The sequence below is a fragment of the Spea bombifrons genome, chromosome 4 (genome assembly GCF_027358695.1).
Source record: "Spea bombifrons isolate aSpeBom1 chromosome 4, aSpeBom1.2.pri, whole genome shotgun sequence".
NCBI lineage: Eukaryota > Metazoa > Chordata > Amphibia > Anura > Pelobatidae > Spea > Spea bombifrons.
This window is the reverse complement of record NC_071090.1, coordinates 96,673,718-96,817,896: the sequence shown is the minus strand read 5'-3', so window position 1 is coordinate 96,817,896 and position 144,179 is coordinate 96,673,718. Positions and strand designations below refer to the sequence as shown.

Here is a 144,179-nt window from a genome sequence, read left to right as displayed (position 1 = left end):
TGGTGATCAGGTAATGTCTGTGATTGGTGAAGCACATTGAGACAGAGTTTTATTGGCAGGACCAGACATAGGGGAGAAAAGCGGACCTGGCACTTTAAGGTCAGCGGCAGTAAAGGTAAGTAGCCTCCTCCACCTGCCCACCGCTTTGCCAGGGCTATAAATAATAGATTAGATATTAATATTTTAGAGCAGCTAATTGCCTTTTGGAGTCAAGAAGGATTTTTTCCCCCCAAGTGGTAGAAGTGTTGAACTTGGGTCTGTTTTTTTCATTCGAGAATGATATTCTAAGCGGAATATGGTGTGATTATATTTCTTACCTTAAATTTGTTGAGTAGGAGTTTCAGGACCTGGGGAGTGGACATGGTGCTGTTAATCCTTACGTTGGTTATTGAGCCATACGCTGGGGTAAACACGGAGGTCTGGAACAGAAAACGACAGACATCATTGTTAAGCAAAAACACACAGCTAAGTACGTTTTCTGGTCAGATTATTTTTTTTCAAGGTTTTGGGGCTGGCCAGTGAATAATAAAAAAATAAACTGTGATTTTTATATTTGTAACCATGTCTGCTGGTGGTATAATGTAGAAATGTACATTATATGGTGACCCTACCATTGGGTTTTGAAAGGTATTTTAATCGGGCTAAGCCATGGAGAACAGAGTCCGTGTGAACGTACAGAGCTGTGATGTATACATCATAATGAATATATACTGTGGGCTTCTGTATAGGAGATTTTTCAACTCTTGGTACATTTATCCCCTGCGGGTAGATGTGATGCAACGGGTTGGCCTTCAACCTGGCAACATATAGGTGTTATTAGGAGCAATTGCTGAATAATAGGTTGATATTGGAGGTAGGTGGTCCAATCTGTCACTGGTGGGTAATGGTTGTTAACTAATACTATGTACAGTAGAGTCGAATAGTTTAACCCTGAATGGGACCTGCACCATTTGGGAATTTGAATGCCTTGGTCTTGTCTTATATTCAGGATAGCCATATGCCTTTCACATGCATGATTTAATTCCGTCACTGTGTTAACCTGTGCCACTTCTGCCGAGAGGCTGTTCCATTTGTCTACCACCCTCTCTGTAGTCGGTCCTCATGTTACACCTAAGCCTCTGACCCCCTAGTTTCAGATTATGACCTCGTCTTCTCCTTTCCCCCATTACAGTGTTAAATTCCTTTAAGTATTGACATGTTTAGGACTAGAAAAATCTGAATTTAAAAACTAGAAAGTTACACTCCCATTCCTTGTACCCGTGTTCTGCACCTTGTGGTTGTAGAAGTGCCCGTTGATGGAGAACCTATGGCGTTTGATCCGCCTCTGCTCTCCTGGGGTGCGCAGGTTCCCCCGCCGCCGTACGCCAACATCACTGCGGGTGCGCATCAGCTGAGGGGTATCATCCTGCGATGGCTTCACATCTTCTTCTTCTTCTACAGGGAGACAATTGGATGAAGAGGTCAGATAGGGGAAAGCACTGGAAGTGGTAAAAGTGGACTTTTGTGCGGCAGCTGATGCTCGCTCGCCAAGTTTATTATCACTTCCAAAATAAATGTCTTATAGTGAAGAAAATGTTGAAACAATTGCTTTTACACGGTTAACATAACAGAAGCGGTTAATTGCGGTTAATTGCGGTTAATTTCCAAAGTCAATAACTTTTGCAGAATTACTCCCTGGAGGACCAAGTTTGACACTGGATGCACAAAATCCCTTATTTCCCTTTATTATGGTCCAAACCTTCAAACACCGTTCATCACCAAGCGCGCTGTGCAGAAGGAAAATAAGTGAGAATTCAATCATTATCTTTCTTTCCAAGGCTTGCATCAGCCCCCTGGCTGCATACAGCTCCCCGGGACATAATTCAGCCTCAATCACTATGACGTATTATATTCTCAATGCCTGTTGACCTTGCTTGTCCTTGGGAAGTTTGTTGTGTAACAGAAAGTGGATGCGTTTTACAGCAAAATTTGCTTGTATGTTCTAGGATGACACGTATGTTGGACAATATATCCCGATCTGAGACATAAAGAAACCTGAGGGTCCTTAATTATTAAGGCGCTTGGGCTGTGACCAGATGCTGTCATGTATAATTCATGGGAAAGGAGCAGCAATCATTATATGTGTAGAAACAGCAGAAAATGGGTTAACAAACTGTGGAAATAAAATACATTATTAGTAGTAATTATTATTAATACCATTATTATTATTATTATTATTCTAAATGCTTCTCTGTCAATAGCTAACAGGACACAAAGTTGCATACAGTCTTAGTAAAGCCCTTTCCCTTAGACGTGATTCTAACCACATCCCCTAAAATATGTGTCACCTTTGGCTGTTGGGTAGTAAGTGACGGGAAAAAAAATCCATCAGAGGAACTGAAATAACAGCCATCAGAAAAGAAGCGCAAATTTGAAACCAAATTTGTTTAAAAGAAAAAAATCTAGAATTTGGAAAAAAAAGTAATTTTAGTATAATCCTAAAGTTGGCCCCATCACCAGTTCTCCCGGCCTCATACATTTCCCTGCGTAGGGGAAAACCTATGGAATTACAAGAAAAACGCTGCTGAGTCTCTAATCGTTTCTGTGCATAAAAGTGAAATCAGATCGGACGCAGTTATTCTGATCTCTATTAATGCGTCAATTTTAGTTTTGTCAAACGCTTTGAATGCATGTACTGTAAAGAAGAGTCGGCCCTATATAAACAAACGATATAGTAGGCCCCGGAGACACCACAAAATAGCAGGAGGGGCCCCATGATCCGGCCTTGATTATTGTAAGGGTCAGGCTTGACCTCAGATTGGCCCTAGGCAAATCAAGGGGGCGTGTGGCCACTTGGCTATTTAAGGAAGGCCAGGGGTCGTGGCCTTCTACTTTTTAAAATTTTGGAAGCAGTGCAGAAGTTTTTTCCCTCCCGCCCGCCCTGTTATTAGTATGTTGTTTCCGGTTTGTGTCCTTGGGGTGGGGGCACGTGGTGCAGGTTGACTTCGTTGGCGGGGAACTGAGGTTCCGGTTGGCTGTTTTTAGGATACTTATTCGTGGTACCTGGTTATAATTGGGTGGTTTCTCATCCGAGGTATGGGAACCGTGTTTATTTGTCACGTTTTGTGGGCGTTTCCCACGGGCACGGTCCCAAGGGAATGAGGGGGCCGTTGTGCTTATGCCACGTGCTAGTGCGGTTTACGGCTCGTGGTAGGGGTGCACGGCAAAAGTTGGTGGCAGCTCCCGGACGGAGGTGGAGCTGTCTGGAAAGGATGTCGGTTTATCCTTAAGAGGTGTGGTAGTAACTAGACTTGTGCATTCGTCTTCGGGCGAACATGGAAACGAACACGAAGAGTGAGTTTTCGTGTTCGTTCCGAAGACACGCCGAAGAGAAGACGGCGGCGGTAAAACGTAGGCGAAGACGAAGACACACACCACGAAGATCTTCGTGATTGTCTTCGTCTTCGTCTACCATTCTTCCCCCCCTCTTCTAACTTACCTTGTCTTCGCGGCTTCGCAGCATCGCCGCAGTTCCCGGAAGTTCGCCGTCACGGGTTACAGGGCAGTGAGAATGAGCCTATTGGAAGCCTACAGGGACCTATTGGTCGCTCGTACGGACATTTAACTGATAGAACAGGGAGACCAGTGGGATGTGCCGGGTAAGTTACAGCACCAGGAGCCTAAAAGTCTGTACGAGCGACCAACAGAGTCGCTCGTACAGACTTTTAAAATCCCAATGCTGCAACTTACCCGGCAGATCCCACTGGTCTCCCTGTTTTATCAGTTAATAAATGATAGAACAGGGAGACCAGCGGGATCTGCCGAACAATTACGGCACCAGGAGTATAACAGTCTGTACGAGCGACCCTATTGGTCGCCAGCAGGGGGCACGTCTGCCATCAACCAATGGCAGACGAGCCCCCTGCTGACGACCAATAGAGTTGCTCATACGGACATTTAAACTCCTGGCGCCAGAGCGGCTTTAACCCCGTTTTAACCCCTTAACCGGGGAAAACGAAGAAAACCCGAACACGAAGAATGTCCGCGAATATTCACCCGAAGAGAAGACAGGACCAGGCGAATATTCGCGGAATACGAAGTTTTTTTTTTTGCCGAAGACGAGCACGAAGACGAACACGAAGACGAACACGAAGAGCTCAAGTCTAGTAGTAACCTCCATGGAGTGAAGTGTGGTAGTAGGGGTGGAGGGACCCTAAGTCATGGAGGTTACAATGTTACAAAGTTGTGTACGTTTAAAATTCAAATAAAGTTTTATGTGTCACAGTGCTTTTACAATAAATAAAGCTGTGGCCTTTTCAAAATCCATTTGGTTGTCCGTCTCAGTTATTTTATGGTACATTACATTATGTTTAAACCCGTTAGCATGACCCACAAGCTGTCAAGTGCTGGGATCATGTATATGTAAAAAAACATAGAATGAGGGTAATGTGTTTTTTCCCCCACTGGCTGCATGCGCTGCATTCACTTCCAGCCGTGCACACAGGTCTTCTAGGACCACCGATCACAAGCAAACACGGACATTCACCAGGGGAGCAGCGGTGATCTTTATAGACATGGATTTGGATGTAAGGGGTAAGATACAGAACTTCTTGGAGGAGGAGACAAGTCGGATGAGTGAGAAGAGCATAGAGGAGCTTAGAGCTTCTAGGCCCAGCGAAGACAGATGTGCATCCGCAGCAGTCACTCTTCTCTTATAAAGTCCTACATCTTATGAGTACTACCATCGTCTTCACCCTCATCAGCCCAACATTCTTGCTAGGACTTCTGTATGAAACCATTAAGTCTAGATTGTGAGCTCCTGCACAACATCCCCAACTCCTGTTGTATCTGTATGTGTCTCCTTCGCTACCTACTCGTTAACCTCCCCATATTTAAATTGTGCGCCCTTCAAATTGTACATTATTGTTAACATTGAAAAAAAAAGTCAGACCGCAATGTTTTCAGGGGTTTTCTTTTTTTTCCGGAGAATTAATAGAAAACAAAATAATTCTAATGATGTAAAATCATTTTCAGTGGATTGATCGCTTTTGTGTTGTACGCTGTGCCGTGGTAGAGCACTCCTAAATGTACATGTGGGCATTGGCGGCCTCTTACCTGCGCATGGAGGCTCCTCGGAATCGGTATCTGTTATCTGAATGTCGGGGACAGTGGCTGGCTTGGCAACTTGGCTATAAGTGGAAGACAGATACAAATATGTTTACTGAATGAATACCAATATATATATAGAGAGAGAGAGATAGAGAGAGAGAGAGAAGAGAGAATCTCAACCACCTCTCACCATCTGAAGAAGAGACCTCTGAGATTCCAAAATTGGGAATTGAAAAGGAAAAAAAAGAGTCTAGAAAAAAAGGAAATGAAAAGCACAGGGAGAATGGGACAGGGATTACTGAGGGTTAAACAAAAAGAGTGATAATAGAGATAATCCACATGTAAGAGGAGGAATTATGCATGGAGAGCTGTGAAACGTATAATGTTGGTAGTTAGGAAGCAGTTTGATGAATAGGAAAACTATATGGAAAATGATATCTGGATTATAACCCGTTTTATTGTTTTGGAAAGAATAGCTGCACCTGGTTAATAAATGCTCTTTAGATATGGTTACTGTTCTCAAGTGGCAGATTAGTTTCAGGTTTCAAAAACAAAGTAAAAGGAATGAAAAATGAAAGATGATCCGCAATATATCCCTCATTCAATAACCTGCGGTTTGAACCGAAATCCTGAGGAGACGCAGCCCAGTGCATATCAGGTCTTCCTCGTTAAATACTACTTGATCCGATTATGCTGCAGCTTCACAACCAGACCTCTTCCCTAACTTCTTACAACTAGTAAGTCAGCTAAAGTGACCCAGAATTAAATGAATATTCCAGCCATCATGTGTCATACCTGCCAACAGTCCCATTTTTTTTAGGTCCTGTCCTATAAGATTGCATTGCACACTGTGCACAGGTAGTATTGCATTTTAAATGAGTATGTCCACAACACAAACAGCCAAAACGCTTGTAGACGAGCTACAAACTACTCAGCAGCCTAGAACTCAATGCTCCAGTATCTGTACTGGGTAGCCTAGAGCTCAATGCTGCACTATCTGTACTGGGTAGCCTAGAGCTCAATGCTGCAGGGTCTGGCCCCTTTCTCCCGGGATCGAGGAAGAAAAGGTTGGCGAGTATTATATGCACTTTAAAGCATATGCCAGCTGAGCAGTCCCTTTACATTTTCATGATGCCCTGCTCCTTGCGAATGGGAAGAAAAGATGGACTGAATTATTCTTATCTGCCCTAAAATTCTGTTCCTATAGTATGACTGAAGAGCAGGTTACATTAGGTTGTGTGCTGTTTCTTCTTGTATTCTCTAGTAATTGAACAGTTAAATAATTCCTGTTGCCCAGATGACTTTCACATGCTCTGAAGCTGAGTATTTCCCTTTGTCAGGCTTGGAAGAGGCGCCTGGAATCCAAAAGTCATGGGACTCAGCCAACATTTCAGAAAGCTGCTCAGGGCTGGAGCGTGCAAACCTCTCGTTAGACAAGAAGCACAATATTCCACCAGAGGGCTCACTGTTTGGCACTGGTTAAAACTATGCAGCAGGCATTGGGTTAAATGGGCTCCTGTCAGGGGTGTGAAGCAACTTCTTTGCCTAGAACACCAGTACTTACCACTGGGAAACCAGATTGCACCCAGAGTGCCACGACGTGGACGAGGGAGGTGGTCGAATCCTCTCATTATCATCTTGCATCTGAAGGCGAATGGGGCGTCTGAGACCCCAGAAAATGTTAAGCAGCCCCTCCACAATCAGCTCCTCTTCTTCCTGAAAAGAAGTGACCCACATCAGCCTCAAACAGATGGACAGATTTCGAACCATGATATAAACCGCAGCTCCAAAGCGGTAACATTAAAAGAAAAATGTATTCTGTTTCACATAAGGATTGTGGGTGCATGGAACAGCCACCAAGCAGAGGTCACCTTGACAAATGGCAACTTAATAATTCAACTAGTTCTCTATTTGTTAAATACCAGAAACACGTCATCTGCAGTATTTATTATAAATGTCAAGTCCATGTGTAGGGCTTTTTATTACCTCTCTGTGTCTCAGCTGTAGGTTCTGTCCTTCATAATACAAATTGTAAGTCTTCAAATGAGACAGCAAGTCGCTCCTGCATGAGATGAGATCAGACAGTTTTTATTCACACACGAGTGGCTTTTGGTTTTTCTGCATTCAGAAGTTCTACACGTTGTCAGCCGCACTTCATATAACGCCAACCGCTATCATCAACATATCCACTCAACCAAGCGAGAGGCGAGTACAAGCCTAAAAACTACGCAAGACCCTTCATAACGTGAACTGAATTCCAAACTACAGCAGAAACTATTCTCTTTTTCCGGGAGAAACATGCTATTTTCTGTTATTTTTCAGGTATGGACAAACTCATTCTTCTACCACTAATTCTAAATAATAGTTAAACTTTATGGTTTCAGATTGTTCGGAGGTAGCCAGACTCATTTGCTCAGACAGATGTCTACGAAGCAGAGGCACCTAGCGGCCGGCACAGCTGGGTCTGGGCTCGGAGCCAGAAGGATGCCCAGCGGCCCCGTATTCCGTACTCCTCAACTAGAGGGAGAAACCAAGAGACGCACAGGAGTTATCTCTCTTCCCTGTTCCCCTCCCGGACTACAGTCCCGGGCAACACATTATGGCGTCATTATCTCCCGATTAGGGGATCTCATATACAGAAGAGCCAAGAAGAACTTTATAAACGATGTGCCCAGCGAGGCAGGAGCCGGCAATCTCTTTCACGCCAGATGGGCATTCAATCCCCTGTGGCACTTAAAGGATTAATGGTGGCGGTGGCTGGTCTGTGTAATAATATCGGTTCTTTTGTTCTTTGTCTGGTATGATGGATACATTTAGCAGCTGCAGCTCCCACATCCAAGGTTGCTTCCTCTCAACAATATGGTAACAGATTCAAAATGAACACAAAGAACAATGAAGAACAACAAGGATTTATTTATTTTGTTGTAATATGGAAACTCGAAATCAAAAGCATCTGGAATTTAGGAACAGGGTAGAGCAAGAGAAGGTTGGGAAAAGGGAATTACTTCTTGGACAGGAGAAAGGCCAGAATAATAAGGGATGGGTGGGAACAAGTGGGAAAGGTCTACAAGATGTTGGGAAAGGGTCCAATATAATAGCCAGGAGCACCATGCCAAACCAGCATGGTGGTAGATGAGGAGGATATGTGACATAAGTAAGGACCAAGTACTTCTGGAATGAACACCAGGAATTTAACCGTTTGTTTTTATGGTCATATTGTTCTTCTCTGCTTTATGCTGGGAGGTCTAGTGGTCCACGTCCCACTCATCCCGGGTATAAGGTCAGGAGGAGGGGAATGGATAGCAGGATGTATAGAAGTTACCTTAGGAAGCAGGAAGACTCCAATAGGAAGTACTCACTTGGAAATATACTTGTCCTTTCCGCAGGGGACTAATGAGGTCTCCACTGAACGCTCCATGTCCTCATCCCTAAGTCTGTGCTATGGACAACCTGAAATAAGAAACAGCATCAGATTAGAGCCTGTGAGCTAATTAAAAATGGATTCCGCTAAATTAGCAAGGCTGATTAGCACACAACTCTTCATTTAACGCTGGTCAAAAATCATAAAGATAGCAAGGCTGGCTTAAGGTGATATGAGTGATACTTGAAGGCCATCACTTGCCCAAACTATGCTGCGATTCAGTTTGAGGAGCACATTAGACGACTCCATAGTAACATTTTAGCAGACGTCCTATACGTCTAGTTTGTTAGGAGATCTTGAACTTGCGCATGCTGGTATATAAATGTTCCACGCAACGCCAGAGCGGATCAGAACGTGCCCACAGGTATATACCCAGTCCATTTCTTTAATAAAACTCATAACTTATAAAACAGAGGAACCGATTAATAGTCCGGCTCCGTATATTTGAGTTTGTTGTTGCTCCAAATAAAGCCCACCGCATACATTTCAGTGTCTTTATTGTCTACCATCTCTGCTGAAAGGCGGTTCCGGTAAATCAGTATAGGCTTGTATGCTTTTGAAGCTGTTCCGCTTCCTGTTTGCTGTCATGCTGCCATACATCTGGCCTGTCACCAAGGCGTGTGACATGAGACTCACTTCCTTCCTAAAGTCAGAGTATTTCCTCTCCTGCTTAACAAAGTAAAGGCGTGGAGGGGACATCTTGTAATCGCAGACTGATAGAGGCCAAAACCTACCAATCACACTTATCCACAAATTAAAAAAGGTCCGTCTGCGGTCAAACAAGTGACCTAGGAATGCCGTAAAACTTGACTCAAAGTGGTCTTCAATACGTGACTGCTGCTTCTATTATTAACTCGTGGACAGAAAAACCTCCTTTCAGCCAGTCTGAGACTAGATGAGCATGATGGGAGTTGTAGTCCGCAAAGGCTACACTTCTAGTAGACTTATAGTCGTTTTAGGTTTGTTTGTTGCTGCTGGTAGAAAATGTCATTTCTTTCTTCTTTTACGGCTCTAGAAAATCATCTTGCATTATAAACATTCAAACTTTCTTCATCTGTGACTCCAAGTAGGTTATTCTCCCGGCAGACTACCAGGGATTATCCATCCCGAAATACGCCGCTATGTGCTAAGGAGTGCGCCTGAATTATTTAGTTTGTGTTATCTAACTCCACGTGTACTAGAACAGCTCGGTCAACTCAAGAATTCCAGGTTTCATTCTCGAAACATCAAACACAGCTTTGAAGTTAGGAAAGTGTTGGTCACGTGGACCCTCAACAGCTGTCCGCTGAGTCAATAGGGGGCTGATGGAACCTGCAACTCCATAACGTCCAGAGACCTGAACAATGATTCTGGGCCCTATATTAAAAACAATTTAAGATGAAATTGTACAATTTAGAGTGATGATGGTGAAATGTATTACAATTGTTTTCTCCGTGACATATTCTTCATATGCCCGACTTGGAGGAGAGAAGAGAGGTGGGATGTGATAGAAACATTTAAATACATAAAGGGATTTAACAAAGTACAGGAGGGAAGTTTATTTCAAAAGAGGAGAAATGTTAGAAAAAGAGGTCATTGTCTAGAACTAGAGGGTCAGAGGTTTATATGTATGGAAGTTTTAGTTAATGAGAGGGTGGTAGATAAGTGGAACAGCCTCCCGGCAGAAGTGGTAGATGGTAATACAGTGAGGGGGTTTAAACAGGCATAGGATATGCATATCTTGTATTTAAGTTGACACCAGAGTAGGTCGTCTGAATGGTTCCTCTCTGCCATCAAGTTGTGTTCCTATGACATGGGGCGAGGGCTATTGCACCGAGCATTGCACCTGCTACACATTGACTCCCGTCCCAGCTGTCCTGCTTTTTATTGATCCCAACGCAACAGCACAGCAAGGTGCAACTTCATCTCTGGAACAGCAAGTGGTCTCTAGAGAGCTTCCTCGGACCACAGCCCATTGTGCCTTGTAACATTCGGACGTTAAGCATCTGTGCTTTAATGAACCATTTTTTTTAAAAAAGGATAGTTATTTTTGGGCACTAGTCTAAAAATGATAAAACAGATGATAGATCCTACAGCGTCACCTACCTTTATAGATGTACAGAGTCAGACTTCTACAGGTACATCGACATACCTTCAGGAACAACATTATTGGTGGGAATAGAAAAAACGACCAACATGTTTTATAACCAGTTTTATGCCTTAACTGAGTAGAACCTCATAGAAATTCCAAGCATTAAATTAAATTGCCAAATGCCTCCACTGGAAGGCCTTTCCATGTGCACACTGCCCTTTCTACAATTAAAAATCTTATTTTACTTTAACATCCATGTATGACTTCTTCTTTTAACCCTTTTTCTTCTCCTCCGGCTAATATTATCTAGCACTTTATTACTTTGTTTTCTGCCTTCATTCAAGTTCTAGATCTGGAGAGGGAGAAGGTCTTCTAGATTCTAGGTTCTCACAGGTGATCCGTAACACAGTATGAAGAACATATTTTTTCTAGAGGTTTAAAAGCCAAACAATTTGTTCTGCCAGGGGGAAAAAATTCTTAGAAGTTAGCATTTTTTCCGATGTGACAAAATATGCTAGTAACGGGGCCAAAGAATTTCATTTAACCCCATGGTATCCATGAAGACCAGACCAGCCAACACTACTAAGAACTATTAGACCATCCAACTTTCCCCATTTGCATGCCAATCATCGAGACCCCAGCCAGGAAGCGGAGACGTACAAAGATGATAAACAAATAGAAATACAACAGGAAGCAATACAGTCCAAAAAAATGCAAGTGTGATCTTGTCTGAACGCAGAATATGCTCACCCTGTCCTCCTGCCAATGGCTTCGGCGGGGAATCTCTTTGTATCTCAATGGATTCTAGTTGGGTGCTGAATTCAGACTCTCCCTCTTCTTCTCATCAATAAAGGGGAAGTCTATGCACAGAGGAGATGTGGTTGCGCTCACACTGTGATAGATGGCTCAATATCCTTTCTTTCCGTCCAATAAACAGCTGTCAGGGCTGTCTGGCCCTGCACGGGATTGGATAAGAGAGGCCCGGCTGGGCGTACACCCCTTGCAGCCGATGCTGGGGCAGGGAGGGCTGTGCTGCCTAAAATACGCTTTCACATACTGGAGCATGGCAGGAGGAGGAGGGGGGAGAGCCTTTGTCACACTCGGAGGGATGTGGGAAAGTTGCTAAGTGATCTACACAACAGCTCTGATATGCTGCATGCTCCTGAAGAAGGCAATCTAGGAAACCGATAGATAGATAGATAGATAGATAGATAGATAGATAGATAGATAGATAGATAGATAGATAGATAGATAGATAGATTGATTAAGGGTCGCTGTCGTAGGTGTTCAGGCGCCCTTTGTGGATTACTCCTCTAGCGCCCCACAAAAAAGAAAGGAAAAAAATATTGTAACTAACAACTAGAGATTATTTTGTGCAAGTGCAACAAAGTGATAATATATAACTGGAAACACTGGTAACAATAATGTACGCTAAATACATTAAATATAGGAAATAAAAAGCTAACAATGTAATCTTTGTAACAAAAACATTTTTTAAATTTTGAAAAAATGGACCTTAGGCAAGAATTTCCTTGGGCCCTGCTCCATGCTCCCTAGCATGCAATCACCCCCTCCGCTCCCACACCCAAAAAATATTTTAGGGGAAGACTGTGAGATTCAGTGCAGTCTTCCCTCCTTCTGACCCTACCGTGACATTGAGAGGTCCTCTCCCCCTAATCAATTGGAAATCACATATAAACTCAGCATTAAAGGTATAATATAATGCCCCTGAATTACAGGCATAGATCACAGGTTGCACACCCCAAAGCCAGCCCTGGCGTCCACACTGCCCACATAGAACCTGACCAGCACGCAGATAACACACATAGGACCTGCCATCTTTGTTCCCTAACAGCTGCCCCTTTTGCCCAGTGTTAAAGACGCCCTTGGTCATGGGATTGCCTCCTGGCGCCCCTGTTGCCATGGCGCCCTGTGGGGCCTCACAGCTCGCGCTCCCCAAAGGCCGGCCCGGGGTGTATATAGAGCACTTTCTGTACAGAGTTGTAAGGGGGAGCAATTAGCAGAAATATTTCATTCATTGCTGTGGTGATCGCTCCGTTTCATTATAACGTTTGCTCTGTGTCTTTGACCGTTTCAGTTTAAGCAATGTGTGCCTGACGTATATCTATGGTGTGAGTCTTTAATCTACTAGATATGTGAAGCAGTCTCCCCGCATATGTGGTAGAGGGTAATTTAAGCTTGTGTAGGATAGGTGTAAAGTTATCCTGAATCTAAGACCGATTAATGCTTGTGTGCATGATTGGCGGAGGCTGAGCGCTGGGGGAAGTGAGGTTTAGTTTAATGACATCCCTTCCCCAGCGCTCTGGAGTCTGGCAGCATCCGCAGACCGGCCGGTCGGCCTGTCCGAGCTCACTGTCTGTGGACTCAGAGGAAAAAGCCTTATGTCCCTACACCTGGCTGCACTGATAAAAGTAAACTAAGGTAGGTGCACATTATGCTTCTGTGACAGGAAATATTGGGGGGGGTAGGTGCACATTATGTTTCTGTGACAGGAAATATTGGGGGGGTAGGTGCACATTATGTTTCTGTGACAGGAAATATTGGGGGGGTAGGTGCACATTATGTTTCTGTGACAGGAAATATTGGAGGGGTGCACATTATGTTTCTGTGACAGGAAATATTGGGGGGGTGCACATTATGCTTCTGTGACAGGAAATATTGGGGGGGTGCACATTATGTTTCTGTGACAGGAAATATTGAGGGGGGTAGGTGCACATTATGTTTCTGTGACAGGAAGTATTGGGTGGAGGGAAGGTAGGTGCACGTTTTGTTCCTGTGATGTCACGCATATATAATTAATTATACAAATTAGCATGGCCGGTATTTTTTTGCAAGAAAGGTGGCAACCCTAAACGCACGTGAACAGCACAGCGTGAAAAATTCTCTCACACAACTATTTCCTGCCTAAGAAATCAGGTAGCAACTAAAATAAAATTTCTCCTTTTTACAGAGGAACAAAATTCTGACTTACCTTTTGGAGAAGTTCTAGCGCACTGCCCCTCAGTTGCCTGATTTTCACACCATTTTTGGCTGCTTAAAGGCAATGAATGGCAGGAAAGGGCTCCCATTGGAGTCAATGGATGCGGGGTATCATAAGACCCCCTGGAGCACTGACATGGCTGGCTGGGGGTCAGTATAGCACTGGTTTGTGGGAGTAACTGTGGGGAGGTGAAAGAAAGCAAATGCATAGTTTGGGATTCTGAGTGATAGGAGGGGGTGTTAATTGAAAGGGGCACGCAGACGTTATATACATTAAATGCGCATGATATCAGGCGTATTCCTTTTCAATTTAGCTATGTTGTTAAGATTAGCCATCCGGCACAGCACCCAAATGCCGGTAGCCTCTGCTCAACAGCGCTCCATACTCACCTGACCTGCCACTCCAGCGGCAGATCGGGGGCTGCCGGCCTTAAAGTGCCAGGGCTGCCTCATCGTCCACATCCGGCTCTGCCAGGCAGATACATACAAGGGAAACGATCGCTGTTTTTAGCAAAACTTAGTTAATTTAGACTATCTTGTGTCATTTGTTTGGCAGTCAGTGTAATTGCTGTAATTATAATCATAGGTATGTGACAGGAAAAGAAAAACAGGAGGGTTTGGAGCGAGCCAAGGCATCCTTGGCCTCTAGAGGGGGCTGTTGAGATCTGCCCAACTGGTGTAAAAGAAGCATATTTATCGGTGGAATATCATTCACTAAACCCATGATCGACCAGCTCTCAGAAGCAGAAACACAGCTCATACTATAATGGCAGAGAAAAATCAATTCATATACCAAAACCTCCCTTTCTATGACATATTATTTTTAATTATTCTTAGAAATAGGAAACCAGGAAGACAAACTCTGCAGGTAAATTATTTTTATTATTTATATTTAACAGCTTTAAAAATACAGAATAAAATAGCTTTTGTTTTCTACTATTATTCACAACATCTGGTCCAATATTACATTATCTTTCTTAAATATAATTCAACGATAAATGAAAGCCATGTTAGGAAAACACTAAATATGAAAAAGATCTTTAAAAAATTGTAACAAATTACTCCCACCCCACAACCCAAAAACAGAAAAAAAATTCCAGTCATTAACTCGTTAACTGCTGGAAGTAGTTTTTAATGTATCCAGCCGTCTAGGAGTTAAAGTTACCAATAACCTTCACTGAGCGAAGATACACTAGTTGTCAACATTAACATAAAAGGATATTTTTCTGTATGTCCTTTTGTTTAAAACTAGGTACATCAGCAGAATGCAAACATTAGTGTGTTTTCCCCAGAAATCGTAATGCTCTAATGAATGAAGCCAATAATAAATTAAAAAAAGGGAATGCTCTGAAATGGTTATGAATGAGATTTGTTGGGATGCCTGCATTATGACCATTATTGCAATGGGGGGGGTAATAATGTATATAAGATAACACTGAAAGGAGTATGGGTGAAGGCTTCTATTCTAGGTACCAGGGGAGCCCAGGACCTCTCAGCGATTTGCCATGACGTCACAAGGCTTGTGATGTAGAATCTGGACGTCTTGTCAGCTCAAAGTAGGAGAACAATCTTCTAGTTACTAAACATGAATTTGTTTTTTATATTTCTGGTTAATATGGCACTGAGTATTAATTTGGACCCTTAGGTACCATGATTATTGATGTTATTCATTAACAGTAGTCCTCGTGACGTAAAGGTCTGAGAACCACAGAGGTAGTGTTTTAGGAATCTGGAAAATGACGTCAAGCAATAAACCCTAAGTGGCCGTCGTGATACGATTAAGAAAACATTGTAACGCGTCATCTCTCGCTGCTGAATTTAAATGAAGGCAAGAGACAGATGTTGCGGAGATTTATATGCAGTGTTTCTTTTAACACTGTATTTGCTCTGTGGGTATAACACAGTAAGTAACAGCGGCCATGGTGGGTGAGAGATTGTGAATACCAAGCCGCGCACTCTACGCAGGAGACACCGCACTGACCCAATTGTGCGTATATTGCTGTAATGTAAGAGGTCAGGTGGCATCTTATTACAGAGCTCAAAGAAGGACTTTAACTTTATTAAGTTTTATGCTGAAAGATATAAGCCAATTGCACAAATGGAGAAAGTGATGAAGCAGTGCAAGTAAGACGTGTAAGATATGAAATAGTTTGGGACTAGATCTAATACTGTACATTTACAAGGATGAATAAAATAAAAAAAATGAGCTTATCCCCATAGCAACCAATAGGTCCAGTCAACAAGGACATAGTCCTAGTTATCACCGTGATGACTACCGTTCAAACTTTGCACCAGAATCACTTCCATACATAATCTCTCCTGAATGCAAACTAGGATTTGGTGAAAAGCAGCGTATTAAAAAGATTAACAGAAAGGTGAATATAAATTAAAGGGCCTGCAGGATAGATGGTGACAAAAGATGGGAATCAGAAACATTTCAATTATTGAGTTTAAGAATACATTTAGTTTTGGCAAGTGGATGTGGACAGCAGACGTGTAGTCAAGTACTGGTGAATGAATGAGCGGACTCAAATTTGGAATATATACCCCATATGACATTAGCGGGAATGACAAAATGATAAAAATGCATGTGCCCAACAGCTAGAATATACAATGTGTGGACCACCATAGTGCATGATACAATATTTCCTAGAAAATTAGTATTTGGCTCTATTATGGAGACAGGGATAACTAAAGGCAGCAGACTTCTGTGTAAACAGATTGATCTGCTGCTACTGCCCCGGGGGAAACATACCCTTAAATAAATTAAAATATCTACTAGGTACAAATAAGTGCCTTCATAACACGAAATGGACATCACTGGGAAGTTTGCCCAAAAGGGACAACAAAAAGGGAACATTCCAGGGTGGGTTAATGTACACATATGTATATTTTTATATTTATATACACGTACACAGGAGCATTACGGTCACACATGACACTGTCATGAAAATATCAGGTTTTTTCCTGACCCCCTGCTGTCTGGATTAGAGATCACAGGAGCCGAGAAATGCTACTTCAAATGTCTAAGAAAATACTGAGAAAAATTGTAAACCCAAGTATCACGGTGACATATATATATATATATACATAAATATATATGTAAATAAAGCAGTTTTAAAACGTTCCCAGGTCGTTGGCAAGGCTCCAGCACCTTTATATCAGAGGGACCTGCACCCCTGAAGAGCATCCATCATGCAAATATACTGGCAATACTGTAATTTCACTCTCCATCCTGCTCACTAGTTAAGTCTATGTAAGAAACATTAAATGGAATGAAATTCACACGTCTAATTAAATATTTCTTTATGTAACATATTTAGCAGAAACCAAATCTTCAGTTTCCGGGGTTTTTTTTTTTTTGTTTTTTTTTTAATGGTAATAATAATTAGCTCACTAAATAGGGAAATTACAGAATTAAACTGAAAATAGTAAATCATTTGTCTGTTTTTATATAGTTACTGATGAATGGGTGCAGAGGCAATCCAATAAATTAACAATTCTATTGAAAACCGAACTTTCCGGAACCAGAACCTAGTGAGCAGCATACTAGAAACTGGTAGAAAATCATGTATCATATAACGTGTGAGCTTTGCTTACTGGCCTTTAAACCTCTCAGATAGACGGAGTCCAGTTTCCATCTCTCCGAGAGAGGATCATGGAGAGATTCAGGAACAGGGGTAATGGATATTTTACACAATGATAGCCCCGCACTGCTGGAGCTCCATCTCTCAAAAGAATCCGAAGAAACATGGGACCAAGAATAATTTAAACAATATTCCCAAGCTGAGACGTAGGGAAACAGCCAAAGGGCGCCCGTTATCAGCACCGATACCCGTTTAACCAACCAGTGTTGAGATAACTACTGAGATACCAGAGTAGGACAAACCTAAAAAAGCAGGAAATAAGGAGTGCGGATGGGTTCAGACAGCCAAAAAATGAGATCATTTAGGCAGGGGAGACAAAAAAACAAGTTGATTAAATTACTGCATTTGCGGCACAATATAAAAAAGGAGGTGAGAGGGTTCATGAAGTCCATAAACGCACCCCTTGGTCTCAGCCTTGGAATTGTGATATTCAAATATACAGAAACAAAAATAAACAAAAAGAAAACCCACATCGGGTTCAAGGCTTGGTAAACTCTTCAAAAGACTGCAACAACAGGTTACTTTACGACGAGATATGAACGGCAGTGGCGGGGGGCCAGCGTTATACAGCGGGCTCTGGTTCCTCTTCTGTTCTCCGGCTCTTGCTATTCCTCCGGAGAGCTTTCCACTGGTACCCAGCAAACGTGGGACTGATGGGAAGGTAGCTGAAACATTTGTATTTCCGGAGAAAGTTCATGCCAAACGGTAGGTCATAGGACTCCATCCCCTCGATGCCAGAGCCCCCTTTGCTTAACCCGCGTTTCCATTTACGGATACCTCTTTCCTCTGGTGTTCCTGAGAAGGCAGATCACGTTTGTTAGGATAAATCAGTATTCTTTCCCGTAAACCAAATATTTGTTGGGAAAAAAAATAATTTAACTACTTTATGTGCTTGATTATAAAAGACAACCCCCGAAACTTTGGATCCTAATAAAAGTAAAAAATGGGAAGACCTGTATATAAAATAACCCCCACTGTTTATATTCTGCCACTCACTCATATGGATGTGTAGTGTTTTTTGCTTGATTATAAGATGATCCCACAAAATTTGAATATTAATTTAGGAAAAAAAGAAAAAGCCTGAATAAAAGACGACCCTATAAGAAAAAAAAGTTTTACTAGTAAATATTAATTCACATGTAAACTATTTCATATTTAATAAAAATGCATTTTTTGTTTTTATTTCCTTTTATTTGCCAACCTGCCCCCAGTTATGCACATCTGCCCCCAGATATGCCTTATACCCCCCTATATGCCACTCTGCCTCCCAGATATGCCTCTTGACCCCCTATATGCCACTCTGCCTCCAGAACTCCCTTATACTCCCCCATATGCCACTCTTACCCTCCACGACTTGCCAGTGCATCACTAGACCCCGTGCTTCAGATTCCTTGGTGTCTAGCGAGGCAGCCGATGAAGGTCTGTGCGATGCGCGCAGACAACCTCTGCTGGTGCAACAACTTCCGCTGGGGCTTCTATGAATGAGCCCCGGAAGGTCACATCGCACAGACGCCCACCAGCTGCCAGAGAGGAGGATCCGGTCCCCTGCAGCGCTGTGGGGGATCTGGATCTTCGTCTTATATTCGAGGTTGTCTTCTAATCAGACCTCAAATAGAGGTCTGACTATAAGACTAAGGGTATTTTTCAGACCATTTGCTGACAAAACCCTTGTCCTATAATAGAGCAAATACGGTATTTAAAATGCAATAAAGGATGTGAAAACAAAGAAAACAATTGTTTTATTGCTTTCTCGCTCTGACACAAGATCATAGAGTATCAGTAGGAGAGGGAAGATCTTAACAATTCAGTGTTCACGTAATTTATTGCATGTGATCACTATGATTGATTTACACAGTGATCATTAGATTTGTGCGAATGCCCAAAAACCAGCCCCCCCAAATGAAAATGAAGCAGAGAGCTCAGAATTTTCATTTGCATTTCGTTGCTCAAACTTTTACTCACTCTTACATTCTCATTCACTCTCACTCATGCACTCAATATTTATCCGCCGACCGTTGTGTGTCGCCGTCTCATTTTCTGCAGCTCCGCTTTTTCTCTTGCCTCTTGTTCTTCCGTCTTTCTTCGTCCGCTTCTCCAAAATATCAGCTCTGTTATCCAGATACTTCCGTAAAAGTGCGGAGCCTCCACAATCGGAGAAACGGGGGAGAGGCTGTCCCTGTGGTGCCTGCTGTGTCTATTTGCAGAAGTACTCCAAGAGGCAGATTCATAGAGAAGGACAAGAAACGCTTCTTTCTCTGTGAATCTTGGAAGTACTTCTGCAAAAAGGCAGAGCCACGTCACGCACCACAGGGACAGCCTCTCCCCGTTCCTCCAAAAGAGGGAGAGGGTGTGCGTGGAGGCTCCTCTGTTTTGTGGAAGTACCTGGATAACGAAGCTGAGAAGAACAAGAGGCAAGAGAAGAGGAGGAGCTGCAGAAAAAGAGACAGGGACACAGTGGTCGGTGGAGAAGGTAGCGAGACATTGAGTGACAAGCCCATAGACTTAGTCAGCTTTGATGCATATCTGAGGTCTGAAAAAAGGTTGTTTTTTAATGAAAATTTTATGATGATTTTTTATGAAAAAAACTTGTCTTTTCTAGTTGAAGCTTAAAATGGTCATGAATTACTCACCAGGTATAGTGTTGTCCAAAATAAAAGCAACGCAGCCCCCCACAAACATGGCTGTTGTCAAAAGTACATTTAGCACTTGATCAATCTCTGCAATGCCTACAAAAGAAAAAGAAAAGATCACAGAGATAGGATTGTGGGATTTGAGATTATATTAATAGTTTATAGGCAGAGATACGCAATTATGGAGTAGCTGATTAGGTTTCAATTAGGCCAATGTATACAATACATTAAATAGAAAAAGTACATGGTGTATGGCTGCTACCCAGAAATCCTGACCCGTTTCCAGCGCTCAAAACCAGAGGATTAGCAGATCTGATCTGAGATGCAAAGGTTTTATAGAAACATTAATTAAGCGAACTAGATTCCGCACCTGTGTATTGTCATATCCGGGCTGACACAAATATGTACTGGCCCACCATTCAGTAAGGAAAATGTTTGCACGTCATGTATAACTGCTACTACTTCTCTATATTTCCATCTGCTGCATGTGGTGACATATCTGGCCTGAAGTCTTCACATGGAATTCAGATACTTGACATTTTTTCCTTGGCTCAGTCAAAACTGCAACATCGTAGCAAGGCATGGTACATACCTGTAACAAGCGGGTTCTCCTTTAAATAACTTGGAAGCACAAGGCCAAAGAAAATGGAGAATCCCAAGACAAAAAGGTTTCGAGAAGAGTTCAGATCCACAAACTGAAGATTGGACAAACCCACTGCGGTGATCATACCTGAAAGAAACAAAAAAATGAAACTCGGCAATTGGCCAAAGAAAATAAACAATCCCCGCTAATGAAAGTCAATACTAAAGATTCAGCTGCTAATCACATGATTAATGGAATAGACAACGTTGACAGCCTACGGTTTTGGGACGAAAAGCTGTGTGCAAGACAAAACTGGAAATTTAACAACACATTGTTATATTCTAGAGCCCTGCGCGGGACTGTTTTCCTAATCCCGCCTGCTCCTGCAACGTGTGTGTTCCACTCCCGCAACATATGTGTCCAATCCCGCCCGCTCCCGCAAACATTCTGTCACAGGTTTTAGAGATGGTGAAGAATTTAATTCCCCCATTCACTGATACTCATTCATTCCCTCAATCACGCGTACTCACTCATACAAACTCCCCCATCCTCTTACCTGAACTGCAGATTCCCAGCACACTCCCGCAAGGCTACCTTCACGTTGCTCGCACACAGCATCTCTTGTCTCGCCCAGGGGAAGCAGGAATGGAGCAGAGTCATGTGACGTGACGTACATTCACGTGACTCAGCTGGGTTCCTGGGCGGAACAAGAGAAGAGATGCTGTGTGCGAGCAACGCGAAGGCAACCTTGTGGGAGTGCGCGGGATTACTGGAACCCGCAGGTACTTTGCCTGACCGCCCACAACACCTGAAAAACCACCCGCACTCGTAAGTTTTTTGATGGGTCCCGCATCCTGATGCTTTTCTCACATAGTGTATGTGAGTGTATACTGTAGTGTCAGAGTCAATGTGTATGCGTGTTTATGTACAGTGCTGAGTCAATGTGTATATGTCTACTATAGTGTCAGCCTCAATGTGTATGTGTGTATATGTACGCACATGTAGTGCAAGAGTCAGTGTGTGTGTGTGTGTGTGTGTGTGTGTGTGTGTGTGTGTGTGTGTGTGTAAATGTATATAGTGCCAGTCACTGTGTATGTGAATACTGTTAGTGTGTTTTTTATGTATGGTGTATAGCCAGTATGTGCTTGTTGTTGGATAGTGTGTGCATATTTATAAGAATGTGGTGCTAGCATGAATGGTGTTGTGTGTTACAGTATGGCGTTAGCATGAGTATGTATGTCAGCATATAGTGTGTGTATTAATGTATGGCGTTAGCATTTGTGTACATGAGTGTAGAATGTTAGCATGTGTGTTAGAGTGTGTGGTATAATGGTATAATGGTTAAACATACAGGTGTTTATGGTATACCCCCTATCATGAAGGCGCAGCACAGAAGAAAGTGTGTTCTATGTCATATTGCCCCAATAAACATCCCTTAAATGCGGACAAGGGGTTAATATATGAAAAGAAAAACATTATTGAGGAAGAAAAAAAGTTGGCTCCTAATTTTTTTGGCTGGCTCCTAGATCCAAACCAGATTTGTCAACCCCTGATCTAACCCATAGGTTAGAGTGGGAAACCCACCAGGTGCTATGTTTTGTTCTGTGCTGCTCGTTGCTTACCAAAAAGAGTACAAAACAAGGCCCCAAGGACAGGATCAGGCAGGGAGGCAAACAGGGCACTGAATTTTCCAATCATGCCCAGGAGGATCATAAATGCAGCACCATACTGGATAACTCTACGACTGGCAACCTGCAAAGACAAGATGGAAGGGTGATCAGCTGTGGAGCAGAGCAAGTGCACATATCCTACGAAACATGTCTACAATTAACAGGTTTACACAAAAATGTCTCACTTTATTTAATCACATCTGTTGAAACCCGAGTATTACTCGTTTATTTAACCATTACCATAGCAACAAATAAATCCAGCAAACTTCTTTATTGGTTGCTAAGGTGATAAGATCACTTTTTATACATGACAGCCGTATCTTATCCTCAGACAAAAGGATATAATGTGGGGGATACTTCACACGTCGAGTATAAATAAATCAGTGGCAGTGTGTAAATTATCTACTATAAGGAATACTCAACTCACATGAGTCCTTGTTGTGTTGGAAGAGTTAGCAATTTCGCTCTGACCCCAAGTGGATGTGAAAAAAAGATACTGAGACCCCCAAACTAAAATAATTGATACTTCTCAGTCTTTGCAGGAACCCAAATAACACTCTTCCTTGGAGTGTAGCAACATGAATGTACAGACAGTTGGGGGTCCAAAAAACGTCTTTGCGCCCCAACTGTCTGTACAGATAATTTACCCCATCGGGTGTTGTTGGGAGCATGCATAGAGGGGGTCTGTGAGCAGAGTCTGCCTAAGAGATTCTGGGTGCATATAATTACACGCTATCAATGACGGACATGTGATTTTTCCTAATTAACTTAAAATTGTTTCAGAAGCCTAGTTTTATTCTTGCAATTGTATTTGCTAGAATATTTGCAGAGCCAGCAGAGGGCGCTGTAACATGTCACTAGAGAAGATTAAATGGCTTCAGAGAAATAAGAACTGACACTCAGCCCCTGAAAACGCTGTGTACAAAGGGTTAAACACGCACTGCTGCTTACGCAGATACCACCGAAGCATAAATACGCGAGTCAGGGGAGATTCAAGGAGTATCAAGAAATTAGGCTATGGTGGATAGGATATAGCAAGAAGTAAAGTAAAACATCCTTCTATAGCATCCAAGCCTCTAGCTTTAGACTAAAATTGATGTCAAATATCAGTGGTTGTTTTACTCACCGGCTAATATTTTTAACACGTTCTATGACATTACCTTGGTTATGCCCAGCACACCGATGTTGGGACTAGATGACGTGGAGCCGTTCCCGGTACCAAAAACTCCATCCAGCACACAAGAGAGGCCTTCAATGAAAATTCCCCTGTTAAACAGATAACACAACATTACCACCTTTGATCAAGAGCATGAATATCACTACTAGTGTAAAACCACTGACACAGGTCAGGAATAATTGAGAGAATTAAACTACGGGTTAAATATCAAAACTCATCTTTCTGCTTCAATAACAAAATATGCATTCTGTTTTAAGCTGGACTCACAGTCAAATACTTAATAAGCCTAAATAGAATATACTATACTAATAAACATCTATATGTATTAAAAGGTAAAGGTATCCAATTTCCCTTTGTCTGGATCTGCATAATTATTCCTCCCCACTGAGTTATCACCCCCTTCTGCTAACTTGTGGATTGTTGATTGGTCAGTTTGAGCTTCCTTTGTAAGAGCGAGACAAGGTAGATCAGATCGTGATGGCCGTTGCCCCGGGTTGTTGCCAATCTCTGCCTCCATGTAGTTAATTTCTATACTGTCTCTACAACAATGGCACTGATTGCACAATAACACATGATAACAAGCTATAGGTAAATGTAATTAATCTAGCAAACATTCCCTCTTTCACCGCAAGCATTTTCCACCACACTGTCCTCTCACTTGGCATTCTGCTCTTAAATACATAAGAGTAGCGCGATCTCCCCCGAATAACCAGAACACGGCCGCTGCAGGTTTGGCTCGGGTCTGACGAATTAACGTGGAACGGACGCGGTGTTCGGATGGTGTCTTGAGCCGGCTTACCTGTTGATAGCGTGGATGGGAGGAGGGGGTGCACAAGACAGGCGCGCGCAGGCATAGTAATCTCCGATAGATTCAATGATACTGGCCACCACGGCGCTCAGCATCCCGATAACACCGGCCGCAGACACCGTGGGGAGACCCCACTGAACTGTGAATGGACGGAAAGCACAGACGGTCAGGCTTTAGTGTCAAAGAATCACCGTTTGGAAGCAAGGCCAAAGGGAACGAGAAGACAGAACACAGAGTGGTTTGTACACTAAAGGGTTGGGGTTTCAGCTCCCTACTTTACATTACAAAAGGTTCGACACTGGTAGGTTTCTCCAGCAAGAAAGGCGGAGCTCGCCCTGCATAATGTATAATTTACCTATACATTATACAAGGCCAATAAAGCTCTTCCAGCAGCTGAAGCTCACTTTATCATCATAATGTATTAATTAAAGGAGTTCAAACTCTCCATTTAGTGAACAGACCCCAAAAGGTATTACAATTTTCCATGGAATAATAGTTTTTTTTTAAAGAATATGACTGGGGATAATACTGGGAGAGACAGACATATGCAGTTATATATAACTTTTTTTAGCTTATATATATTTAACTTTTATGATTATAGAACATGGGAAGTAAAAGGAGTACAGAAAGCTTAACGGCCGTGTGATCACGATCCTCTGTGAAGCGGATGACACACGCTCCTAAGAAATTGTCTTCATAAACTAACGGCAGAAAATTTGGTCCGAAGAACATTTCAAATAAGACGCTAAAGAAAACGATATAAGAACGGGAAAAATAATTCCAACCCCCAAGCTTTCTTGGAATATTCCAGCGTAGTTTGCAGAGTAATGGTTTAACGGTGCATACGGAACATACTGACATTTTTGGAATTAGAACTAGTTATAGGAATTGTGAGGTACGAGGATTTGCATCGGAACCATTCTGACTATTCTCACTAGGGAGGGCGCTGGATACGAGGAATATCCTCCAAGCGCAAGTGGTGAAGGTCGCATGTCCGTTAGACGGGCAAAACGCTTCCACAAGGCCAAGTACCAGTTACAATTTTCCAGCAACTAGAAACATTGGCAGACTGCATCGGTGGGTTGAATGGGTCCTAACGGCTGCCAGTATCTTTCCCCGCTGTGTTAACATGGCAGGGTTTTTGAGTTTTTGCGAATTGTCCATCAACTTGCCCACATAGGTATTCTCATCAGAGTCATAACGCTGCAGGGGTCTCTGTAATGAGGGCAACAGACCAAGAGGCTAAGGCCACCAAACTTATTTTTCATCCAATACAGCAGATGGACCAACAAATTTGCCTTTGCGCTGAGGAACGATGGACTACGTAAAGCATCAGGATCGACAGCATGACACAGAACATACTTACATGGGTAGGGCACTTTAAACCAAGGAGCAACGGTTAAGACCCCATGTCTGGCATCTGTGCGCGCATAAAACCCATACTTGGTACTGTCTGGCGGGAAAACATCCGTTACCGTAAAGATGAAGCAGAGGAGCCAGGAAACAATGATGGCCATAATAATCTGCAAAGTGAGCATGATACTGGTTACAGAGCTACAATTACAAGGACCTGGGAACAGAAATCCACTCATTGGAGAAGATCAAGACGCAATTTAATGGCACAGAGCAGCCTAGCATTTCTCTATAACAGGTGCTTTTGGGACTAGCTAAACATGTTATATGTATGGATCAAAACAGACAGGAGGTCACGGTCATCCAGTAAAGCAACGCGGAGGAAGATGGGTTCACCTTTTGAACGGTCAGAATCGTAACTCACCGGAAACATTTTAAAAAGCTGGAACTTGTAGGCCGTCCACCCCTTTTTGGATTTATAGATCGGAAGGGGCAGCTTGACGTTCCTGGCGTACTGGGAGAACAACAGGACCAGGAAAATGGTGCTTTTGGAAGAGAGAGATCAGAAGGTTAATTCATGGCAGCGCAGAAACATTTGATCCTACGTCAAGTCAGGAGTAACGCCTTAAACAGAAATAAGATGACGGATAGAGCTTCTAGCTTGGCAACCCCAGCAATCTAACCCACACCCCGATATATAATATTACGCTCTGTGAAGCCTCGCTGATAGCCAGAAAACAAAACAATACACCCTAACACTGCCAAACTGTCTAGGAATAAACCACACGATTGTCTATCAGAGGCATATACTAATTAAACAAAAATAGCACGTGCGTCACACGGACACTAAACGATTCCCGTAACACATCAGTGTCCTACGTTTATTATCGCTGAACCGTTACTACTTGGCCTGGTGAAGTATTTATCCAGGCTTAGGGATTTGGCTGCTCATTGCATATTAAATATCATCACAACCTCCTGATGATGGAATATGCAATGATATTTATACGAATATCCGGTGGATTTAAATAACTTACATTGGCCAGGTGCGTGTCCCCCAACCAGACTGGGTGTCCCTAATGAGTGGTATGTTACCAGACAGGGAGTCCCTTATTACCAAATGAGTGGTATGTTACTTTACTGAGGGGAAGGTAAACAAATGGAAAGGCCTCCCAGCAGAAGTGGTAAAGGCTAATACATTGAGGGAATTTAAACATGCACAGGATAAGCATATGGCTCCTGAATCAAGACCAAAGGCCTGAATAGGGTCTGACGATAGTTACAGTACGAAAAAATGGGCAGAGCAGGTAGGCTGAATGGTTCGTATCTGCCTATGACTCTATGACTTCTATAGGGCGCATTGTATGTTTTTTATTGTTCTGTCATCACACGTGGGAAGCACTGAATCTGAGGCAATGTTAACATCCAGCAGCAGATAAGGGCATTTTAGTTCCACCATAGCAGATCTTGCCCCAGTACTTACAGCATAGCAATGCCCCAGTGCTTGCCGGCTCTCTCCCCCGCCGCCTGGAATCCGGACAGCCCGATGAGGGACACAGTAGGGGTGATGGTAAGTGGTCCGATATACCTCAGTAAGGCTCCGGGGAGCCCAAGGAAGCCAATGACCACTTCAATCAATGATGACATAATGATGGCACCTTGTATCTGGAGAGAGAATGGCAGAAGGGAGGTTAATGATGGAAGATCGTAAAACCATTATGCAAATACCGGTAGTTGTAGTACGGTTATAAGAAGATACAAGAACGCATACAAGGGGCAAACGCACTGGCAAAATGGACCACATACCTATCACACGCATTAAATGCATATGATGGCTGGTGCGTCCCTTTAAGCCTCTTTGTTGAGCACATAGCAACTGTTTCTCTGTACAGTTGCTTGCAATATACACAGTCATGGCGTTGGGCATAGCGTTCTATTCAAAAATAAACAAATTAGTCAAAGTCTACATCAGACTACCAGTTTACGCCAAACTTGTGACCCGCTTCTCATTAATAAAGAGACGTCACCAGGATTTCCCACAATGCACTGCATGCAAAGGCTTTAAATGACAGTACCTCTCGTATTCTCGGGTACCAGATGTCTTCTGTGTGTAGCAGCTCCGTTCCATTGGACATAGATACATCTAGAAGAAATACAACTTATGATGAGTACATGACGAGCCCTTATCATATAAAAGGTAAGCAGGCATGATCTCAACGAAGCATAACTCATCTATACCAAACTGCAAGAATGCTTTCCACATCCAGATGAACAAAGTGAGAACGCTTTATGGCTGCTGCAAAACTGACACTGGTCACAAGGGAAATCTATAGATTAGCTGCAGTAACAAAATTAGAGTAATATAACAATATATACCCCTCTCCCTGGTGTGCTTTGTCAAGCCCGTCATCAAAGGGGTAATTGAAATCATAAACGATGGAGGCTCTCTGTATCGGTACTTAGAGAATAAGCCTTTATCTGGGCACGGCTGACTAAGCGCCACAAATAAGTGTGTGAATAGAGGTACAAGTACAAGCTTGAGCCCGACAGCTCAGATACAAACTACTGACAGAATAATGGGGTTATCCCTCTAATAAGGACAGAGGCTCCTTTGGCAACAATGGGGATTTTAAACGTGCTACGCAATTAGAATAAAATGACTTGGGAGTCGGATGAATGCATTGGATTACTTGAATATTAGAAATACATCTGTCAGGTTTTCACAGACTCTCAGATATTGTGAATTAGAGACACCTACACAGAGTATAGACAGAAAGCGACAGTAGATAAGATCTTACCCCGAAAGCTGCTCCGTATGTACCTGCTGTAATGTTTTATTCATACAGAATAGCACTTCTAACTCCCAGCAGAAGGGATGCAGGTTAACACAGTCAGGGAACTCAAACACGTATGGGGGGGATAGGCATAAAGCTATCCTGAATCTAAGACAAGGACCGAGTAAACCCTACAAGCACGTAAAAAGGGGACAGAAAAAAAGAGTCAAAGAGCTTGTCTGCCATCAAACTCCGTTTCTACGGCGGTTACAAACGCGAGTCCTCTTACGGACCCGCCGGCTGCAGTTCTGGTCCTTTATCTGTGTGATGCAACTACCATCATCCTCATCGGGCCTAGGGGAGAGCTCCAGAAAATAATTGCCCCATGCGTGGGTATTTATTAGCCTTTTTCTCACATTCTACGCTTTTAACCCCGTTTGTGCACTTATGATGCAACACCTGTTACACGATGGGTTAAAACGGAGCTCATGTTTGTATTGTATTGCTTCTGTCAGTAATGAAGATTACGCACATTCTTTATACCAGTGTCCCTAGCCGGGGGCAGAGGGGATTAGCAGCCTGCCAAAGAGAAAAATAATCTCACGCCGCTTACTTTCCAAACTTTTGCTTCCCCAGCAAGAAACACACCCAACAGAACAAAGGAAGACAGGAGGAACTCCGGTGAACGGGATCCTGACATTTCTATAGGTGTCATATGGGGTATTTACCTGTAGCGTTACATTTCCACTTCTCAAGGGATAGAATGGCACGGGCTGGCGCTAAGAATGCAAACGCACTCGCCTGGAACAAGGGTAACCTGCAACACAAGGACACGGCTTGAGGTATTATTCTCCCACCATATAAATAATAACAATAATAATTATAATAACAACATCTCAAACCCCACTTCTTCAGAGAAGCATACCATTGATACAACCACCACACTACCGCTCACCCTTTCCCTGTGCCTTATTTTTGTCACCCCATTCCCTCAAGATTGTAAGCTTGCGAGCCGGGCTCTCTCCACCAAATGTATCGGTTTGTCTTAGTCTGTCAATTCTAGTCTGGTCAGACCCCTTTAATTTATGTATTGTATTAAGCACTGCATAAACTGTTGGCGCTATATAAATAAAAGATAATAATAATAATAACAATAATAATACACATTACTGGGATAGAAGCTCACCGAGAGGGTGGTAAATAATACCGTGAGGGAATTGAAACATGCATCGGACAGACATAAAGCTATCCTGAATCTAATACAGAATGCTGTTCTAAGAATCAGAGTCTCCCCCATTCTTGATCAGATGGGATTTTGAACATTGTAAAAATGTCCCCCAATGGTAGAGCAGAATGGGGTACAGTCAGTGGTGATGAAAGCAGGACAGGGAAGTATTAAAGTATCACTTGCTGGATCGGTTGTTGCAGGCGGATAGAGGGCGGTCAGACACTTTACCTGCCGGTCCCAGTAATCCTGCGCACTCCCGCAAGGCTGTCTTCGCGTTGCTCGCACACAGCGTCTCTTCTTCAGACTCGTCACATCACGTTACGTCACGAGTCTGCTCCGTTCCTGCTTCCCCTGGGAGGCACAAGGAGACGCAGTGTGCAAGCAATGCAAAGGCAGCCCTGCAGGTGTGCGCGGGAAATCTGCAGTTCAGGTAGGGGGGTGGGGGAGTTTGTATGAACGAGTATGCGTGATTGAGGGAATGAATGAGTATCTATGAATGAGAGAATTAAATTTTTCTCTAAAAGCTGTGACAGAATGTTTGCAGGAGTGGGCGGGATAGGACACATATGTTGTGGGAGTGGGCGGTAATGGTCAGAAATTTAGCGGGATTAAGAAAACAGTCCCGCACAGGGCTCTAGACAGAGGCATGATGTGCATTGTAATCATGGTAGGAAAGCCTGTCATCGGTAAGACTGGATGAGCCAGGATGTCAGCCGTGCAGTGGGTACGTCAGGTACTCTTCTCCATGAGCAAGGCCTGGAGTCTGGCTCAGCTTGTGCCCTCTGCCAGTCACCACTCGTTTAACATGCATGAAGTAGACAACGATCAGTTTTCTCGTTCCCATCAACTGCTAGAAGATGACTCTCCTTAGCCAGCAGTATAGTGTGAACCATCCACACACTCCCAATGCACGCTTTCCCCTAATGATTCATCACTGAACTCTGTCACAACTTGCCATTGCCACTGCTAGGCATATCTACTATCACAATAAAAGGGGCCAAACTTGGGGGAGGGTAGCTCCCAAAGGACCGGAGCCTAAAAGATCCCACATATTTATATGCACACATAACCTTATTACTCACCTGCACCCAAAAGTTGTCTGAAGCAAAGTAGTGATTCCAACGCAGAAGAAAATGGTCCCAATAAGTTGACTGGTGGCCCACTGGTCAAAACCAACGCACATGGCTTCTGCTAGTAGGAATGGGACGGCCACTGTCCCACTGAAACATGTCAGGTAATGCTGTGGGAAGCAAGACAGAGGGGGCACAAATTAACAACATGCGTCATGAAGAGGGACACCAACTGTGCCTCTGATCTAAGTTTAGACAATATTAGCAGTCTCATTCCCAAGGTATCTTCTCATTTTTGTTTTGGGTTGTAGACTATGCATGGAAATACCGAAAGGTCCGAGTAATTGGGCAAATTAAACGAGCTTTCTTCTAAAAGAACTGACTTTGTTAAAGAGTGTGCTGCCGCCATAGGGTGAATTTATGAGACCCTTTTCCACGAGGTCAGCTTTTGTTTTAGGCCCCTTTTTGTGCGTTTTATTTAAAGGGTAAGTTAACATCACTTCCACACTCGTGATCTCCAGTTTTCTGTCTAGTCGGCGCTCTGCGTCAGACTATGTTTAGGATTCGGTCAGCAAAATAGGAAGACGTGAGGAAAATTAGGGGAAAGGGTCAATGTATGTAGGACAGCATTCAACAGAGAATAAACTAGAGAAGTAAAACAAGGAAGCTGAAGATGAAAAGCCTAGTTACAGGGGAGCAAAGTTCCAGGGCTGCCCTCGGGGCTTCATGGGCCCAGGGAAGAAGGGTTTTTGCTGGGGCTTTGTGCCATTAGGATGGGCACACACTCCGTCACATTGGTGGTCTTTGCAGGTCTGAGAGAGGCAGAGCGCTGGGGTATGACATCATATCTCAACGCTTCGCCTCAGTCCTGCAGAGACCTCACGCATCAGGGTCAGCACAGCGGCAGCGTGATATCCCGGGTGGGACCCTTGCTGCCACTGCGCGGTTCAGGCTAATACCGTTTCTTTCAGAAAACCATTCTATGAATACAGCGGTTATTACGTACCATGGCACAGTTTATTTTTATAATTTTATACGGCTGTCTCCAGAATGCATTATAAAAAAAACACCTATTTTCCAGGGTCCAATCGTATGAAATCATTATCAAAACACACATCGAGTTTCACCATTTGTTTAATCTCGCTGCACATTGGACTTCCCGATTAATAATTAGTAAGATCACATTCTTCTTTTTGGGTTCAACCAATGTCATTTATTGTATCTGATAGGCATCCAATATTTTAGCGAAGGAAATCATTAAAGCCGCAGGAGGTGGAAAGTCACTGCAATCCTCTCTCACACCATGTGACTTAAACTGTCAATCAATGGACCTGGGGGGTCCCTACTTACCTGTAACCCCAAAAAGATGCACAGATACCACGGGGGCACATCCTCCACTGTATAGATCATATCCATCATCTGCCGGTCAAAGCTTCCAATGCTATCCAAAGTCTCCGCCAAAGAGCTCTGCAATTAATAAGTGAGAGAGGTTTAATTACTCTAGTTGCTTATTATATCATCGTACGACTGCTTTCTACACACCAATCTCCGTCCGCCTATTTATCTTAAACACGGAAGGTTTGTTGGGCATCTTTATTCCTAAAATGTGACTTTATTGCCTCGGTTCATTTGTCTGCTGATGCAGGTTGGCGAAACACCGACAGTCCTTAAGTAACCTCGCCTGACGTAATCAAGAAACGCTATTCTGCTAGAGCGTTTACAATCCGTATGTAATAAGAGATAAGATTGCACCGGCCCTGGCACCACGGATGCTTAGCGGCAAGCTACAGGTATTAAAGAATTGTGTTTCAACATGGGGAACAAAATACAATTTCATTTGGATCTCTTCCATATATATTATTTCACACCCTGCCATAAAAATGCGATTTATTAATCACACCTGCTCGTGTTTCCGGACAAGAGGGAATTAAGAACTAAAATATTAATTTTACAGAACAAAAGAACCACAACTGGGGGGACTGGAAGTGAAGTTTATCGCTGCGTTTTGGTCGGGATTTAATACAGGAAAAGATTTCTGGCAGCAAAGAGTTCTGGACCTGGACGTGTGCCCAGCGTAGACATTGACCTTAAACTTTTGCAATCTGGGCAAAGATTGAATACCTTGAAAAAATATCTATTTACTTTTGCCACATCAGAAAAGCACATAGTATGCCGAGCTATACAATACAACTGGCGGCAGAAGGATTAATAATAAAAAATAATAATAATAGTAAATACCAGACAAACGAACCTGAGCAGGTATTAGCAATAAAATAAATAAAAAAAAGAGAGATACGGCGTGGATGTTACCAAATGCTGTTATCCAACCATAACCAGACTTGTTTTAATCCAACTCGTTCTAAGAACAGAAACAGTCAACGTATTGTTCCATGAAAACCACAATTATAAAAAAAATAAAATGGAAATAAATAAAAAAAAAACAATTGAAACTAGTAGTTGGTAGCGAAGGGAAATGGATCGCTGCAGAGGGGTTAAGGCATTTTTCTTCATGGGAGGGTGGACCGGTTTTGCCTTATAAAAGGCTTATACTTTGTATATACCGTATAACAACTTAAACAAGTCATATATACGTAGTTTAAGGCAAACCGCGCATCACAACACATGATGCAGTAAAAATAAATACATTTTTTAAAAAAAAGGAATTTTCACCGTCATTTTCCCATAAATGACAAATCAAATAGCTTTTACCCCAAACATATCTCCCTCCAGCGCTGGCCCAATGAACACTGCGGATGGGGGTCTGAGATCCCCCAGGCACATGCGCAGTGAGTGTTCCTTGATTGATTTTAATGGAAATACTTTCTAGCTTCGAGCAACAAGTCAGTGGCAACAAATGTCAGACCACGGAGGCGGATAAAACAAGCTGCTGCAGCAGGGCTGCAGCTTCTAGATCTGATGAGTATGTTAACTCACATAGTACTTTACTATGCATGTCACTAGATTGGGTGTCTGGGACATTAGACTGTCCCTTTAAATAGATCATCACCAGATGCTCTAGTATAAAGGCATCCAAGTGGGCGACGCTCATTGCAATGGAAAATTAATTTGAGGTTCATATGAATCCCTTGCAAGGAAAATGTTCCCCAATAGACAGAGAAGAACACGAGAACACTTGTCACTATTAGAGGAGCCGCAGTTCCAGTAGAAACAATTTTACTTGAAAATTCACTGTTCACTCTCTTGCTTTTTAAAGTGCGAGGAGAGCTAAATGATCCTTGGGTTGACACAGATCCTCTGAGTGTAACGAGACAGAAAAGCGAGATTTATAAAATCAAACCGCATTTACGCTGCAGAGCGTTGTATGATCCTACAGCATTACCTATACGAGGTGAGCAGCTTCTCCTGCTGAGCTGGACCTGAACACCGTAAAGCTAATATTACTAATAATATCATTTATTTAAAACAGAAAAACGGTTAAAGATTTAAGCGGCATTCAATGTGCCAATAACTATTGGTTTCTTTAAATAAATGGACTAAAGATGGTGCTTTTTTTGTTATTCTAGAGACAGCTAGGTTAAAAAGTGACAGATGGAGCCAAAATCTATATAAAAATGTCATAAAAGTACAGAACGTCCCTCCGTTCATCTCCTTAAACTGCCAGAGCTAGACTCAAAAGACATGTAAAAGAAAAATAAAAGGTTTTTAAGAGACTTTCCATGAATGGTTTGGTTGAGCGCAGAAACCTTTTCACCCCACAGAATCCAGTGGAAGCTCAGAAGAACAAGACGCTTCACTGAACCAAAATAAATAGAATCCCGGCGTTATCACTAACCTTTTCCGCAATGCCGCTTTCCGTGGTATAGATGGCCATGAGTTCAGTGTCTTCATTATCTTGATCCGCGCTCGACGCAGCTCCTCCGTTTATCACCACCTACAATACACAAACAACGTTAGGACACGTCCGTGACCCACAGCCCCCAAATCTTTACCACCAATGTGTAGCCACCGGCCCCCAAATAGCTGCCAAAAGACCCCCCCCCGCGACACCTTCAGCCAGCCCTATCCCGGGACGTGACATATACTGGCATCCAAAATGTACTTTGTGTAAAAAGGTTGCATGAATGCATTATCGGTGGGGAGACAGGAGACCATATAACACTTTATTACACGTTTGCGATGTTTTATTACATTGTATATAGCATGGTGGTATAGAAAGAAAAAAAAGATACTTTTATGGTTACCTTGAGAACATAAGCATTTATACACACAATACAGCCTTCACTGTAACGACCCAAACCCTCCAAAGCCATTTCCATTGCTACAATTACCAATCGCATTATATTCTTTCAGAAATCAGTGATACAAATATACATAAACATGCGCAACAATCACACACACCGTAGCAGGTATATCGTGGTTTCATTTAATAAACAGCTTGTCTGCTACACCTGATGTCTGTAAAATATCCTATAATCCTATATTTGAACGAATTCCTGATCAGGTCAGAAAAAAAAAAAAAAGTGATAAGAACCGTGACTTGGAGCACGCGCGTAATCGCCACGGCCTTGGCACAGCGCCAACACTACACAGCGTTACAACTAAAACGTTAATGACATCATTGGAAACGCAGTTCTCGGTAAATGGCATTTTTCTCCATGCAGCTCGGTTTCAAAGAAAGTGGCCGATCTGGAAGCCTCCGGATACCGAAACCCATCAGCCTTCACAGCCCACGGAAGGCGAGAACCCAAACCCAAGGCTCCTTCTGTGTAATTATTCATTAATCTCAGGATAGGTGTATATATATTATATATATATATATATATATATATATATATATATACACACACACACACATATACACACATATACATACATACACACACAGGGCTTTGCGATGGATGGGAATTCCACGTGATTACACAAACTATTTGATTCCCGAAGGATGATGAGGTTATTACTCTCCTTAAATACTCTATACGGCTCATCAGGATAAAGAGCGATGCGAACGGAAGCACGGGACGTATTTTACTGCTTGAATAACAGATTGTCTCTACTAACAAAGGGCAGCAACGCCGGCCGAACCGCACAGGCTGAGCCTTCCCCGGGCAGGAGATTTACGCTCACACATCACACTCACCGCACAACAGAGGAACATCCTCGTCACGAACGCCTCTTATAACCGCCGACGGCTACCAACACACATTGCTCTAAAGCCACTGAATGGCAAAATCCTTTTTTTATTGCATATGAATAAACATGATCTACCTGCCAAGGAAATTAATAATAATAGCAATAATCTGTGAGCAGTCCTTAAAAGGAGGACGCAGCTCTCAGCGGGCATTCTGTACGTCTGTTTCATACTTTACATATTTTAGTGTTTTTGGTTTGCATCCGGACAACAGCAAAAAAAACAAAAAACAAACAAAAAAAGGGGCTAGTCTCGTTCTGCATGTTTGTCTTTTCTCTGGGGGAAAGTTTTAAAGGGAAAAGATAAAGCGACGTTTGCTTACCCTTACAAAAAATTACTGCAGTTTTTCTGCAGTTTTTTGGACATGAAAAAACTGCAATACTGTACTTTTACTGCAGTATTACTGCACGTTTACTGCAGTTTTACTGCATTTGTACTTCACTGTACTGCATTATTACTGCACATTTACTGCGCTTTTTTTTTTACTGCAATTATACTGCATTGTACTTCAATGTACTGCAGCTTTATTGCAATTGTACTTCCGTACAAAAATAACTGCAGTACAACTGCAGTACAGTGAAGTACAAATGCAGTAAAACTGCAGTAAATGTGCAGTAAAAGTGCAGTAAAAGTGCAGTATTGCAGTTTTTTCATGTCCAAAAAACTGCAGTATTACTTCAGAAAAACTGCAGTAATTTTTTCGTAAGGGTAATAATGGCCGGTGCGCTGTCACAAGACTTCGGTGTCACCAGCCTGGATTTATGATGACAAACGTGACTCAGCATCGCAGCCTCAGGATTTTTTTTGTCTTCCTTAAAGAGATTGCAGCGGCCGGTCAGGAGGGAGAAGCGTTATCTAAGACGGCTGGCTCAGCCTTAAATTATTAAATCGCCATCGTATCCAGGTTTGAAGCCCTTTATACTACATATGATGCTCTGGGTTAATAATTGGCAATTGGATTACCCAGATCTGACATTCACCTTAGGCTTCGGGGCACTTCATTCAGTGGGCTCTGGACCAAGAGCCAGACTGTCCCGGGAAAAAACGGGACGGTTGGGAGGTATCCATACAGTATATATTTAATCTGTAACAAATGAAATATGGTAAACTGCTCATAGAAGTGAGATGAGGGATAATCTGGAATGTGACGGCTCCCTTTACGAGGTGAAATTGTATAATTGACATTGCATGGCGGGGGAGGGGAGCAGCAAGGCCGATAAACACAAAGTTTATAAATATGACGAATGCGATTAGCAGAAGATACAGCGAACATAACGTGGCTTCAGAACATTCTATTTAACAGAGTACAGGAGAGACGTTTCCCCAGTTACACATGATAAAAATGTAGAAGCCAGGCTGATATTTTTTTGGCCTTCCTATGACCAGGACAATACACTAGCCCAAAAAGTTAAGCACAGCCGAAAAATCACAGCTACCAAGCCCCGGAGCATGTAATAAACCTACAGACTGAGAACAGGGATGATTTTAACGCCGGCCCCAGCAGCTCCCTAAAACGTACGCTGAATTTGTTAAATGTTTATTAAGCGCGAGCAACACGTCATTTCCAGAACAAGATCGTTATTCCGATCCTCGGAACGTCACATAGCTAGAATTTAATATCAGGGAGGCACTGGGGGCGTAAGATTCTCCCCAAACCAAGATTAAAGCAACAAAGCCGTTTCCATAGAAACCGGACACTTAAAGAAAAGAAATACACAGAGATAATTAAGAATACCATTAAAGAAACGCTGTGATTGCTTTGTGCTGCGGCACCACGCTGCGAACAGACGGCAATAACCTTTTATCAGATGGATACATGCGAGAGAAAGAAGCCCAAAGACTAATAATAGCTTCTGGAAAGAATGTATTTTTACATCTGAGATGAAACACTTTTTGTAAGAAACATAAGCAAGCTGCTCACGGGCAGCGATAACGCAGCGATCGGGAGGCCGGGCTCAGTCACGTGCGTCACCGCGGACAGACCCGGGACTATCATTAGACAGGTAGAAGGCAATGTATTTCCAATGCTTCGGTCATTAATTAGTTAATAAATGGATTTTTTTGGGAAGGCACGATGTATAACATCTACCGTTTTTTATTCTGTCCAGCAGTGTTGAGCCAGACCAAAAACGCCAAAATCATAACCATCCACAAGCACTTTGTTCCCGCAATGCTTGGGTTTTAAAGAAGCCAATTTAAAAAGTACCCGATAGCCCGTACCCTAGCATTGCAATCAGCATAAAGTTCTTCGTTTATTTAATTATGCCTTTAATTCTATATACTATGGACCATTGGGTTACATTGCTATCGGGGGAAATCAACTACATAACTACATAAACTAATCCAAGCGTCATATGCACTATAAAGCTGAGCGGACGCTTTAATGACTTCAATCGTCCGTTTCCTAAAATTGGGACCACGTAGGGGCAGGCGCGCTGCAGCTTCTCCTAAAGGTAAGCAAGTTGAAGTACCTTAATATACATTCTTCATTGGGAGGGGGGGCTGCAGAGCGTCCCTTTAAAGTTCAGCCCCAATGATCCTTGAGCAGAGTCGGATAGCTAAACACACAGAGGATCACAGGAGCTGCGGGAACAGCCATTTCTATTACTACGTTTTTATTCATAAAGTGCCAGCAAATTCCGTAACACAATTCCAAGAGAATGCAGATCTAGCAAGAACATTAACAGATAACAGACATGAAGCTAAAGAGCTTCCCGACGGCTACAGCTGACTTTATCCATTAAATGGATCAAGTATGCCCTTCTCTAAACTCCTAACTGATGGCATGAATATCACGACAAGAGGTTTGTCACAATAATAAGCAGCCGTTGCGCTGTTCCCAAACCGCTGATTCAGCTAAAAAGTCTGTTCCGGCACCGCAAGCTACCAAAGACAAGTTCTTGGCTCAGCAAATAAAAAAAAGACGTCAAGCTGTGTGTTTATGCAGAGATCAGTTTATAGTATTTTAATTCAAAGATACATTTCCTAAAGCATGAATGACTTCTCTGCTATCTCAACCAAAAGATAAAGAAGAGCCGCAACCGCTACGCAATAACTAAGAGATAACGCGACTTCCTGCGCGGTGAGGGCTTTGTTCTGAGAAGGACACCTGCCTCGCATGGACTGGACTCGTATCATTCAGTGACATGAGCTGAAGGTGAGAGTCCTTCATTTCATTGCACGTAGCGTGTCGGGCAGGTGTCTCGCCTTGGAGGACATTCATTCCATCAAACCATCATCTCCTCAACAACGCACATCCACAGAATACTCCCAGCCAGCATCAGCACTAATCCGTGCAAGAGCTCCAGCAGGGTCCAACGAGACCCCTTCCCCATAGAAGAAAGTGATCGCGTGGATTTTAATGAGTGCTTACTTGCTGGTGAGTGGCCGCCTTAAACAGCCATAACTGGTGTGAAACATGGGACACCGGTGGGACGGCAGCATTTGTTTTAATCTTCTTTCGAGTAAAAGAATGCATATTGAAATAGAGATCTAAGTTGTCCGTTTAATTTATGTCCTTGTGACCTCACGGCTCACAGAGTAAATCTCATCATCTACTATCCCAGAGCAAAAACTGAGCGACTCGATCAGGCCTTCTGCTGGGCCATGTGTCTCCAGACCAGAAGCTGCGGACACTCCAGCTGCTGGAGCAGGCGAGGCTTATTTGCCATTAAAAAGAATAAAGTGTCACCTGAAATGGTTTGGGACAGGTGCGCAGGACATTAAAAATGGCCCGTCCCACGTAGGAATTCTCAATTCTGTATGATAAGGAATTCCTAGCAATCTGCGAGCTACCAAACACTAGTTGGAGAGGACCACAGACACCCCAGATAGTTTAACAAACATCACCGACAAAGCTGCCATTGTGTTCCGTGTTTATTAGAAATATCCTAGACCTCTAGACTGATTTTATTCCTCAAGGACATCATTTGACATCCATGCTTTCCCCAGCACACTCGGGAAGGTCTAATCTACACCGACTCGGTGATAATAGAAGCCACCAGGAGTCAAGGGTCGGCCCTGGAAAATAAAACACCACCGTTCTTATCTCAAGAGTAACTTGCTTTCTCCCTCTTATCAGCTCTTTCCTCTAACAAACTTCATACTGGGATCTGATCCACGGGGGCCAAGCGTTTAACTAGCAGTATCTTGGATTAGATCTCTCTACTCTGCACAAAGAGAGTGTTTGATAAAGAGACAGACAATCTAATATCCTATACAGCCCGACCGATAAAAAAATAAAATATCTTATCAACAAGCATTTACAGGACAATAATAACATTGCATTTGTATTACACTGCATATGACGGCAGGAGAGCGCCTTTAACTCTATATATATTTATTTAGGGGAAAGGTAAATCTGTAAAAGATATAAAGAAGTATGTTTAATCGGCACCTACCTTCATCACCGGATATATAAAAGGCAAACCCGATGACTTGTTCATTTGTATGTGTTAAGGCTGCTATAAAGTATAATCTAGGACCCTTTGATGTGAGCCAACTTGTAGTGGGAATGGTTTTATGACAGCTGTATAAAAGAGGTATTATGGCATGATAATCTTACACTCCTTTTACACAGTGAAATGACTGCAGTGACTCAGCCATGGGTTTAAAGGGCCAGGCACACCCCGCTCGCTCGCTTCACTTTGTTCCTTTGTCCTGGCTTCTCTGCAATGTGAAAAGTTGCTTGCCAGCTCTTACCAAATGGCAGCATCATGATGTCATAACGCAGCCGGTACATTCAACAGAAGAAAGAAAAACCTGAATGATTGTTCCTTTAACATCTTTATACACAATGAAAATCCTGGGTGTGTGCGTGTATACCATATATATATATATATATATATATAATATCAAGTAAAGGGCATTTCAGACAATTGAATCCAATAATGTTCCTAGCAGCTGTAAAACCTTAACATTACTTGACCCTTATCCTTGTGCCTTTCCCATGCATGTTTCCACTCCTACGCTACATTTACTTGTGCTGCTGCTGCTGATGGAAGCATATCTGCTTATCTACCAGCCTCGTTATTTACTATTTTAATCTTATTTATGAAAAATTATAAGTACATTTTTTTGTAAATTTCCACAGACCCTGCCAATTGCTATCCATTGAAGCAATTAAGCACTTGGCATTTTAAACTTGCTCAAAATGCAATATTTAAATGATGGGACCTTGGTGAATGGAGTTACTCTCATTGGGTGCCTACAGTCTTATGATTCTAAAGTCCTCCTTCCAGCGAGCAATGGGTTATTCTTGGTAGACAGGAATGTAGCTGAAGTAACCTATTACACGGAACAGATCGTAATTTAAATACTAATATAGTGTGTTCATCCCCTAACATTGATCCACAAAAGCCAGAAGAAAAACAGGGATGATCGAGATGAACCTGAGAAGCTAGAAACACTCTAGAGGTATCCTCGTGCTAGTCCGCTAGTTTCAGAGTTACCACTGTATTTGTATTTTTTAATTGTCCATCACAATGCTTGATAAGGTGAATAAAAATAAAAGATTTAGGAGTGATCTCTGCATTATATTGGCTTCTACATCCAAAACCTTGTAGGTGCTTCCTTACCGGCAGGGCGAAGAAGGCCGGGTGTTTGGATTCCTCCTCATACTTCCCATCTGTAGAGTTTGTGGATTCCATTGCTTTAGATGACGGGTTCCTACCAACGCCCATCTCTAGAACGGTGCCCACTCCTAGCACGCCTCGGCTATGCCTGGCAAGGGGGACACGAGTACTCCGGCTTCCCGTACTACAGCGACGCGCCCTCAAGGGTCAGAGAAAGGAGGCTGCCTCCTTCTGCATCCGGACCGAGCAGTTGCGTATGGACGGTCTTCAATGAAACCTGTAGGGGAAGCAAGGGAATACGGGTGAGTTGATATCCAAATGCCTGCGTATGTACTACATTGAGAGAGAAAAACAAAATCTACTTGCAAACATTTAAATCATTTCCGTAGAATAACCTTTTCTGTTTGTTCAATAAAAGCTAACCTTTTGTAACAAATAATAAGCAACTGTTATTTTGAAGCGACAAGTGGAAAAGCAGAACATTCCAGCACCGCATCAAGAGGAGCATTTGGAGAAAACCGGAGATGTTGCTCCTTGGTGGGGAAATTGTCCCAAACCAACAATAAAAAAGTATTTCTATGACTTGCAGTATACATCCAAATTATTTAGTTTGGATCTCACAGGTCACATATATACACACACGAGTCACATAAGTGTTGAGGACCTCAGAGGTCTCCTCTTCCATAGTTTCTATGCTGGCCCAATGTATCTGCTTTGACAAAACACTCCATCTTATCTTGGACCATACCATTTTCCTTATGCTACATAAACCAGAGAGGCTACACATGCTGGTGGTTCGGCTCACATGTTCTACAGAACCTCCTCAAGTCTTGGTGTTCGATACATGGTTGCTATCAAAGTCCTGGTGGCAACAGAGTACCCGGACATTTATCCAAGGGCAAACGGAGCGAAGGAAGGGTAATAACGATAGCACTGTATGTCCTAGCAGCAGTCTGATAAATAAATCTGATGCTAATTTACCCCTCCCATTAAATAGGATGCTATATGGTCAAGCTCTTTTAACATTATAATATGGGGCTTTACGTGAGTTTATTACAGAATACAAATAGAGTTTATTAGAGAATAGAAATAAACAAGTTAGTCACTTAACTTGTATTTGGAGAGAGACAACGATAGCAGAAGTGCCCGAATGGCGACCTTTTTACCAGCTGCAGCACAGAAGCTGAATAAAGTCTGCAGTGTGACCTCAGATCACATTATCTTCTAGCACCTCTGACCTAAATTAATGTATTTTTTATGTCGATATGTCTACAATCTTTCCGCTACAATCTTTCTATCACATCTCCTCTCTCTCTTCTAAGCTATACATATTGAGATCTCTTGGAGAGAAACAGATATGGCAGATATATACAAAAAATAAATCAATCATCACACTGTCTCTTTACAAAGCCCCAGCAACACTGATGCGTTTCGGGGATAACACTCAGAGCTTTTGGGAAGGATAGTCCAAAATACGCCTTGTCTTCATCCAGACGCATCACGTGCATTCTGTTACTCCAAGACTTTGCGTAACGGATACTGGGCAGCTCTGATACATGAATAACAAAACTGTTAACATGAATTACTTAAATGTATTGTGGCATTTTACGCTCTGATATCAAAGATCACCACACACATACACTCCCGAGCCAAACAGGCTGTTGAAGGGGGTGGTATAAGGATACGGGGAAAAAATGTTTGGATTGAATTGCTGTCGCCACTCAAGGTTGGTAGATAGGAATACGTATCAAGGATTCGCCAAGATAAGAGCCCCGGGTGGCAGCGCGGATGTGGAGGCTGAGCATGGAGACTTCCCCCTTCCACACACTTTGCACAAAGTAACATCTTACAGACACTCAAAAACAGAATTACTTTAAGGCGGCGATTCATATAGATGTTCCAGCTACATAAACTGGGCAAAAAACGGCTAAGAAAAAATGACTGCACGCGTGTAGAAAATATTCAGAAATATGATAAAACTGAAAGAATAAATCACTCCATAGTAATCACAATAGGGTAAGTATTTGGGGGGGGTGGGAGGAGGTGACCACATGTCCCGGGATAGACCCACATTGGGACTTTAAGTCCCGGAATGAAGAGTCTGCGTAAAGGAGGTCTCAGCCAATCAGAAGAGACTTCTAAACTCTCCTGATTGCCTGAGAGTTCAGAAGCCTCTCCTGATAGGCTGAGACCTCCTTCACACCAACTCAGTGTAAGCTGCAACCAGCCACCAGGTATGTGTGTGTAACTGTGTGTGACTGTGTGTGTCATGTCTGGTAATAAAGGAGATAATTCTCTGAATGTAATCATCCCTGGTATATATATATGTATAAAATATTATTAAATCTCAAATCAACATGGTTTCCAAGGCTTCTTAATAAATTAATATATAATAGTATATGTGAATCAGTGTGTATGCGAGATATATATATATATATATATATATATATATATATATATATATAGATATATATCTATATATATTGTATTTATGTGTATGTGACGGTATATATATACATACATGCACACACCTATATATACATACATACACACCTGTGTGGGTGTGCGTGTGATCTCATCTGCTTCATAGAGTGTCCCTGAATGGCAGAAATAAAATGTGGTCGCCCTAATCACATCCCGACAGGTTTGTATTCAGGTTGCTAGTTCTGTTTTATGCTTGCTGCTGCCTACAGACGCCCTTTTACATATTTCACAAAGCCGGACCCGAGATGCCAAATCCGCACGGAATAAACCAGCTCCTATAGGGTTTTGCTGGAACACACGAACCAGGGACCGTACAGTGGTTGCTATGGTGATAAGACCACTTCTCAAACTTTCCACTAGAATCACTATTCATACATAGCTCCATAAATGTCTCTTTTCCTCAATCGGCGGATGATTCATCGGCTGTGAATCACTTCCCTCTCCATACACCGGGGCGTCCCTCTAACAGGCTCGAGCCAACGGTCCACACTAACCACATGGGAGTGAAGCGTACATCGGAGGTGCCAGCGCACATCCCTAGTTTGGACCAACGTCAGAAGCCCCAAGTATTTTTTCACGCATAACCGACGACAAACTGCAGAGATTGACGACATCGGTCGCCCGACAGCAGCCTCCCAAACAGGTAATCATAGTAGATGCCGCATTTCCATCCCGAGTTGGACAATGAATAACTTGCACGTGGTTTTACTCAACCATAGCTAGCACCGGCTGAACCAGTTGTGTTTAAAAACAGCGATATCCTGAAAACCAGATCAAAACATCGGTTCCGATTCGGAAACGGAGTAGCAGCAATGGGTTAACGCGAAGACAAAAGTCCCATGAGAAGAAGGGAGGTGCGTTCTGGATGCAGGAGAATGTCTGAACCTTGACTGATCCGCGGATTAGTGCCCAGATCCTAATAAGCTCCTTGTGAAGGATAATGGACTTAAATCTCACGTGCGTGATTGTGTAGATCAACAAAAAAAAAAGGAAAAGGAAAAAGGCCATGGAATAACCCACTCCAATAAACCTAGAAATGATTAGACATAAATGGAAATCATCTAAACATCAGATTCCTCAACCCCATGACATAGGGATTATTTCTCCCCAGAGGACAAAGGCCTGCTTTTAAAAGACATTACGGGAAGACCACTTGTATACCAGATGCCCGTAAAACCACGGAGGCATCTACCTCGCACGGGTTCAGCCGTGACGCCCCATCTGCTGAGATAGGGTGGGCTATAACTAAACACTATACTAGCGTTCTTCCACAGATATAAGATACTGAACAGAGAGATGATCGTGTACTTACACAGTAACCACCGCAACCACCCGACATACAGTGTACAGAATATTAAAGCGTACCTACCATATCAACCAGACACGTCCCAGTGGTAACAGACCAATGTAATGCTCTTTCCATACCAACATACTGATGTAATGCTGTTTACATACCAACATACTGATGTGATGCTGTTTACATACTAACATAAGCAGTGTCATTGTCTTCTTACCATGTGAATGATTATTCCTCCCCATTAAGTTATCTTTACCCTATTGTTGAGTTGCATCCCCGAGGACGGGGTGAGAGGACGTATGACTTCAGTATAGGAAATTGATTCAGTGCTGGCTCTCCTGCCAATCTCAGCCTCAATGACCTTGCAAACTAAATATATAACTTCCCACAAAATTACACTGATTGACAAATCCCGCATTGGCCCGATTAAAGGCCGCACTTTCCCCGCATCGGCCTATAATCGGGGTTTAGCACAGGGATTTTTTTTTTCTTTATCATTTAGCCCTGCAAGCAGCAGGGTTAGGATCCAGGTCCCCTGCAGCGCTGCAGGGGGATCTGGATCCTCCTCTCTGGCAACCGGTGGACATCTGCGCTATGCAGACAACCCCCCGCTGCTGCCAGCACTTCCGCTGGGTCTTCTATGAAGCCCCAGCAGACGTGCCAGCAGCCGAGGTTGTCTACGTGCATTGGACGTCCACCGGCTGCCCTGCTAGACACCAGGGAGTCTGGGGATGCATTGGAAGGTAGGCATATCAGCGGAGCAGAGTGGCATATCTGGGGGGCATAAAGCATGTCAAGGGAGCAGAGTGGCGTATCTAGGGGGCAGAGGGGCATATCTATAATTAAGGTGCATTATGAATTAAGGGGGGACCTTAAAATGGCTATTGTTTGTATTTAACAAAATGCTTACTAACTGCATAATAGATACCGAAAATGTTAAAATACGTGTATTCCTGTTCATTAGATAAAAAACTCTTTAAGCATTCCACTAATGTGCATTTCTTCTCTAAAAAAATTTTTTTCTTTAAAATAGCACCAAACTTTAAGAGTGCGGTCTATAATCGAGGCAATACCGTATAAAGTGCACGCCGCAGGCAGTCTCCAGAAATGTATTTATGCTAAACAATAGTTTCTCTTTCAATAAAAAGAAAAACTAATAAGTGATGATTTTAAGTGCAGGATAAAATTATGATATTATCTCAGATGGCATAAGTTCCACTGTTGTGAAGTTTTCACGGAACCAAGGCATTTTACTGCTTTTACTACTACTACTACTTTATTAACTATTTTTACCGACAGTGGGGAAGCATTCTGCGGTATGCTTCCTGCACACGCCCAGAGGAGATTCCATTGAAACGGGGGGGGGGGCAGCAACAGCCAATCGCATGCGTGCTATCTGAACATGGACGTTTGCTAGCCAGCTATTGGCCGCAAATAACGCATGCCCTGGTTTGTCCATGCAAAATGCCAAAAATTTCAATTATATAGAAGAGGCCAAGCTATGTGTTCGGCCTAAGTCAAGAAGAAAAAGGTAAAGGACTAACTAAAAATAAATAAAAAATATTTAAATATTATATATAACACACATAATGTAATATATATATATATATATATATATATATATATATATATATATATATATATATAATGGGTGAATAATATAAGAAAAACTCTGAGTTTTAGGTACCTTTGTATTTGTATCATGTGCCTAGAAGATAATATTTACAGAAAGCCACATGCTTTCTTCCTTAATGGTTGTTGGAGCATAAAGCCCCCCCTTACAGGGTAAGATCTTTAAAGAAAAGATATGGGGATATATTACCCCTCATTAGTGACTCCTACCCCATGTATTTTATATATCAGGAATAGGATTTGCTACAGTTTTACTTGTATGTGGGCATGGGAGCGATTTCTGTGCATGCGCACAGGAGTGCGAACAGAGCCGGCGCTGACTGGTGGTACATATATCACACGCAAGGAGTTTTCGGCTGAACACGTCTCCGGCATGGGAAATAGTGTGCAGACGCGCCCCCCCCCGACATATTTAAAGGGACCACACAGCTCCTATATACTTTTAAGTGATGCCCATAGGCAAATCACACGGACCGCTCTTAAATTTCAAAAATATTTCACCTTTTCTTTAGGAACGTTCCTAGGCTGAACTCCGCACGGTTATTAGAAAATCTGGTCAACGTGACATTTATCCCCAAAAAAAAAACAAAAACTAAAAAACGTGGGAGCTGTGGCCTTGGTCCAATCGCTCAGATTATATTTCTGGTAGGAAAACAAAACAAAACAAAAATAAATATAAAATACTAGATTAGGATTTACCGAACAGACATAATTTTGCAAAAGTCACACTTGTGACATCGTACATAAATTATTAAACATTTATACAAAACACAGACCAGAACATCAAACTTTTAGGTTTGTTTTGTAAATGATTTGTAAGATGTAGAGTTTACCTCCAGACATTTAAAACGGCTGAAAGAGGGACGCTTCTGTTTTAGTGAATCTTTACCAAGATTTTTTTTATATAACGGGGAAAGGTATTTGGAAGGAAAAGAACGTCATTTTTGTTTACAGCGTTTTAATCGTAAACAGATTTCCCTGTATATACACACTGTCGTGACTGTAGAGCGCAGCGCCACGCTCACACCTGGCAAACAGAACCTCTAGAAAGGATGCACATCAGGGGAGGAAAAAGGGGCAGCGGGGTCAAAAAGAGGGACCGTGCCTCTTAAAAGAGGAGCAATCAGGAGCTGAGTGTTTAGATGGAGGTATTATCTCGCCTGCCGAATATCATACACACGTGCAATAAGCTACGTACGAAGGGCAATTACGGTGCATACATTGATGTGACTCCTGGAAAAAACACAGCAATTACTGTCATTTCTCACATCTAATACTCACATTCCGGAGCACTCTGGAACTCAAAGGGTTAAGCGATTACAGCCATAATAAAAAACATACTGTTTCTAGTAAATGCAATGCGGACACCGTGGCCGCGGGCACAAAGAACTTTTTACAAGGACTCTTTTAATGACACTTTTTACGAGACGGCACATGGATTCACCAAAAGCTTACACGCCTCTACATCTATTACCGTGCTGCCCCCCAAAAAACGGTATTCACTTAGAATGAAGCCTCTTCTCTTGGACCAATACAGCTATATCCATACACCTCGTATCCTATCGCCTATACTGACCATTCCATAGGCTCCTAATAACGGCACACGCGTACATTTCATTGAATCAAACATAGATCGTACGCGTTGCTTATAGAAGCGGCGGCTAACATTACAGACACAGAAAAGAAAAAGGAAAATCCCTACATAAAAGACCAAAAACAACGGAGGAAACTTCCAAACGCTAAACTTGAGGGCGCGATGGATCGGTTTTTTACACCTAATACTGAAGGTTGGTTTGCATAACTCATACAGAACAAAAACAAGCAATATATAAAACTCTATAGGTGGGAGAGGAACTAATAATATTCATATTCTATCCTAGACTACGACCTCAGATCTAATAGACGAAGCCAGAACTCTAGGAACAGCTTCCAGGTGCTAAAGTTCATGACACAGAAGGCATTCTCTCACCTTGTAGGAAGCGTGCTGCTCTGCGACGGCAAGCAATGTGTCTCCTCTGGCAATTGCCGGCTGACTGCTCTCCCTCCCAGCAGTGTCATTATACAACCGCGCGCCGGAAGAAGCTGCAGCATTGCATAAGCCCAGACCAGTCTTGTTCTATAAGTTCCCGCAGTCTGGGTGTTTAAAATAACGACACCTAGTGGCCGCTTTGGGTATTGAAGGACATCATAGTGCTAAAAAAAAATTTAGACAAAGCCTAGATCAATGTAGCCGTTTGGGCTTTAGATCATCAAAACCTAGCATAAAAAGGCTTCTTTACCGGCGAATACAAATACGGAGGACTGCTTATCAAGTCTGGACCTCCTGCGTAGGTAAAGCTCATGAATTCTACATTTAATTACTGACCAGGCTGGATTTATTTGCAAGGAATTAAACTTCTAACCAGTAATATCACAGACTGAAAACATCTGACCACAAAGCTCGGGAGCAGACTACTTAAAACCAGCATGTGCCATCACACAGCCAAAGTCATTACATTACAACATCCCAGCTGCATAAGAGTCACGACAGCTCAACATAAATATTTTAACGATAATAACCACAGTAAGAGGCGTTCACGGTATAATCTACATCCCCTGCAATTCCGCATACAGCTCACTGTAATAAACGTCAATACAAAAGAAGCTGGACACCGATATACAAAAAGACAATTAAGTTCCCGATTTCTCCGCTTGGTGGAGAACGTCTCGAGATAGGAGACGGCGAGGAGACGGGAGAGCATCTCAGGACAGGGAATTCATTCATTTGCTGCGATTTCTCCCCCCTGCCATCAGCTTCACCGATGTAAAGGGAAGGACAGAGCACTAACGCCTTGCGAAGTAGGGAGCAGAGATAAAAAGGTTGTCTTGAAAAGACAATTAACACATTTACTAATCCGTGACCTTACTGACATGGTCATGCTACGGTCAGGCAGGAGGAACCTCCACCACTGTGAAAACCCAGGAGATTCTCATGAATTGACCCCTTTCCCTGCTATCTCATGTCCACAAACCTAGAGATAAGGATTCCTTTTGGCCCCGGGACATCTTTATAAGACTGATTAGAGTCCCAGCACTCTATTGTTTACAGCAATGTATAGAAATAAGAGTAGATTGTATTTTCTTAGTCTAAAAGGGACAAAGAGCTCAAAAGCATTTCATATTCATTTAAAACTTATGCTTTAACAAAATCTAACGTCACTATTTTATGACCGCTTCGGAGGTGCAGAGACTGCAATTTTGACCTCTGCGCATGTTCCAGGGCTGCCGAGCGATCTCAATTAATGTTAGTATTACGTGGTTATGATCCAGCGCTACCCGAGCAGACATAAAACTTATTGGGGACTGGAAGGTCAGCCTGATTAGATTTCAAATGGGGGTTTTAAGGGATCTCAGGAGTTTTCTCCATGATATTGACATACCCAGAGAAAGAACACAGAAGACGCTGGCATGAGTCCAATCCTCAGGCCATCTTGAACCTCTTGTCCATGCATATACCTCGGTTTCTTGGACCCCACGGTAGTTAACACATTTAAATTAACTTTGTAACCCTTTGTAAGTGACCACATGGTGTACCTCAGAATCGGAATCAGGACTCCCCATTGTGTCTTGGAAGGCACAACATTTAAGGAGGACAAAAAACATCTACAGCAAAATACTCGCCGCTGTTCCCGGTTTTAGGATACACTTTAAAACACATTTACAGAGAGGTTTATATTCACAAATTCAGGAATTTGGAAAATTGATCCGTTTCCCCTCATTTTATTGGCAACAGTAACAAAACTGCAAACGCATACATAGAGTGGGACAGACAAAGCTCATTCATCATGTTCAACATATGTAAACACTGTTTCAAAAGACATCACATGGCGCTCTAAACCCTCCAATAATTCATGCTTGTGATGTGCGGCTTCATGATCACACGTGATGTCTCAAAACAGGATCTACACAGAAGCAAAAAATAACTCATGTTCCTAATAACATTCCACGCCGAATGCCCTCAACACACGAACCGGGATAACTGAACGTAGCTGGAGACCTGCTGGACCATACCACTCCACGGGCTGCTGGGACACCAAACGTTCTTCTCACGCTGTGGAGCAGAATTCGTTTTATGTATACCGCTTAAGGCTGTCCATGGAATAAACCTAAATATTGTGATAGGTGCTACAGAGAACTTTCCGATAGTGTCTTCCTAAATGGCCACACTTGTAGCAAATGCCCAGATTAAGGGTTTAAGAGAGCGCAGGAGCCACCGAGGCTGGTTACATCTGAATGAGGATTAAGCGATGAATGAATTGCAGGCATTATGTAGTATGTTTGTAGTTTTGCATGTATGGTCGCTGAAGCCCGGCTATTCAGAGGAACATACAATCTGTCCTCGCAGTACCCATAACCCGCATTCTGCAAGAACCCATCTGTCCTCCCCGCTGCCTTCCGCGCAGATTAGACCAAGTTCTCGTGGTGTTCCTTACAAAGTATACAGATTGAGCTAAATCTGTATATGGATACAGCTGCTATCCATAACATGCACATTAAAATAAGGATTTCATCTTTTCACGCATGTAAAGCTTAAAACCGAACCGCATTTGTCTGTGAAACAACCTTACGCCAAATCAGCAGCTTAATTCCCACCATTCCTTCGCTAAGAATTATCAAAGAAAGAAGGGACTGCACGGGTTCAACTAGAACTACATGTTCAAGCGACGTTTCCTTTTTTTCATTGTCCGTTTGGCCAGCGCTGGTCATGGAACGCATGAAACCGACGGACGGCCTGTACTCGTACGATAAACCCTCCGCTGCAAGTGGAAAATGTTTACTGTAAAATTCAATAGCCCCTACAATACTCCGGAAGAAAAGCATGCGCAATGCGGAAAGGGAATTGAGATCTGCGTGGGGTAATCTTTACACTACAATGAGAATTCTCCGTGGGTCGGCGGTTTCACAGCAGGGGGCGAGAGACGGGAGTCGATCAGAAGGTTATCAGCGGCCATGAAACGCATTCCAGAATTCTTCAAAGTGAAATCTCCATCCCCACCTAGATGCCTATTATGATGGATCGTACGCGCAGAAACATGGGACAGACGGATTAACTAACCCCACCACACCTCCAGGCTAGTTGCTCCTGCATGGGCAAGTCAGCCAAGTAGTGCCAACGTACAAGAGCAAAGTCATAAAAACGTACACCGTATGGCAAGATTTGACTTGGCAGGCATTTCAGAATACAAGCCAGCCCAGTAAATGCACTATGGCCCTGTCTGAACATAAAAAACATTATAAACAGACACACCTTGTGCTTGTTTGGCAGCAATTGTAATGGTTTTGGAGATATTAACCAAAGAGGCCGAGATGTGTGTCTCACGATAACAGGGACAGCGTTATCTGATGAGCTGTGTGCCCTCCAGTCATCCATCCCTCCCTAAAAAAAGACTGCCTGAAGCAATCAGCAACTATCAGCAACTTAATAGAGAAGAGATAAGATAACGGGGGGGGGGGTAATAATGCACATTCTGGGAAAAGGCAATGAACAGATCACTAAGAACCTCAAAAAGCAAAGCTGCCATTGTATAGAAAAGTCTATTCTTTATATTTAAAATAATGCAACCCATCGGTTTTCTGAAACTGGACTGACAAAAAAAAGAACATCTTTAGCTTTCGAGAACTCAAGATCTCCTAAATGCAGCGGCGAGCAGCCAGGGAAACCGCCTGTGAAAAGGGACCGATGGTGGGGCAAGGAAGAAATTAGGATTACGGACCCCCCTGCAGTCTGCATGAAAGGGTAGGCTGAGGGGGTCGGTCACTACATCACATCTAGCTTTAAATATAAAATTACCGCAATTTCTAAAATAAGGCCATCCTGATTATAAGCCAAACCACCACACTTTCGGTTCTTAACCGGGGAAAAAAATGGCTGTGTATACAGTGACATTAGGATACCTGGTGTGATACCGAAGACCCTTCTACAACCTGAACGATTGCCCTAGCCCCTTTGATACATTTGTTTAATGTATGTACCTATATTCAATAAGAAAACGTATTATTTATTGTTTTATATAGCGCCATCAAATTCCGTAGCGCTGTACAATGGTTAGACAGGACATAACAAGTATTATATAACAGACTTACAGAAACAATTTCTTAAGTAAAACCCAGAAAGGCCATGTTAGGCGGTCCTACTGAATAAAAGATTTAACCCTGTGCCGGACTTACCATCTGTTATTCTGCTACCTGGACGACATTCACCCCTTCAGAAAAAGACCCTAAAATATCAAAGACGAAAAAAAAAAAAATCAGCAAAATGACGTAATCAATGTTTAACAAAATCGTAATCTATAAACGCCAGCCACGCCATAACCCAGGGCTCGACAAATCCCAGGCGCCAGGTCGCCATGGCGACAGAGAATTTTGTCCTGGCGCCTAGGTTTTGTCAGCCTCTTACATCCATAAAAAATTGTGGATGTAAGAGGCTGAGTAACCACACGGGGGCGCTGCTGTCTGCCCAGGAGTCTGGGCAGACAGCACAGCCACTCCGAGCCCGCCCCCGAGCCTGAGATCACTCCCACGGAGTGATCCTGTAGGCTCTAGGCTGAAAACGCGGTTGCTGCAAAACCAGCAATCGTGTTTTCAGCTACCACAGGCAGCTTCAGGGAAGGGGGTTGTGTGTTGATTGGGTCCCCACACAAGTGTGGGGACCTGACCCAACACCCCCCTGCTGCCTGATCGCTCCATGAGAGCGACAGTGCAGCGTTAACCCCTTCAATGCCGCGATCGCGGCATTTAGGGGTTAATTCCCGTTTTGTACAGGGCTCTGCTGCTGGTGGTCTGCCTGGAAGCCCATGCAGACCAGCAACAGCAAAAACGAGCCCCCAGAAGCCCTTTGATGATTCCTGTAGGCATGGAAGCCTACAGCAGTCATCAAAGACTCCCCCCTGCAATGGCTGGTCTATAGACCAGCAATTGAGTCCCAGCTGCCAGAGGCAGCTTCAGGGACAGGGGAGAGGGTTCTTTGGTCTCCACATGAGTGTGGAGACCTGACACAACACCCCACTGCTGCCTGATCGCTCCATGAGAGCGACAGTGCAACGTTAACCCCTTCAATGCCACACTTGTGTATGACACATTCGTGGCATTGCAGGGGTTAACATTTTTTCCCCACAAGCTTGTGGGGACTAAACATCAGTCAATGCTGTGCTCCAATGGAACATCAGCATCGAGAGAGTTAAAAAAAATTAAAAAAAAATGAATAATAAAAAAAAACCTGCACTGACCTGAAAGTCCAGGGTGCTTCCAGGTCAAACGCTGTGAGTTTAGTAAGTGGGCTGATGATGATCGGATCCCTCCTGACCAACTGTTAGTTTAAAAAAATCCTGGCTCCTAACTTTTTTACCTGGCGCCTAGATTCACAACAAATTTGTCAAGCCCTGCCATAACCATTACACGCATTTATAAAACGGTCTACACCTTGTGTATTTCTTTTATTTACTCAGCTTAAATACTTTAATGATTGCTGGTTTAAATATCAGGAACCATGTAATCCCCACCACGGCCTGAAAGCCGGGTTCCCTGTCCCCAATTCACCTTCCTACTCCTTCTTTCTCCCAGCGGGGAACAAAAACCCAAACTCTATGACATGAACTGCCCAAAACATTAACATTTTTAATATCTGCAATAAAAGATTTGCATTTAGCTTGAAAGTGTGTTGAGAAGACGCTTAATCCCAACATGGAGTGGACCCTTCTTCTTTATAAAACTTTAATATATGGGATGTTCTTCCGACGCAATAAATATAGGAGGTGGCTACAGAAATACACAAAACCATGTATTTAACAATAGGAAGGGTGACATTTTTATTATAGATATCTATCAATACACCACAACATGTGTTAAAATGCGTATTTATAGCAGGACTCTAATCACATTGTTGTGTTGTGGGGTGTACACATTGCAAAAGTGTTTCACCAGGAGAGACTCCAATTACATGCATCAGGTCTCTCGGTTTATATGTGAAATGATGCAAAAATGTAGCTTTTTGTTTTTGGCACTTAACGTACAATACGTGTTGTCCGCAAGAAGCCTTTTGGGAGCCAAGTAGAAATCGTTGAGGTATAAAAGAGCATTTGTGGTGGAAACGGTTAAAATGGGGAAGATGCCAAAGCCATCAATGAAATTATTCTGCAGATTGTCTAAAACTTCAACCAAGAAATCTCTATAAAAAACCCGTTTTACAGGTTAAACCCTACTAATAGAGGGACTGATCCAGGACAATGAGCTGGTCACCTGTGTCCTTCTTGAGAACAGAGATCTTTTCCTTGTTTGTTAATTTGCCAAGAGGGAGCTCTTAAAAGCGAGTGCCCGGGTCTTGTTATTTAAAAGGTCACGTAACCAGTTTTTCTCACCTCTCCAGAACGGAGAGAAATGCCCGTTTACTGGTCTAGAGGAAGTCAGGGAAGCCGGGACGGAGATGTCCACCTTCCTGTTGTGGGTTGTCCAACAAGCTTTGCTGGTTGGGCTCGCAGAAAGTACCCAGATGTTCTCCTCTACAAATGAGCCCAGACACTCTTCATTGGGCGAGGCCACCAGAAGCGCATTGTGGGTTATCTTAAGCTTTTGGTCGCCCAAGAACAAGAAATTCATGGGGTTGATTATCTTCTAAAGGATTCAATCTTTCTGCGTGTCCCCTGCCAGGGCTGTAGGGCGCTCACTGTGGCCTCTTTTGTTCTAAAATGGACTGTTTCTCGAGTGGGACCCCTTCCTCAGTATTAATCTAGATGGGATGATAAACAAGACAAGAATAGTAGCAGTGTAGGTTTTATCCCTGCTAATTTACTGGTGTTTGTTGTTCTAGGTTTGTATCCTGTACCCCCCCCTATTTTCTTTCTGTCTGGCCCTGTAATTAAAGCTGTTTTTCTGGATTTTCGGTGGTATAGACACGTGGTCAGTATGGTAGCTAGCGAGTGTGATTTCTCAGTGTTAAGCGAAGCCGTGTTCTTGCTTCCTGGCTCACTTCATGACCACAAGCTGCTGTTTCTTCATCGTCACCACTATCCTCTCTCCCTGCCAGGCCATATACTAAATGAAGGGCGACATCATCTGATGACATCAGACACCCCTCGCGTGAAGCTTTTTGACAAACGTAAGCCCACCAATTTGAGGCCTTTTCATCTTTAGCATGGGACAGTGGACACATCTGCAGCCCGTGTAATTACGCAAACATGTTACAAGCTACATCGCATGCAACATTATAGAGTCAACGTCCCAAGTTCCAGGAGGCGTCCAGGTTGGGAAGATCATGGAGATGTAACCGTTCATGTTAAACAGTCAGCTAAAATGAAAGCTTTAAAAGAAATTACTAAATGCTTTATTAAAAATCATTAAAAACAACTGTTCCAATGAGTAACGCTAGCAAACTAGAGTCACTCCGTCTCTCCCTCCTCTACATAGCATACCATCGCTTCTGGCAGGAGGTTGTTCCCCTCATGCACCCTCTCAGCGAGCTAAAACTTCCGATTACATCTCAGCCTCTGCTTAGAACGTGACCTCTTGTTCTAACATTTCTCCACCTATGAAATACATTTCCTCCTTATAAATTTCTCTATGTACTTACATCTCCCCCCTCTCTTTTCTTTGACCAAGTTATACATATTGAGCTCCCTTAGTCTTTCCCGATACTTTTGCCCTGTACACCATATTCTAGGTGAGACCAGAAATCCACCTCCCTGCTACTTATTCCTCTCGCTATACAACCCAGCACCCTGCTTGCCTTTTATGCACTTTATTGCATTGCATGCTTACTTTTAATTCCCCAGAAACAAGTTCCTCTTCCTTTATTGTCGTAGATAGCACAGCTCATCCAACATTATATTTCACCTTTGGATTTTTGTGTCCCAAGTGCATTATCTTACATTCATCAACATGAAACCGCAGCCTATAGTGTCTACTCTGTTGCAGACCTTTGTATTGCTGCAAAAAGATATACTTTACTCTTGGTAATATAGTTAATAAAACATTAAAAAGTTTGGGCCCCGAGTAATGTTCTCTAAGGTACTCCATTAGTAATTGAACTATTTTAAAATTCAGACCCAAACAGTGCAGTTTATTCATGAGTCTACGACAGACCGTGTCAAATGCCTTCTGAAATCTAGGTATGACATCTACTGCTTCTTCCCGGTCTATTACTTCAGGTAAAATTCGGGTTAGTTTGAAAAGACCACCCTGCATTACATTATAATTATTATATAGCGCCAGCAGATACCGTAATGCTGTTCAAATAGGGGACTGTGAGAATTAAGACAAGTTAGATGACAGCATTAACAGAAACACATTCACCTTTTCTACTCCCTACATACTCCCTTCTAATCGCACGGCCTTTCTAAAACATTTTACGCCTCGGCTTACTCAAAAAACGTTTACACAGAGGTTAATTAATGCGATAAAAGTCTTACAGACCACAATCTTCCTCACCAAACAGCGATCCTACTGCCCAATCTATTATTTAAATGAAAAGTACACAGATAACATCTGAATGTCTATTCTTAGGAAATCAAATGATGGCTGAGCAACAGCGGTGCGTAAAATACATAAATACTGTTTATGCCGTCTGACGGCACTCATTCCAATCCAACGGCACGCTAGCCGGACAGACAAACACGCATGCCGACAAGCCGCGGGGCAATGGAAGAGTTTTAAAAGGTTAAAGGGGAACTGCTGCTACCTATAGCGCGGTCATTGTATTTGTCTATTGGAATAATACAACCTTCTCTCCACCCACCTTATAGTCTAATTGAAAAAACATTTTTGTACTACGTTCCTATGATAATTTTCCCCAAGCTTGTTCAGTTCACCAAAATGCCACAAAGTATATTAATGTAACAAATGGAGCATCACGTCCATTGAAAATGCGAGGCGTCCATTCATAAAGGAAGCCTCTCGTGATCACGTCATCGCGCAAGACTTCTGGGGAGGGTGAATGACAGGCCCCGGCACCAGCAACTGCCACTTAATTCATGAAGTTTTACGCCGGTAATATCGGTTTTTGGCAGAAATACGTGCCACGTCATAGAACATCGTGATGGTTTTAATGGGTTAAGATGGCTGCTGCCATGGTATACATATGGTGGGGTTCGCAACACTTCTATACTGCCTTAACTCTGAGTGTCCATGACTTTGAGGAGGAACATGTCCACCCAGCCAACAGCAATACCACCGCCTGGTGACTTCAGGAGCCGCTGAGCTGACGCTACCGACAATTCTGTGACATGATGGAAAAAAAAGGAGAATTTATTAAGATCCCAGAGAAACATAATATCACCAAATCGCTGCTTGTGTAACCGAGACCCTCTTTATATGATGCAGCTGATTGCTGCCCAGCCATAGATTTATATAATTAGGTAATAGGGTGATACATCTGCACTTTACCATAAGGTAACCAGATATTCCTTTGTGGTTGAAGAGGCTATACGAAACATAATACATGGGGTGGGGTAATTACGCCCTGCAGTATACATATTTTGCAATCATCTCTATATTACAGGAGGCACCTGGTGGCCCTACTTTACGGAGGAACGGTCACATCTCAGATCACAACCACCCCTTTAGTATTATTTTTATTTATGGTACCGTTTAAGTTAAGCTTCCCTTTACTTCCTATGAATCCCACAGTGAACTTTCAAGCAGGGTCCTTTTCACCTTTGCATCGAACGGTCTATGAACCGTTATTCTTCTTCTCGTTATCATTAAACGCCGCAGCCCGAGAAGGAAGCAACACGCTCCATGTGCTACGCATGTTGTTCTATCACAAGTACCCCAAGCACTGGACACTAATGGAAGGCCAAATCAGGGAGACGCGGGACGCAGAGAACCAGGTTCTCCGGAAGAGAGGCGGTCCGTACAATTTAACGACCTAAAGACACGATGCAGGCGTTACGTTTTCTGCTCCTAAGCTGGCCCTGGCCCTGGCCCTCCGTACAAAGAAGTATCTTACTATACAAGTTCAGCAAAATCCGAGATAATCGTAGGATGACTCTACAAACCACCATACGTTCAACCGCTTTTCTATACACTCTGCATGTAACATCATATAATCCCTATAGCAGGCAAGCGATTGTAATAACGCTCCGTTTCCTGCTCAGTGAGTCACTAGCGAAAACTCTCTGTGATGCAGAAGGGAGATATAACAACATATTTATTACGCAAAGACTATTTCCTGATATTATCTCAACACACAAATCCCAGGATCACTGCCAACTGCTCAAATCACAGCAAAGCATTGAATGATGATGTAAAAAGGTAAGAAGTGACATCACAAATGCATTCCTTATTATCTTAGAAGACGAGCCGAGTTTTAGCGGGGTCTGTAAGAATTGCATGACATTTAGTTCAATCACTGTAACCCGTGTCACCAAACACATATAGCGCGATATGCATACGCAGGAGCGATAAACCCGATTCCTGAAGCTTTACCGCGGACGTCTAAACTCTTGGCTAAACCCACGGATTCTTTCTATAAGTCCAAAATGGTATTTATTGACAGGCATGGCACCTCATACACCACAGTGCTGTACAACGGTATGTGTTGTCCTTGTTATTCTGTTATTTTGTACAGTGCTGTAGAATTCTATGACGCCATATAACCCTACGGATAATAATCAAAATGCATTTTATATACATAGCTAATCTCATATGTAAAATATAGTGTACTTAAAAATGGCCCAAGAAAAAATCCTTTTACACAAAACAAATTAAGGCCACATACACAATATTATATATATATATTACATACATACCTCAACTTCAGCTGTGTTTCCTATACTCCCACATTTTAAATGAAGCCGCTTGTGCGACTCATAACTCCAGGGAGCCTCCGTCATACACCCACAAGCTACCCAAAAGGGAAAAAACACTCATCATTCCATCGATGACATCAGAACGTCACTTGCAAACCAACGCCTGCACTTAGAAATTAGAAAAACTTAGTACGCGATGAAAAAGAAATCCGAGAGCCGCTCAGCCCTCTCTGCTGAAATACCGAAATACGTAAACAATGGCGTGGCACACAAAGGCACGCAAACGCCATGATGTCATACATGTAATGGTGAGCTGTCCGGTGACATTTACAACAACAGAAAAGAAAAAAAACAAGCATTATTTGCATTTAGGCAGAGGGGTCTGAACAAAGCCACATCCGCCGAGCACGCGCAGGAGCTGACTGGTGGTAAGTGTATAGGGTGTATCGGGTGTATAGAATGCCATCACACACACCACTGTAATGCAGCGAGCGCTCGTTCTGAAGACTTATTTACTAAATAAAAATAGTTTGAGGAAGACTGTTCAATAAGCCAGCGCGGGGTTAATTATATATAGTGCACGCGTACAGATGTGTCAAATTACCAAACGGGGTAAATAATGCTCTCTATGGATCACGGCTCTCCCCGTAACGCAGCCGTATTTTTGCTGCAAAAAAAGTAGGTCGAGTTAGTATAAAAGCACCGGAAGATACAAAGCCCGGCGGACGTGAATTACCGTTCACACAACGCAAGCAACTTGTACAATCGCCCGGTACAATACCCATTAACGGGCACCTGATTCCAGCTTACGGCCCCTGAGCAGAGGTGGGCGAGATAATGTATACGGGGCGTAAGCGCTTGCTTGCTCGGAACGGAAGGACTCGCGTGTAATCATCATGCTGCGGGTTTTGGTGAATGATGGAGAACGGATGACAGCGAGGAAGAAAGATGCAGCGATGGGATTGGTGCCAACACATATAAACTGGTGCAACATTCATTCATCGGAAGCGAATGGCGGAGAGCGCGGCCGGGGAGGACTTACTGGCGCGTGAGCTCTACCGAGTGAAGTTTTGGACTCTCGCTCCCATGGGATTTTTCTGGGAACCACTAGAAAAGGGTTTTTCCACCCCGAATATTATGCAACATATTCCCTCAATGGGCATTCGTGGTTAAAAAAATGAAACATTCTACCGCAGCCCATTAACTATAAGTTATTGGGGAACAGGTCGGAAATGGCTTTCAGGTGAAACATCTCATGACCTCTGAGGGACCATCGCTGGTGACTCTCTCCTGTCCTAAGAGCCAGCCTGGCAGGTGAGCCAACGCATCTTACCTCAGCTATGTGCACACAGGCAGACTGCTCCCTCTCACAGCAAATCACCTACAGCTCCCTCTTTAGTGAATAGCCAGCAGTGCTCCAGCTGCAGTGACAAAGCAGTGTGCTTCCCAGTGAGAGCATGTGTCACACTGAATGAATGCCAGCCTGCCCCTCCAGTGCCATCACCTCAATGCCCTCCTCTATGCTGCCCGGATCACCACATGTTAAAGATGCCCTCACCCTGTCTCAGGGACCCCAATCCCCAGTGGATGCCACCCCCAGCCCTGGCAGCCCCAAATGCCCATTCATCAATGGCTGACAGTGAGCCAGACACCACCTTCCGTTACCTGACATGGCCGGTTCTCAATGGCGAATCGGTGAAGCGGCCCGTGGCACTGGGCTTTGTCTGCCAGCCCCTGTGAGGCGGAGAGGCACCAGGCGGTGAGTAGAGGAGGATCCCGCGTTATTTCCCACCCATAGAGACCAGAAGCAGCGACATTGACAGTTCGGAACCAGTAAGCCCCTCCCACCGCTGCGATGTCGTCATCGCGCAAGGCGCCAACTCCTGGCAAAGAAGCAAAAGACCCTTCGCCCTGAGACGTCACAGAAAGGCGTGGCTTCCCTACCATGTGCTTCTGCGTCTCTAATTTTAAAGGTAAATTGGCATCACATTATCCCAACAGCGGCGGACGGTGACCACGTTTCCTTTTAAAAGGGGAGCTGTGTGTGACGTGCGGGCTGCCGGAATGTTCTAGAAGAAATGGCGAACTGCATTGTATGTGGGGGGGGGGGTTGGTTTGCCCATATTTTAACCTCTTCCTATCAAAGGGTTTTGGGAACCTTCATTTACAGAAAATGGGCCGTGTTCAGCGATGAATCTCTTCTTTGTTATATACAGAACAGTGTCTCGCAGGAAGGAAGGAAGGGGCTTTCTTTTGGGCTGACCCATAATTTTCTATGAGAAATACGCCAATAAAAGAAAAAAATACACTATTTTTTTCTTTTAAAAAATGTAAAGAATTTTTTTCTCCCTAAAACCCACTCCCATTTTCACAAATGTCAGGGACCAGACCCAATTACTCAGGACTCAACTCAGTAAGATAAGATAAAGCAATAATCATACCCAGAAGGGAAGATAACAACAATTTATTTGCCAGCTAAGCCACACATACTCAAATATCCACATTAAACATCTCGCGTACCACGCTCAGCCACACGCAGAAGGCAGCTTACGGGGCTTCCTGGTAGATGAGTGTGGCCCTTATTGCAGTTTCAATTCATTGGTTTCCCAATGCATATGAAGGGTCAATCCTGGTGAACGCCTCCTGCAACATGACCAGAGCAGACCCTGCATAATGCATAGTAAAGTCTTGTAGGCCTTCATACATTTCAGGTGCCCAAAACAGGACATCTTCACCGGGGGACATTCCTGGGAACCTTCTGGCTCCGGCTACCCAAAGTCCCCCCTGCAGGATGCTGAAAGGAGGTCTCGCTGGTAACGGTGGGCAGTCATGCCAACATCGTGGCGCACGCTATTTTTAATAGGGGAGTGGGCGTGTCACAAAACCCCACCCACAACCCAGAGTTTCCCCTTAGTGACCCGGGGATGCATTGCTTTAGCCAGAGAGTTCCCAGGTATGCTGGGGGAGCATGGTTCCAGGTGGCGCAGGACCTGGTACCTCACAACTCATTAGAGCAGAATGCCAGGACGTGACATCATACCCCAGCCCACAACTTCAGTGCTTCGCGAAAACACCATTGGGGAGCTGCGACCGAGGCCTGCGATGGCAGCCTCCGGATCCGCAGATAAAGGGACTTTACTGGAACAAAGTGAGATAAAACCTATTTTCCATCAATGCCAAACTACATTACTGCGTACCGCACTGCGTTCAAAGCAAAGAAACCCAAGTCTTCCCTGGACTCTCCCTTTGGAAGTTGCTTTTGTAGAAAATGACTAGTGGGATTAATTCTTTGTTTCTCATAACATGCCCCAGCGTGAGGATTTAATCCTTAAAAACACTGAGTGGGTAGTTTTACATATAAATTCTATCAATCACCACAAAACGGGTTTATTTAACCTTTGCGTGGCTATAACCCTGTCGAAAGGAGGAAATGCGTTGGGACAGCTTGCATGTCCCCAATGCCCATACATGCGCAGGAGGCAGCTGCTACCAATCACAGTATGGCAAACACACATTAGCAATGGGGAGGACTGGTCCTTTAATTAAAAACTTTAAAGGTTAAGATATTTCTTTTTCAAATATAATCTTCATTATGATTCCCAAATGATGTATAGATAGATAAGGTAAAGCCATAGGGCATTGTGAGTCATCATCCCAGCAACTCGAGCCATATGGTGCATTATCAAACATAAGTGTTTGAAGAATATAAATGAGTTCCAGTCCACTGCTTGTAAATATCTAGCACTTCTGATTCAAAGCAAAAGATAGCAAGTGCATCCACATTATATTGTGCCGCTGTCAACTATTTTAGGTATAGTATGGAAAAAAATCTGGTCTCCTGCAGGGTGACTGTAGACCTAAGAATGACCTCTTACAGATTGGGTCGAGTGTAATATTTAAAGGGATTAAGAGATTTCTAAAATCTGAGTTTAATTGAACTGTGAGGAGAATGATGTCGATCATAGCTGGGGTGGAAATTAACAAGAATTATTGAGCATTCACCCAGTCAACGTGTCACACACATTTTACATTATATGTATATATATATACGGTATACACACACACACACACACATATATATGTATAAATAAAGTGGTAATACGGTGCGCTTAATGTTCACTCTGAAAAAGATTTCTTACAACCTGAGAATTTCTTGAAGAATATTGGTCTTCTAATGTACATAACAAAAGAAAAACATATCTAGTATAATATTGTTGGTGAATAATATATATATATAAAATAATTCCCTTCTGAACACTATGGGTGGTATGTCTCTTCCTCAACCTCTGTTTGTCTACCAGAGGGGTCTGCGCAGTATTCTGGACAGAGTATTCTGATGTCGTTCCTGGAATCTGTTGGAGCCGCTCTCCCAGCTTAGGAGTCACAGCCCCGAGTGTTTCTATGACCACTGGGACCACTTTGGCCCCCACTCACCACATCTTCTCTAAGGCCCTGGTACTTCTCCAGCTTCTCATACTCCTCCTTCCTGATGTTGCTGTCACTTGGCATCGCTACATCTATCACCACCGCTGTCTTCTGGTCCTTGTCTACCACCAAGATGTTGGGTTGATTGGCCAGTGCCTGCTTGTCCGTCTGGATCTGGAAGTCCCACAGGATCTTAGCCCTGCTCTTCTCCCCAGTGTTCTGTGGATTCTCCCATTTGGACTGGGGGGGGGGGTTAGCCCATACTCTGTGCAGACGTTCCTGTATACAATGCCAGATACTTGGTTGTGCCTTTGAGTGTACATCTTACACCCAGCCACTGTGTGGTGGACTGTCTCAGTCTGCACCTTGGGTTTTGTCTTCTATTCAGGATAGCCATATGCCTATCCCATGCATATTTGCATTTCCTTACTGTATTAACCACAGCCACGGCCACTGGAACATCATTCAACTTACCTACCACCATCTCAGTAAAGTGAAACTTCCTTACATTACATCTAAGCCTCTGATCTCTGGTTTTGGGTGATGACTTATTGTCCTAACAGTTAACCTTCTTTGAAATATACTTGCTTCCTATACTGTGCATATGTTTTACTGTGTTTATCCTATATTCCTATCCCTCTCCCCTACCCCAAGCTATACATATTGAGATACCTTTCCTGATAATTTGATCTGTAAAGTGGCCGAGCCACCTATCTGCTACTAATGCCTCGGGCTACACAACCCAGCACCCTGCTTGCCTTTCTGTCACTTTATCGGATTGCCTGCTCACATCAGAAATAATTAACTAGTCATATGCCCCTACATAATGGACATATGCAAGCCTCATTAACTCTTACAGTACCATCCCTTTGATGACTTCTAGCTCTCGGTGCTGGAGGAAAAGAAAGAAGAGAATTAAAACTATATATTAAAGCAATAACTCAATTGTTACGTATACATACTATAGTATTGCTATCTATTAAAGATGAAATTAGAGGATCCGATATCTCCTACACAAATTCAGAAAGCTTGGTTCTTGTCGAAATGTTTTCACATTTTCTTCCCTTTTCTTTAAAATCTATGTTGCAACATTTAAGCTCTGTAGATTCCGTCTAATTAAAGACGTCTATCATAGAGCAAACAAGTAAAAAAAAAAATCATAAAGATTAGAACTGGTTACGATGAAAAAAACACCAATAAGAATTTTATAGCCAGGGAGAACTTTATTCCGAGAGCCAGGAAACATGTCATTTCTGTAAACTGCCCCTATACAAAATGAAATGTCATCCTAGACAGCTTATGTTTAAAGTTTAACAGATTCCCAAATATAAAACGTCCATGATAAACATTTATTCATTAAAAAATGAGAAGAATGCTTGCTTCAGTATAACTTTAGGTAGATATTATTTTTGGCATCCTTTTATTGTCAGTTCAGCTTCATAATCTAAATGCAGAACATTTTTTTTCCTTTCCTTAGTCAAATTATTGTGAATTTGACATAATCAGAAGAAGCAAATGAAATTATTTATACAGCACAAATCCATGCTTTTTTGTTCAATTCGTTATCTGAGAGGTTTACTCGGATCGGTAACATTTCGGAATTACAGACGAATTACATTTTCTGTAAATTAACAAGAAAGTACCCGCAGATAGGGCCGCACAAAAACATAGGAAGCATTATTGTGCAGGGTGTACCTAGAACGGAGAGGCTGCAATAACATTCTGAAGTCCGCTTGACTCTACCAATGCCTAAATAAACATACTCTGTGTGTCTCTTCTTCACTAGGTCTGTTCCAATCCGACGTCCTTAAGCGCAGTAAATGGCTTTAGTATTTCTCCAAAGATTCTGGAAAATAATCTCAGTCATCAAAATCCGGTATGTCATCGTACGAATATCCTCTGTACCCCTTGGAAGCATAGTACGCAATGCGAAGATGGTAAAAACCAGGCAGGAAGACCAGTATGCCGATAATCAGAATTGGAATCGCTCTCTCGTTCCCCTGAAGCAATAGAAAATACACAATACTATGTCATCACTATCCCAGACCCATCAGACGTGAACCAGTCACTCTCCCAGACCCAAACCTGAACCAGTCACTCTCCCGCACCCATCAAACGTGAACCAGTCACTCTCCCAGACCCAACAAACGTGAACCAGTCACTCTCCCGCACCCATCAAACGTGAACCAGTCACTCTCCCAGACCCATCAAACGTGAACCAGTCGCTCTCCCAGACTCATCAAACGTGAACCAGTCGCTCTCCCGGACCCATCAAACGTGAACCAGTCGCTCTCCCGGATTCATCAAAGACCCATCAAACGTGAACCAGTCACTCTCCCAGACTCAAACGTCAACCAGTCACTATCCCAGACCCATCAAATGTGAACCAGTCACTATCCCAGACCCATCAAACGTGAACCAGTCACTATCCCAGACCCATCAAACGTGAACCAGTCACTATCCCAGACCCATCAAATGTGAACCAGTCACTATCCCAGACCCATCAAACGTGAACCAGTCACTCTCCCAGACTCAAACGTGAACCAGTCACTCTCCCAGACCCATCAGACGTGAACCAGTCACTCTCCCAGACTCAAACGTGAACCAGTCACTATCCCAGACCCATCAGACGTGAACCAGTCACTATCCCAGACCCATCAAACGTGAACCAGTCACTCTCCCAGACTCATCAAACATGAACCAGTCACTCTCCCATACCCATCAAACGTGAACCAGTCACTCTCCCAGACCCATCAAACGTGAACCAGTCGCTCTCCCAGACCCATCAAACGTGAACCAGTCGCTCTCCCAGACTCATCAAACGTGAACCAGTCGCTCTCCCGGACCCATCAGACGTGAACCAGTCACTCTCCCAGACCCATCAAACGTGAACCAGTCACTCTCCCGGACCCATCAAACGTGAACCAGTCACTATCCCAGACCCATCAAACGTGAACCAGTCACTCTCCCAGACCCATCAAACGTGAACCAGTCACTATCCCAGACCCATCAAACGTGAACCAGTCACTCTCCCAGACCCATCAAACGTGAACCAGTCACTCTCCCAGACTCAAACGTGAACCAGTCACTCTCCCAGACCCATCAAACGTGAACCAGTCACTCTCCCAGACCCATCAAACGTGAACCAGTCGCTCTCCCAGACTCATCAAACGTGAACCAGTCGCTCTCCCAGACTCATCAAACGTGAACCAGTCGCTCTCCCGGACCCATCAAACGTGAACCAGTCGCTCTCCCGGACCCATTAAACGTGAACCAGTCAGTATACCAGTGATAAAAACAATCAACAATGCAAACTGGATATGCAGAAGGAAGTCAGTGTACACTACACAAGTATTACAGCATCTCAATAAATGCCCTAAAGAGTCCCAAGGAGAATCTGCTTTTAGAGGAGGTAAAATGTAACGTGTAGAGCAAGATTTACTTTATTTTTCTTGCAAAACTCCATAATTTGAAGTATGCATTATTATATAAATTTAAAAAAGTACCCCGGGGCGACAAAAGTAGCAAAAGTCTCTTTGTTCATAATGTGTGTATATTTTTATTTTATATAGCACTTTACAGTAAAACGTAAGTGAAGTACAATTAGTGCTGTCAAGTAACTGTCTACAGAACTGATTGGGGTAGAATAGGTATGAAAAATCGGTTCCTGGCCCACAGAGCTTACTGTCCAAATAATACTGTAAGTTAGACTTGGAATAATGGAAAACTAAGAATGGATGCCCCAAACCATATTGGTGAAGATGAATGATCTTACCCCTTTGCTAATATATCCAGCCAGGAGGAGAGCCCCAATCACGATAAGAAGCGTTCCGATCATAAACAGGACAGTCGCTAGAGCAATGGCTTTGTATGGGATTTTTGGAGGACTTCTCTTAAACTGCACGAAAACAAGCAATAAAACCCGGTTTATTGGCCAGTAAAAATATATATATATATTGTAATATAGCAGTACATATTTTACAAAACAGCCAATAATATTTACAGCTTTATTGACTAATACCAAGAATTTTAATAAAATAGAAGTTCCATCTGAAATCACACAATATGAACATTACACAAAATCTCAATCCGTTTAATTTTACAATTGAAAACAAAACGGTGATGTTATTAAATTTGTTTGGGAATCTGTGACTTGATGCCCTTACCAGATTTACAGTCGCGTCAAAACAATAAACACTGAAACAAAGACATTTATGGTATATAAAAAAAAACTTGTATGTACGGAATGAACTAATGCCTTTCTGATGCATGCTTAAATTCTTGTACTGTATTAGCATCTACCACATCTGCAGGGAGGCTGTTCCACTCATCCTCCACCGCCCCAGTAAAGTAAGTCTTCCTTACGTATCTCAGCCGGATTCTCTAGTTTTAGACTATGACCTCATGTGCTAACATTTCTCCCTCTTTTCAAATATATTTCCCTTCTTACCTCCAAGCTAAAGGTGCAACCGACACAGGATATTAAAGGGATGCCGCAGTGAATAAACAATGCATACGTTTCATACTTCTATCATTTATTTATGTTCTACCAAAATTCTCAATGGGGTTTAGGTCTGGACTTCGCCATTCTTCAACCATTCCGATGTAGACTTGCTTGTCCGTTTCATGCTGCGTGACCCAGAAGTGTCCGTGTGAAATAGTTAATGAAAACCACAGTAATTTCTTTCATCTTTACAGGACCACGGAGGCGCTTTATGGCAAACCGCAGAAGAGTATTTGTCGTCTTCTTGGTTGAGCCGTGGTTTCCACCTTGCTGCTCCGTCATAAATCTCATGTTCGCTCCATGTCTTTCTAGTGGAGGAGGCATATAATCTTTGCTAAGGCAAGATACATCTGGTAGTAGTTTCAGGGCCCTTTGTGACTCTTCCTGAATGCTTTTACATCTTGGTCTATGAGGGATTTTGGCAGAAAGGCCGTTCACAGGATGATTAACTAAAGTCCCAAACGTTCTCCGTTAGGTCAGCAGGAATCTTAGAGAGCTTCTCAGAAATGGCTGTGTAACCCTACGATATGCATCAGAAGACGGTAGGAATGTCTTTTGACCAACCAATATGGTTTTGGAACCTTCTGTTTCGACTACTTCAATATGATGGCTCGGGCCAAGGTTAGTCAGAATAAGACAAGACCAAGGGACAAAATAAGGTTTGAGGTTTTTACAGAAGAACGACAGGCCAGAACAAATGGGGTGAATGGAAATCTGCTGTGGAACTCTGTTTCTACATTGGGAAGAGCTTGCCTAACCTTGGACTGATCGGTTACATCTGACTCAGAGTGCAATCGTATAAAGGAGCAAATACTTTGCTTTACAACTGTACCTGAGTGAGTCAGATGTTTGTATCGTGTACTGCGGAGATCTAACAAGACTGAAACTGCAGACAGAAGCTGTTTGTCGGGTGGGACTCCCTGGTTCATGATGTTCCGACCCTGTGCTATGTTTAAAACTATGTACAAAGGCAAGGGCCAATGAAGGAACCCAGTGAGTAAGCAATGAAAAATGTAAAATTCTTAAAGTGCTTTTGAAACTTTGCACTTCGTGGAATTTAGGACAGGGCTGTTTTAGACGTGCCCATATCGGCATAATTGGATTTTATTTTTTCTGGTTAAGCGAGTCTGAAACACCAAAAGCAGAACTTCCACAATTTTTGTTTTCTGCGGTGTCATGTTGATATTGTCATCAGGGTACCTAGCAACATGTGCTAAGTAGATTTTTGTTTATTGAAGCAGATTAGCAGGAAAACATACAAAGTTTTGCATGGGTGTCCCTTAGTTCCAGTTTCCCCGGTGATATTTACTTACACTAAATCCGGTGTTTGACAAAGCTAAGCGGCATCTTTTCTAGCCGGACATCAGACACTAAAGGGTGGCATTGGCCCATGCCGAGGTCAGAAGCGCCGTACATGACGCCAGATTATTGATGCAGATAACGCTTCTCTGTTTGGAAGTCTGATGGGCGAGTCCGGGTTTGGCGGATGCCAGAAGAGCGTTACCTGCCTGACTGTGTTGTGCCATGGGGCTGTTTTGCATGGGCTGGACCCCTTACTTCTAGTGAAGTGAAAGGTTCATGCTTCAGCATACCAAAACGGACAGTGCTATGCTTCCAACTTTGTGGGAACAGTTTGGGGAAAGCCCTTTTCTATCCCAGCATGACTCTGCCCCAGCACACAAAGCAAGGTCCATAAAGACATGATGGATGAGTCTGGTCTGCAAGAACTCGACTGGTCCTCACAGAGCCCTGACCTCAACCCCATCAAGCACATTTGGCATTGTGAGCCAGGCCTTCCTGTCCAACATCAGTGCCTGACCTCACAAATACTCTACTGGATGAACGGGCAAAAATTCCCACAGAAACCCTGCAAAGGAGGGACCAACTACATATTAATGTCTATGTATTTAGAATGCGATGTCATCAAAGTCCCTGTTGGTGTAACGTTTAGGTGTCCCAATACTTTTGTCCATATAGTGTGTCTATGTGTGTATATTGCCATCTAGTGGCACTGGATGTATACTGCATGCTGTGAATCTTTTCTCTCACTAACGTTGTAGTAATAACCCCCAGTCTTCTTTGCAAAATAAGAGGATGTGCTGGGCCTTTATGTATTTTCCCCAGCTGTAATGATCAACTTGATCTAATCATTAAATGCACAGTACGGCTCAGACTTTTTGATCTATGAAAAACAACCATGATAACTCCAGGGCTTGATCCGTGGGATCTGCACTATGGAATCCGCTGGCACTATATAAATGCAATGTAATCCACCTATTCATGGAGTGAACAATATTCATTATTACTGACTGTCACTGATTTGGAAATGCATTGTCTCGCTCAGTGGGATATCTTTGTGTTTGCTCCCCTATTCTGCACCATTTATTATTTATTTATTTATGTATTTTACATTGAGAATTCTCTTGTTTTCAAATATGTCCTGGGTTCACGAACATTGCATTGTTACAAGAAAACAGGTGACATATAATCAGCCACGATTACAGGTGCATTCTGTATTGAGGTATGTTGGCAGAGATCTCTTAAAGGATTTTAGACTGCGGGAGGTCATTCAACAGTTGTGGAGCTCTGTAGGAAAGCGAGGATCGAGCCGCCCCTTTTTGTATTGTGGAATAGTAAATAAAGTTCCTGTATTGAATCTGAAGTTATAGGAAGAGAGAGCAGCCGGGGAGAGCATTCTACTTCGTTCAGTAGCGTAGCTAAGGGGGGCGAGAGGGGGTGGTCCGCACCGGGTGCCACTCACCAGGGGGTGCCACGATGGCCACCTAACGCAGGCCTGCAGCTCACGGCTGTGGCGCCTGCAAACTGTGTAAGGAAACTCTTTCCCCGCCCAGAGGGAGCAGGAACCTGGAACCTCACACAGTGCGCGGGCAACAGAAACCTTGCCACACAATATTAAAGGTGCTGTTCCACCTACTCTTTGAATGCATTTGTAACATAAATAGAAACATAATTCCTTTTAGCCTCTGACCCCTTCCCAGAAATATTTAATTACACAGAAGTTTGTATTATTCATATTTTTGCGTGAAACTCTTACCATGTGACCCAAAAGCAGGTGCTGCTAGGTTGTCGCCACGGAAACATAAGTGTACTTTTAATGTCATTAAAGCTGCAGAGAAAATTATTACATGAAACACTTGCTTCACGTCAATACTTGGTCTAAATGGAACGGCATGCTTGAACATGGGAGTTATCCATAGACTAACGTTTTGTTTTCATGCCTTACCTGTAGGTCAATATAACCTTCATCTGTGTCGGAAAGCTTGGAGTACTTCACTTTGCTGTTTGGGATGGAAGCGGATACACTGCTCCGTGCTGGCATCATAGCAAGGAACGTCTGCTTACAGCGAGGTGAGAGATCTAGAACCTGGAACGAAAGTAGACTTTGCAGGTCAACGTACCGCCGAGTGAACGGTGGCAGCCAGGCAAATATAACACGGAAGCGGGTTCCTAGATACTTATGTTCTAGATTGGGTGCCTGTACTTATTATCTTCCATGTAATACACACATGTTATGGAAGCAGATCAATGTGGCAAAGCGTGGCAGGTTTTCCAGGCTGAGAGAAGATTTCCATTGTTGCGAACCTGAAATGGGAATTAACGAGCGCTCTTCATGCTAAGCTAGTTTATTTTATCCGGAGGAACGTTAAAGCTCCCGCTGCGAAGCGATCCATACTTCGTTATTCATCACAACTAGGGAGCTGGTTTACTTATTATACTTCAAGGCTTTAGATTTATTTGTATTTTCAGACAAAAAGTTCCAGTTTATTATTTATTTCCTCCTGCCTTAAAAATAGAGTGAGTTTATTTGGGTTACCTCCGAAGGGAAGAAAAGGGATATAAATCAGGATAATTCAATCAATTTTAAATACGAATCTTACGTGTGGCACGCAGCAAAGAACCCGGCTTTACAGACAATGTAAAGAAGGAGTTAATAATCACGTGCATGCGGAAAACATTCGGATCAGGGCGGCCAAAGCATTTCTTTGACTTGCGGAGCGTAACCATTTATTAAGTAACATACAGTATGATATAATTATAGCATCCGTGCCTATTCTCAGTTTATTATGAACTACAGGATGCAGAGTTATTCCCACAGGTAAAACGTATTATACTTCTTCTCACTTTATATAGCGCCATCAGATTCCGCAGCGCTGTACAAAGGGACAGGACATAAGAATTAGCATTTAACATAACAAGGTGACAGACAGAAACCTATACACAATATTATATATATATACACAATATTATATATATATATATAGCTAGCCTTAGGGCTGTTCAGCTGCTGAGAATCCCTTAAGATGAACGAACACGGAGCGGATGTGCATCGATTTGTGTGTGCATGCGGATGTGTAACGTGGGTTTGTGTACACACAGATGTGTGCATACATGCGGATGAGTGCGTGTCTGTAGACCCTGGACCTATAAGATCAGTGATCTATCTAAAGCGCCCGGAAATGTTGTTAGATGACTATTCTCATTGCTTTGAGAGCTTATAGTCACCCCCTGGTCCCTTATGCAATGCCTTCCCACATACACTGAGCAGCAGTCTATACCTCAATAAAGGCCGAGTATCTATACTGTGCCTCTGACAACTCGAGTAAATCGGGGGTTTGTGGAAAGAAATTGTGTACATGTCTACTAAGAGTTTCATATTTTCCATAACGCCGCCATGCTCCGCAGCGGAAACCATCGTGCTTTAGACCGGCGCGCAAACAAATCGCCGTACGGCACTGTAGTAAACGTATTTAAGTAACTGGTGACGCATTAAACATTCAGTACCTGCTGATCGCAGCCATGTCGCTCCAAACACCCGAAGATTCGCCGCAATTAGGAAGCGCTTCCCTTTCTGAACACAAACTTCCGGCTTGGGCACAGCGGCTCGCCCCTTTTTCAGTTTTGTTGACCAATTAGGTAGCTGATGTCAGACATGCTTAGAGCTATACAAAAGAGACACAACACTCGTACAAGAGGAGTCCCGCTGATCACCGCGATGCGGTCTCTAGAGCTTAGAACGGCGACTTCATGCGCACGTACTGGAGCTGTCAGGATACGGGAGGAGATGGTGCTGCGCTGTACCCTACCCTATAACCTGACGGCTAAATGCAGAAAAATACCGCAACAACGCGTAATATATCCGGATAGTTATGGTATGACAGCTGATGGGTAAACTACTAGCCAATACAACCCCAAAAGCAGGGAAATACATGAGGCAGCCCACCCCAGGGGGTTAATAACTAAACCCCTAATAACTGGCCCTAACATTACTGCCCTCTAGCCTGCAAGCACCCAAGGCAAGCTCTACCTAATGTATCAGTTTGTCAATTCTAGTCTTGCCTTACCCCCTAAATAGAAGTACTGTAAACACTGTTCATTGGCGGCGCTATATACATTATAAATAAATGGCTTCTACTAGTTCATAAGTGAAACGTGTGGGGCCGTGTGTGACAAACAAGTTAAAGGGGCGCTTGTACAAAACAGATCGTTTATGTAACCATAGTGCAGCTGCAGACAAACCCGCAAGACAATATTTATTCACTACACCATGCGCTGCTCCGTACCGTGCAAGAAGCCGGTTACACCAACCCACGGGGTTGCAGGCATCACAGAGATCGTTACTGCAAACGAGCTGAATCTCAAAAGGCTACTGCAGCACGCTCTTTGTTGAGGTATTGAGACAAAGGCATTTTAAATACAAGCTAATGAGCCAGTATGTATATAGAGATACAGAAAGGTCACTAAAATCTATTCCAAGGCAGCAATGAGACATGTATGTAGAGCGTGTGTATGTGAACAAGTCCCATTCCGCTTGTAAACACACTGGCAGCACCGTACAACTGCTTGGCTCCTTAACATAAATAATCTACATTGATCTCATTTGTTAGAAACAAACCAACAACACATTTTTACAAAGATTTATTGACTCCATAGGGCAGGTTTTACAAAGATTGTAAAGTATTTACATAAATATCTACAGACATGCCTAGAAAACAGCCAGCCAGCAGTTAGTGGTGCAGTTGCTGCCGGTAACAAGATGCTGCTGTATCCAGGAGGCAGTCACCAAGAAGAGCTGTTGCGTTTTTTGGGTAACATTCTCACATAAAAACAGATTAAGAAGCTTCCTCGTCCTCTATCTTGGGAGCCAGGTAGTATTTCACATGACCCATATCTGCGATTTTGTACTCCACGACTGTAAATGGGATACAATAAAAACAATTAATTCATTAGCCTGTGCACTCCAGAACCTTACATTTCCATAGTGAAAACATGTTTGTCCTAGATACTTACCTAGCGGGATATCTGCTGACATACTGAGCGTTACTGTAGGGGACAGGGGAGTCGCTTTGGTGAAGAAATTCAGGTACCTCAAAGCAAATGTAAGCTGGACGGGCTCATTCATCTCTATGGTGACCTAACAGGGAAAGCCAGAAAACACAAAAAGTATTCGTTATTAATCATTATCATTGGGCTGCACAGCTCCAACACACCGGGATTAATTGGCACTTGTATTGGCGAAATGTATTACGTTAAAAGCTTACACTAATTCAGCAAACTACACTTCAAAGCAAATATATTTACACGTTAATGGTGCAATACACAATTCAATAAACACTTGCCAGTTGCACGTTTCAGTATCAGAGCTGTCTGGCGCTAGGCACACTACTCCAATACTTTCATTCATTCCTTATATTGATTGACAAACTCCATACTTACAGCTTCCTCCTCTTTATCCACATTTGAGGTCTGCGACAGCTTAACATTTCCAGTCCCCAGCTCTCCGCTGGCAGAGAACTTGACGCCATCTTTAGCACAGGAGATGACAACAGCATCACCGATCTGACTGAGATCTCGGCAGATGCGGGCAAACTCCCCAGATGGCATCTTTATAACACAACTGTACTCTTGCTCCTGGAACAGCAAAAACAAGAGTCAGGATCTCAACTCAGAAAGGTTATCGCTAGTAATGTGGTTGGTGTACATAGCAACCAGTTTCAAACCGGACACCAAAGTAGTTTCAGAACTACTGTATTAGTTGTTACGCTTAAAACTTAAAAGGTTTAGTCCGTGAGCATTCACTTTTAAGAACACCCAGAGGCTGCACTAATGTACTGAAAAAAGTTCATGGTCTGCTGAATGACACTAACAGGCTATTAGCACAATATCAGCCATTAACAGATCTACGACAGCAGGGAGACTTACAGGGATTCCCAGCTGCTCAACATCCAGATCCATTAGCTTCATCTCATAGTCAGAAACTTTTTCTTGATCTAAAATTCAGAGGAAAGCAAAAAAATGAACAGATATGCAAACACAACTTAATCACCTGCCATGAACATGATGCTAAAAGCTCACTTACTTGGAGACTCAAAAACCATCGTGACTGTGTCTGCATTGTCTTCTGCCCTAAGGGTAATTATGTCCTCACTTGCAGCACACTTCAAGATTTTTGACATACTGTAAAGAAAACACATTGATGCAGTTAAGCAAAAGATTTCGTATTACTATTTACTTTAAGACAAAGGGCATCTACGCAAATATACAGTTTTAAATATTTGTTCATTGGCTCTTAGGGAGTTAAATACGGTTAAAACTTTCACAAAAACATCTCTGCGCCAAATGAGCTCTCCCATTCAAACATCCGTTCCCGCCAAAATAGCTGTCTTTGTTGAAAATGGCGCTCAATTTACGTCACTAATGCGCGCACAAAAATCGCGCGCTAAAGCTGTCCGCAGACTAGTCCTGACAGATCCATGCGTGATTAACCCTTCACATACGGGAAAAGCCTGAGAAGCGAATTATCTCACAAATATTTGGAAACAAAGTAGTGCAACTACATGAAATGAAACGCGGCCCGTTATATACACACAATATACAGCAGATGCAAGCGTACTAGGCACTATATGTGAAGGGCCTTATATCACCGGGCTATATTAACACTACCTTCTCCTTATGCCTAGTCATCTATTACCGTGATATGGGCCCAGTCGTAACGAGTGTAACACGCGTAGCGGCGGGTACAATTTCTAAGGTAACTCCAACAGGGAAAAAAACTTGCAAAAGTTGCCTTCTGCAACGCAGCCATTGGCAACCAGGTCTAAACCCCGCTCAGGTCTGAAGGAATCCCAACTTAGTTTTATCACAAGGCCCACCTGCTCATCTTGACTCCGATGGACTGGTTGCGGTCGCAGCGGTAAGTGTCAAATCCGTCCGAGCGGAGTGTGAGCTGGACCAGGGAGACGTGGGATGAGTCCATGCTCTGCAGGCTGATCCCGCTAGACGTGATGTCCCAGCAGGCCTCATCGATCAGATCTTTCAGTGCCTCCAGCACCTTCTTCAGGATCGATCCCTGCACCAGGCGAGCCTCGAACATGGCTGCGGGAAAATGTGACTGCGCAAGTTTTATAAACAACGGCTGTGTGCAAGGTGCGACAGACAAGCGTCTGTTAGTGAGATTCCCGCCACCCGCTCGTCTCCCTGTTCTCCGTGCGTAAAGCCTGCCTGCTCTTACGGCGCCAAATAAGCCCGGCTGCGCCGCCTCGCACAGTTTTTATATGCGGTCCGTGGCGCGCTGGTGACGTCACGATTTTGAAAGGGATTGGCGCCAAATTAGTCTCCCGCCTCGTTCGCTCTCTGTGGAGAAGGAGGTCGTCTCTGTTATTTTTGTCCGTGTGGAAATGCTGCTTTTGTTTATAGTCGAGTTTTTGTGAAGTTTTGGCGTCTCAGTCTAGTCAGTAGTAATCTGACAGACTCTCCCTCATATCAATTCCTTATGTTAAATGCTGGATAAAAGCAACGATTATTGTAAGGGTTTGATAGCCACTGAACTGAGGATCCTATTAGGCAGAAAGAATACAAAACTGCACAACTGTGGTGGCATCGTTTTCCTTTTCAAGGGGCAGTAATTATTACCATACCCGGGAACTCACGGGGTGAAGGGGCAGATTTTCAGGGTGGCGCAGTGTGGATCAGACGCCTTCCTATTGCAGTTGGGGAATGAGGGGATATTGTAGTACAATTAATATTTTTTTAAAGCTGGCAAGAATATTTCACTTTGTGTATAAAATTAGGTTTGTGCTACAAAACACTAGAACATGTACAATAAACACAAAATGCATGTATACTGTATACAAGAACGCAACTTATTATGGGCTTTCCCTGATAATCGAGACTTCCCGGTTCCAGTGACCAACATATTCACGTAACCGGCGAGCGATACTATTGTTTTAAAGATGATTTATTAAACAGTCTTTTAAATGATTTGTTCTCTTCTCTCCTTCGGACACCTGTCCCTAATAAAGGTTTCCATGAGGACTGCTATTAGAGCCATTTGGTTAACACATTTGATGAATAACTACATAGGATCTCCGCGTGGGCTATTAAAGGTAGATAATTCTTAATTCTTTACGGAAGTTCTACCCGCTGTATACCTATGTAACCTCAGAGGGCTCTTCTTCAGGTGTTGTGTCGCTTTGTCTCTGTTTATCCCAGTCATGCTGAATTTGGTTCTGTTTTACCACAAGGAACACGGTTATTTATAATCATTTATCTCCCTCTTTCTTTGTATGTATGTATGTATGTGTATATACACTGTGTGTATATATATATATATACACCTAGCAAACAGGGCCGTCTCAACATGCAGTTGCACCAGGCCCAGTCATTCCTGACGGGTCCAAATAGAGCCAGCCCTTACATGGGTCTCAGTGGGTCCATGGGACCCATGATGCACTTTGAAAGGGGCAGCAATCAGGGGTTGGCAAGGTGTCCATCACCCCGCCACCTTTCTCCAGACGCTGGAGGAGCAGTGCCAGTTGGGAGATCGTGGCTCTCCCTTTAACTGACCCAAAATAAAGGGTTTATATCGACCTCTTTCACTGCTCCCTCGGGAAGTGTGCCTGCTTTTGTCGCTGAGCACTGAAACAGAGTTCTGTATGTATAGACCTTGCACTTCCACCACAGGAATGGCAAGATAAATGGAAAAAGAGAAATACGGGAGAGAAAAAGGGGAGCTGGGGAACAGGGAGCAAGATAATGAATAAGGGAAGAAGAAGAGGATAGAGAGACAAGGGAGAGATGAGATAAAGAGGAAGGAGATGGGGAGAAATGTCTTTTTCTGTCCCTCTTGTGGGTGAATGGCTCTGTCGAAGGCATAGGGACCCAGTGCCCTGGGGGTGTAGGCCTTCAAACCCAGAGGTTTCCTATGTATACCACCGGTGCATGCACTGTCCCATGTATGGAATCCCCACGTGGGAGTTTCAGGGTATAAAACTAGGAGGCTGGAGGTCCAGAGTAAATTCTCAGCTATGATGAGAGGGCACATGTGGTGCAGAGCCCTCTGAAATATGGACCTGGTAGTCCTTAAATATTGAGTGTTTGGGGACATTGGGACTTATGTTTAGGCTAAATGGATGTGCTTTCGCAAAGCTCTGGGGGTTTGGCACCCTTTCTACCAACCCAGTGAAACATTCTAGGGCAGCAGATGGCTCTCATGGACGAGAAAGCTCCATGCCGCATGAACTGGTTACAAGAGAGATGTCCAATCTCGCCAAAACAATGGTGGACAGTTCCATGTTGGCACAGCCTCCACAGCACGCTGTTCACAGGCGCACAGCTCGCTCAGCAGGCAGAGCGCAGCGGTACGGACAGCGTCTGGGGAGGGGGCAGTTGGAGGTGCCAGGATCAGGCCTATGGCAGCACAGAAGATAAATACATGGCTGACTACACACTCAAAAACATAAGGGAAAGAAGGGGTCCTTCGTAGAATCCAAAGCCTTATGCACCAAAAATAAAAGACGACGATAGGGGGCCTTTGGAAGGAGCGGCAGATTGAGCAACCCTTCTCTTTTTATCATAGCGGCAGCGATGGGGTCTTTTGGAAGACCCCACAGACCCGTTTCTTTTTACTGACCGGAGTCTTTGGAAGGACGCAGGACTAACTGCCCAAGCAACAAAGAAAAAACAGGAATAAAGGATCTGCACTCTTGTTCTGAGTGGCCCCTGCCAAAAATAAAAATACAGTGAATAAGCAGTGCCTTCTACCCTACCACCTTCCCATTAAAATGCCAATTATAATATTTCTCTACAGCCAGCAGGTGCCATGGAGATGTACGGAGTGCTGTACACACACCTATATGCATAATCATTTGTTTAAACAAAAAGGGCTGGAGCAGCTTATGGTAGGAAGGATGGAGCCATAACCCCTGCTGTTGGATGCCCTCCTATAAAGATATTAGATGAAGAACGAGAAGGTCCTTTGGAAAGAGCAGAAAGCCTGCGGGAGATCCGGATTTTCATTCCTTTATTACAAGGGGGAGGACCACTAAAACATCATTGGGGCTAAGGTCTACCATGTCTCCCTCTGCAGAAGGAAACGGTTCTCGGGGATCCCTTTCCACCATGGCCTTTTTTGGCGATTAAAAAATCATTCATGCTGAGTCTTGAAATAAATTCTCCAATTAAAAGAAACATCCACAGCGCAAACAAAAAAAAACAAGTGCAACCAGTGCAAACATGAAGACATACAAGCATTACTACATGCCCCAGGAAACAAATAAAATATGCTTGGAGGGGTCTGAGGTCGGTCTGCTGCAGCGGTAATCACGGTGAGAACTCATGAAAAGTTGAAAGAAGCAGAGGATGTAATATTATGTCCTCCGTCCATAAGGGGTTCATCACATTGCTCCACACATCAAGCGGCTGAAGACTGGCATTTGTTTGGGGGGGTTGGTAAGATGGGTCTGGGGAGGCAGCGAAAATATCTCCTGCATGGAAAATGGTTGGGGTGGGGGAAGGGTAAATGCAAGGGGAACAACACAGCTACCAGATGCACTAAAGTACATATATTGGCCAGATTGTCAGCTCAATGACTTATTTTGAGATATTTTGAAGGTCTTGTTTAAATAGACTGGACTCTTTTCACCCGTTGTTCTGTAAGTGAAATTGTTATGTTATAGACTACTTGAAATAATCTGTCTACCCATTGTACAGCGCCACGGAATAGGATGGCGCTATATAAAAAATAAATAATTTTAATGGATAATTTCACTAAACTTGTTTGCTGTATTTATTTACAAATTATTGTACCTTTAAGGGCTATAGAACACAGAACACTCGAACTCAGCAAGCATTCTGCGCTCCAGGGAAAAGGAAGACATCAGGGGAGGAAATAGGGATTTGGGTCCGAAACAGGGACAGCCGTGCTCTTTCTGCATCATCCCGTGCATCCTCACGTCATCAGCAATGCTGGGCGGAGCCAGGGAGCTCTAACGCTCGCTCCCACTGAACTCGCTGGCAACTTATCAGCCAATAGGGTTGCAGTATGCCAAGCGCGTCTCCGACTGCTTCGCTCGGGCACGAGCATTCGCGCGCTTGCTCCTGAAGAGGTGAGGGAAGGAGCTGCGCGTCAGAGGGTTCCTAAAATCTCGTTTATTCGACTCTATTAATTGCCTGCCGGGTCGGTGTAGCAGGAAGATGACGGAGCTGAGGCAGAGGCTGATCAAGGAAGATGACGCCGATGACAGGGATAAGGTAAATATGAGGGGGCTGCGGGTGTGCGCGGCTGTGCGGGATGCGAGCGGAGGATGTGACTTAACCCATTCAGTAAATGAGCACCATGCAAGTTGTGACAGGATACTTGGACCCGTATTTTGGGCAGGGGGGGGTAATGTCTGACCCCTCACACCTAGTTGTGTGATGGAAAGCAGTTGCTGTTGCGGGTTATTAATCATGATCAGCCCTGACCGGGAGGGTGGTATTTGCAGGGGCATGACGTCATGCTTTTTTTGAGGGATTTAACACTGATGCTGTAAAATATAGCGGGTAACTGACATCTCCATCCGAGAGGGAGGCAATTGTGGGCTGCAGTTTGCTGATCACCCAGGCTTTGGCTGGATAAGTATGATGGGAGTTGGGTAAGGTCTTTTTGCACCAGTGTGTGTTACTGTGCGTGATTTTAAATGCATTTTACTGCCTCTGATTGCAACAGCGCTACTGAGTCTGCTGGCGCTATATGAGTAAATGTAGTGTAATATGGGTGTTGTGTACATCTGGCGGGGATTGACATGTTGCTACCCGAAGCACACGTTATAATTCTGCGTTATAATAATATCCCTATGATTACACCGCAGGGTGCTCCTCTGTACCCTGTTGTAAACAGGGTGGCGTTTACTCCCCCCCCCATGCCCGTCATGTTATAAACAGAGTGGCGCTAACTGCCCCCTGTACCCGTCAGGTTATTGCGTGTGGTTGCTTCGTGACAGGGAATATGTTCATAAGTCGTACCGAAGGCCAAGTTTATCATAGAAGCGTCAGCTGGAGTTGGGAATTGTTTGTCGTTTGACATCAATACTTACTGAAATGTTACACCGATGACATGTATTTGTCTCATGTGGTCTTTGAATATAGCCCCATGATGACTTAAAGGTGCCACGGCAGCGTTCTACGTGTGAAACAGTACAGCGGTGACATATTGCCTCTTTACATTCCCCGTTAGCAGTGGGCATTATTGATATTTCTATATAGTAGCAGCCTCCTTGTAGAAAAGGATTAGAAAATGATGTCTTTATAACCAGTTAGGAGTGTTTGGGTACTGTTAAAGGCAAGTGTACACCCAAGGATGGTTAAATATGTGGCAGGTTAATGCTCCAAGCAGTTGGTTTCTTTTATAGAAGACTAAACGCAGTGTTTCTAGGAGTGATCACAAGGATCGTCTAGAAGGCCGACATGTTATAATAAACCAGTCCTTATTTTTATCATCATTTTGGTGGTCTTATGCAGGGGTTTCTCATTCATTATATTATGCGCTGCGTTTATAGAAATAATAATTTCTTTCTAGTGAGGAAGTCCAATGATGTTTGGGTTGGACATGAGGAACCTTTATGTAGCGGACACATGAACGGCATTGAATAATGGTAATGAGAAAGTAGTTTCTTTTTTATGGACAGGCTGTCTCTATTGGCTTAGCTTATCCAGGCTTTTTAAAAGTATTATTGGCTTATATATTCCCATATAGTACGTATTCTGTCCAATGGGGTAAGGGTAGGGCTTGTGGTCGTGTGGTTTGCAACTACTAATATAGTAGTTGGGGTCTAGAGAGACATTGTCTGTCAGAGGCTTTTATAATGTCCGTTTATTACTGAGCTGAAAATGTGGTATTTGGGACCAGTGACGGATTCGATTTAAAGGGGGAGCAGTGTGTTGGGAAACCCTACGTGAAGGTTTCCATGCAAGGTGTCCTTACGTCCCGGTTCCCTCCATGTGCACGAGCTGCCGTCTCTTCCATCTTCGCAGCGCCCCAACGTCTCCTCTCCCCCAGACAATGACATCTTCTGATGACATCATAGGCTACTTGCAAGAAGCCGTTTATTGCTGAAAATAAGGCTGGCTTGTTGCCAATTTTGGCTTTTGTATGGGGTATCAGACGCCATTGGGTCCTCTGCAGTTATATGATGACTTCATGCTACGTTGCGTGCATCATCATCATCTTCTCTGCAATATCCCAAGTTCCGGGAGGCTTTCCGGTCATGAGGGAAGAGTGTCGGATGGGAGGTAGGTAAGTATTTGTGGTAAACATCCAGGTTAAGTACTTCAAAGCAGCATTGAGTATGTATTACCCACACACTTAATGGTTTATTAAACAAAAACATACTTTGGGGAGAGTTGTGGCAGTCATGGTCACAAGGGGTTAAAGTGTTTGGCTTTAGGTTAAGCCGGTTGTCTGTCTGTCTGTCTGTCTGTCTATCTATCACTGAATGCTGGGAATTAGGTTAAAGTGTAATGTGGGAGCAAAAATCTAACGTTCACTTTAACTGTGAATGTTCTTGGATCACCGGGCTGAGACTCATTTTTTGTTTTGCATTTTGGATTTGCGTCTGGTTTGGATATATTATTAAATCCACAAGAACGTTTCATGCGGTAAAGTCTTTTTGCTTCTCCTTGAGCATAAAATCCAGCGTTGCATATGGTAATAACCCCCCCCCCAGCACTGCATACGGTACCATTGTACAGCGCTATGGAATTTGATGGCGCTATATAAAATAATAAATAATAATACCCCAGCTCTGTATACGGTAATACCCTCCCCCCCCCCACCCCAGCACTGTAAACTGTAATGTAGAGCAGCACTGACAAAATCCTGGTTTCATCTCTGCTTTTTGTTCCACTAATGTTCATTTATCTGGCGGCTGCCATTGTTGTCGGTCACATGATATTTTGCATGACTTTCCCTGCTCATGCACCACACTGATCTGATTCTTTGTGACAATGCTACTGTACTTCGATCCTCCCCAGATTTGCATTAGTCACAGTGTCCAATGGGGTGATTAAGACTGAGCCATTCTGTTGTTTGCCACACAGTATGATAAGGAGTCAGGATGTTAGTCTGATAGGCCCTGTCTATTATACACACATTATATTATACAAAAACTACAACTGCTTCTAACAATAAATCAGCAAAATATTTTTAAAAAACACATTTTTAATCTGATGCTAGTAATAAAAAATAAACAAAAATAATTATGTGTGCATGTCAGGGCTTCATTGCAATAAGGTGTGTGCCAAAAACTCAACATGTAGTTCTAGTATTTATCATCTTTTTGCTTTACTATATGGTGTTAAAATAACTGGAAGTTAACCTGATTCAAGAGCCGAGTCCATAGTGTTCCTTTTGACTTTTTGGGTCCTGTCTCCTGGATAATACATGCATCGGTTACTCTTACGATACTGAGGGTGAGCTTTAATGACATTTCGGATGTGAAGCGAATGGTAGAAGGGTCAGGATGACTGCAGGCAGCTCCTGTGTACCAGAAGACAATACTCAGGAAGTGGTTGTCACGGTAACCTGGTAGGACTGAATTACTTCCACCGGAAACCTATAATTCCAAGCCAAAAATAAAGCCGCTAAGGCTTAATTAATAGACTATTAACGCACATTCACTCTTCATATAAAACCTTCTTCATTTGAACCTGATCTATAGCTCTTTTTCTATGAAAGGAATGCAAATACTTTTTTTAAATTATAATATTAAAAAAAAAATTCTAGCAAAATAGAAAATGTTTTTTTTTTAAGAATTCTGAACCTAGCATGTAGAATAGAATTGCATTTTTTTCTTAACATGTCCATCCAGTTTAGTCTTTGAAATAGTTGGAAATTGTGGTTTTTTTTGTTTTTAAGAGAGATGACGTACAAAAGAGAATTAATCAATTCATCAAGAAAATAAATGAATAAATAAATGGAAAAGTGTTTGTAATAACGAGGCGAGAGAGGAGAATCTGGTTTTAGATAAACAGTTAAGGTCTGTGTAGTTCGCTAGATGTGTTTGGTATCACATATATGCTTTAGTTTGTTCCAAGTCTACCCCATCCCCCACGGTGCGTGTCTTGTAAATGCAGGCTAATGTGAGCTACTGATTGATCACATAGGAGATCCTAAAAAACTGCTGGAGGCCTGGACGCTGATTTTCTCATTTTATGTCGGGGTTAATCATTGTACTAATGACTGCATAAGTGAACGGCTGTAAAATGTTAATACAATGTACAGATGCACTATAAGTGCATCTGTGCATTGTATTAACATATTACATTTTTTTTAGATGTTTGTAATGATTAAAAACATGCTTAATGTGAAAATATTTTTACTTTAAAACATTTATGAATTCTTATATTTTGTACTTCTTAAAGGGACACTCCTGCCGTCATATGCACTTTAAATTTCCTTGGTGTCCACCATATACATTTGCCCCCCCCAGCTATTCTTCTGCACGTGGTACACTTCAATACCCTCTGTAAAAGCTGTGGACGAGATCTGACCCCCTGTGCACATGCATGACAAGCACTCCTGTCCCTTTGAAAGGGACTGTTTTCCTGCCACTGATTGGTTTCTTCAAACAACCAATCAGTGACAAGAAATGTCTGACCTTGAAGGATGAAGGTAGCCCATCTGTTTATTTTGTTTCCCTTCTCAAGAATGTTTATTATTAATTTTAAGTATTAAAACTTCCTTTAATTTTCAAAATTAATAAGGCTATGGAAAAAGCAGTGGAGCCATCTGTATACCGGGATACATTTATCATTTTAGCTCTAAAAATAGCAAGTTCAAAGGTTTTATGACAGATTTATTAAAGGAGCAGTGACTTTTTTTTTAATTTGCTTTTAGGGATCATTGAAGCAAACTGTTTGCTTTACTGACATCCCTTTTCTCCCGTAGTATTTAGTGCTCCTTCACCATTAGCGCGACACTCGTGCTCTTTTATCTCCCTGTAGCTGGATTATTCGCAGTTGAACCCTGCTGGTATCCATCCATGCCAATGGCTCAGGGAAGGCAAATGTGCCATCAAATCAGTAGAGATAAAAGCAGGTTGTACAGCAGGCCGAGGGGGTGGAAGTTTAAGGAACATTTAGGTCAGAAATAGATCTTAAAGACCAGGGTTTGGAAGAACTGGATTGGCTTTCACAGATCCCTGACTTCAACCCTATTGAACTCCTTTGGGATGAATTGCAATGGAGATTGTGAGCTGGGCCTTCTCATCCAACATCAGTGCCAACCTCACAAATACTCTACTGGATTGGATGAATGGGCAAAAAATACCACAGAAACTCCAAAGTCTTGTGGGTAGCTGTTATAGTTGCAAAGGTGGACCAATTTCATATTAATGTCTCTGTATTTAGAAAGCAATGTCAAAAAAAATCCCTCTTGGTTTAATGATCAGGAGTCCCAATGCTTTTGTCCATATAGTGTATCTCATAGCATCTCTTCTTTCCTCCAAGCTATACAAACTGAGTTTGGTGATAATTTTTATGGAAACCATTCACCATTTTGGTAGCCCTCCTCTGACCTTTCCAAAATGTCACTTATCCTTTTAGAGATGGAGTCTCCAGAACTTATAATATTCTAGGTGAGACACAGAGATGTGTAGAGCAGCCGAAGCACCTCTTTGTTTCTGCTACTAATTCCTCTACCCATACAACCCGGAACCCTGCTTCCTTTATGTGAAGCTTCGCTGCAATTCCTGCTTACCTTTTTAATTGACTTTACTGGGGTGTAAAGATATATGAGAGCCCTCTGGCAGGCAGTGTGATAATCCATATTTTACACTTTGTAGGACCATATCTATTCTAGAACAAAGTACACCAAAGAAAGCTTAAAATAGGCAACCTGCTTGTAACTGATAATATGCAAGCTTTTGGAAACTGTTGCAATAAATACTGATGCAGAGGGGGGGGGTGAATACTGTCTCTGTGCATTAATTTCATGTTTTGCACATTTCAGGAAATTGAATCTGAACCTAAGACTGATGGAGAGACGGCATCAGACAGCGAAACTAAGACAGAAACTGGGGGGGCGCAGAAAGGAACTCCTACAGATGACACTCCAGAAGTCCTTAACCGGGCCTTGTCCAACCTGTCATCCAGGTAACAGTTTGTCTAGATTACATATTTCAGAAGGTTCTTGAGCCCAGAATTGGTGTACGTGGTTAATATTATTTCATTCATATCGGACAATCATATTCCTTTGCACTGTACAGTGAGCACACAGGACATAAGGAGTAACGCATCACACAACAATCTGGACAGAGATAAAAGGTGAAGAGACCAATGATCAAATGATCTTGACGGGACGAGCGTGTTGCATAGGTCACAGCAATACTTGCCTATTAGCCCTCATACCGTACAAGTTCCTCGTTTTCCATTTAAGTGTGTATATATATATATATATATATATATATATATATATATATATATATATATATATATATATATATATATATATATATATATATATAATGCACACGGTGACAGAGCACTATTGCATGCTACCTAGGATTGATAGATGAGCCGGCAGGTGGAGTTGTTGGTAGGACAGATACATCCCGTTGCTGTGTAAAATAATGGGAAAAGTAAATGACTGTGCTGTGAACAATAATATTAACGTAATGTCTCTGCAGTCGGATGCAAGCTTTACATAAACGATTCAAATAGAGAGCCGCAGAGGCTTTTCTGACTGCACAGTAAGCAGATTAGTGAAAGTCGCTGCCATCGTCGGCCCCAGCTGGCGAGGATCCCTGATGTATTAGTACGCGGGGGAAATCGAGCTTTACCTCCCTTGCAGCTTTTGTTACTCAAACATTTACAATTATTATTATTAAAACATGAGAATTGTTTATTCAACATACAATCATTAATGTTTACTGAAATGTTATTCTGACGGCGTCTGCCTCTGAATGGAGCGATCTATCCAAGGATGGTTAGAGAGACCTTCGATTGTACACTAGCTTTTTTTTAGATATTCAGAATTGTGGGGAATGTGTAGCAGAAAAGGCTTGACAACTGCGGCAGGCCAGCTCGTTCTGTGGAACTCTCACCAAAGTTAACTTTATATCAAGTGTCAAAAATGTGTAGAAACATACCATAGTTTTTGTATATTTTAGTCCGTTGTGTTAACTACCTCCTGTTTCTGAATCTATGCACCAGTTGAAAAAAGGTTTGGGAAGCTGAAAAAAAAATGTTAAACAAGCAGCCAGTCGTAAAGGAGGCTTCTGCCGTGGAGACAGATGGTCGTAGGAGAGAAGACAGGACACGTACTTCTTTTTTTAATATGACTGAAGTCTTACAAAGTGCCATGTGATGTGCATAAAATGTTGACACAGCACTTACAGGCCTTTATCGGTTACTGTCAAGCTTTTCCGCTTTTTAAAGGTTCTGTTCCACTAAGTCAAACCATTGTTATACAAACACACCTCACATATATTATCATTGGATGTTTTCTAAACTGCTAGTGTATGTCTAAAATGCATCATTATGCTGATGGTATTATCTTATTTTCTTTCTATATGGTTATGATACAAGTTACTATACGTGGAACTTGTATCATTGGATTTTCCTGCGCTGATCTGTTTATTTTTCCTTAACCTCATTCTGTTACGAGCTCAGGAGAGTATTTACTGTTTCCCGGCCATAGCACGTAGCCTCCAAATGTAGAATCCCCGGCGTACGCGGTAATCATGTGAAGACATCTGCCTAGCTTTGGGGAAGAGGGAAGGAGGTATCTTTAGCGTCATAAAATTCAAAGAGTGAGAGCTGTCCGTCTATCTTGTTAAATATCTGGACAATTTTATATAGTTGCCTACAAAATAATTGAACCCTGTATCATTCTCATGTTATTTTAATCAGACCTTTTTTCCTTTGACATGAAGATGAAAGGTAACCAAGACCATCCTAAGTTATCTCCAGTTAGTTCCAGAAATGTTGGAAGTTCCCCAAAGGGTCAACACAGAAGAGTTACAAACCTTACAATGATTAGTTCAAACCAACAGACGTGTATTGAGTAAAATATTAAGTATATAAAGAATGTAAGGCAATAAGAGATTTTTAGGAGGAGCGAGTGCACTAGAGAGGTGAATTCAGGGCAGGGAAGCGATCTGTTATATCAGTGCAGCTGAACTTGACTTTGCCAATGTAAAATAGCCTGAACCTTTTAACTAAATGGCTTCAAATACATGTGTGATTTTGACAAATATATTAAATAATGAGACAAGGTCTTGTAATTGTTTTCTGCCTTCAGGTGGAAGAACTGGTGGGTTCGAGGCATCCTCACTCTGGCAATGATCTCCTTTTTCTTTATCATCATCTACTTGGGACCAATCGTGCTCATGATGATTGTGAGTTTGGGTTCCGGGGATTGTGTTTAATCTGCTGTGGGATTTTTTTTAAATATATATATTCTCTGTGTCTTCTGCAGGTGATGTGTGTGCAGATCAAGTGTTTCCAGGAGATCATCATGATCGGTTATAATGTCTACCATTCCTACGACCTCCCTTGGTTTCGCACCCTCAGCTGGTGTGTATTGAGCGACACATTTCAATCCTACATGCAAATAAATGCTAACATTACTGCAAACCCGTTAAAACACCTCACTGCATGAAATCGTATGGATACTTTTTTTTCACCAGTCTTTCTTGGAAAAACGTTTTCGTTTATGATGTTTATCTCTTCGCCCGTTATTGCAGCACTTTGCTGTTCAGGGTGTGTGCAGGAAGCTGCACATAAGATTGCGTGCTTTTATATGTGGAAATCAATCTATTTGGTCTGGAATAGTTCATGATCAGGAGTTAAACTGCTTACTTTTCACCTGAAATCCAGCATTTAGGAAACAGAGCTTTCGTGGACTAATTCTCTGCTAATCCCCTTCCTTTATTTCGATACAGATAAGCCAGAATGATTTGAAAGTAATCAAAGTGCCAGCATTCTCTCCAGCAATATGTGTATTGGTGAGAAGCATCCCAGAAATCGCCATTAACTCTTTACTGCCTAAGCTAGCGCTCCAAATGAAGTATATACCCCCCGATAGCTCTAAGGAGGGGTGTTTGGCACGGTGGTATTTCTGGGATTGTCTGTAGAATAAGTGTCCAGCTTAGTGTGGTTTTCATGCACTTTGATGTATTTTTAGATGATCCATGATCTGTAATCTCTCCCTCAGGTATTTCCTGCTGTGTGTGAACTACTTCTTCTACGGCGAGACTGTCACAGACTACTTCTTCACCCTGGTCCAGAGAGAAGAGCCTTTAAGAATTCTTAGCAAATACCATCGCTTCATCTCCTTTGCTCTGTATCTGATAGGTAAATATCGTATATGTTCCCAGTCATGGTCCTGTCATGGCATATCACTAGTTTGTGTGTGAGGTTACATTATTTTAGTTACTTATCTTAAAAACAGATGTTTCTTTGTTGTTAATGATTTCAAATTTAGAAAAAATTACAACTTAAAATGTAAGCCCCCCCCTTATTATGACTTAAATATTAAAAGGAAAGTTCCAGGTTTATTGTCAGCTGCTATCTTGTGGGTTGTTTGCAATGACGCCACATAACTTATATATACATATATACGTTATGGTGGGTAAAAGGTGATGGAAACCCTTCCATTTGAATTTAAGGGGTAGTAGAAGTATTATTAAACACTCATCTACAGACACCAGGCAAGCCAGAAGGCTTGCTTTTCCCTCAGAAATCTCATGGTGCTGCCACAACCACAATTACTTTCAAGGGATCCATATATAAAGTGGATATAGAGGCAAAGGTGATCATTGTTGACCTTTTTGCATGCGCCTACCCAGAATCCCTTGTGGCTGTGGCAGCACCATGAGATTTCTGAGGGGAAAAACAAGCCAAATAAACTAACAGTATAGTAATACTAATAGTATTTTTATTACCATGGTTAAATAGCTCCTATAAAACAGGGTGCATTTGCCCTGATCTTTAATTGAATCCCTCCCTAAGCTAAGTGGGAGAAACTGATCTAATTTGTAGTTCTAAAGCTTTTAGTCTTCTATGTCAAGCAGGAGCAGGGAGAAATGTGTGAAAAACCCACATTTGCACGCTGTACTGGAAAAGTCCGTGATAGGCCACATTATCGCATACCAGGCCATTCTCTTTTGCAAGGAAATGGCAAAGTGATGAATATTTTATTGGCTCTTTTCCATGAATGTGCTTTGAGCAAAGTTCTCAGTAATTATGATAATGTAAGTGTTTTGTAGAGGGCTTCCAGTATTTGATGTGTGCCCCTAATATTTTCTTTGAAAGGTTTCATGATAATTCTGTTTGGTGCTATGATCTATAGAGATTTATCACATATCAAACCATCACTTCGAACCACGCCTGAAATAAATTTGCACGCTTTGGCCGACTGCACACAGAATTTTTTTCATTTTTAGTATTATCGAGTGAGAATTATTCCAGCATTACGATATATTCCGTGTTAATAGCTTTAAAGGGAGGGACGGATGGAGGAGTGGTGGGTGAGTGAGAGATCAAAGTCAAGGGTGACATCAAGACAAGGAAAGGAGAACACCGTTACCATTAATGGAAGCTGATGAGGGAAGGTTTTATTACACTGTATCTATTTCTATATGAACACTGGTTTTCTTTTTAAAGGTTTCTGCATGTTTGTGCTGAGCCTGGTGAAGAAGCATTATCGTCTGCAGTTCTACATGGTATGTATATGCGCTCCATCTGGTTCAGCAGAGGACTAGAAAATCCATATAGAATATAGGAACTGACAACAAGAAATAGAGCCAGCTTGATTTATAGGTGCCATTTGTATATGTGTTTATAGAGTTTAGTAGACTATGGCACAAATGTATAGGTCCCAGTTGTAAAAGTTTGGGTGCAGCGCCTACCTTACTGAGCAATATCCAGCCATGCAGAAGTGTGTAAGCAATCATTTTATGTTCAGGCCAATGAAATAATTCCAAATAAAATATTGTTGATTGATGATCGTATGGGACAGAGATGTGTTACAGTGGATTTTAGGACTGTTACTCATAACCACAGCTTTCTTATGCAAAAAGAACTGCTCGTGAAATCGTGTTTGTTTTCTTTCTGTAGTTTGGATGGACGCATGTCACCCTGCTGATTGTTGTCACCCAGTCGCACCTTATCATACACAACCTGTTTGAGGGTATGATCTGGTGAGTTCTCACGTCCTTATCGATTTGTATACGCATGTTCTTGATGATGAGGCTTCAGTAATTCATAGGTTCTTTACTTTTAAGGAACACTGAGTTATGTTAGAAAAGTGGTTTTATCCTCTCAGCAATAACTATAACGTTCCTTAACACCCGTTGCTTAAATGAGACAAGCCATGATATGTGCCAGTGAGGTTGGTGGGTACTGACTGTGAAACGTCTTCGCTTTTCACACACAGAAAGAAACGTCATGTAGGAATAGGCAGGTGATTATTGATAATGGCTGCTGTATATTAACTCGGTGCAGCCATTATGTTTCTTCTTAGAGCCCAGAAGCTGGATTTTTGTTGTAAACAAACCTTTTATGTGAATTAATACGTTTAACGAGATCCAAAAGCCTGTTTTGTCTTGGGATTTTCTCTCAGTAGGTTTCCCCATGCGGTTTGGTTTCTCCCTGTGTTCATCGACATGATGTTTTTTTACAATATACTTAGATGGAACACTTCGCGTTATAGTTACGTACTTAGAGGAACGACCTAAAGCCCTTGTGTTCAAACTCTCCCTGTATTTAGCGAGGGGCAGCTGGGCTGTCAGAGTGGTCTTATTACTGCAGTCTGATGGCCGGGTCAACTGGATCATTCCATTGGCTGCTCTTTATAATTTTCTCTTGCCTATGAATGAATAGCAATTTTTGGGTTTTTTTTGTTATTTTTTTCTGAATATTTTCTTCCCCTCTCTTCTTCAAGGTTTATCGTGCCCATTTCATGTGTGATCTGTAATGACATAATGGCATACATGTTTGGCTTTTTCTTCGGCCGTACTCCACTTATCAAGGTCAGTGCAACAACGTCGCAAGCGTTTGTGTTACAGGAACCATAGTGGGTCACCAAACACAGACAGTGCTCGAAATATTAGCAAAGTCAATATTTTTACACTGAATATAGTCTTAGAAGTGTCATTTTACTGGTGCAGCACCTCACGCTATTAATTTACTAATTCCTGCATTGTTTGGTCTTAGTTATCACCGAAGAAGACGTGGGAAGGCTTTATTGGAGGTTTCTTTTCCACTGTACTCTTTGGGTTGTTGGTAAGTCTGAGTCTTTGTGAATAGCTGGAAGGTCACTGGATAAACCCCTCTGTATTTCACGCTCTGCCATATTTGTTATTCAAATGTCTGTTCTTTCCGGACCAGCATACGCAAATAAACATTTGAGCGTAATCTTTTAGACAGCCTAGAAGGCGACAGCGGAGTACAATAAAGTACCTTTTTATAACTCTAAATACATTTTCCATTTATGCCCATAAAAATCCTCAAAATGTGATGATGACTGCTTTTAAATTATTCACTGCCTTTTATCCTGGCTTTTTCTTTTACCTGAAGTTGCTTTCAAATACTCTTTTCACTTAACCCTTTAAGTATTTTCCCTTACAGTCTGACAGGTGCGTTTTGTAGCCATATGCATACTCGTAATCACTTTTTTGTTCTTCGCCCTTTTCTCTCCAGCTGTCCTACGTCATGTCCGGGTACAGTCACTTTGTGTGCCCGGTGGAGTTTAACAATGACACAAATCGTTTTACCGTGGACTGCGAGCCCAGCGAGCTCTTCCAGCTACAAGAATATCACATTCCTGCCGTCTTACAGTCTGCCATCAGCTGGGTGAGCACCGAAGAAATGATATTATTCTTACCTGTGCCAAAGAACGGAGATCCTGGTCCATTGTTAAGCCATGAAATTATCAACCGCATGTGATTATGGCACACGTTCAAGTGGGATCTTGAAAATAGAGGGCAAATATAGCACAATGTCTTACAGCAGATCTGTCATCTACCGGGCCTTGAAGGGTGGATGCAGCCTTGTCAGTGTGTGCTGGTTCTGTCCCTTTTTGCCAGAAATCACCTTCTTTGAAGTAGAACAGTCCTCTACCTTGAAAATAAATACATTTAATTACACTGATTACAAACAAAAATGAATTCCTGTCCAGGTACACAAAATTGATTGTGGGCGACTGTTGAACACTACAGATCACTTGAGAAACCTGCATAGCCGCATGGGGTGAAAGGATCTGTACGAGGGTGATCTATAGATCCGTTGTATAATATAGCACATTAATAATCCTGGCAGCTAACGTTACATTAATATTAATCGGGAGAAATATGGTGTTCCATCCAGTGTCCTTAACATGGAAAATTCTGCCCCCTCCCCCACTCACAGCGTAAAATCAATTTGCAATTTGTTGTCCTCATTTGCGAGGAGGCAGGGAAGGGCATTAATCAGATTGGACACTAAAGTATTGTGACCTCGAGTCATAAAAAAGTATAACCCATTTTACATCTATTCTAGGCACGAATTCTAAAGCAGAACACTTTCTCGGTGCTGTCTGTCACTAATCTTAAAAGTGTATCACAGGATCTCTTTTCTCTTGCAGAAGACCATCTGGATGTATCCTTTCCAAATCCACAGCATTGCCCTTTCCACTTTTGCCTCCCTCATCGGGCCGTTTGGAGGATTCTTCGCCAGTGGTTTCAAGAGAGCTTTCAAGATTAAAGTAATTCCTGCTGCAGGGGAGGCTGCGAGCGCGGACACATTCTACACTTGCTATTAAATTATGAATGTATAATCGGATCACTCCTCTGTCATTTGTGCTGAGGATGCTTAACTTTCCAACAAACGTTTAGGTTACATATATATATATATATATATATATACACATAAAAAAAGAAATTTGTGATTGACTGAAATATTCATGAGACATCTTACGCTGGTGTTTAAAAGCCAAAGAAACGTTGTTGGCAACTACTGTTAAACTTCATCCTTTTTACTCTGAGGGTAATGGGAATTGTGGACCTTTCTTGATGGTCTCATTACTGATCCCCATAAGTTTGTGTCCTGCTCACTAGTAAGAACATTAAGCGTTGTCCACATGCAGAGTTTCCCTGGATGATGTAAGAAGTGTGAAAGATACGTTATTTGTCGAAGAGTCCATCTCTTGCATGTATCATTCAGGATAAAGTGTTTATAACACTTGGATCTGCCTATTCGTAACACAGCCGTTTATTTCCTCGCTCAGATATGCTTCTACCCTGTATGATCATTGTTCCATAAACACCAGACTTGGTAAATCTAGTGTCCTTGTAGTTGTACCCACCTTATAATGGGACATAGTGGTTTATTCACTGTAGAGGATGTTTTGCTGGTGTCTGCAGGAGAATTGCTGTCTTCACTATGAGCTATAAAGAGCCAAACCTGGCTTCTAGTAAATCTGAGCCGTGTATAATGCATATTTGATTTATTAGATTTCTTGAAAGACGTCTCATCTATTGATTTGTACATTATGCAGGGCCACCTCAGCCCCTCATGCAGGAAAGTTTTGCATTGTTGGCCATTTATGATCATAGTGAATCTATGTAGACTCCAGCTCTCCTGCTTTAGTGAGTAAACCCAGATGACTTCACACACAGAACGCTGGTGTCACGTCAAAGTGAGCAAGTGTGCTTCTAAAATGTTCTTCAAAACCATCATGAAATAATTGTACGTTCATATCTGAGAGCACCTTTACGCATTCACAGGCAATAATGCTCGTCACTTTTTTTTTGGTTGCAGGATTTTGCAAACACGATCCCAGGGCACGGAGGCATAATGGACAGATTTGACTGCCAGTATTTAATGGCCACATTTGTGAATGTGTACATCGCAAGCTTCATTAGGTAAGCACTGGATCTTACTGGGTAAGTTGCTTTTGTCATTGGTGTTAAATTCCTGGCCATTAAACTTTTTTACTTCTGTATTTCAATGGGCAATCCCACAGGTCAGCATAATTAATAACATGAGATCACCCATCCCTATTTATATGTCTAGAATTAAGAGACTAGAAAAAAGTGCTGCAACAAGGCTTTAAATAGCATGAGAAAGTAGCCAAGATGGATGTATATTCTCCTTACCGGCTGTGTTTCTGTTGCAGGGGTCCCAACCCAAGCAAATTAATCCAGCAGTTTTTAACGCTGCGCCCCGACCAACAAATCCACATTTTCAACACGCTGAAGTCGCATTTAACTGAAAGGGGGATGCTGGGAAATGGTGAAGGAGCATAAAGCCGCTCCAGCTCCTTCTGAGAGAAGACTCGTTGACCTCTTGTGCTGCTGGAGAGGGCAGAAAAAGTCCCTTTTTTCCCTTATTCTTTTTGTAAATGTCTTGTGACCTTTTGTTACTTGGGTTTTTTCTTGTTTCTTTTTGTCTGTTTCCGTTATGCTCTGTTTAGAAAGGGTCATCCATTAGAAGACATCCCGTTAGATGATTACCTGTGGACTACCAAGCATCCTGGGCCTGACCCCAGCCTCATGCACAGACTAAGTCCATTCATATTTTAATGCACAAAGGGGTGGTTTAAAGGCCTTTTTAATAGCTTTGCACTGCTGGAGCACATGAGAGGCTAAAAGACGGGAATCAAATCCAATTTTTTTAATCTACGTGTCTTTCTCGTTTTTAAATTTCCCTTTTTAAAATACCTTTACAGGTATGAAGTATTATCTTGTAAACATAATTTCTTTTAAAGATCAGTGCCGATGCATTGGATACTAGAGAGTAATCTGTAACCCTATTTTAAAGTGTTGCTGCTTGTCCATTGTTTGTGTTGAGTTGAGTCCAACCAAATCCGTTTTGCTGAACGCCTCCAATAATGTCACTTGAACGGAGTTACATTATTAATCCATTGTCTCGTTGTTTACGGTTGTATCCAATAGCGAATGCATTGACCTCAGTGTAGTAGTCGGGGATTTTAAATCTACTATAATGGAATGGGCTGTTTTCTCATGAGAAGGCCTGTGCAGCGGAAGACGTTTATTGATACTTCGTACGATTCCTGTTTTATGAATTGTCTAATTTATGATTTGCTGGTCACATAACTTTAATTTATGATATGTACACTTTTACCGTACAGTAAAATAGGATAGGCAATAGGATTTGCTGTATATTTTAAAGGCATAAGTAAAAAAAAAAAAAAAAAAACGATGCTGAAAGAGACAGTAATACCTTAAAATGAACAATAAGTGAAACCTAATGTACACTCTTTGATTTGGCGGTAACGTACAATATAGACCCCCATAATTGTATAAATAGTACGTGGAGGTGTATGTAAGCTGCGGCTGCACGGCGAGTCGTAATGATAAAGCTTTTCCAGGCTGCTGCTGTAGAGACGCATCTTATGTTGGCTGTGAACGTTATTATGAAGGCCTTCTATTAGGCCCCCAAACAGTAGATGCTTCCAAGCATGGGGTAATTTAAAAGCCCCCCACCTTTGTTACCATCCTGAACATGGCCGGTACATGTACCTTCGAGAGTCTTCTTTCCCCCTCTGCTCCCTACTGATTAGGTTTGGGAGATATATTCATGCACATTGCAATCACATTTCTCTAAGGACTTTTGTAGAGAATACATGTCACAGGGCTGTATTACATTGAGTACTGCCCTACAGAAAGCATCTTTTTTGACATGTCCCCAATCAAAGGGACAATGATGGTCTCTATCAACCATCAACATAGGAGGTCTCTGGGAAATAGTTTAACACGAGAGACGTTTAAGGATTAGATGATCAGGAGAGAATTTCTGAAAAAAGGGGGTGGGTAAATAGTGGAATGAAGCATTTTATTTAATTTTTAATTAACCAAAGTCAAGATTGTCTTTATTGCCTTGTAGACGTTATACATTTGAGTTCAGGGCAGGGTAGGCTGCCTCCCCTGTAACTGGCCATGAGGCCGGCCATTTAATTATATGTGCGGCCGCCAATGAAGTTGCAAGAACAAAATAGATTGTTCCCTCTTAAGCAGTTTGGTGACAAAGGTGGCGCTGTGGGACACGTTGTTGGTAAAATAAGTGGGGGTGTGGAGGACCCTGTATTAAATTGTGTGAACTAATGAAAATGACTGTTGAATATTGGATGCATATGAAGGGGAGCATGCTGACGGGGCTATTGAGATGATGGGGAAATAAATGATGATGAGAAGTTATGTTAGGGAGCATGAAGATTGAGGGGGATAATCGTAGTGCAAAATGGGGTGATTAGGAGTAATATGATGGGGGTATGAATATTGTGGCTGGGAGGTAATGATTGTGGTTGGTATTGGAATGAATTGGGATGTTCTGAGTAAGATGATGGTCAGGGGCAGCTCTACACTTAAACATACATACATACATACATACATACATACAACCACTCTAAAACCATAAACATATATACGTGCATATACACGTACCCACGAACACTTTACACACTCTTACAACTACACATGCATACACACACTAACACCATACACTTACATAAACATGCACACACAATTCTAACATCACTTACGCATACAAACTCCCAGCCCCTCCCAAAGCCATACACTTATGGACATGCAGCCACTCTAACACCATGCACTTACACATAAATATACATGCGCACACACACACCATACACTCAAACATATACGTGCATACAGTTTGAAACCATTCACTTACACACACAGCCATTCTAACAATATACACTTACACACACACATATATACCCAGATTCACTCTCTGATAACCCATGTAGTTTTCAAACCTCAGCCTCCCTCTTACATTTTTAGCTCAAAATGTATTTTAAGGAAAGCTGCAAGTTTATTTGCGGTGTTTATTAACTACTGTGAAGGTAATTTCTCGCTTTTAAATAACTTTGTTTTCAGTAATTCAAATTTGAAAAAGGTTGCTTTTATGTCTTCGCATTGTAGGGACAATACCGGTGCTCTCTATTGGTCCCAGCCAATTACATGATCTATGTTCTCATATGTATTTTGGTTAAGACTAATATGGTTTTAAAATACACTTTAAAATGTATATTCTTAACAAGAAAATATTGGTGCCAGAATCTGACATGTGGAGTGTGCCCAAAAACGGACCATGAACTATGGGACTGGTATTCAATTATTTCCGTGGTTGGTTTTAATTCCCAGTCCAGCCCTGTTGGAGTTCTTGCCTTTTACTCATCGGTGCTGCTTATAGCAACACTAGACATTCTATTCGATTTTTAATCCTTTATTTTTGTATCATCTAAACATAAACGGTAGTATGATGATCTAAAGCATTATGGTTTCTAGTGGTTATACAGAGATTTTTTATGACAGTAGATTACTCAGGAGAAATACATACACGAGAAGGTGGAAGGAGCCGAGGGGCTGGAGTAAAGTCGCACAGTTGGGGCCAATGAGTGATGGCTTATAGGGTTGGGGATCCAAGTGGTTCACAGTTTGTAGACAATGTGTGGGCTTTGTGCATGTTGGCTGTGAGTTCGTCCATGGAATCGGTTATAAGATAGGACTTGTGGGTCGGTTCCCATGTGTTCCGGTCGGAATAGCCCAGAGCCTAACGTATCTCATAGAGGCACCTTGTAACATTCTGTGTGACGCAAACATCAGACTATGCATGAGAGGTCCTTATTACTCTCGAATCGGGAATCTCATACTGTGCAGAGTTCAGTAGAAGTGTCAAATAGCTGTAATAATGCTTGTATGTGTTTATTGCATATATTCAAGCTTGAACCATAAACTGTTGGACATCAGCCGCAACGTTTCTTGGTTAGACCTAAGAAACATAGGAGGAATTGGAGAAAGTGATAACCAAAGACCACGGGGCCCACCCATTCCCGCTTTTCTTGAGATTGTGAATCCAGGCACAGTATCGTGTGACAGGGTGCAGAATGCACCGGTCTTGCGTCATGGTGAGTGTGTGTGAGCTGGTGTGATTTTGGAGCATATTATATATTATATGTAGCAGCGTGCGTGTGTATCTATTTATGATGTTCCTTGGTAATGCAGGAGTGGGTGTGTATGTTGATGTGTATGGATGTCTTTTACAATGTCTCTGTGAGGATGGTGTGCACTGTACAATAGTTGGCTATTTGCTTACTAACTACGCATTACAGTAGCTAGAGAGCTGAAGATCGATCCAGGTGCTTGCGCTCATACTCTGAGTCCTACCCGTATGGGATTATTTAAAATATTCTGGTTTACGTGAGGGCTGAAGCTGACTTAATGCCCTTTCCAATAATAACTTATTGTACTAACCTGTAAACTTATAAGATGTCGCATAAAACTCACAAGCTATCCGTAAATAAATATATACGCGAACCTTTCTCCAAACAAATGAGATTTAAAAGGAGTTGGAGTTGTTCTAGTTGGCTCTCTTCACATTCCTCCATTTTTAAGCAGCAGCCGTTGGGCTCTCTCGCTGACTGATTTTAAAAAGGACCCTTTTATTTTATTTTGATTCGCTGATTTTTATTTATTTTTTCTTTAACCTTGAAACAAGGAAACGGTTTCCTGCAAGTAAAATACATTTCTAAATATGATTTCTATTACTCTTTTTTTCCCTTTACTGTGCCAGGTTGTCATTATTATTTATTGTTTTATATAGCGCCATCGAATTCCGTAGCGCTGTACGATGTCATTAGGATACACATTCATGGAACGTTACTTAACACTGTCTGTCTGACTACTATTCATTATACTATATTAAGCCAGGCTCATGTAATGCTTATGTAATTATTCTTATTAGCAGACATGATAAATTAACCAATATCTGCTCATTCATATTGTGAAATATTTTTTAATGCCGCTGTAACTTCTGCTATCAAGCACAGTAAAGGATACTCGTCGTATTTCATTGTAACAATATATGTGGGGTTTAAACAAACAATCTTAATACACTGTCAGCTTACTATAAGGAAAAATATACTCATTTTAGGATAGATTTGTAATTCTTGAAGTAGCAGCGCTGGAACAATCATCACCTTGACTGAAAGCACGGCCTGACCCCTTGAGCGTGACATTTCTTTTTCTTTTTTATTTTATTTATCCAGGCTCAATCTTTTAAGAATATGTAAATATAAAATGCCGTAGTTTTATAAGCTATATTATGTTTTGCTGTTTTATTGTCCATCATTCCCGCAAGGTAAATCATGCTAACCTGCGGCTCCTCTATCTTTTGCTCGTTATCCACATAATACCTGGGCCCTGAACGCGGCCCATTTCCACCTTAAGGTCTCCGAGTCATGATTACGCTATTCTTTTTGTGCACAAATATCACACGTATACATCACTGTTTCTATAATGGATTGGGACACGGTTTGATATTTTGCAGTTATCCGCAGATACCTAGAGTTAACACTTATAAGCTGTCTGTACATCTTGGCCAAAGCATTTCCTTCCTATAACGGCTTCAGTCTGTGTATTGCTTGGAGCGTTAGATGTGTTGGCTGCTTAAAGCACATTCAGCTGCTGTTTGGACTCGTTCTGGCCCCCCAGCGTTGCAGGAATCGGGCAGCTAATGTTTCCCGGGGCCAGTAGGCCGTGTACAAGGAGTGGACTGTAGCTGTCAGTGCTATGTAGGAACTCCTTAATGAAGCCCGTGCCACATTACACTCCTTAGCTGTGCTGTTTCCATGCCGTCTCTGTAATTAGAAATACCTGTAATTGGGCTGATTCTGCATATTTTTTCTAATTCTTTTTGTTTTATTTTTGGTTTCACTCTGAAATTGAATGTTCAAATGTGATATATGTTTACCTATTTATATACTTATGCAACAAAAATAAATAATTGTCACCAACATTCTGGTTTCTTGTTTTTATTTGATAAATCTTGCAAAATACAAGAATTCAACAAGGCTTTTTTTTTTAAATTTCCCTTTTAAATCAGTGCTTCAGATATATACATAAATAATTTAATGATAAGCAGACCAAAAAAGATAGTACAGATAGTGCCTGTTCCACTAATTTGGTGTATATATATATATATATATATATATATATATATATATAGTATTCTGTGACAGCTACTTATTTTATTTGTGACAAATTCTTTAGCTTTTTTTTTTTTCTTTTCTTCCTACAAATATAAACAATCACACTTTGTAGCCAAACCTCCACATGCTACTCGGACCGCAAAATAGACTTGGTCCATGTAACTCCAAAGTTTCTGCACTCTCGCCATGCAGACAGAACATTGTTCTGACCAGGGGCGTACCTAGAGTATTTGGCACCCGGGGCGGATCCTGTAAGTGGCACCCCCCCCCAAATGTAAAGACATCTACAAAATTATGTTGGCAAGAATATTTATTGCACCAATTTGTAAACTGTATGCCAACTGTAAAAAACAAGAAATCTGAAAAAATAAATAACTTATAAGTAAAATAAACATGTTTAAATAACATTTACTGAACATATAATAGTGCATTCTTTAATAACCCTCCAAAAAAAACATCATCCACATTGCCCACATAGAACCTGACCAGCACCCAAATTACACACACATAGGACGTGCCATCTTTGCCCCCAAACAGCCCAGCATGAGTCAGCATTGTTCCCAAACAGCCGAGTGTACGCCATCTTTGTCCCATAAACACGCTACCTGTGCCATCTTTGTCCCATAAACACCCTGCCTGTGCCATTTTTGACCCATAAATACCCTGCTTATACCATCTTTGCCTTTTTGACAAATCAACTATACACCTATGATTAACACAAACACTTTTACAGTCACTCACTAATTCACTTTCATTCACACAATTCATTCACACAATCATTTATTCTTTCACAAAAATTATTTACATATTCATTGATGCATTCTCACAAATTCATTAATTCTCTCACTCATTCACACAATTCATCCACACATTAATCCATTCATTTTCTCTCTCTCATTCTGACTCTTTATTTCAATATTCTTGCTACCCTCCTTTCTCTTTACCTACCCATTCTCACCCCCTTCTGCCCTATCTACCCCTTCTCACTCCCTTCTCCCTATCTACCCCCTATCCCCCCGTCTCACTCCCTTCTCCCTATTTACCCCCTCCTAACTATCTACCCTCTGCCCCCTTTGAAGTTCACTTACCTTTCAGGAGTCCTGTGGTGGGGGTGCAAGGCCTCTGTCTCCCAGCTCTGCCACTGTATGGAACAGTATAGAGTGATGGGAGTTATGATGTACTTTAGAGCATAATTATAATGAAAAAGACATTGGAAATGGTACAGCATAACACCCATCACTCTCACACATTTACCAATCCACACATACCAATCCACAGATTCCACACATACCAATCCACAGATTCCACACATACCAATCCACACATACCACACATACCAATCCACACATACCACACATACCAATCCACACATATACCAATCCACAGATTCCACGCATATACCAATCCACACATACCAATGCACAGATTCCACACATACACCAATCCACAGATTCCACACATATACCAATCCACACATATACCAATCCACAGATTCCACACATATACCAATCCACAGATATACCAATCCACAGATTCCACACATACCAATCCACTCTCACTGTCACTGTCACTCAGTCTTACTGAATGATTTCCTACCTTCTTTTCTACCTATTTTCTTCTTACAGCAGTCTTCCTCTTCGCTCCTCTTCTTCTGTCTTCTTCCGGGTCAGAGGGCACTGTGGGCGCGGCTTCAGTGCCGCCGGGATCTGACAACAAACCCCGGCGCACAGCAGCAGTTGCCACGCGGATTGCAAGGCAGCAGTATCGGAGGTCTTTAACAGACCTCCGGCTCCCTTGAGTGATTTTAAGCCGGTTCAAGGGAACCGGCTTAAAATCACTCAAGGGAGCCGGAGGTCTGTTAAAGACCTCCGATACCGCTCTCTTGCGAGCCTGCTCCTCCAGCGGCGGACATTACTGTCCCTCTCTGGAGGGGTGCCAGGTGCCGGCAAGTTGGCACCCCCCTGATGAGCGGCACCCGGTGCGGACCGCCCCCCCCGCCCCCCGCTAGGTACGCTACTGGTTCTGACTGATTATAAGACGACCCCCCCCAAAATTTGAATATCAATTTTGATTAAAAAAAAAGAAAGGCCTGAATATAAGACTACCGTTTAAGAAAAAAATTGTATTAGTAAATATTCACATGTAAACTATTTTTTTCATATTTAATAAAAACTGAGAACGCATTTTTTTTGTTTTTATTTGCCAACCTGCCCCCCAGTTATGCACATCTGCCTCAGATATGCCTTTTACCCCCCCTATATGCCACTCCCCCCCCCAGATATGCCTAATTCCACCCTAGTCTGCCAACTTGTCCTCCATGCCCCAGACTCCCTGGTGTCACGTTGGGGCAGCCAGTGGACGTGTGCGTGCAACGTCTGCTGCTACTCAACACTTCAGCCGGGGCTTCTATGACTGAGCACCGGAAGGTCACTCCACCATAGAAGCCCCTGCGGAAGTGCCAACAGCAACGGAGGTTGTCTGCCACATCGTGTAGATGTTCACTGCCTGCCGGAGAGGAGGATCCAGGTCCCCTGCAGCACTGTGGGGGATCTGGATCTTAGTCTTATAGTCAGACATTTGAAGTTTGATTATAAGACGAGGGGTATTTTTCAAAGCATTTGCTCTTGGGGGGAAAAAAACTTGTCTTATAATCGAGCAAATACGGTAAGTAGGATACAAGCAATAGGAGATCAGGACACAAGTCCAAGTTGCTCACTGCATCTGTCCATGCTGGTGTGTAGACATCATGGTTATGCTGCATATTACAGAGAATGAGGGCACAAAATTCAACCTAATCAAGAAACAACCGCAAAGAAACTAAGATCAGACGAACATGTATTCCTACTAGTTTCATAATTTTCCCCCACAAAATGTATAACATCCGGGCCACTGATAGATCCACATGTGTCCACAAGATCCTGACCTGTATAGAATAAGGGCTTATTACAATTATACTTATTTTAATAAACCTTTTTCCAAGCCAGTTTTAAAAGAAACAAGACCTATTTTTGTTTGTTCGATTTGTTTATAAGACAGAAGACCTACTTTTCTTCTTTTTATTAAATACATTTCCCCACCCATGCAAATATTGTACAAGACCGTCTGTGTTTAGCTATGCTATATGTGATATATGTAATCTGCATGTATGCTGTCTGTGTTTATTGCTATATTCATATATGCTCATAAAGTAAATGCAAATAACAAGATCCATCTATATTTATTCTTGGTGTTCATTCAACTGGAACAATGTGCAATTCTATAGAAAAAGAACAGTTTTTCAAATGGGGAAATAGTATGGGGAAAGCTAGCAAATGGGTAACCTCAACAGGAACTGGCCCAGACAACCATGTATGCCGCAAGTAAATGTGTTATCAATAGCCGCAATATCTTACTCATTCGCATGTCATGCCAGTGTTTAGACGCAGTGGCCTTCATCAGGATTACAAATCAACATACATATAATGGGATCCAGGGGCCGGACTGGCATTGACGGGCCTTATGGACTTGAATCCATAAGGCAGCCATTATTGCAGAGAGCAGCCGGTAGAGAACACATAAACATTCTGTATTTGCCATCTTTCATTTATACTTGGCAAATACTGGTATGCTCTATCCAATTATCCATCCATTCATCTATACCTGTATTTACATATATCAATACAACTGTTTTAATGCCCTTGATAATGTTCTCATGATGCAAGCATAAAGATTGTTCTTTAAGAAGTTGTACATAAAACCCTGGACACATCTCATTTTTGTTTTCTTTAATTAAAAAGTTGCTGTACTTTATGTATTTGTGAAATTGCATTTCATCCTAAATGTAGAATTTAAATTCTAAAATGAAAGAGAACCACCAGGGGGCGCTCTTTGCGGTTTGTTTTGAATTGATTTGAACTCGGAAATCTTAATGATTGCTTTACTGTGGGGAGGTATAATGTTCTTAAACTGCTAAATTTATTTTAACACAATTATTTTTTGTTTTCCAACAAACTGTACCTTCACATCTTCGGAACAGATATGGGTACTTGTTGTAGCCCCTCGCTCACTAACCTGTATTTCATGTGCTGGGAAGAGTTTGGTGCAATCTGATACATTGTCTGAATACACGTCTCATAATGTGACCTTGTTATGATATATTGATGGTGTATTCTTGATTTGGGACGGGACTGGAAAATAATTTTTGGAGTTTGCTCTATTTAAAAAAAAATATATATTGAAAGCCCAAGGTCTTGCTCTTCCGTCGTCTACTACCATGCGCAAACTCAAAGTGACTGTGACTGCGGACACATCCGCCCGTCAGCTCCTTCCCTCTCCCAGTAAGCGGACACGCTGCGGCTGTCCGAAGAAAGCAGTGACAGACCAGCACTTCCCTCAATCATGAGACGGGACTTCATGCTTTGAGGTTAAAAACAGAACTCTCTTTATTACAAACACACAGAACTTATATACAATCTCCATTCACTGTGTACCGAACCCAACCCCCAATCCCATCAGCCACATCCCATCAACCACATCCCCTCACAAATCCCATCAGTATACAGGGGATGCATCAGGTGAGGGGATTAAGGGATACAATGGGTTCCCCCACCTGTGTTATTCCCCCCTGTAGTGCGGGTGCCATCTGGGCAGATAGGGCTGTGCTGGCTGATGAAGAGCCCCAGCTGGATTATAGGATCGTCTCTTTGAAGGCCGGAGCTGCAGCCACATTCAAACCGGGTACACATAAATATAATAATAATAATAACAGTGAAGATCAGACAGGGTTCTTCACATTACTCCCCTCTTGTGCAAACGTCCGGCAGACACAGCCAGATCCCTAACGGATCGGCTTGGGGATGACCGGGCCTCTACTGTCTCTAGTCCTGCTGGGTAGGGAGAGCGGGCGTGCGGCCTCTGGGGCACCCTGGCAGCCCCATGTCAGCCACCCAGGCTCCTAGGCCTGGCCCGTAGTCAAAGGGTGAGAGGCCAGCCCAGAAGCCTCTCCAGTGGGCAGCCCTCTTTAGTCTCCTCTGCAGGCATGGGAGACCTTTCTCCAGGGCTTCCTTTCCCCTCTGGGCCCTCAGCTCAGACTCCTCCCTCCCAACCTGATGGAACCCTCCCATGGTTACCCTGACTACGGGCTTGTCCCGAGTCAGCTCCACATTCCCCCACCCAAACAACAAGAGCCCACTCCAAAGCAGCAGCAGTTTCACTTACCCCTACCTGGCTCTCCGAGCTGGGGCTCGTTTTGCCCACTAGACCATGCCGCTGGGGAGGAGTGCCGGTTGCCCTTCCTCCCATAATTGGTGACAGCCGCTGGGGAGGGTTGCCGCCTGCGCCCCCTCCCGGATGCTCGTGCTGGGGAGAGCCAGATAATGGGGGTGTAAGCAGTGCAGGGCAGAGGTCAGCGACTCTCTGCCCGGTTGCCAGTGCTTCTGCTTGTGCAGGGAACGGTGCTGGGCAGAGAACAGCGTCACTCTGCTTTGTGGCCAGCTCTTCGGCTGGTGGTTCCCTGCTAGCAGGTGGGGACCCTTCGCTGTGGGGCGGGCAGAGGCCAGTAGCACTCTGCCCTGTTGCCGGCGTTTCAGCCAGAGCGAGGATTGCTGGTGCAGGACAGAGGTCAGCGACGCTCTGCCCGGTTGCCAGTGCTTCTGCTGGTGCAGGGAATGGTGCTGGGCAGAGAACAGCGTCACTCTGCCCTGTGGCCAGCTCTTCCGCTGGGGGTTCCCTGCTAGCAGGTGGGGACCCTTCACTGTGGGGTGGGCAGAGGCCAGCAGCACTCTGCCCTGTTGCCGGCGTTTCAGCCAGAGCGAGGATTGCTGGTGCAGGACAGAGGTCAGCGACTCTCTCTCCGGGTGCCAGCACTTCTGGTTGGTCCTCGTTAGCCGGCGGGAACACTGTGCTGGGGGATGAGCAGAGGCCAGCAGCACTCTGCCCCGTGGCCGGCTCTTCTGCCGGTCTGGCATTTTGCGGTGCTGGGCAGAGGATCGCGTCACACTGCCCTGGTGGGTCCCTGCTAGCAGGCAGGGACCTTTCACTGTGGGGCGGGCAGAGGCCAGCGGCACTCTGCCCCGCTGGTGGCGCTTCAGCCGGAGTAGGAGGGGCGTATGGTGCTAGGCAGAGAACAGCGTCCCTCTGCCCTGTTGTCTGCGCTTCTGCCGCCTCTAGTGGAAACCCATAGGCCGCTGCCTCAAATTCCGGCGACTGCATGCGGTCCATAATCGTCCGGAAGACTTCCTCCCAAAAGTGATTGCCCACTTTCACCTCTTCGGGCTCTGGCTGCAATACCAATGGCAGAGTGGCTGAACCTTCAAGTCCGGAGGCTTGCCAATTACAGTGAGCGGCCTCCGGAGCTTGCTCTGTAACATGGGTCGGCTCACACTGCAGGCGTAGCTCCCCTCGAAGATCCCACGGCTGCCACCAATGTGACGGATCGTCCTGTGCCCCAGACTGGACACATCCGCCCGTCAGCTCCTTCCCTCTCCCAGTAAGCGGACACGCTGTGGCTGTCCGAAGAAAGCAGTCACAGACCAGCACTTCCCTCAATCATGAGACAGGACTTCATGCTTTGAGGTTAAAAACAGAACTCTCTTTATTACAAACACACAGAACTTATATACAATCTCCATTCACTGTGCACCGAACCCAACCCCCAATCCTATCAGCCACATCCCATCACAAATCCCATCAGCCACATCCCCTCACAAATCCCATCAGTATACAGGGGATGCATCAAGTGAGGGGATTAAGGGATACAATGGGTTCCCCCACCTGTGTTATTCCCCCCTGTAGTGCGGGTGCCGTCTGGGCAGATAGGGCTGTGCTGGCTGATGAAGAGCCCCAGCCGGATTATAGGATCGTCTCTTTGAAGGCCGGAGCTGCAGCCACATTCAAATCGGGTACACATAAATATAATAATAATAATAACAGTGAAGATGAGACAGGGTTCTTTACAGTGACAAAGGTGGTTGGTGATCCAAAACTGTGGGAGCCACAGTGGAGCTGAGTCCCCAATCTTTGTCTACTGGGGCTGCACTCCCCGAAGGAATATATGCAGCCCCTTCCTGCCCAGGCAGAAGCCTTGGGTGGGCCCGATCTTCTAGGCTCTCCCACAGGGGACAACCACTGAAGTCTTTGCGTCCACTACGTAACGAAAAAGTCTTCAAAGGGGGAGTGGAGGCCTGAAGGCACACACCACTCCCCCCACCGATACAGGACAGGGTCTTTGGGGACCCAGTTCCACTGTGACTTCAGGTGACCCAATGGTGCTTAACCATTGTGTCAAGTCTGATACCTAAAATCATTTGTGCACTGCAAACCGAAAAAACTGAAAAGTGTCCGTGCCAAATAAGTGTCAGTGAGTATCTCGGAGGCCCCAGCCAATAGCTGGTAAGATTTACAAAATTCACCCTTCACCACCAGCCAGAGGCCGGGGCAATTTAAGAGTGAGTTTATAAAATGTACATCAAGAGGGGATCCAAGGTGAATACAACATGCTTACCAATCCGTACAAAATGGTAAAACAAAAGTGTGCCCCCGCACACCCATCAGATTACTGAGTGCCCCAGCGGACAGGGCCGGCCCTATAATGGGGCAGACTGGGGCAATTGCCCCAGGCGGTACTTTAGAAGGGGCGGCACTTTGCCGCCCCAAGCGCTTTTTTTTGTTTTTTATTTTTGAAGCGGAGGAGAGAGAGAGGGGCACCGAGTGGTTTTCGCTTACCCGCTCGGCGCCCCTCTCTCTCTCTCTCTCCTCTGCGGCGAGTCTCCCTGTTCGGTCCCGGTGCCGGCTTGTAATGCAGAGCGCCGGAAGTGACGTCAATTTCCGGCGCTCAGCATTACAAGCCGGCACCGTGGCAGAGCAGGGAGACTCGCCGCAGGACTGTTTAAAGGTAAGTACCGGGGGGGGCGGGGTAGATAATGGCGTCGGTGAAGTTTAAAATGACCGCGCCCCCCCCCCGCATCGGGGGGGGGGCTTGGGCGGCGTTTTAAACTTCGCCCCAGGCGGCGTTAAGTCTTCGGCCGGCCCTGCCAGCGGATCCTTGCTAGGGGACGCTATAACACCCTGGGCTCTCAAATGCAATTCTCAGTCTTGAGGCCAGAGGACCAAGCTTTTCCTCTCTCACAGGTACTCACTTGATCTTAGCCAAAAGGCTGAGAAGCTCAACCTCTACATATGGTTGATATGAAGTTTACTTATTAGCCTTCACAGCATAAGATCGGCTTTCTTGACCTTGATATCATTACTATGGTTTTCAATAAACCTATGGCAGCCAATAGTTTCCTATCATGGGACAGTCACCATCCAGTGAGCCTAAAGGGGATCCCTATAGGTCAATACATAAGAAGCAGACTATTCAAAGAATCCTAAAGATGTACTGGCGTATTCTACATCGCAATCCTCTATTCCTTGTCTCCTCATTGTATCCTGGCACTCAATATAAGCATGAAGGGCAATGAGGTCCATGCGGCACAAGAGGCAGACTTCTCTGTGGTGCCCGCTGGCATTTAGTTTTGCTTGTTTTGGGGTTTTATAGTTATCTTCCAATTAGACAGAATTCACCTTGCAAAATGAAACTGGTTTTACAGCTCCCTCTAACCATTCTAAATGTAATTTTTGAAATACATACTTATGAAATACCTGCAACTTCCTCAAATTCACGCAGTATAGCTGTCGGGGCTGGAGCGTCGAGGAAGTTTGCTAAAAATGTCCAAAGGAGGGGGAAAGAAAGGTGGACTACGTATGGTTACTTTTACAGCATGAACTGTAAAAAGACAAATTAGAAGCTCAATACAGAGAAAACGCCGAATTCTAGATCTTTAACCCAAAGGCTTTTCGGCGTAAAGAGGAAGCGTGGCGTTTGATCTGCACACCGGTTACTTTGCAGACAGAGAGGGTACAGAGAAGAAGACAGCTTAGAGATCCATCCTCGGCAGAGACTCCACTCCATCACAATGTCACTGAAGTTGACACGGAGCTGGGAATTCAACCTGAAGACCGACATTGGGAAAATAGGTGCAGACTATATTTTTCTTCCATTCACAAGGCGCTTGTTATGTGTATGTGTGAGTCTGAGTATCTTTCCATACAGGGGAGAGCTGGCAATGAGGACATGGGCCAATTACCCCCTGGGCGGCATTGGTTTGAAGACGTTGGGTCTCTGCTAGAAGCTTTTTTTGGTGTGTTTTCTTAGCTCCACATATAGCCGCTAGCATGTTCAGAGTAACAAGGAGCATTTTGCATCCTATGTCCTATTTTTAAGCAGTATTGGGTAGGACCAGATTGTAGTGGGAATAATTGCCATTGCAATGCTTTGGGACATTATATTATTGCCTTTGTTTGCCCCTGGATCCAGGGTAACAGAAGTTGCATGCAAATACAATTAATATTAACATTTCTTATGAATAATTAATACAATTATTTTTAAGGATCAGACTGTTGAGTGTAAGCTGGCGTTAGTATGTGTAAATAATCCGTCCTAATTCTAACATCCTCGAAAACAATATTCCGTTATTTTTATATGGGGCGGCATGAAGACTGCCATGACATAAATTCCATTAGGATGTGCGTGCACACAGAGAGTATAATATGTTCCATAGAGCCCCACCAATGTAGAACGCATATGAAAGTACCATGTAAAAAATTAAAAAGGGACTTATCTTGTTAAAATGTTGCAGCTATAGAGCTACAGAGCATCCCCGCATTTACTGTGCTCATTTCAACCGATTTTCTGTGGGTCAATGGCAGAAAATGTGGCTGGCGGCACATGTGCCCTGGTAAGAAGGAGACAAGCAAGCCAAGAGTGGGATGATGAAGCCCTCAATGCACTTGAAAAACACCAATTTAAGAGTGACACTAAGCTGTGATAAAAGCTCATGTGACAAATGGTGTGTCCCTTTAATATTGTCGTTAATTTCTACCAAGTCTCCTTAATAGCAGTTGTTGTCCCCAATAATAAGGTTCCATATACTGTACATGAATATACCAGCAGTTTTGGTAACGGAGGAATGCTACATGTGCTCGGAAGCTTTGGGTGTAGGGGACAGATCCGAGATGGTCCATAGGTCAGAGGCTCCTGCAGTATATCGAATCCCACAAATAACTTCTGCATTTGACCAGTTATTACCCATCAATTAGCTTTGGGTTATCCATTAACCATACAGCAATAATGTACAAATAATGGCCCTGTTATTTAGTTATTCTTACATTACTTTATTACATCTAATAAACCCATAATTCAAAAGATTTAAAACAGATGTCTTAGAACCACTTGAAAAGCTAAATATGTCAAAACACTCCAACTGACCAGCCCTTTAGAATTAAAGGACTATATTCCTAATATGCAGCTATGAATGACGTTTGATGCTCAAGGTTAACTAACAGTCTTACTAACTGCTGCAGTGACAAGTTAAAATTGGAACCCCGGTGGGTCTGTGACGGAAGTTACTTTCGCAGTAGAAAAGTGTGACTTTAGATGATATAAGTTTTCCACACCCCCACCCACTATAACCTCTTTTGATTTTAAGATTGAAACCTCAGAAGGTGCAGGAAGTTACTTTTTATTGCATAAGAAGTGATGCCACAAACTGTGATAATCTCACGCCGGTGGCTTGTTGTCTTCTAATGCTGGAAATGAATAACATTCTTATTATGAGTTCAGAGCTGATCAAGTAAATGAATGTGAGAAACAGATTACTATTAAAGGGATATCAGGGTGAGCTGGTGTGGTGCTTTTTTGAAAGTGTTGGATGATTTCACCAAAAGGTCTTCAATTTGAATATTATGAAATCTATGGTTCTCTTACTAAATGTCTTGGGATTAAAGGATCCCTAAATATGCTTTTGTATGGTCCTTGAAAATGCTTGGATATGGTAATCTTAACGCAACATCCTTTCTTCTAATCAAACAATCCCAACTTGGAAAGTTTGTCTTTAGAGAGGAGATCTGTAATTTATGTCATTATTTAATTTCCCATCTCTTAATGCTTTCAAATTCAGCGATGATGGCTTTTAATGAACTGTTGCCCAGAACTATACTGGGTAGTCCAGGTGTTGTAATGATTTGCAAAGGGACAATATTGTGTTCTCATCCTGTACACTCATTTTCTTTTTTATAGATGATTGTTTGCTTCCTTTTGTAGCATTTGTCTGCTAGAATGTCTATTATCTGCAATTATTCCCAAATCCTTTTCCGTAGATGATTTCCCCAGCAGGAATTTGATATATAGTCGGCATACTTGTTTTCAACTTCGATGAATACTTTTACATTTTCCTATCTGCCATTTAACTGCCCGGTCTCCAATTTTGTCTAAATCTTGATTAAATTTGAAGGGAGAGATAAAGAGAAAGAGAAGAGATAACAGGATGAAAACAGGGTGAAAGAAAAGGGGGAGATATAAAGAGAAAAGGGAGAGGTGGAAAGAAAATATAGAGATAATGAGAAAGAAGAAAGATAAAGCAAATTTGAGTACTGCACAAGTCCTGTGGATGCAAACTGTGTGCTGGGGCAAGTCCTATGTGTGCAATCTGGATGCTGGACAAATCCTGTGGATGCAATCTGGGTGCTGGGCAAATCGTATATGTCCAATATGGGTGCTTGGCAAATACTGTGTGCAATCTGGGTGCCAGGGTTGGCCTTTGGGGTGGGCAACCTGTAATTTCAACCTGCAATTTGGGGTTTTCATACAGTATTTATTTGATCTATACATTCAGTGGTGAATTTGGATGTACTTTTCAGTTGATCTACACCTGAAAGGCTGGGTTTGTGTGTTATTCAGTTGCTCTATACCTGCAAGTTTCCATGTGTTCTAAATTTACTAAATTTGTACATATTTAGAGTCATGGCTTTTATTAGAGATAAACCCTATATATACACCGATCCGCCATAACATTATGACCGCTGACAGGTGAAGTGAATAACACTGATAATCTTCGTATAATCTTCGTATTATGGCAGTGGATAGGATATATTAGGCAGCAAGTGAACATTTCGTCCTCAAAGTTAGAAGCAGGAAAAATGGGCAGCAAAAGTGGGACCTACAAAATAATAGGCAAGTGGCCATAATGTTACGGCTGATATAGTAACTCTGTATTTATATGGCAACAATTCAATTTATATATTCTACAAACCTTCCTGTTTTTACCTAGGATGCCCCAGGTATTACAACCGATTGCATCTAATAATTTGGACACCAAATAGGTAGAGTTGTGTAAAGTTCTACCCATATCCATTAAGTTAAGTTAAGTTCGTATGAGCATACATGGGAACTTCCAGACCAGAGCACTCCTTTTTTGGGGAGCAGGGCTATTCACATATATGTATGGGGGTGAGAGGGGACATGCCTAAACGCCGAATCAGAGAAGGAGTGCTTCGCATGGAGTCTCCCGGTGAAATCCGGAGAGATCCCCGGTATGACTATGTACATTACCATTCTGTGAATTCCAAGCGCTATTTGAAATTGCAATTTGTAATTTCCTGATTCACTCTTTATTATATCTGCCAAAGTAAATTATTTTATTTAAGGATAAAATGAACCGCTGTGTTTATTGGTTATCGTAAATCCCGAAGTCCGGCTGTAAAAGGTCAGATATACTTTCTCACCCTAATTTCTTCCTCTTTAAATTCTTTTTATGGACTTCCTTATTTAACATACTGGCAGAGTTATCTAAAAAAAAGTTGGTACATGTTCAAACTCATGATTGATTCTTACAAAAAAATCAGGAAGTCTTAATATATTGCAAGATTAGCAACTATTTCCATATACAATACCTGGAAAACTATCCCTTGGACTTACTAGTCAGCAGGGAAAAACTCCCTTGCCCAGTACTTGGAGGCATCCAAATTCATAAGCAAAAACATTTCTTTTTTACAGACCCCATCAAACCACTGTACAAACATTCAGAGTACTCTCAGCCGAACAGAAATATATACATCAAACTGAGGTGCGTACACTCCATTCTCGTCAAAACAGACGCACACTCACACACTGCCAACTCACGCAGAACATGCAGACCACTTTCACTCCGAATGATGCGCACACACTAAACAGAGGCACACTTTTAGCCACACATTCAGCCTTAGAAGCCTTTGTTTCCATGGCTTGGTGATAAAGGGGTGAGCCGTGCTTCTGCCACTAGTAGCCTTCCCCATACCGTCTCCTTTGTGCCACTCAGCTTCACGCTGCTTATCTCAAGGTTGTGGCGCACTCAGCAGTCTATAGCCAAAACTGATGCAAAGGAGATGCCATACAGGGGTGGACTGACAGTTGTGGTTACCAGACTCCTACCAATTCTCACTACAAACATACCTCCAACTATTTTTACCTAACCAGCCACCCCACATAAACCGCTTCCAGGGTTTCCTGGAGAGCAAACATTAATTTTACAAGCATCCCCCAATGTAACATCCTAATGTCCCTTTCAAGTGGCTCTCATATTTAAATGTCCCCCAATGTATGTTTCTCCACCCTATATTTAATGAACCAGCCCTCTCCATGTCACTTTAATAAAAGGCCAACCTTGGAATGTTTGTTTCCTTTGACCTGCAATGTTTCATAAAAACCCACCCCATGTTCATGGCACTTGCTCTGAATACCCTATTAGATTTTGCCAGGTCAATGCAGAAAGTAGCAAAGCGCTGACCCAAAATCGGTGCGGCATTCTGCCTGCTAATGATTTCGGGGTCTGCACACAGGGGCGATGGCTACGTAATGGGTACCTGCTGGCAAACTCATTGCTTTTGCTGTGTCAGGAAAGGAATAAGTGATCCCCTGCCACTGGCCTGCCTGTCCACTCATTTTTGTCACAACCCTGTTCATGTATACATATTTTTTATTGAATATATATATATATATAAATATATATATATATAATTTTATATATGTGTGTGTGTGTGTGTTTAAGCTTAATGTCTCCCTCTGCTGTTTGCAAATAAAATACTTTTTTCATCAGCCATTTTTAACAATATTCATACATACAAAAGAATAAATACAAAACAATATTTATTAGGACTAACCCTTTTTTATTTTTGCTATAGTTAGGCGCCAACAAAGTCACTATTTTACACTTGGCCTAAAGGAAAAAAAAAATAAATATATATATATATATATATATGTATATATATATATATATATATATATATATATATATAGTAAACCACGCACCCAATCACATGATATAATGGCAGAAATACAAACAAACATAAAAGCAAATGCATTTTACCCTCCCTGTTATTTCCCCACATACGGTATGTCAAACGTAATTTTGGTCTGTGCTGGTATGCAGGAAATGTGTAGCTGGCCTCGTGAGCTCAATTTGCACGCTTCATGTCTTCTACATATCTGGCACTGGAAAAGTTCAAATACGAAAAGTGGAATAAATAAAAGTGTGCAATCTACCTATATAACCACATATATTGGATACGTTTACAGTTGGACGGTCGAGGCTTTTCTGTTTAGTTCTCAATATTCTTATTATTTGGTTTGGCAAATACAGAGAAGTAATAGGCAAAATATGTTTTATCACTTTATGTTTGAAGTGTAAGGACTTTATGTGTTATAACTAGAGCAAAACTAAAAAGATTGGCCTGGTCTTCCAGGGGATATAATGCATCCAGCCCCTGGGCACCCTTCTCTCCAGTCCAACCATTATTAAAAACTAAACAAAACAAGCAAATAAAATTGGAGCACAAATTAAATTATAAGAAAAGGAATCCCCCTGTCAATAACATGCTGGTTTGGCAACTCTTTACTCAATAGAATTCTTTGAGAAAATGCACAAATAAGTTAACACATTCTTTGTATGGGTCAAACATAGCTAGGTAAAAAAAATTGTGTTAAAAGTGAAATAAATGTATCCATTTGCCATATGTTACAGTGTGTTTTCTATGACTTATGGGCCCCTTACTGGAAACCTTGACAGATCAGTCATTTAGTTGTAGCCACTGTAGTCAGGGTGTTTGATATATTGGGCTAAGATTTTCTTACCACGCTCCTGTTACCTGTTAACCTTCTGCTGACCCCGGGTTGTTCTACGACCACGCTTCTGTTACCAGTACCTGTTAAAACATTTCTGACTCCGGCTTGTTTTGGGACCATGCATCTGATACCTGATAACCTGATAACTCTTCTGCCTTAGTTAGGCCCCAGTGTGCCCCTAGGTTGGCCGACATCTTGCCTCTCATTCATTCCCTTTCCTCCTAACTAACTCGCCTAAAAAGAAACCTTAGCGCTCTCAATCTTCAGAAATTCTCAGCTGACTTACTCCTTCTCCTTTGCTTTTGCGGCTGTAGCATCAACTATTACTCGCTCTTCACAACGCTTACATTTGTTAGGCACACAACACTAACCCAATACCTTGAACGTTGTTCACGCACTGCTGAATGTGGTCCTATACTACATCTGATTTCCTGCAATGCAAATTCAAGCTACGTTCCTACTACTCTGCTTTTACCTTGTATGGAAACCTGTTTTACCTCCTTTATCTCTTCCCTCTATCATAACCCCATACACCTCTTCAATACTTTCTATTCCCTTCTTTGTCCTTTCACAACCACTGCTTCCACTAACCGTACTGCCCCTGACTTTGCTTCATACTACAATAATAAAATTGAACATAATAGATGTGAATCATCTTCACAATTTTCCTGTTGCCCTTGCCCTCCTTTTGACTCGGCACCCTCCCATACACTGAACTCTCCTTCATCTTCTACATTAAGTCGATTCTCTCTTGTCGCTGAAGATGAGCTCTGTGTTCTTCTTTGATCCTCTTGTCCACATGTCCCTCGATCCTATTCCTTCCTACCCAGTCTGTCTCATCTACTTTTGTCCCTACATTAGCTCAAATCTTCAACCTCTCTCTCTATACCGAAACTGCCCGTCCTAGCTTCCTTCAAGCATGCTACCATAACTCCAATTTTGGAAAAGGCCTCACGGAACCAGACTGATCTGTCCAACTTCTGTCCGTCTTTCTACTTTCTCTTGCCCCCAAGCTTCTTGAATGAATTGCATACAATCAAACTACTATATTAGATTACCGTATTTGCTCGATTATAAGACAAGGTTTTTTTCAGAGCAAATGCTCTGAAAAATACCCCTCGTCTTCTAATCGGGGTCGTCTTCTAATCAGACCTCAAATTACCTTGTTGCCGGAGTCCTGCGGTAAGAGCGGGAGGCATCCGTCTTCTCGCTCTACCGGCATTTCATGTTGAGCGCCGGTATAGTCCGGCGCTCAACATGAGATGCTGGCACCGCGACGGAGCCACGGAGAGTAAGGGGCGCCGAGCGGTTGCCGAGAACTTCACGAGCAACCGCTCGGCGCCCCTGACCGGGACTTAGATTAAAGCATCGTTTTTTTTTTTTTTAAACTTTAACATCAATGATGTTAAATAAAGTTTAAAAAAAAACCAAAAAAAAAACCGATGCTTTAATCTAAGTCCCGGTCAGGCGCCCCTGCAACCATGGCGCCCTGTGCGGTCGCACAGGTCGCACACCCCTAAGGCCGGCCCTGTGGAGGAGGACCACACCACTAAATGTTTTGGTCACTGTGGATCACACATAAGCCTACCACTGAACCACACAACTTACTTATGACTTTTCATATAACAAGTTAGCATCCTATATGTTTTTCACAGGCATAGGTACCAGGAAATAGGAGGTTTAAAAGAGTATCCATTGTGCCCATATTATAATGACTTTGAAAACAAAAGGGCTGAAATCTTCTTAATATAGTGCGTTACAAATGCTAACACAACTTGTACTATTTTTCTGCTAGTAATTAAGGATAGATTTTAAAGTGGAAATAAACCATTACCCCGAACAGTGCCTAATTGTTATTGACTAAGTCAATGGTAGAATAAAAAAGCTGTGACCACCAACAACTCACCATAAGTGGTATGTTGGTGGATGTATGATGTATATTTAAGTCAAGGGGATCGCCTTAAAATGATGTCACCATTGAAAGACAGTCCCATAAATACCCCACTTTTTGTGAAGTAGTAATAATGTTTGGAAATTAAAATGTATTACCGATTAAAACTACACCCCATATCTGAAAGCGATCTAAAAGATTGTTGCTTGAGCGTTGTAAAGTTGGTACAGAATGTAGAAGCTTACAGCATTTCCTGTGAAAAAATAGGCTACGTAGAAATTAATACCCAAATAACCACAGACATGTAGGCTGTGTCACACGACTTCACTATCGTGGTTGACTGACACACATGAAAAATATATACTTTGGCATGTATATAAATTGTTGCAGACTATGTTAGATATTTAAAGAATCATAGTAAACTATTTTTTGTGCATAAATGGAATTCTGTATACTGTACATCCCAGTATCTTTTGGCCAAATGTTGGTATTCACCTTTTTAGCTGTGCATTTTTCTTGTCCTGATCCCCTTTTTTCCTATTCATCTCCCTGTTCATTTTCTGTTCCCATAAATCCTCTTCTGCATCCTGAAGCCACTGACCCCTAATTACTGCTACAAGAGAGCTACTATGCCCTCTTTTCACCCCTCCGTTTGTTTCAATTACCCATAATATTCCCGGGGCTCGCAAAAGTCCACCATTCATGACTGGAACTTTCTATATAAGTACCACAATGCTACATGGCAGCTCATGGGTAGGCTTCTCATATCCTGATGTGTCTGTATGTAGTATGGTATATTTGTTTTGTGTGTTAACTGCCCCATTACAATTGTACAGCGCTGCGTAATTTGTTGGCGCTTTATTAATAAAAGATAATAATAATAATGATTTTAGGGGGGTATGAGCACATCACAGTGCAAACCGTGCACACTCCCCTAGTGGGGATTCACGACAAAATGCTACCTATGGCAGTGCATAGTGCCTACTGTAATGTTTGGTGGAGGAGGGATAATAGTCTGCTGTTGTTTTCAGGGTTTTGCTAGGCCCTTAAAGTACAATGAAGGGTAAACATTTAGCAAACAAAGACATTTTAGACAACTTCCAACTTTGTGGGGACAGTTCAGGGAAGGCCTTCCCACACATGGTAAGGTCCCTCTATTTGTAATGAATAATTGAGGGTATAATAAAATAAAGGGACTTGAGAATTGTAAACCAAACTTTGTTTATTGAGTATATATATATATATATATATATATATATAATACAAACAATAATTAACTTGAATCCAAAAGTGTATCTATAAAGCAGAGTTCATAAGTATAATGCTTGCCAATAAAGATAATAATTTGCAACATACCCGTGGGAAACAGTTTCTCAGTAAGCGCCGTACTCCGCCCCCCAAACTTGCGATCTCGCTATCTTATATACTTTTGTCTTAGCCAAAAGTTGGCATTGCCCCATGGGATGACCTTGACTATGCCACTCAAAGTTGTTTACCACGAACGGACACCTGCAAACTTGGATATGTCACTCAAAGTTGTTTCCTACGAAACCCACCAATAAGATCGTGACACATAATATGTAAGTTTTATAAAAACAAAGCACAAAGCTCAAACGGAGGCAGTTGACCATCGTACGTTATGACTGTCTGATATCTACTAGTATACTTACAATATTATAAATGAAAGTGTGAGTACATTAAATCTTAATAGATAATTATATATTGCATTAATCTTATCATAAGACATTACATTAATCATGAAGAAATTAAAAAGCAAATATTTTATCATAACCTATAACACTATATATATATATATATATATATATATATATATATATAGTCAGTGTGTTTGTGTATATATGCATAGTGTTAGAGTCGGTGTGTATAAATATCAATAGACACATTGACTCTTACATTATATATACACTGCACTCTAACACAACAGTTCTCATACAGTCATACACATACTCTACTCCCCTTTTACCTCGCTGAGTCCTGTCTCAGTAGCAGTAGCAGTGGCAATAAAAAATACCGTGAGATATATGGTTGGTACACCAGGCTCGTCCTACATATACACACACAGTAGCATACTTACACAATACTTATATATACTTACATATACATATACTTATGTATATTAAGAGATGTACTTACGCACACAGTAACATACTAACATACTTACACACATCCAGTAATATATTTTCCCACACACTAACATAGTTACACACATATACATTAAACTAACCTTCAAACATACTGTATATAATAACGTATATTTTCGCACACATAAACATACATACTCATAACACACACACTGTAACATACTAACCTACACACAATAACATACTTACATATATATCTTAAAACACACACCCACACTAACATCCTTACACAGACTAACATCCTTACACACACACTAATATACAGTACACACATATAGTAACGTACTTACACCCATAGGTACATACTTACACACATACACCAACGTACATGCACACATATACTAACATACACACATCAGCCACAAAATGATGATCAGTGGGTAGGATATATTAGGCAGCAAGTGTCCTCAAAGGTGATGTGTTAGAAGCAGTAAAAATGGGCAAGTGTAAGGATCTGAGCGATCTTGACAAGGGCCAACTTGTGATGGCTAGACGGGTCTAAGCATCTCCAAAACTGCAGCTCTCCTGGTGTGCTCCCAGCCTGCAGTGCTCAGTACCTATCAAAAGTGGTTCAATGTAGGAAAAGCGGTGAGCCGGCGTCAGGGTCATGGGCAGCCAAGGCTCATTGATGCAGATGGAGGGTGAAGGCTGACTCTTGTGGTCAAATCCAACAGACCAGTTACTGCAGCTCAAATTGCTTTAAAGGGTTAATGCTGGTTCTGATAGAAAGGTGTCAGAGCAATAATTACTGAATATTAGGATATAGTTGAAGAATATATGGATTGACCTATTTTATGTGAAAATTTGTAAGCAATGAAACAGTTACATCATTCAGGCTGCCAGGGCCGGCCCAAGACTTAATGCCGCCTGGGGCGAAGTATAAAATGGCGCCCCGGGGGGGGCGGCATTTTAAACTTCGCCGATGCCATTATCTACCCCCCCTTTGTACTAACCTTTAAACAGTCCTGTGGCAAGTCTCCCTGCCCTGCCACGGTGCCGGCTTGTAATGCTGAGCGCCGGAAACTGACGTCACTTCCGGTGCTCAGAATTACAAGCCGGCACCGAGACCGAGCTAGAGGGCTTGCAGAGGAGAGAGAGGGGTGCCGAGCGGGTAAGCGAAAACCACTCGGCGCCCCTCTCTCTCCTCTCTCTCCTCGGCTCTGATTTTAGTAGGCTTATAAAAGGTTTCCCATAGATGTTACCATCTGAAGATCAAGATCCACAGTTACCAAGAGAAATTCTGGTGCAAAGTCTCACGATTGGAACAATGAGCAAAAGCATTTCACTGGTTGTCATGGTGATGAAACCATTATGGCAGTTCATCTATCTAGTTTTACCCAGTTCATATTTAAGATAATAAACAGATGACTGGATAAAAACTAAACCTTCAAAGTCCCACGCTCGTCTACTACTTGTAAAATATGTATTGTAAACACTTGGGCCATCAACCTTTTTAAAAGTGCCTTTGAAAACAAAAGACCAGATAACGGGTAAAAAGGCAGATGCTATTTTATTTAAAACTGCTCTTATTTTTATCTCTCCTTCAGCTCAGTGAGAAACACTCCTACGCCCTAGAGGAAGTATATTTTGAAACCAGTTGGCAGCTACTTCCTTAATGATATGACAGACAGAAGTCATATGAACGCCTTCTCTGACCCTTGTTATAGACAAAACCCTGCCGTACACTGTAAGAGGGTGATTCGAATCAATATATTTTCAATAATGCCCTTTTTTATTCATTTTATTTTGATTATGTGCAATTGCTTTTTTTCTCACCCGGATCATTGACTTTCCTTTTGTTTGCATTCTACAGTCAGATCAGTCAGCATGATGACCAGTGACCAGTTCTCATCATCTAATCGAATGCATATTCAGAATCCCTTGGAGAAGCCGGTCAAAAGTGGCTGGCTGAAAAAACAACAGAAAACGTTTGTCAAGAACTGGCAGCAAAAATTCTTTAAGCTTCATGGACAGCATCTGTGTTACTACAAGGATGAGGATGACAGCAAGCAGCAGGTAATGCAAAAGGCACATTCAGCCCTTGAGGCAAGTCATCATTTACACATAAGAACAATGTCTAATCAATGAACAATGATATGGGTAAATATTAGCCATTTTTATAACCATTATTAATAAACAGCAATTCCTATGCAAAATGCTGAGTGATGTAGTTGGTGGGATTCTTCGTCACATTATTATGAGTATGACGCTGTGCGTTTTGATGGTAATAGCAGATTTGTTTTTGTTTTTTTTACAAATTTGTACCTCACTATATGAGGAGTTGGGTGCTTGCATTGTGCAGCAGAGATTGCCTATGTATAAGAGAGGTACCTTATTGCTCGGAGTGTAGGTACTATAGTAACTCACAGCTTACACATTATAGTTACGCAACCCAACATTAGCTCACCAAGATGGAAAGTAATAAAAACACAAGAGTGTAGTCAAATGTGATATACAGGATTAGGTGATTAGGAAAAAGAAAACAGAGATCATGAAAATAATCTTTAATTGCCGCTTCCAGCAGTATTCCATTAATAAATGCACAGAAGAAATACATAGGATCTGGGGAGAACTGTATTTGGAAATGAGTGTATTGCTGTCCCTTTTAAATTAGCATCAGAGCTAGACTCACAGAAACCTGTCTTGAGTGTAAGCATTGGCTATACTATGGTAATTAAATGCTATCAACAGGTATCTCCCAGGTAATAGCAGCCCAGGGAGCAATTGCCTCTATCGTTTGTTTATGTAACTTGCATTCTTGTTGTGAGAGAAACCAAGGTAAGCCAGAAATATTTTTTTTCAATTTTCTAAGGACACACATTTCTCCATAAGGTATGAGCAAGCCTGGAGATCTCACTTAGTGAACATCATGCCAGATGTATGCATGCTTGGATCAGCAATTCCTGGGTCCATATCACTGTGGCAAGTGTGAGCAAGTGGCCTCTCTGGAAGCTCAGATTTGAGCTCTGAAGAAGAGGCATATTAAAACATTGAGAGAGATTAACAATCTTGAGAGGAATCTCTTGCTCACTGAGCTGAGTTTAGATGTGGCCCCTGGCAACGAGGGAGGAGATCAGTCAGAGGGGCACCAGGCACATAACTGGGTGACGGTTAGATGTGGTTGTAGTGGGGGAGAGAAGAGGAAAAGGGAAGCCAGTCCTGTGTTTCTCCATCCCAATAAATTTGCCCATCTAAGTGAACATGTTGGGGAGGCAGACCCAGATGTGGGATTGCTGGACATTTTTTCTCCCTATCAGCCAGGAAAGCAGCTCATCCAGCATAGAGGGGATCCAGAAGGAAAGGAAGCCCAGGCAGGTTGTGGTGGTCGGGGATTCTATTATTAAGAGAACAGACAGAGTAATCTGTGGCTCTGATCGAATGGTTTGCTGTCTCCCGGGTGCCCAGATTCGGCATGTTGCAGATAGAGTGGATAGATTATTGGGAGGGGCTGGCGAGGATCCAGCTGTCTTGGTGCACATCTGCACCAACGACATGTCATAAAAGGTAATTTTAGCGATTTAGGGAGGAAGATAAAAAAGGACCTCCGAGGTAGTATTCTCTGAGATACACCAGAAAGGCAGCTTAATGCATAGCTTAAGTCTTGGGTTTTGAAGCACTGGGCTGATTTTGCTTTGGGGTACGATCTCTATAGTCACCATGGATTGCACCTAAATGCAAGAGGGTCCAATGTGCTTGGGGAGAGAAAGGCTAGATGGTTGGAGGAGATGTTTAACTAGGAATGGGGGGGATAAATACTGGGTTAGACAGTATAAAAAGGGAAGGCAATTTACTTAGTAACCAGGTGGGTGGATCTGGGGGCTTGGTTTGTACAGAAAATAGGGAGAAGCATATATTTTGCCTGCCAAAACAAGGACAGAAAGCGCTTGCAGCGTGTTTAAAATTACAAGCTAAAGGTCATTTCTACAAATGCTCGCAGTTTAGGGAATAAGATTCACGAACTTCTAACAGTTGTGGCAACTGACAAGGTTGATTTAGTGGCCGTTACTGAGACATGGTATAACGAGAAAAATGACTGGGACACATCAATACCGGGGTACTCTTTATATAGAAAAGAGAGAAGGGGCAAGAAAGGGGGAAGGGTGGTCCTATATGTGAAAAATAACATAAAATCTAATTTAACACAAATTGGTGAGGAGAACATAGAGTCAGTTTGGGTCACATTACCCATTACCCAACCAGTTTTGGGCCATATTAGATATAGTGTTCACAAATTTTGTTAACGGATATTTGTTAACGGAGATTTGTTAACGGATATTACTGTAGGTGAAAGTTTGGGATCTAGTGATCATCAGTCTGTGTGTTTTAATATACGAACAGTCACACCACACACCACACAAAATGAGACTATGTGTAGAGGAGTCACTATCAGACTGGGGCCATTTAAATGGAGTCCAGGAGAAATAGCATTATTTCGTTGATGATGGTGGTGCAGTAGACATTGCATATCTATATCAGTAAGGTTTTTGACTCTGTCCCACACAGAAGAATTATCAATAAACTGCAATCTCTGAGTTTAGATCCCAATATTTTTGAATGGCTCAGGCAGTGGCTGAGTGACAGACAACAAAGGGTTACCAGTGGGATACCTCAGGGATCTGTACTTGGACCCATTCTCTTTAATATTTTTATTAGTGATATTGCAGATGGCCTTGATGGAAAGGTATGTCATTTTTTTGCTAACGACACAAAAATTTGCAACAGGGTTGATGTTCCTGGAGGGAGAAGCCAAATGGCAAATGATTTCGGTAAACTGGAAAAATGGTCAGAGCTGTGGCAACTGGCATTTAATGTGGATAAATGCAAAGTAATGCACCTGGGGCATAAAAACCCAAGGGCAGAGTATAGAATATTTGATACTGTCCTAACCTCAACATGCGAGGAAAGGGATTTAGGGGTAATTATTTCTGAGGATTTAAAGGTAGGTAGACAATGCAGTAGAGCAGCAGGTAATGAGAGCAGAATGCTTGGTTGTATAGCGAGAGGTATTAGCAGTAGAAAGACCTCATGTGGTCGTTCAGATCACTGGTGAGACATCACTTGGAGTATTGTACACAGTTCTAAACTGGTTCATGGATTGCAGGATAAAACTTACCAGGACAGGTTAAAGGATCTTAACATATATAGCTGGGAAGAAAAATGTCATAGGGGGGATATGATAGAAACATTTAAATACTTAAGAGGAGTCAACATGGTAAAGGAGTTTATTTAAAAAAATATTACCACAACAAGAGGATATAGTCTTAAACTAGAGGGGCAAAGTTTTAACGTAACATCCGGAAATATCACAGTGGATGCATGGAAAAGCTTTCCAGCATAAGCAGTAGATGTAAATTCAGTGAAGGCATTTAGGCAAGCATGGGATAGGCATAGGGCTAAGCTCCATAAAAGATAAAGCCAAGGATTAAGGAAAGTACTCAGAGGTTGGGCAGGCTGGATGGGCCGAATGGTTCTTATCTGCTGCCACGTTCTATGCTTCTATGTTTCGGTAGATAGACCATTGAAGTGAGATGCACATTTTCTCTCTATTCTCTTAAAAATTGCTCTGATTTCTGAAACGCCTGTAAGTTGAGTCAGCTGTATCCGTGTAATTAGGGAAATGAGAACAATTTTACTGCTTTAATATGTGTCCGAAATCAATAAAATGTTCTTGAGAAAAAAACAAAACTGCTATGGACTCTTTAAAAACATATTACATTTTCATACACCATTAACCCAATTTGGCAATAAATAGCATACATACCTTTGCATTGAACTGTTTTGTAACCAATCTTCACCCTGAATAACATATTTTAATTTCCCCCCATTTTGCCCATTCTAGGGCTGCTTGTTCTTACCCATGAGCAGAGTCAGCGAGGTTTCATGCAGTCCCGACGATGCTGGGAAATATATTTTTGAGATTACTCCAGGTAAGAAACCGGGTCATAGTCTATTTTAACAGATTTGAACTACAAGAGACTTTAAATAATTAAATAATTGTAATGCTGCTTGGGGCAACCCTAGGTACTTGCAGATGTTACTGAATGATGTATTTAATCTGTCTGACCCTATGGTTTGTATTGATCTGGACAGAATTGGTTTGCAAAATATTTCCTTCTGATCTCAGTGCCTTCTTGTACATTTTATAACTCATTGGCACATCCAGTCACTGTTGTCCATATTGGCGGAAGAACTGAAGGCCAACCTTAATATTGCTTCTCTGCTGAAACTCTCCTCCTACACAGACAGCTTTCTAGAGAATAGAGGCCTCCTATAAGGTCTACACATCTACTTGCTTTTAACGCAGGAGACAACCTGATAGTGGGCACCATATCAACTCAGCGCCCTAGTTGAGCAACATTGTTACCTTATGGTGGGGCCATATGGGGAGATCTAATTGGAACATTAAGAGCTGTGGTACACTAGAAGGGCCTAATAGGGTCATTAGCCCCTACTCAAAAGGTCTAGAAGCTGCAATCCCCTAGGCCTAGTTGACCTTGGCCAAAAACACCAAAGGGTGCGGCTGTACCTTAATAGGAGTAATAGTCCCAAAAAACAGCTAGATGCCTATAGGATACACTACTCTGGTCCAAACAAAAGTGCTAGCATTCCCTTTAATAATCCAAAAATCTAGAAAGTAATATTAATTAAATGAACATACACAGGAATACAGAGCATTATTTGTCAAGAATTAGCAGGATTGTATCCCAAATTTATGGGCTAATTAAGAGAATAATTATTTGCTGTGTCTGTTCCACATTAATGGCATTATCCTGTTTCACCATGTGAAAATGTATTATTCTCCTTTGTAGTTATTCATAGAAAAAAGTCACAATAATAAATATTTGAAAATGACCCAACACAATAACTCCCAACACCATGCTAAATATATGAACTATACTGTACTGTAATCATCAAGCTAACAATGCCACCATTGTTAGTGATCTCAAACCATATTTTCAGGCTGTGTGTCATGCCGTAGTATATATATATAGTATATATGTATTGGTGGATCATTTGGCAGGTTGTATTGGTACAAATGAAGATAACTCCGAGCTGGCCTTTTATTCACCCCGTGAATTCTTGCATCCCAAACCACAAGCCCTCCAGGTTTTTATTATTAACTGTCTTTAGGCTGAGGAAATGAAAGTACGGTATTAAAAAGGCAAATTGTTGGCAAAGCAGCTAAGCAAAATCTGATTTGTCAAGGCAAGCTGTACATGCCACTGTAAGACTCTTGCACATTTTTTTAAAATTCTAAATAGGGTATTAGTACTTGTCTGAAATCTGTATAGTTCAGTGAAAGACAAATGCTATGCTGTCAGATGGCCCAACTTGGCAATTCAAGGGATAGAAGGGGAGTTCACTTAATTCTTTGCTACCCTATATTTGTAACCCAGTATTATTAAAAGATCAGTTATATATTTTCAGGTATTTATTGTATTTTACAGCAACTAAGGAGTTAGCAAATCATATCCCCAGTTTCAGCATGGCTGAATGAGTAGTGGGCTCAATTATCTGAATTTCACCTGCTAACTCCTGTTTTTTTTTTAATAAAAAGTACCCAGGGAATAATTAAATACCAGCCCCAATATTTCATGGTATTGTTATGCACATGGCACATATTTTGTGGCACCAAAAATTTTTGTTTAGGACCCCCATAATAAATCCCCAACCACTTTCCTCAGCCTTTCCCCCCCTCACCTTCATCAAATAACACAACATCATCATATTGCCCCCAAAGAAATATTCAAGGTAAATTAAAAGAACAATTCATTATTAAGTAGTATTTCTTATCACCAATCATCTTCATGCCCATTACTACTAGTATTCCATCCATTATTTGTATGCCCCCTTTATCCCCTACTATCATCCTCATGCCATCCTACCACTAATAGTCTCCCAGCACCTTCATAGCCACCGGTATTGTTTCTGTTGATATTTTCAATTTGTTTCATTTGAGAAAGATAAGGATGCGTTTCAGAACTGGATGTTGTTCATGTTTCACAGGTCACTATAATGGTTTCATCTAATCTTGCTTATTTTGATACCGGGTTGTTAGGATCATCAATTGATCAATTGAACAAACCGATTCCAGACCCTTACGTCCTGATGGCAAGCTCCCAAGCAGAGATGGAGGAGTGGGTGAAAGCGATCAGCAGGGCAGCAGGAACCATATCTGGAGGTAACACAGCAGCATTCAGAGTAACATTCTCATTTTTGGGGCAAGGGGTATCTTTTTTTTGGGGGAGGGGGGGTATAAGTGCCATTCTTGACTTCAGATGAGCATACACTTTTCTGGAAATCTCACTATTTCATTTTGATTTACATAGACTATGTTTTTATCCATCACATGAAAGGGTTACCAATTATCCTTTAAAAATTAGGTTTCACAAGGTTGGTGGGGGGGGTAGAAGAAATACTGGTTTAAATCCATTATGATAAAACAAAGAAAGCCTTTTAATATGACAGGCAGGTATGGGCAGGCCTCAAAAAGCAAAGTGAGTTTGGAGGCCAAAGTAAATTCTCCCAACGAGTCAGAGCTGCTTCGGAAAAGGCAAGAACTCACAGTGCTTCGGGTGCTTAGGAAATGTCTAAGAATTTGGAGAAGTCAGACTGGGGTCCCACTTGCATGCCAGCACTGAAGATGAGACTTGTTTGCCTGGCTCTCAGGAGGAAACATGCCATGCTGAAGAGAAGAGGTAGACATTTCTTAATAGAAATTCTGAGTAAATATGTCAAATTTTGGTTAATAAGCTAAAGGGATATAGATATTCTCATATTCTCTCAATGGCTAACACAGTACTCCATACGTAGGTTAGATATCAGGCAGTGCAGGTACTAGTTAACTGTATTTCATAAATAGTAAGGAATTCAATAATAGTAGGTGTCATTTTACAATAAATCTATTGAATGTTCATGATACTTGACTTGTTCTCACTAGTATAGAATGCAGAGGAGTAAGCTGAATTATCATGGGGAGAGATTCGTTTTATCATCTCTCTTACAATCAAAGGGATTGTTAAATTTAAAGTTAGGAAAAAATACTTTTTTAAATATGCATATTGTATGTATGTATATATATATATATATATATATATATATATACGGTATATATATATACAAAAGAAGTGGAGAACAATAATTAAAGATTAAGATGTGTGCCAAGCTGCATGATGAAAATCTAACACTTATTAATAGATTCCTCCAAATGCCATTCTTATACTAATAAAACGCTCAATTAGTGAATGACTGGGAGGCCCTCCGTTTTCTCTTTGCAGTTGTGTTTGGACAGCGTCTGGTGGATACCATTGCCTATGAGAAGAAATATGGAAGGCATACAGTTCCTATATTAATGGAGAAATGTGCAGACTTTATCTGTGAGAAAGGACTCAATGAGGAAGGTATATTCCGCCTCCCCGGGCAGGACAATCTAGTTAAGCAGTTGAAAGAGGCTTTTGATGCTGGAGAGAGGCCATCTTTTAGCAAGTAAGTATCGATACCTTACAGTAATTCCTCTGACTCTCAATGTGTTGATTATTGCAGCATATTTTCAGAAAAGTTCTAATTAACAATGCCACATATAGACAATTACACCATTTAGTACCAGCTTAGTTACTTCTACCCAGCATATCCTTTTCCTACCAGTTTTGGAACGTTTCCTTACCATACGCAGAATTATGTGGCAGCACATAGTCTACTGTTGACTTTGCTACAAGTGAAACTCTCATAATTACTGACAATATGTTTAGCTCTTTCATTATTTTGAGATTTTTTTCATAGATGAGGTAGCTTTGGGCTCATGGCCAATATGTTAACTCTCTCATAAAGCCCTAGTTGCCTACATGATCTGTTTTAATAAACACTACTAGATAGTAGACTACGTTGCCGGTTCTTTTTGGAGGGGGTGCAGTGAGTTGTTCAAAGACACTTTGTGTCATAACCCTGCGATAGAATTAAAAAAATGCTTAACTGCCCCTTTAAACGGAAAATAGTGTGAACTATGGCATTCTCTCGGATGTGGCACAGTTAGATAAAGGCATGGTGGGTTTATATACCAAACTCAAACAGGATTCAAATGTTAAAGACAAAAATGAACAAAACTCTTCAGTCTAAATCTTAAAAGTGTCGTAATATCAATTAAAAGTAACAGTGGACTCTAAACCAGATCCAAAAGCATAGAGAAAAACAGTTTGCAGTGAGACGGTAAAAGAGGGAACAAAGTTAGATGTTCCATTAAAAGCTTTAATAAATGAACTAAACAATTACATTAACAGCACGCAGTGCCTTTAAGTAGTAAATAGTAGTAAATTAACAGTACATAACTAAACATTACATGCAACACACACATCTGAACTGTCTGAACAGAATACATAAGGAAATTAAAGTACATAATATACAACAAAAATAACCTAAAAAGGGAAGTGAAAGTTAAAGACTCTATGTGCCAGTAATCAGCAGAACATTGCTAGGATTTGCAATGCAGGTTGAGGTAGCTGTAAAGATTTTCTGTAATAAGAAGCAATAGTAGGAAAATAGTTTTTTTATTAGTGAGAGAAGCTCATTGGATTTCAGTTCCAGAATTTTGAAGGATATAGAATTAAATTAAAATAACAAACTTGACTTTATGTTTATAAATTACTGGACTTATTAATGTTTGTTGAGTTAAAATGAAAAAATATCGTGACTATAAAATAAGATGAATGTATATGCACCTTGACAATGTCATCTACGTTGGCCAAAGTGGACTTCAGGAGGTGCTCTGTTTTGTAAATTGTTCATTCTACTATGGTATGTTAATTCCGACAAGCTCCTGAGTAGTTTCTGCTAGAGCTGTGTTACTTTATTAAAATGTTGGAATCAAGTTATAAGGACTTTTATCAGGTCTTCTTCTTCTTTCTACATGGTTACATCATCAGAAGGGAAGAAGAAAACTGTCTGTAGGGTTCCAAAATTCCAGTGTTCCTAGTTATGGCTAGAAGCCCAAACTTGAAAAATGCTTACCTAAAGACTAATTTGTGAAGTCCCGATTTTACCGGGGGTTGGGATATTGTACTGTACAGTAGAAGTATGAGGTCTAATTATTAATGCTGGTCTTCTCTTGCAGAGATACAGATGTCCATACAGTGGCATCTTTATTTAAACTTTACCTACGGGAGTTACCAGAACCTGTCGTACCATGGTCACAATATGATGACTTCCTTTCCTGTGAAGAAAAGATCAACAATGATAAGGATCAAGTAAATATAAGTTACATTTTTGATTGTAAGGTGGACTCCAATGATCAGCTCAGAGCGGGTTCATTAAGTGTAACATAGTAACATAGTAACATAGTTCATAAGGTTGAAAAAAGACCAAAGTCCATCAAGTTCAACCTATATACATATTGTGTCCCTACCGTGTTGATCCAGAGGAAGGCAAAAAACCCTTATGAAGCAGATGCCAATTGCCCCATACCAGGGGGAAAATTCCTTCCCGACTCCAAATATGGCAATCAGAATAAATCCCTGGATCAACGTTCTGTCCCTATTAATCTACTATCCATAACTTGTGATATTATTGCTTTCAAGAAAGACGTCCAGGCTCCTTTTAAACTCTTTTATTGAGTTTACCATTACCACTTCCTCTGGCAGAGAGTTCCATAGTCTCACCGCTCTTACTGTAAAGAACCCCCGTCTGTGCTGGTGTAGAAACCTTCTTTCCTCCAGCCGTAGAGGATGTCCCCTTGTTATAGATACAGTCCTGGGTATAAATAGGTCCTGGGAGTGATTTCTGTACTGCCCCCTTATATATTTATACATATATTGCATAGTGCTTCTTTTAGATAAATGTATAAATGAGTTTACTGCAACCCTTCAATATATTAAACATTTAAGAGCCAATGATTTCATGTTTATCCTATCAGGCCATACACAGGTATTTAACAGAGTTGAGTTGAGTATTGTTCATGTCATAGCTTATATAAGTTATAAGAAAAGCATTTATGTAGAAAGGCATTGCTCCAGATCAAGTGAGCCTCAATAGAATCTTACATTTGCCCATTTATTTAGAAATTGTTGGATTGCAGTGAAACTTAGACCTGGGGTAAAAACCCTAGTTTCCCCTGAGGTGGTCTGAATATTGTATTCAGTGTCCTGTACTTAGCAGTCAACCTTCTCAACCAACAGCGAACAATGGAGCGCATATACATGGGGGAAAAAAATAATAATAATAGTGTAATATGTAAACCAAATGTTAATATGAAAAAGTGTAAGATCCACTCACAAACGGGCTGGAAATATGAAGCTCATCAAAAAGAAACGGACTCAGGATGTGCTTGAATGTAAAAGCTGGAAAACCAAGGAGAACCAACAATGGTGCAGTATCTTAAAGTATCTAAAGTGACTTTTGAATACACACTGAGGAAGAGTGTTTATGGAAGCTGCTTTTAGTGTGGGGAAGTATTGATTTCTTTGAATTTATTATTTCACGTGGAACATTGGTTCTTTCTGTTTGCACTAACCTTCTCAACCAAACAGACTTCGGAAGCAATGATTAGCTGAGAAAATAACCATCTGTGTTTTAGGTTTATGTAAGAGGATTATAAAAGACAAAAAATATCTTTATTATATGTCATATGTTGTATGGGTCTCATTTTTGTAGGGTCAAGAAGAACTAAAGAAGCATATTTTGCTCCTTCCTAAAGAAAATTACAACCTTCTGTGCTTTATATGCAGGTATCCTCATTTCCCAAGCTTCTACAGCCTTCTAAAGAGTGTGTGTTAATTGTTTATGCAATTTTATTACATGCTATGAGACTATAAGACATTTAATTATCCTACCTTCCAACATTGAAGATTGCTGGTATTTTATGCTTGGGGTATGGCCTCCTGTGTGGGTTGGTTAGTCCAATACTAATGTCCAGGAGATCTTGAATAAACCACAGCAATGGTGTCCTGCGTTGGTTAGAGGTGGTGTGTGTGTGATGGAGGCAGGGACAAGACCAGCCACCTACTTTACCACCTTGTAATGTAGTAGAACAGAGTGATAGGATATGACGTTGAATCCTCTGAACTTCCTAATCGAGCCACGATCCCCACTGCCTGCAAAAGCAGAACAGCTGGCCAGCTTTATTACTCCCACCTATACAAAGGACCCCATGTCCACAAGCTTTTATGTTCTGAAAATCCCTCACTTGATGGTCCTGAGTCTTCATTATGTGTGTTCTTCTTGTTTCTTTGCAGATTTTTGTTTGAGGTACAAAAGCATTCCAGCATTAACAAGATGAGCGTGGATAACCTGGCCATGGTAATAGGAGTCAATCTTCTAAGGCCGAAGATTGAGGAGCCAGTGGCCCTTATGAGAAGTAAAACAACACTGTTTTCTTTAGTGGACCTGCTGATATAATATTTGTGTTACTTGCTGAGGGCCTTTGTAAGTGTAGTAAGCAGTCCATAAACCCCTCCATCATGGCATCCATTAAAAGGGAACACAAGCTAAGTAATAGTTATTTGTATTTTTTCTCTGAACCAAAATGTCAAAAGCACAAGATCCATGACAAGAAAATGAAAATGAATATTCTAAGAAAGGATTTCCACAGTGATATAAAAATATATGTATATAGTTCATAGGTTTTCGTAATGCTTTAATGTTCTAACTCAAATACAAATCAAACATTTCCTCCTGCAGGCGCTCCTCAGATCCAGAAGCTTATGACAGTGATGATCAGCCAGCATGAGGAGTTCTTTCCTAAAGACAATGACCTTCCAGTGGAACCCACCCGCAAGAAGAGCGACCATAAAAAAATGCAGCTTCCACGGAGTTCTGTAGGATGGGATACAGCAGAGGAGAATCTGTTATCTGGAGAAGATACGGTGAGATTATCTCATTCCCACTTAGATACATGCTCATATACACTAAAATAAATTGCTGTGCACTGTATTTACTGGTTTGCAAATTAAATTAACATGTGTAGTGTTTACAGTGTTTATCTCCTCAATAAACTACAGTAAGTCTTTTATCTGTGTTACAAAATAAGGCAGGGTTCCATAGTTAATAACAGTTTTATCATCTTGATATATTACTTGTCAGAAACTTAATACTATTGCATATCATGAGATGCTTCTCTTTTTAGACAGTTGAGGGTGACTTTCGTGGTATATCTATCTCAGACAATGTGCTCCAGGAGGAAGAATTATTTTCAAGGGATAGACCAGGATCAATGAAAGCAGTTCCAAGAAAGCGAACTCAGACTTTACCCAATGCAAACTTTTTTGTATCAGGCAAGAAAGGAAGCAACAAAGTCGACAATCATACAGGGCAAGTTGACAGAGGAGAGTACTGCACATCATCCGCTTATAGCCGCCAAGCTTTCACGGCAGTGTCTTCTCTTCGACACAAAAGGACTCTGTCAGAGGATTTCAAGTGTCATCGGAAATCGACCTATGATAATGTCCCTTGTCTTCAAAGTGACATTGAGAATAGTTCAAGGTCCAGTCCAGCAAACGTTTTTGCAATCCCAGTAGGAGAGCAACCCGGCCAGCAAAGCCCAAACTCACCAAAGCACCGCATGGACATCACTGAAGGGTGCAGCAACTGCGTCATTTTGCAGAGAGAAATACATGTTCAAAGGGAACAACTTAATGACCAAATACAAAGGTACCTAAAATACAGACGCTGTGGAAATATTGATACTACTAATCCCCTTTATATAAATATTTATAAAAAAGTCAATAATTGTAACTCACAAACATTGTTGCAATTAGGTCTATATTCTTAAATATTATGAGTTCCCCCTGCAAAGCTTTTAGAGGGTGTTTCTTTAAGTATTATTTCCCCAAGCCTAAAACCAGATATTGTCATGACACAGGGGCTTGAATCTGGGTAATCGGTGCATCTGTTGCCCTTACCTTCTCTAGCCGCTGTAGCTTTGTGTTGTAGATGGGTATTTCTGTAATGCAGACTCTATCTAGCTACACAGCCACTACCTACGTGATCTCCAGCTCTCTAGGCACACCTGTCATTTCACCTGTGCTCTATTACCAACCACTCACTTTGTATATTTTCTTGCTACTCTCAGCATTCAGTGCTGGAGCACTACAGCCTGTTTCCTTATGATCTGTTTGTATGCTTCTTGTGTATTATCTGTTGCTGACTCTGTTTCTGACTATTACTGACTCTGTCGCTGAATGGATAATGCAATGGTTGAGTAACAAGAAGCAGAAGGTTGTGGTTAATGGTAGATATTCAGAGGAAGGACTTGTTACTAGTGGGGAACCTCAGGGATCAGCATTGGGACCCCTACCTTTTAATATTTTTAACCCCTTAAGGACAATAGGGGTTATTACTCGTAGTATATTGTGGGACAATGGCTATTTTAACATTTTTCGGTGTTCCTGTTTAGCTGTGATTTTCTTCTTTCTCATTTCATGCTCCCACACATATTATATATTGTTTTTTTCAGGACAAACAGGGCTTTCTTTAGATACCATTAATTTTATCATATCATCTAATTTACTATAAAAAAAATGATAAAATATGGGGATTTTTTGTTAAAAAATTACTTTTTCTCACTTTTTAAACATAAAACTTTTACTCATCTGCAAAAACGAATGAAAAAACCTGCTAAATAGATTCTACTATTTGTCCTGAGTTTAGAAATACCCAATGTTTTTATGTTTTTTTGCTTTTTTCTGCACGTTATGGGGCAATAAGTACAGGTAGCGTTTTGCTATTTCAAAACCTTTTTTTCCAAATCTGGTAATTCTTCCCCCCATGTGCCATTTCGGGTAACTTTGAAGCCGGCCAATGCAATTTACCCCATCAAGTCATATATTTTTAAAAACTAGACACCCCAAGGTATTTCACATGCTGGTAATTTAACCCTTTCCATGCACTAATTTTACCACCAGCCTTTGTGAAACTTTATGGTAGTACATTTTTTTGTATTTTTTTCACACACGTTGTACTTCAGGTATAAATTTATCGCTCCTGGTGTATGTCCGTGTCAAACAACACCCCAATATGTGTTCAGTAACATCTCCTGAGCGCAGTGATACCCCACATGCATGGGTTTGTTGGGTTATTTGGGAGGTAAAAGGCCGCCTTTGTGAGGTGTGTATTTTTTGGCCATTTAGACATCTGATCCTACTGCCCCCATGTCCCATATTTGGGACACCTTTGAACCCGGCCAATTCAATTTATCCCATCCACTCATGCATTTTTTAATACGAGACACCCTATGGGCATTTGTAATGCCAATATTTTAACTCTTTCCATGCTGGAATTTTTGTAAAGATAAAGAATTTTAGGACTTGCTTATTAATTTTTTTTTTTTTTTTTTTGGTGACAGTGGGGATTTTTATATGTTACCATATTATTTTTATTTTTTTAAACATTTTTTTAAATTTTTTTTTTTGAAATTTTTAAAAATTTTTTTTTATTTTTTTTTACTAATCACTCATTAGTGAGCTGGGCTCCATTGACCTTGCATGGTTGGATGCAGTACCTGCATTCAACCTGCAGGAGGAGCTCGAGAGTTCACAAGAGGGTCTGGATAGACCCTCTGAACTCAGATCTATTGTTAATGCCATCCTGTGAATGACGGCAACGTCATTCACAGGATGGCACTTGTGGTTGCTCTTCGGAGCAATCACAAGGCGATCGGGGGTCGGGGGCTAGTGTTGCTGATATGCCTCGATATCGAGGCATGTCAGTAACACCATTTATGCTTAGGAAGCGATTCCGATCGCTTCCTAAGCTGTTTTAGCCGGGCGCCGCCGCGATCTTTCATGATCGGTGCGGCGGCAGCCATTTTTCTTCCGGGGAGGGCTGCCGAGGGCTGCCCTCCCCGGATCCACGGTCAGCCTCACTTGGGAGGCTTCCGTGGATGCTGCAAAGCCGACGATCGCGGCGAAAACGCCGCGATCGCGGCGATGCAGCTATTTAACGGCAGCCCGTACATGTACGGGCATTGTCGTTAACCCGTTGCACGGCAACCCCGTACATGTACGTGGATTGTCGTTAAGGGGTTAAAGGGGTTTCACAGAAGATCTTAATGATAAGGTCTGCAACAGAGTAGACCTTCCAGGTGAAACAAGTGAAATGTCAACTGATTTAAGTAAATTAAGTTGAATGGTTGAGAGTGTGTCAGCTGCAGTTTAATGTTGATAAATGTAAAATAATGCACTTGGCATCAGGGCCGGCCGAAGACTTAACGCCGCCTGGGGCGAAGTTTAAAACGCCGCCCCCCCGCCGACGCCGGGGGGGGGGGCATTTTAAACTTCGCCGACGCCATTATCTACCCCCCCTTACCTTTAAACAGTCCTGCGGCGAGTCTCCCTGCTCTGCCACGGTGCCGGCTTGTAATGCTGAGCGCCGGAAATTGACGTCACTTCCGGCGCTCTGCATTACAAGCCGGCACCGGGACCGAACAGGGAGACTCGCCGCAGAGGAGAGAGAGAGAGAGGGGCGGCGAGCGGGTAAGCGAAAACCACTCGGTGCCCCTCTCCTCCGCTTCAAAAAACAAACAAAAAAAAGCGCTTGGGGCGGCAAAGTGCCGCCCCTTCTAAAGTGCCGCCTGGGGCAATTGCCCCAGTCTGCCCCATTATAGGGCCGGCCCTGCTTGGCATGTAAAAATCCCAAGCCATAATACAGCATTTGGGAACTCTGTTCTGTCAGTAACAACGGAAGAGAGGGACTTAGGAGTAATTTTTTTCAGATGACTTAAAGTTAAGCAGGCAATGCAATAAAACATCAGATAAAGCTAAGAGGGTACTAGGTTGCATAGGCATTAGTAACAGGGAGGTGGTTCTGCCACTTTACAGATCTCTGGTAAGACCCCACCTAGAGTATTGTGTACAGTTCTGGAGACCCCATCTTCAGAACTATATTGGCAGATTGGAGAGCGTTCAGAGGAGGTCTTGAAAAATCATAAGTGGTATGCGGGATAAAAGGAAAAGGGATCTTAATATGATTGGAAGAAAGACGAAAGATACAAAACAAACATTTAAATAGGTAAATAGTTTTTATAAAGTACAGGAGGAAAGCTTATTTGTATAGCAAAAGCTTAGATATAATGTAACCAAGTTCTACTTTGAATAAATGGAACAGTCTCCAAGCAGAAGTGATAGCGGATTATACAGTGAGGGAATTTAAACAAGCGTAGGATAGGCATTAAGCTATGGGACTGGACCAAGGACTAATTGGGGTTTGATTCCTTACATCAGGAAAGATGGGCAGACTAGATTGCCCAAATGGTTCTTTTCTGTCACCGAATTCTATGTTTCTATGTCTGATACTGAAAAAAAATCCCCAGAAAAAAAACACCTTAGTGTTAGACTTATATATTGACAGCAGTGTCCGTGGAAGTTGATGTTGCCTATTGTGTGTTACAATGCTAAAAGTTGCCTGCCTTGCATGATACGTCACATAATAATACTGGACCAGAATAGTAGATGTTATATGAATTAATTATTAAAGTATGGACTGCATTAAACGTTACCTTTAATGATAAATATGTTCTAAACAAATCACATAGGACCAATACATCTCTTGGTTATTTCATATTCTTCTTTAACAGTAGGTGTCACTAATCTGCTTCTCATACACATTACCACATTTCTTGTTCATTACTTTTCAGCCTACAAAAAGAGAACTATGAGGTTTGGAAAAAAGTGGTGAAGTTAAACAATGAGCTGGAGAAAGAAAGAAACAAAAGGATGGCCGTAGAAGTTGCGTTACAGAATGCTGAACGGTCATGCAAGGATGCAGAAAAAAAGTCAGGCAGCGAGAAAGATTAAGAATGCGACCCATGGCTGCCACAATCGCTTCCTATTGTTATTACCGCTCGAAAACGTATAATGGCTACAATTTCATACAGCATAAGAATGTTAGGTTTATGATAATATAAACCGTATACAGCCATCCAGTAAAGCAAAGCTACTGAATAAGTGAGACCTTAGGAGGTAGAATACTATTTATTATGGTAAAGTAGTGGACTGGAACACCACTTCTCCAGCTGGAAAGAGACACATTTCTACTTAAAATAAGCAGTTTTGCATTGATCAAGACTGCTGAGAGGTTCCATGCAATGCGAATACAGGCTTTCCCCCCCAAAGTTTTGAAACATTTGCATATGATCTCATATTCTGTAATAGCTACAGGATACTACAAGCCATTGATCAAGACTAATGACTAGGTGACACAATCCTTCCTAAATTCAGATTTCTCTCGCCATGTAAATAACGGCAAATATGTGACACATCTACCTGTACAAGAGAATCCAATTTCCTCATTAGCATGCCGAGCTGAAGTATATAATATATAATATAATATATAATACCGGTATAATGTATTTACAAAACATCTTTACAGCGCTTAAGGGCCAATCTAATATTATATTGACACCAAAAGCATATGTATTCATGGAAGAAAGAGAAATAGCATACATTTCTGTGATAAAGATGAAGTGTTGTTTGAGCCCATATAAATTGTGGATTCATATGACAATTCTATACAATTCTTTTTTTACTCTGCAGAAAAAAAGGGGGAAAAATGTTAAAAAATTAAAAGCTTCAAGTATATGTCTTACAAAAATGGAAGTCGATGTATTATTGTCACTAAAAAGAAATCTCTTTGATCTGGGACTTCTCCAGTCAAGAGGGAAAGATCAAAAGTCTAGGGGGTCCTTGTAAAGCCAGGTGAAGTGTATCCAGCATTCACACACAGTACTTAGAGTGTAGGCCAGGGTCACGCTAAGACAGAGGTGCTCAGGGGGGTCATGTAACATGTGTTACATGACCCTCCGTAGTAGCATCGCAGAGACTGCAAACTGCACTAAAAATACAAGCAGCACACATGATGTATGAAGGAGGGGGGGCTGAGTGAGCTTCACTGTACATGGGAGAAGGAGAGACAGAGGGAAAGAGGGGGAGAGAAGGGGATGTGAGATAAAGAGTGTATATATACCATACACTTATATAGGTATAGGTGTATGGTATTAGAGTGAGTTGGTGTGTTTGTGTAAGGTTATTGTGTTACTGTATGCTGTTTATGGTGCTTACATGAGTGTGTGTCAGTGTATGGTGTAAAGAGTGAGTTTAGGATTGGTAGGAGAGGGGAACGTGTGTGTGTGTGTGTGTGTGTGTGTGTGTGTGTGAAAGAGTATGTATTTGTAAGTATACGGAGAATGTGTTATTGTGCGTTGTTTGGGTGTGCATTAGAGCGAGCGTCTGTTAGTATGTCTATGGGTTATTTATAAGGGTGTGCAGGTTTAGAGGACTGGGATTTTGTTATAATAGAGCTAATATAAAAACAATGAGGAAAGTAGATGCCCCTCTTTTCTTTACTTTAATTATTGTATTCAGTCTTTACTGATAAATACCCACATATTACACGCATCTCGGATGCTATTTTTTCATTAGATCCATTAGGGTAATGTGCAGGTTTGGCACAAGTTTAATGAAATAAATTACGAAAACAAAGTGAAACCCTGTTATTTTAAGTGGGTTAGAAAAAAATGTTTAATTCCGTTATATTGTTATTGGCGAATAGATCACAAGATGCCACGTACTATGCTGTTAAGTGGGTATGTGTCTATGCTGCATATTGCAACACAATGTAAGTTTTTGACCTTTTAACTGAATAGATTAACCACACTTAACACATTAGTTTTAAGCATCCTGGTAATGTTATTCTTGAGTTTAAATATTTAGATGCACATGTGTGATGGGAGTTATGCCAGTGGGAAGTAGTCCACCAACACATGTGTCTGTAGTTACACGCATAGCTATACAGCTATCCTAAGATGGCAGCCACAGACAGACTGGTAATGCGCTATCATTAGGATAATGTTGCGGAGCGTTATCTGTGTATATTATTTTCTGGTGTTTATTCTAATGTAGTTAATAGAGCGGATACGGTTTGTGTCGGTATATAACAGAATGGTAAGTAAGTGGATATTGAGGCTTGCTGTAATAATACTTGCACCATGTTATATCTCAGATATTACATATAGCAAAAGAAATTGTTTTAAATAGCAAAAGTAATATGTTTCAATGTTTTTTTGTGTTATTTATATATATATTCTCCCTGTCCCCTTACTGGCAAATTCACAATCTAATTAAATTTTTCCCATCCAAGTAGTGTTAATCCTCACTATATAAAATTGCATCTTCAGACTTCTATAGTTGCGTATAGGTTTACTGCCCCCACCGTGGTGTATGTCGGTTTTTTGCCCTGACTGTGGAGAATCATTTCCTATGTTAAGGTAAGACTAATTTTCCTTTTAAATGGTGGCCCGTTTTGTCAGACCTAGTCAAAAAAGTTCTCCTAAAACCCAATTTTAAATTCCTTATAATAAAATAAATTCTTCCAGTACTGAGCCTGAAAATGCCGATAATTTTAGTTTCATTGAGTTGTTCTAGGAGGCCCTTGTGTTCGTTCAATCATCTGAGAACCAGAAGGCGGCAGTATAGGCCAAGCTTCTGTGAACATTATCAACATGAAACAAGAACATTGTGTTGATAACACAATGACGTTAAGAAGAAACTTGCCATGTTATCCAGGCGTCACCTATACATGTATATTAGCTGAGTGCCACCTACAGTAGTGTATCTCATCTGTTCTTATACACCGCAATAACAAAATATCCGAGAGCAGCAGAGTGGGGCATTTTTACACAACTGACAATACCGACTTTTCTTAGTCCCTGGCGAAACTAGTAATTGTGACCTATTGGGATTCCCCCTGATCCCAAGAAAAAGACTCGCTTTCTAATATTTAATAATTCTAATTTTGCCAGCTCTTCCAATCACATGATGCTGATAAGGATGTGTAAAGCTCAGCTTGGTAGTGTGGTGGACCTATATGCTCATAGAAAGAATTAAGTTGGCTTATTACGGTGGTTCCTATGAGATCCCGGCCATGACTAACTAAACGAACCCCTTCTGTAAAAGGGATCGTTTAGTTAATCAGTACGCAAAAGTTATATGTGTTGAGTTAAAAATGGTAGAGGTGCCCCAAAACTAGGTTTTGCGATATAGCCATGAATGGGCAGGTCAACAACATGTGAATGTATATGTCCACTTCCTATCCATTTCTTACCCACTTGGAGCCTCCTGTCACCTACTCTACATGGCCTCACCTCTTACAGCTGACAACAGTTGCCCTCTAGCTGCCCTGGCCGGTGTGCTGTGTATTGGAAGTGCTGGTGGTTCTATAAAAGTGTTCAATGTTCTTGAATGTGTGGCCGCAGGCTGGATACACATTACCGCACAATGCGCAAGTGTAACATCGCAGTGTGCGGCTGCGACTATCCAGTCAGAGGTCACACATAAATCATTCAGTGGCTGCTTAGGGCACTTTTCTCCTCCCAGTTCAGCCCTGACCACCACTCATTTAACATTTGTGATGTCAAACTTCCTCTGGTATTCTCTGGGAAAGGCTAAGTTATTGCTAATTCACATACACCACTCTTTAGATATAACAAGCAGTGAGAAAAATCATCTAGTTCCACGATAAGCTATGAAGTCTGTTTAGATAGCTAAGAGATCATTACACCGCAGTTATTGTGATGTCCAATCATTACTTGTTTAACTTGAGGAAATTACGACATTTTTATCACTTGATGAATGGTGTCCTGAATTGTTTTAGTGGGACAGAAACGCCACACGCAAAAAAAATCCCCTACTAATTTTAGACAGTTACATAAACACACATGGGCTAGGAATAACCGAGCCAAAAGAAGAAGCTTCTTCAATAAGAAAATGCTGGAATCCAGAAGGGGCTAGTATGTTTGCTCTGTAAGTCCTATTTATAGCGCTGTCATCTGGCCTTTGAGAGATAAAATAAAAATGAATAATTGGGCTAGACATTTCCTGTAATAAATTGGAATGCGTACTTCAATGATTTTACACCTATAATAATTTAGAATTAAAAAGTTATGCGGTCAATGAGTTCAAAATGCATAAAGTAACACCCAGCCTAAATACTGTGAAATGCCACATAAATCTAAATCATACATTTTTTCTTTAGTATTTTGAGTTTCTTTAATGCTCTTCCTTACTCCTTTAGCACATTCCCTGTTCTTACTACACACCACATGTATGACCGGCAGTACCATCCGCCATGTCCCATCCTACCTTTCTCAATTAAATGAAGGATAGTAATAAAAGTTAAATCAGATAAATAATTATAATAAATTATTCTAATGTACAACTTGCAACAATTCTAAATATAGGGTTTATGTTTCTATGAAATTCTCAAAGGAATATTTTCACTAAGGTGGAAGTTTTGGAGGGGGGAGGTTGGAAATTTCACTATTCTTATGTTTGTGTAGACATCACTTCTGGCTACATTTGGAACAAAAATGGGCCTGCAACAATATTCTCCTGGACACCTACAGCTGGGGATTTACTAATATAATGGGTAGCACTCATCTTCTGAGAGGGAAGTATAACAAACTTTGCAGATCAACTTTGCCTATGGTTCAGAAATGTTTATTTTCCAGTTGAGGTAATGGCTTCAGAATCAGAACTTTTTAGTT

At 42.1% G+C, this 144,179-nt stretch overlaps 6 protein-coding genes across 8 annotated transcripts in view; 2 read left to right on the top strand and 4 right to left on the bottom strand.

Moving 5' to 3' along the window:
• RASSF2 (Ras association domain family member 2) overlaps positions 1-11,508 on the bottom strand; it is a 14,398-nt gene extending 2,890 nt beyond the window's left edge. Inside the window, exons 1-7 of one of the 2 annotated variants that reach the window (XM_053465212.1) lie at positions 11,331-11,508; positions 8,448-8,538; positions 7,075-7,150; positions 6,653-6,804; positions 5,095-5,168; positions 1,271-1,434; positions 318-419 (exon numbers count right to left, since the gene is read on the bottom strand). In XM_053465212.1, the coding sequence (XP_053321187.1) occupies positions 318-419; positions 1,271-1,434; positions 5,095-5,168; positions 6,653-6,804; positions 7,075-7,150; positions 8,448-8,506 (627 nt within the window). In that variant the 5' untranslated portion in view covers positions 8,507-8,538; positions 11,331-11,508. The remainder of the gene's footprint in view (positions 1-317; positions 420-1,270; positions 1,435-5,094; positions 5,169-6,652; positions 6,805-7,074; positions 7,151-8,447; positions 8,539-11,330) is intronic. The other variant, XM_053465213.1, reaches the window with a different exon arrangement.
• Positions 11,509-17,464: 5,956 nt separating this feature from the next.
• On the bottom strand, positions 17,465-61,259 carry SLC23A2 (solute carrier family 23 member 2). Of its 2 annotated transcripts, XM_053465209.1 has the most exons (17): positions 61,100-61,259; positions 52,863-52,912; positions 41,246-41,519; positions 34,314-34,412; positions 31,871-31,987; positions 30,533-30,690; positions 28,951-29,039; positions 27,524-27,591; positions 26,932-27,113; positions 25,873-25,993; positions 25,462-25,618; positions 24,087-24,234; positions 23,271-23,376; positions 22,063-22,192; positions 20,450-20,587; positions 19,858-19,953; positions 17,465-18,022 (listed from the first exon to the last, which is right to left on the bottom strand). In XM_053465209.1, exons 3-17 carry the CDS (start codon positions 41,348-41,350, stop codon positions 17,790-17,792), a joined length of 1,947 nt encoding a protein of 648 aa, XP_053321184.1. In that variant the 5' UTR covers positions 41,351-41,519; positions 52,863-52,912; positions 61,100-61,259; the 3' UTR covers positions 17,465-17,789. The 2 variants fall into 2 exon arrangements, with proteins under 2 accessions (XP_053321184.1, XP_053321185.1); XM_053465210.1 differs by lacking the exons at positions 52,863-52,912; positions 61,100-61,259 and adding an exon at positions 48,625-48,709.
• A 4,146-nt stretch (positions 61,260-65,405) lies between these two features.
• TMEM230 (transmembrane protein 230) lies at positions 65,406-73,323 on the bottom strand. Its single transcript, XM_053465217.1, has 4 exons — positions 73,167-73,323; positions 71,608-71,748; positions 67,635-67,757; positions 65,406-65,859 (listed from the first exon to the last, which is right to left on the bottom strand). Exons 2-4 carry the CDS (start codon positions 71,704-71,706, stop codon positions 65,719-65,721), a joined length of 363 nt encoding a protein of 120 aa, XP_053321192.1. The 5' UTR covers positions 71,707-71,748; positions 73,167-73,323; the 3' UTR covers positions 65,406-65,718.
• Positions 73,324-74,284: 961 nt separating this feature from the next.
• PCNA (proliferating cell nuclear antigen) lies at positions 74,285-76,896 on the bottom strand. The gene is made up of 6 exons (XM_053465215.1): positions 76,535-76,896; positions 75,742-75,839; positions 75,585-75,652; positions 75,099-75,293; positions 74,673-74,796; positions 74,285-74,574 (listed from the first exon to the last, which is right to left on the bottom strand). Exons 1-6 carry the CDS (start codon positions 76,753-76,755, stop codon positions 74,495-74,497), a joined length of 786 nt encoding a protein of 261 aa, XP_053321190.1. The 5' UTR covers positions 76,756-76,896; the 3' UTR covers positions 74,285-74,494.
• A 3,861-nt stretch (positions 76,897-80,757) lies between these two features.
• CDS2 (CDP-diacylglycerol synthase 2) lies at positions 80,758-96,617 on the top strand. The gene is made up of 13 exons (XM_053465211.1): positions 80,758-80,912; positions 86,650-86,792; positions 88,942-89,038; positions 89,119-89,216; positions 89,857-89,996; positions 91,308-91,366; positions 91,761-91,843; positions 92,587-92,674; positions 92,859-92,927; positions 93,345-93,497; positions 94,267-94,386; positions 95,442-95,545; positions 95,800-96,617. The coding sequence occupies exons 1-13, from the start codon at positions 80,856-80,858 to the stop codon at positions 95,927-95,929; spliced, it is 1,341 nt and encodes a 446-aa protein (XP_053321186.1). The 5' UTR covers positions 80,758-80,855; the 3' UTR covers positions 95,930-96,617.
• A 25,675-nt stretch (positions 96,618-122,292) lies between these two features.
• On the top strand, positions 122,293-139,633 carry ARHGAP25 (Rho GTPase activating protein 25). The gene is made up of 11 exons (XM_053463790.1): positions 122,293-122,345; positions 122,472-122,674; positions 126,498-126,585; positions 128,718-128,840; positions 129,937-130,144; positions 131,763-131,895; positions 133,298-133,371; positions 133,879-134,000; positions 134,324-134,508; positions 134,769-135,292; positions 139,275-139,633. Exons 1-11 carry the CDS (start codon positions 122,297-122,299, stop codon positions 139,432-139,434), a joined length of 1,869 nt encoding a protein of 622 aa, XP_053319765.1. The 5' UTR covers positions 122,293-122,296; the 3' UTR covers positions 139,435-139,633.
• Positions 139,634-144,179: the final 4,546 nt, after the last annotated feature.

Coding starts and splice junctions, on each gene's coding strand:
- SLC23A2 (XM_053465209.1), bottom strand. CDS start 41,350: ATGGGCGTTGGTAGGAACCCGTCATCTAAAGCAATGGAATCCACAAAC. Junction 25,994..26,931: donor CACTGGGGCATTGCTATGCT/GTAAGTACTGGG, acceptor CTCTTCCAAAAG/CACCATTTTCCTGGTCCTGT. Junction 23,377..24,086: donor CCCATCCACGCTATCAACAG/GTAAGCCGGCTC, acceptor TCTGTTTAACAG/GGGAATTTTCATTGAAGGCC.
- CDS2 (XM_053465211.1), top strand. CDS start 80,856: ATGACGGAGCTGAGGCAGAGGCTGATCAAGGAAGATGACGCCGATGAC. Junction 89,217..89,856: donor TGGTTTCGCACCCTCAGCTG/GTGTGTATTGAG, acceptor TCTCTCCCTCAG/GTATTTCCTGCTGTGTGTGA. Junction 92,675..92,858: donor GCCGTACTCCACTTATCAAG/GTCAGTGCAACA, acceptor GTTTGGTCTTAG/TTATCACCGAAGAAGACGTG.
- TMEM230 (XM_053465217.1), bottom strand. CDS start 71,706: ATGATGCCAGCACGGAGCAGTGTATCCGCTTCCATCCCAAACAGCAAA. Junction 67,758..71,607: donor AAGGTTATATTGACCTACAG/GTAAGGCATGAA, acceptor GTTTTCGTGCAG/TTTAAGAGAAGTCCTCCAAA. Junction 65,860..67,634: donor CTGGATATATTAGCAAAGGG/GTAAGATCATTC, acceptor CTATTGCTTCAG/GGGAACGAGAGAGCGATTCC.
- PCNA (XM_053465215.1), bottom strand. CDS start 76,755: ATGTTCGAGGCTCGCCTGGTGCAGGGATCGATCCTGAAGAAGGTGCTG. Junction 74,797..75,098: donor TGGATAAAGAGGAGGAAGCT/GTAAGTATGGAG, acceptor TTTCCCTGTTAG/GTCACCATAGAGATGAATGA. Junction 74,575..74,672: donor GTCAGCAGATATCCCGCTAG/GTAAGTATCTAG, acceptor TCCCATTTACAG/TCGTGGAGTACAAAATCGCA.
- ARHGAP25 (XM_053463790.1), top strand. CDS start 122,297: ATGAACGCCTTCTCTGACCCTTGTTATAGACAAAACCCTGCCGTACAC. Junction 122,346..122,471: donor ACAAAACCCTGCCGTACACT/GTAAGAGGGTGA, acceptor TGCATTCTACAG/TCAGATCAGTCAGCATGATG. Junction 134,001..134,323: donor GCCAGTGGCCCTTATGAGAA/GTAAAACAACAC, acceptor TTCCTCCTGCAG/GCGCTCCTCAGATCCAGAAG.